Source organism: Rhipicephalus microplus, unplaced genomic scaffold (assembly GCF_043290135.1).
Source record: "Rhipicephalus microplus isolate Deutch F79 unplaced genomic scaffold, USDA_Rmic scaffold_305, whole genome shotgun sequence".
Classification (NCBI taxonomy): domain Eukaryota; kingdom Metazoa; phylum Arthropoda; class Arachnida; order Ixodida; family Ixodidae; genus Rhipicephalus; species Rhipicephalus microplus.
Window position 1 is genome coordinate 48,955 of NW_027464874.1, and position 107,046 is coordinate 156,000.

Here is a 107,046-nt window from a genome sequence, read left to right on the forward strand (position 1 = left end):
CAAAACATGATTAGGTGCCTGAAACTTCGTTTTTGAGGTAATTTACTTTTTACCTAATAGTTTAATTGCCTGCGTATCGTTTTTGTTGCAAACTACACGTATTTATATTTATCTATCTATTTATCTATCTATCTATCTATCAGTCTATCTATCTCCCCGCCAACTTGTGGGTGCTCTGGTGAACGGCTCTTTAACCCGAAATCACAAGGGAGCGTAAGAGGATCTTACGAATATGACAGTTTAGTCATTACATGAATAACTTGAAAACCCTGTTGAGCACTTTGTCAGAACCATAAATTCAGACACGTATGACACATATCTGTAAGCTAGAGGTCATGGTATGCGTCACAACAAATTGCCACTTCATATCTACCAGGTCGCGGTGAGAAAAGGCATCGCTAAATTAAGCAGCAGCTTTATTGGCGGAATATGGCAGATGCATTTGTAATGCAATGGATGCCGTCAGATTGATTGTGATGTGAATGACGAAAAACTAAGTACACTGTATTTGATGTGAATGTTCTAACAGTGAGCACTGCAATTACATAGCACTTTTACACATCTGTTGTGAGACTGCTTTCTACACGTACCCGAACTAAATGCACTCGCTTTGATGATGCCAGGCATCGCTGTGGCAACACTAAGTAACACTGCCATTTGGTGAGCAATGTGCGACCGAAAAATTCAACTACTATCAAGACTGTAATCAATTTTCCTAATAGTACAAGACGGGACAACAGACTTTAGCAATACCTTTCTGTTGCGTGATTTGTTGTATACGCATAATATATTTTTCTCCCCATTATCACCCCTCTGCCAATTTTCGCCTTTTCCTTGTCTCCTGTTCACTGTAGCTCGCCAGAACACACCTGCTTAGGTGGACATCTATACTTTCCAATAATCTGTCTTTCTCTTAACTTCAAAATTTTTCACAGACATGCACTGCATCTCTCATACAGAAAGCCAGGCAGTTATAGCCCCTTCGCTTCGTTTGGTTTCTCAGTCTATGCTACCAACACACAAAACGATCGCTGAACCGTCCATTAGTTGAGAGAATGAATTGTTGGTCCAGTTTGCGGATTGGCAGCTTACGGAAGCACGAGCACATTACTATAGAGACAAAGTACATCACGTGGCCAGAGGTTGAACATTGACGCTTCTCTAATAAAACTTTCGGGTTCTGAGCAAGCCGCCCTTTGATGAACCACGACAAGTTAAGTAAAGCGTTGGTAAGAGAAATTTAAATTTCTGTCTTTTAAATCTCACAGATGAGCGCCATGTTAGCTTCTCAACGAGGTAATTCAGAGCCCTAACTCAACAAATAAAACAGGCGCTTAATTTCTCACAAGTCACTGCGCAAAAAACCCAAATTTCAATGTCCTAAAAAGAACAATTAGCGTCCTGCATTAAGCGCATAGGAGATATGTGAGTGAGGAGACGACGACTAAGTATCTATTTCATAGAACAATTGTACCCTTGTCTCAAGTTTTCTATTTGTTTTACCACGAATTCTGGGAGCTACCACTCCCTCCTTGTGAAAATGGATGAAGAAGCCTCTCAGGATTTTCGAGGTGGACAACCGCTACGTCTGGCAACGGCTAGAAAACATGGGACCACCTCAAGTGGCACAGACAGCGAGGCAACGGAGCTCTACTCCGACGGCTTCGAGTCATCGGATGACGACTACACAGTCGTCATTGAGCCACAATGCAAAAAGGAGACTGCTACGAACATCGTCGACGGTGAGTCTATCCACCGTGCAGGCTACCGCGCAGCGTTGGCCACACACTATACTCTTCATGGCTGTAGACCATTCAGCCATCCTAAGGCGGCTTAACAGGCAAGTCCTTCCTGCATACGTCGAAGGACTCGCTCCAAATGAGATTAAAAACGTCAGGATCAACTCACGGAAGAATGTTTTGGCAGTTGATGTTCTACAGCGTAGTGCGGTGCAAAGCCTACAGAACATCTCGGAAATCGACAGAGTCACGGTTAAATCAGTGATCCCCACTTACTGTAAGGGCAGTGTAGGCGTCATTTATGACGTGGACATTAGATTCCCGCTGACGATTCTCTAATCCTGATAAAGCCAACTACAGACGGCATCCTCATCAAGCACATCGCAAGGCTTGGTCAGTCACGTTGTTTCAAGATTATTTTTTAGGGAGACAGTCTTCCCCACACGTCAAAGTTGGCTACGTTCGCCACCAGGTCCGTCCATACATACCGAAGCCCCTACAATGCTTCAGATGTTTCAAGATGGGACAGGTAAAAGAAGTATGCACCAGCAATGTCGTGTGCCCGCGGTGTGCCGAACATCATTCAGAAGACACCTGCACGTAACTGCGTTCAAATGCTCCAACTGCCACGGTGCTCATAGAGCGTCGTCTAAAGATTGTCCACGAGTGCGAAATGAACGCGCAGTGCTGAAACGCATGGTGCGTGACAACTCAACGCACTGAGAAGCCGCTGCTGCTGTCAGGCGACGTTGGCGTCACCACAGAAGATTATCCCGAAACGTGACATCAGCCGATAGAGATACGTCATCTCAAGCAAGAAGGACTGGCCCCTCATCATCAAGCTCTGCGAAGACAGATACACCGAAAACAGAATCTGAGTCAAGACTCCCACCTCGTGAAGAGTGGCCATCACTTCCACGAACACAGCCTGTTTCAGAGGTGCATCGAATCCCGCCAACCTCGATGCCATCGCGAACCACTGATGAAAAGACAACTGAGGATCGCCAGGTCATTCACATGTGCAGACTCTTATGGGCGCAATGCGCATGCTCCTAAGCAACATGAACACCCCGTCAGCGCAGAGCGCACTCCAGGTGCTGGACACTTTGAGTCCGGTGCTTGCAGCTATAAGGTAAAACGATGGCCCACAACATGTTATCCTTTCGAGAGGAGGTCAAGAACGCATCTGTCCTTCAGTGGAATGCGAGAGCACTTAGGGTGCGCCTGTTCGAGTTCCGGCAATATGTATTCACAAACCAGTTCTCCATAATTGTAATTTGTGAACCGAACCTGTCAGCTCACACGAGACTGTCTGGATATGAGTGCTTTATGCCTTCTACCCACGGAGAGCACAGCAAGATCGTTGTGTTCATATAGCGCGACTTATGTTCATCTCCCTGTACCCCCTGACGAAGGGGGTACAGGGAGATGAAACCAGTACGTTTGCCTAACAGTAAAAAACAAAAAGACCACATTCACCATCATCGGAGCCTACTTACCTCCATCAAGCCGCCTAGACCGTGAGCGCTTGCGCGGAATTTTGAATTCATCTCTCCAGCCATGGGTGATAACTGGCGACTTCAATGCCCACCACTACTTAAGGGGAAGCTCCCGGGTCAACACTATAGGTAGACAGTTAGTGTATTTCGCTTCTGAATGTGAACGTATCCTCGTGAATGACGGCAGCCCTACTTATCTGCGCGGATCGGCCTATAGCAGATGCCTGGACCTCACTTTCGTCTCACGCTAGTTCGCTGGTAGAGTGCACTGGTTTTCGGACTTGGAAACAAGGTGTAGTGACCACATCCCAACATACCTGAAGATTGACGGCTTTCCAAGTCTCAAGTCTTCCAGAGCCGTCCAGTGCACTGATTGGCAAAAATACGAGTTAATCATGGAAGACTATGTTGGTGCCTCACCCTTCGACCTAGAGGATGCAATAAAGAGTGCCCTACAGTCAACCACGCTTTCGCTTCCGGTGAGCTCATCTCGCACTGATATGAACATTGATCTCGAGAAACTCCGAGCGATTCGTCGTCGTGCAGAACGACGTTATGGACGCACAAAGTCACTTGATGATCTGAGAGTTGCCAGGCGCACACAAAAGAAAATACAGCGTGATATGGACAAGTTGGACAAGCAATGATGGGTATCTTTTTGCGTGTCTTTGGATCCCACTATACCTCTGTGACTAACCTGGAGAACTGTCCGGGGTCTTCGTACAACCATTACACAGCGCTAACCATTAAAATCTCTGGCACTTCACTTACGCTGCGAAGAGATTGATGTCGCAGATTCTTTCTGTCGAAGGATTGCGTGCGGGGCAAATTCCGCTGTGACGAAGACGCCCGACTTTTCTGTATCCTCACGTGATCTCCGAATGGAGTGTTCGTTTTCAATGGACAAACTAAAGGCTGCGCTTGCTTTGTGTAGACATTCTTCAGCTCCAGGACCTGAAGGCATCACTTACCGCGCTCTGTGTCACCTAGGAGATGAAGCTCAGAAGGCACTCTTTCTGCTGTACAAGGACTCCTGGCAAACTGGCATGGTTCTACAGGACTGGAAGTCAAGTCGCCTCATTCCACTTCTCAAAGCCGGCAAGTTCACCTTTGGACATTTCCTCTTACCGCCCGATTGCCCTCGCGAGCTGTGTGAAAAATGTTGTGGAAAGGATGATTTTAATGCGTCTGGAATGGTACTTAGAGTTTTACGAAATATATCCAGGTGCTATGTCAAGGTTCAGACAAGGCCGCTCATCAATTGACAAGGTAGTTGACCTGGTGACATATGTAGAACACCAGAAGGACTTCAAATGGTTGTCTGCTGCTCTGTTTCTTGACGCTAAAGGGGCATACGAGAACGTCACCCACGAAGCCATTCTCGGTGCACTAGAAGGAGTGGCACTCGGTGGCAGGATATATGCGTGGGTTCAAAGCTATCTACAGAATAGATCATTTCTCGTGCAGACAGAGAATGGCCCGATACCCGAGTATTACTGCAGCCAAGAAGTCCCGCAAGGCGGAGTGCTAAGCCCGATGCTGTTCAACCTAACACTTATTGGACTAGTTGGCAATCAACCAAGCAGTGTACGACTTTCCATTTATGCTGATGACATCTGTGCGTGGACATCAGGTGTGACTCGACTTCAACTTTGCGCTCGACTTCAGAAGGCAGTATCAGTGACATCGCACCACCTACGCGAATAAGGGCTCGAAATCGCAAGAGGAAAGTGTGCAGTCATGGCTTTCACCAGAAAACCAATGTACGCTTACGGCATATCAATTAACGGGAAGTTGGTGTCATGCAGCCAGAGTCACAAGTTCTTGGGAATTGTAATCGACCGAAACCTGTCTTGGACACCGCACGTAAACTACGTGAAAAAGCGGCTGACCGTCACTTGTCACTTATTCAGGTTTCTTGCCGAGAAAAGTTGGGGAATGTCGGTCGAGTCTCTGTTACAGCTGTACAAGGTATTATTTATCGGATTCCTGCGGTATGGCCTACCTGTTATATCTAACACGTGCAAAACAAACCTGCGCAGAATCCAAAATATTCAAGCCCAGACACTTAGGGTATGCCTTGGTTTACCCCGCTGCGCATCGACAGCTGAAACAATTGCCATTACACAGGACTACTCAATCATGACGCACATCACCATTGAAACGATGCGTACGTACCTGAGGCAACATGCTAGGAATCCTTTCCACCACTTGGCAACCCTCGCTACTGAGAGGCCCCACACGAAATTTAGTGAAGTTGTCTGTGGACATCGTGCGCCGTTTACGTCAGGTTTTACGCCTGCTGAGAATCTGGTGTATCCTCCGTGGTGCCTGACACTTCCGCAAGTACGTGTTTCAATTCCAGGAATACATAAAATCAAATTTGCCTTCATCAGTCCTAAAACAATTGAGCTTGAACCTTCTGCACGAAATGTACAATAACCACGTGCACATATACACCGACGGCTCAACCACAGCGTCGGGTTCTGGCGGTGCGGTGGTGACTTCAGCTAGAGGATTCACTCTGCGAATCAAGCTTTCACACGTCACTACGTCTACGGCGGCAGAACTTGAGGCTTTGCGTGGCGCCCTAGGGTACATCAAATCTCAGAGACCGAGTAAATGGGCTGTGTTTTCCGACACGAAACTGGCCCTACAGAGCATGCAGTCAGTCCTTCAACGAGGTTGCCAGTAACAGTTAACTTACGAAGTTGTCAAGCTTCTTCACTACGTCGCAGAAACAGGCCACAAGGTCAAGTTTCAGTGGCTTCCTGGCCATTGTGGGATCATTGGCAATGATTCTGCAGACAACGCGGCTCGCACATCGCACCAAGAAGAGTACATCCTTCCAATTCCTTTGTCAAGTACTGACGCTGCCAAGCAACTTCCTCACCTGGCACGTTGTCTATGTCTGCAGGAGCGGAACACCCCAAGCATAAGACATACGAGACTTTACCAAATAAATACTCGACTGCAACTTCGACCTCCATTCGGACTTCGTCGACGTGAAGCTTTGCTTCTTTGTCGCCTTTGGTTGGGGGCTGCCTTCACAAAAGCATATAGAACCCTTTTCGGATTGACTGACAATGCAGAATGCAACATTCTGCAGCGCCTAAAAAAAACCTGGATCATCTGATATGCCATTGCCCACGATTTGCCTCTGAAAGACAGAAGCTTTCGGACGCATTGCGACATTTGGACGATCGGCCACTCTCTATGCAGATGCTACTGGAACACCGTCCCCGCCTTTCGTCGGCTCAGAAAGTAGCCAAAGCTCTCTAGTGCTTTTTGAGGACTACAGGCCTGCGTGACAACCTTTAACTTTTGTGTAGCGCCACCACTGCATACGCACCAGCCGATTGACTGACAATCCTCTTTTTTTCTCTCTATTTCTCTTTCCCCTCTCTCTCATGTTTATGCCCCCTTCCCATTCCCTTAGCGTAGGGTCGCAAACGGGCCATGCGCCTGGTTAACTTCCCTGCCTTCTCTCTAGTTGTTCATCTCCCCCTTCCCAAGTATGCGTTGCCTCTATAAAAATAACACATATATGTTATAAAATGTCTTAAATCATTACACACAAAGAACTTTACAGGCACGCACTTTACTATTTTTAGTGCATTTACGCTGTTTTCAGATGAGTAAACAGGTTTCGTAGTGTTGTAAAAAAACGGGTAAAAATTTCGATTTAGAGAGATCTCCATGCGTCTTCCAAGAATGTTTTCGTGGTGCGTGGCGGTAGATAATCAATTCCACGCATTATGTAGAAGGAGATAGTATATTATCAGCTCCTACAATATATAGCGGTTGCTTTAAAAGCTAGGTGAAGTTGAGTTGCACCTCTGCTAAGAAAGAAAACAAAAACAAAACGTTAGCATTGTAGTAGCCAATACGTGCTTCCTAATCTTGTATAGTTGAATAATACAGTGGTGTGATGAAAAATTTTTCGGGATTGCCTTGAGACATGCTGTTTTTCCATTCAGCACACCTGCTTCGCAAAACACAGAAGAAATGTAACAATGAATATAGAACAATACAGATTATATTTCGCTCGTCTCACCCGTCTAACCCGAAAAAATAGGTTATACATAGGTAGGTTCATTGGAGAGCACAATATTCTAAATGTTTGTTAACCTGAGTGATCACTTTTATTTTGTGGCAATTTGAGGTGCTTTGAAATGTACGCAAGGACCCACTTTTTCGAAAACCTGTAGAATGCATCATTGCGAGAACATCAGTTTTAGGAGCGGTCACTTTTCTCTTCGTACTGGTAAGTACCATTGATTTGCAACTTACGCACATCTTGTGTATAATACTGAAAGCGAGGCAATATCATACGATTTTTTTTGCAATAAGGCTTCATGCGCATGCGTTTCAACCGGGAGCTGAATATGATTCTTCGTAACCCTTAACCTTATGGTTCGTGAAAAAGTTCAAAACAAGAACACCATATACAAACTGGGGGTACAAATGCTACGAATAACTTTACCCTCTGTATTAAATGCTTTATCAGAAATCGTTTTTGATTTCATCTTGCAGGCCTGCGCTGCATGATTTTTTTCGTAAGATAAGTAGAATGTCAGTTTGGAGCGTGTATTTGATGTAGTTGTTTTTTTTCTTTCGGTGACTATGTGTAAGAATAGCGCATGCTTCTTTGCGCTTTCAGTTGCGTATGCCAATTTCTGTATGCTGTCACTGCATTCTGAACTTTGATTGGCTTGGACGTCTAGTCAAGCTCGCTGGAGCTTTCTCAATCACGTGAACTCAACTTGCTGAAGAGAAAAAATATAATGAAAGAATGATTGATGAATTTACCTAATTTCTTCTTTACTATGTATCGCCGTAAATACTCCTTTCATTGTATTGGTGCTGATAAATGACAAAATATTTTTTGTAGCTTCGATGCCCCAAAAGTTTATTAATGAAACTTTAGTAATGAACAATTAGGCAGACCACAGTATATTTTGTGACTTGATGCAATAGTCTACGACTTGTCGTCAGAGATTGCGTTGGTATATCTATAGGCATTGGCTAGAATTATAAATGAGACGCCTTGCAGATAAAAGTTGTGGCGTTGAATGAAGCAAGACGGCAATCAGCCGCTGAGAGTTACCTGAGGAGTATCTAAAACACAGGGAAGCTTACTCTGGAGTTATCCGGTGGTGCAACCAATAAGAGCGGAGCGTGCGCGGAGAAACTTGTGGCGGAGAATTGGTGGTTGACGCTTTGATAAGTCACTGTTAAAATACAGCAAAGGGCCTGTCGGTCATAAGTGAGGGAGCTGTATACACACGCCATGATTGTGACAATACAGTGATCTAGAATGAGGACCACTCGGCTTTGTGAAGCGTATAGTTTTTAATACTTTCAAAGCTGCCACTTGCTCTAAATCAGGAACCTTGGTCATTCAGAGCCATTAAAATAGTCTCTTCGTTTTCACTTCTGGAAGCCAGGCAAGCTAAAATTAATAAAGGAGCAGAAGGGGGTATAAAATTGTACATAGTAGAAATCCCTTCAAGCGCCCGCTCAAGCTGGTTTATTTTCCTATATAATCCTTCAAGACACATTTGCGCAGCTGCCACAGGGTCGTTGATTAAGGCATTTAACGCCTGACGCCTATGACAATATAAGTGAGATCGAGTCCTTAAGCAACACAGATGATTTAGCACTATGTATCTTTTCTTGTTTCCAGGCATAGATGTCGCAGAAGTTACTCTTTGGTGTTAATGTTTTACTTCTTTTCAATGCTTGACCTACTTCCTGCTTTTCTGATTCGCTAACAGAAGTGGGCCTATGCTAACAGCGCCTTGAAGCTACTATATTATAGCGATTGGTTTCTGCAAGGCGACGATTTCAAAATCAGATACCGTTTTTACCGAGGTGATGCGCTGTTTTCCAATTTTTCGGAGTTGGCCCCTTCTGCTTTGTTGCCTGATTGAGTTGGGTCATAAAGCATTAGCAATTAAACTCATCCAAATTTTTCCATCTGTCAAACAGATGTTGCCTGACTGATTTATTTTTGGAAGTCAAGATTACCATCCCGCCCGAACTTGCTCAAAGAGAACATGTCAAAGTTTTCCTTATTATACATTGTTTACGTTCTCCGTGTGAACATTTAACAACTATATTCACGAAAAGGGACAGTGGAAACACTTTTTATCTGTTCCATTGCTATTATATACGACAAGAAGAGCGTTGTGTAAGTGAATTAACGACCCTTGTCAGCAGTACTTGCAATGGGTATTTGTTTGTCAGCTACGTATTGCGTATATAGCTTTGTCATTAAATTAGTATTTCATTGAGTAATGACGCATACAATATAATGAAACTGTGTTGATAGTTCTTTTCACACGAATTGGTAAATAAAACTTATATGCGAAAGTTGTAATAACCACAAATGTTAAAGAAATTAAGATATAAGGCATCCTCCGCCAGGAAAAGAATTTGATTGAGCAATGTAGAAGTTACTCGTCAAGTGGCGAGAAAACAACAACCTGCAGTTTGCTTCCTCTTTTCTGCATTTTGGTCAAAGTTATGAAGAGTGTGCAATTGACTGACTGCGTTGCCTGCTCTTTGAATATTGTTACTCTTTGTTATGCGTTCTTTGATAAGTTCCGCATTTTTGTACCACGAGGTCATGAGGAGTATTTGTGAGTTCCACCCATATTCAACTGGCCTGTTTTAAATTATCGAGATCACTGTAGTATATAGCGTGCACTAATATGTGCAATGCATTCTGTGTGTCTACGTTGAAACAATGATTGTATCGAAATGAAATTTCGAAAAACTATAGTGCGAAGCTTAATGACAGCCCGTATCAAAAGGCAATATTCATATTTTTTGAGGGGGATAACATGATTTTTAAAAAGGGGCCACTTGTCTGGTGATTCTAAAATTGTTATACGACCTATGCTACATACATCGTATGGTATGGCGCACTTTTCAGTTGGTAAAAGTGAACTTCCAAAACTGGTGCATTTAGAAAAAAAATACAAGGTCTGGGCGGAGAGTGCAGCACAGTCCCCGCGAAAGCTAAAGGAGTGGCTTTTCTTTTCTAAACACTCATTGGGTAACTGCTGCAAGTCCACTTGCTCGATACCCACTACGGCTATAATAAGAATAATTTTATGGTAATAAACCAGCATTCGCAACTCTATTTTTTATCATTCTTCTGAGAATCATTGCATCCGTTAAAAACTTGCAGGACATTTTGTGCCAATTGTTCATGCAGTGGCAGACGACGATGAAGAATTATGCCTGAAGTGCTTATGCGCCACAGTTATTAGGTAATCAAAAACAAGTTTTTGTGCAGGGTTGGAGCATTGGAATACTCACTTATTACGCTATTCGCATTGTGTGACGAGTGGTTGTACTTTAGGAGTTTTAAAACGTTTTGTTACTCATATTAACGCGATTCGTTTCCTGACATCAAGCCTGCCAAAGGCAAGTTTGCGAAGCACCTGCGTGGCTCAGTGGTGAAATGCTGGGCTTGCACCCAGCGGACCTGGGTTTCAATTCCATTGACCCCTCGGTAATAGTTTTTTTTCTTGATTCGCAGTAGTGGTTACGGACACCAGCGGTAATGGCGGCGGCAGCGGCGGCGGACAACTATGGCGCCGCGTGTGAACCGAGTTTTGATCTCAAAACATATTTCACTGTAAAATGCAATAGTAATACACTAGTGCAAACTTTTGAGAAAAATACTTACTTTGAGGAACAATACGTAAAGTGATACGTGAAAGTGATCGCTGTTAAATGCAATAGTTATACGCTAGTGCGAATATTTGAGGAAAATGATCACTAGAGGAACAATACGTAAAGTAATACGCGAAAGTGATCACTGTAAACTGCAGTAGTTATACACTAGTGTGAACTTTTTAGGAAAATAATCACTTGGAGGAGCAATACGTAATGTTATACGGGAAAATGGTTGCTGTAAAATGCAATAGTGCAAACTTTTGAGGAAAATAATCACTTCGAGGAGCAACATTTCAGAAAATGCCACTTAAAAACGAGCGTTCAGTAAAATTTATAGTATTATTATAAACAGTGCGAGCACGCTTTGCTGTTCTGAGGCAGCCGAAATGTGATTGATCATCCTTATTGTCGTACTGGTCGTTAAACAGCGTTTCATAGTTTTACGTATGCGAGTGACCCCGTGGTATTGACCTCGTAGATCCTTCGCTTATTCGAACAGGCAAACAAAACACCGACAACATTTCGAGAATTCAAGCTGATGTCATGATCCGACGCTTGAGGCGGCGGTACAATTTTGTAAATAGACTAAAAAGTCATAATTTGTTAGAAAAAATAAACTCTAGTCTTCGATGAGTTGCTGCTCACAACATTCACTTTTATATATCGTAAAAGGTGTTTTTAGAGTATTTGAGTGGAGTATTTATAGGTGCGAGGCCCTTTATAGATAAAGCACTTTGCATTGCAATTGGTTCATCAACACTAAACATCAATGAAGTACGCAATAATTTGAATGTTTCTGGAAGTATGATCACTTCTCAATTATTATCGTTGCTTCTTTACTAGCAGAATTTGTTTTCACACCGTGGTTTCTGAAACTTTTGTTCATTCCCTTCTTTCTGTTCCTAGTTAGCTCAATATGCACTGGTATGCGATGTCCACCTCGATACAAACTTAGCTGCATGCTTCAATGTGGCGTGCAAGTGAGACGTTGTGGTGAGTTCTACTTCCCCTACAAAGCACTGTATATCTTATCGCTTTGATAATTGTCAAGCTGCACAAAAAGCGTGGCTGATCCCCTTGTCTTAAGAATCTGCGTTACTCGAAAGTGATGCGTCTTTTCAAAGAGGTAGTTGAGCGCTTATCGAGTATTTTTTTACCCCAAGGGAGCAGGAATAGCTTCTGTAGTAATAAATGATTAAGCCTGGTGAAAATGGCAAGGACCTTGAAATTTGCAGCTTGCCTCTCAACAGAGTAGACGTGCCAGTAGAAAATACAAAGGACGAGCAGGTACCATCAGCAGTCAGAGCTCGGCGCATCAGTGATCTTCTCAACTACAAATAAGAACGTACAAAATGAATGCACAGAAATACACAGCGCGAGCGTGAAACCAATAACTGCCCCACTTGGCAACACACTCACTTCGCAAATGCAGTCGCTTCAGTGAATGAAGTGGCATGCGTGTTTTTCGTAACTTGAACGCCATTAAGAGTAAGCGCGAGTGCACGAGTGATCACGCCCAGTAGAAAAACACGTGCATTGTGGCTCTCGAAATGACAACTAAAGCGCACCATAACGGCTTTTCACGCGTTGTCACTGGTGATAACCAAAAAAAAAGATTGAATGCACTGAGCTGCGAGTACCACCAGCGATAGTGTATATAAATAGCTTGCCGTTAGTCAGCTGAAGAACGTATGCTTTGTGGCCGAGTTGGTTCGCGCCATACACTGTGGAGCGAGGGGTGATTGGTTCGACTGGCGCTATGAGAACTTTTTGCGATTTGACTTGTTTTTGAACTTTCTTAGTGAATATTTCACAACGCCGTATCCTGACGTAACTACTTCAGTGGGGATATATGCAGAAACAGAATGAATGTGATACAAGGTATCACATATATACAACCACATTATGGGAAGGTATCGCAGGGCATATTCCAATGGCTGACGTATCGGCTCCCCGAAACACACCACGATAGCGCAGATAACTTGAGAATAAATGCTTTCAAAGCCACAAGAAAGCCTGGTTTCAGTTCAAATACTGAGTCACATGAAGAGTTTATAACAATAAACACATTCTTGGTTAAGCCGGTGCAAATATCTCACAAGCCCGCTTCGCTTGTTTGAACTCAATGAAGGTTTGATGTATTTGTAACAACGAGTACACAATCATTTGCACTTTAGTACATGCACTCAGAAATATTCGAGAACACGGCTACACCGGTTAAATTTCATGGCTGCTCACGTGATGCCATTTCGTAGCATTCAATCAAAGACCTGGAATGATAACACAGCACTTCTTTTCAGGCCAACTGAACAACTGTCTCACTGGCAAACCACAACTACTTCCTTCACCGACTCAGAATTACTGTCACTTCCGGCATCACGCACATGTACTGATTTGCACCCCGGTTCGTTAATCTTACATGACTCATCTGCTCACTGCACAGTAAAAGCTTGTGATACCATGGGAATGTGGAGAGGGGGGTACGTGTCGCTGCAATAGATGCACCCCTTGTCCTGCGGTGATTTGTACAATTCTCCCTATCATGCGCATCAGCTCTAATTATCTTTGTAATGTTATTGTGCCAGAAGTTTGTCTGCTGGCTTCAAAGTTGAATTACTGTTCTCAGTATTGCGTCGTTGTAGCATTTGTCGACAATCGTCGACAACACGCCCTGGCACAAACGCGGCAGGTAACTTGTTTAGGCTTGTTTTGACAGCCATGCATTGCTACATTTTCAGTATATTTTTTCCCGCACAAGAAATTAGAAGTTGCCTCCGCATATGGCCCAGGCAGCATCCGGAACACCATGCTCACTGTGGGGATTTGCGTGTGCAAAATGTGGCGCAGTGAATGAAGTGGAAAAAAAACAGAGAATATCCACAGAGTGAATGATGATGAGTGGGGAGACGCGTCTGGCAGTCGTTCATGCGACCGTCCGACCGTTCGTTCTTGGATCTGTCTGTCTGTGCGTGCGTCCGTGCGTCCATTCATGTATCCATTCATCCATCTGTCGTGTCTGTCGTGTGTCCGTCGATTCATTCGTCCGTCCATCTGTCTGACTACCTGTCCTGTCCTGTCCATTCGTTCATCTGTCTGTCTGTCTGTCTGTCTGTCTGTTTGTCTGCCTGCCTGTCTGTCTGTCTGTCTGTCTGTCTCTCTGTCTGTCTGTCGGTCCAACCGTCCGTCCATCCGTCCGTCCGTCCATCCATCTGTCTGCCCGTCTATCTGCTTGTACCTCCGTCCAGCCGTGCGTCCGTCCGTCTGGGGAACACTCCAAGTTATGCCATCTCGCCTTTTTTCATTATGTATTCAACGACTAAACGGTAGGTGGCTACCTACCACTAAAACTACTACTACAACTACTACTACAACAACAACAAGTACTACTATTACTACATACAAACTGTATTTCAAGGACTCAACAAAAGGTGACTACCTACTACTACTACTACTACTACTACTACTACTACTATTACTACTACCACTACATACATACATACATTGGGGACGCACGGCTTAAGGAACTTTGCCCTTAAAAAGAGGAGTGTGACGATGAAATATACGCTTATTTTCAGGACACAGTCCTAAGTTCATCAGCTTGAGGTCATCCTAGGTTGGAGGGTCTTTATTCGCAAGAAAACTCTGGCCGCAATTACCTCCCGGTCCACAGAGATGACTTCTCATTGTTAGTCGAAGCCTCGTACGGTGCTTTTAGCCTCCCACGTCTTGGCCAGGAGGTAGATACGTGCGGTTGTTGCAGACTTGTTATTGTAACCTTCATGGCGCTATGTACATTCGAGTATTAGGTGTGCCATTGTGTCTGGCATGTCACATGTCGGAAATTTGTATGCGTGAAATATGGTAAGGTGTATAATGAATGCAAAGCATCTAGAGCACTTTGGCGCCTATCTATACATCTATTTAGCCACTTACGTTTGGGTGCTCTCTTGGCCACCCCTTTAACATGGCGTGACCGGAAGTTAGTACGGGAGGCTAAGATAGTTTGAAGAAGATTATGATTATAGTTTGAAGAAGAACATGATTCGCAATCGCGTCGAGTATGTCGTCACACTGCGGGCGGCTATGTGCCGCTGGTCGCGCGTATGTGGCACAGGTGATAACCACTTGTTATCTTCCCAGAAACGAGAGAACACACATAGGTAATTTTAGTGCATGATCGTTAGTAAAAGGCTGGCACCGGCTGCGTTCCATCGACGAATTCAAAAATACATATCACGCTCCCAGCAGGAATCAAACCTCGGCATTTTGCGTGGCTATAAAGTACTGTACAGCAGATCTACGGCAGATCTCAGAACTACTTTTCGAATAGGCCCCAATGTTCGTGAAACGTTAGTCGTGGTTGCATAGCTAGCAGTCAAATTTTATAAACATTATATAAGTACTCCTATGATTCCGATGACACAGCCATCACGTCGGGTTAACGTCAATTGTATTCAGCAGTCATCCGCTGAAGTTGATTTATGTAGCAGTGTCCAGGGCTACCAAGCAAACGGGATGCCAAAATCTGGTTAACCTCTCTGCATTCCTCTTCACACACTATCTCTCCTTGCGAGCACCAGCACTTCATATCAGCTTATCGCTTCTGGTGTAGCTAATATATTTAGTGATGTTTTTGTTGGCGTCGTTGCGCAAGTGAAAACAACTGCTTATATAAACATCTACAACAGTTGAACAAATATGTCTGTGCATGCAACATATCTGCATATATTTAGCGTTGTTTCATAACATGTCAATAAAACATTACAACATGGTCACGTTCCCTGCATATGCTTTGCATGACGTCGATTTCTAAGTTACGTGGGATCTGCCAATCTTTCTTTATATAGTAGAATGCCATGCGTATACGTGTTAGTTTGCCGTTTTCGGAATACTAGGGCTTCTTCCCCAGTTTTGGGGTGAGGTGGTGAATACATCGTGCGAGTTAGACAGGGGTGTAGCGTAATATGCTATGCACTGGTGCTGGAGCCCTGGCAAGCCATGGCTCGAGGAATGTGGTGTGGGAGGCCCGACTGACGTTACTTAAAGCCCCTCCATGCGTTTTCCGCTGGCTACGTAAGCCGGCTAGGTTAAGTAGCGCGAATTCTTTCTTCCCTCTTCTTTTACCGCTGTCCTCTGACCACCGGAAGTGGAGATGCCGCTAAGATGTTTGTGCTGCTTTTTAGGTTTATGACCCACCTTACTGCTACCCTGAACACGGATTGGGAGGAGGAAGGAAAGCTCACGGCGCTTGACGCCCCCAACCCGCCTCGTTCATGTCGGTCTCACTGCTCCGCAATCGACCCCGTCGGGCAGCCTCATGCGCCGCAGCAATAGAATTTACTAGAAGAGGGTGCCTCCTGAGCTTAGAATGAAACTAGAGACAACACTTGTGGGGAAAAAAACAAAATTGTTCACTGTTTCACGTTTCAGAAACAAGATAGAAGAAAAAAAGCGGAAGGAACTGGTTCAATAACTTCCTTTTGGAAGCTCCGGAACCGGAAATAGGTGGCAATGGTGAAAGAGTGGTCAGCGCTACCTCAAAAAGCGGCATATAGACACGATGGAGGGGCTTTAGACGTGATCACAGACCATGATGTTAGCCACTTTGTTTCTACTTTACTAAATGCAAATCAGCTTTTACTCGAGGCTGCGTCCCTCCGTCGGCGACCATCCGCTAACCCACTGCCGGAGGTCCTGCTCCCCATCTCCTCCTCTCGTGGAGGTGGGAGGTGATGTAGGGTGGAGGAGGTGGCAGAGCGCTGCCTCAACTTTGTTTCTCCGCTCCCATTTATTTTTCCACCACAACTGTGCGCTCCTATATAATGCTGCGTGCGTTTGCCTCGCTGCACTCTCCTAGCAGGACTGCTTGTTGACTTTGTGGCGCACACACGGTAATACACACAAACAGGAGGGGGGTAACATAAGCGGTACACAACATATACACTATTCCCCACAAAAAACATACACCGAAACATACATATGTAAACAAAAGACAACATATGTAAACAAAAGTGAACACCAGCGCTGCTTCGCAACCTCACATGATTTTCGTTAGTGAGAATTTGTGTAATTTTTTTCCTCCTATCGCTTCGAAAACTGGCTTTGTTTTGATAACAAAAAAGGTTTATTTGTTTGCGCTAGGCAACTGTGGGCATTAGACAATAAAATTTGGTGCTATTTTTTGCGTATGTACAGGCAGGCGTTTCTGTTGTGTATCACAGTTCTGCCAAAAAATCTGTCACCAAATGTATAACAGAATACAAAACTACATTGAAGCGTAAATTGTTCCGATGGGGAAGCCTTAATCGAGGACTCCTACTGGTCTTAGCCGCCCATTTAGGCTGGCTTATCGTGCCTGCTTAGAGCTGGAAAGTAGCACCTCCCATAACTAAAACACTTTGTCATTTCTTATTACGTGAGGTGAGAGAGAGGATTTGAGCAGCCTCAGTTCAAAAAATAGAGTGTAAGACTTCCTCCACAGCAGAGACAGCAACCTTGATGACACATTGTCCAGATTATAGTATCCACGAGTGTCTTTCCTGGAATAGTGACGGAGTTGTGATTTTGAGAGGTAAACACAGCTGCCGCTTTGTGTCGCAACGTGCACTCAATCGGTGCCATGGCTTGACAGGCTCTCGAATGTAGTTTCAGTTCCTGTTTCGTGATTAACTTTTTTACCTTGTTTTGACAGGCAATAGCTCAGAAGTGCGCGACGAATTCTACGGTTGTGGGATTTACAACGCAACAGGAGTATCTGGTATAAAGAGTTTAAAAATCTTGCTACCAGCCCCCGAGCAACTTTTTCCCCTATAATATGGCATTCCCATCATGTTTATTTTTTTTGTCACAAAGCTTTTAGACACAGATAACCTTGATACTTTGTTGGTACATATGGTGATAAGAAGCTGCCTCATGGAGGATCAGAGACTTTGAATTGCTGGGAATTTTTTTGGTATTTAGTGATTGCGATGTTCTATAAAACACTTCTACTCTTGAAGACGTAATTTTCGCAAAGGAATGACCACAGTATATCCTATGCACATTTTCTGCTTTTAACACCGCATGCCTGCCCACACCGAATTACTAATTGCATTGCGACGTTTCATTTCCTGCGTGTAGTTCCTAGAACAGAACATTGCCATGACGCATGGAGTGCGTACTGCCGCAAGCCTTCACATACACTGTCGTGCAGGAAAACTCGAGCACCTACTACATGCGACTGTCGATGCAGTGAGTAATATTCATTCTTATGCTCACTTAATCCACGCTCTCGAAAAGATTATTTCTATATTACTTTTTGCTGAATAAAATTGCCATGAGACTGCTGTTTTTCAAACACTTCAGCTGTAAACTGCTCGGATAATATAATCATGACAATACTGCTTAGTAAGCATCATGATTTTTTGATTTTAATGTTGTAATGATCATCCCCACCCCCTAAAACATGAGAAGGTTCGCAAGAGAACAGAAGAAGGAAAAACAGTGATGCCAACAAGTTCAGTAAGGTAGGTTCGCTACCCTACTGGTGGAAACAGGAAGGAGGAGATTAAAAGAGGGAGAGTTGAGAGCAAAAAGAGGAAGGAATATGGGAAGGCTCCAGAAAGCTCGACTTATTCTAGACTGCATCGGTTGGTGTGCGTAAACTTTAAGGCACGCACGTTGTATAGTATGTGTGGCGAAACAGTTCTTGATTTTCCGACATTTTCAGTGCATTGTGTCTTTGCAACCTGCATTCTGAGAAAGAAGTTTGAAGAAATACCAAGTGTTTACGCGAAAAATCCTAGTAACATTTTTGTTCACCTAAATTAGCTTATTATGTTACAGTTTTTATCCACCTACTTAACACCAATAAATTATTTCTAGGTATTTAAAGTGGAGGTGAGCATGTTAGAATGAACGCATTTATGCACAAAAGTTTGGAATACGTATAGATTCTATGGTTTTTCTGATTCTCCGTGATTTATAACTCAACAAAAGTGCCAAGCGTTTTGAAGGCGCCTAGTTAACAATATCGTTAAGGGTTTTCGTTCTGCGGACGATGATTAGATATTTTCTAGTGGTGATAACTGTGAAAAAACAACAACCACAGTGAGTGAAAAGATTGAAACAGAGCGAGGCTGAAGTTTACATGAATCCCAGTATAGTGGAATAAAATTTCTTCACATTTGCTCGATGTTTTAGAGCCACGTACGTTGACAGTATTCAGCTAGATCATGACAGAAAGCGGGACTCAGCCTATATTTTGGTCAGGTGTATGTAATCGACTTAACGTGTCACAAGCCTTAGTGATATTCATAGACATTAGGCTCGAAAAAACATCCACCACAGTCCGTCTACATAGGTTAATCTTGATCAAACAATGTAATAGCTTCCAAATATCAACAGTCATTGTTGAAGCTGTCCGCCACCAATGTATGATAAACAACAAATTCTATCTGACAAGGCACGCTTCACTGTCAAAATAAGCGATTACTATGACGATAGAAAAAACCAGGTTTCTCTTTCTGATAAAAAAATAGGCTTAACGCACTTTTTTTTCCGTAAGAGCGCGTCATACAGTTGATAATACACTTGAAGACCATACAGTTAAACGATAATTTTGGTGTGACCACCACGGTGATGTAGTAATTCTGGTCTTGCACCGGACGTCTGGCATGAAAGTTTCGCGATCACATCCTTGCTGCGAAGGACGTATTTATATGGAGGCGAAATGCTTCACCCCCATGCCCTTAGATTTACGTGCAAGTGAAACAAATGCAGCGGGTGATAATTTTCGACGACCTCCAGTTAGACGTGTCTCATACCCATGCGAAGGCTTTGGGACATGAAGCTATATCAATTATTAATAACACTTCTTGTTTATGTCGATGACGATAAAAATGTATGCGTGGTTTTTTTGTGTATTACTTATTTTTCGATACATATGTCACCTAATCACTTGGCGGAAATAGTTTTACATTTTTGATTTCCCTATATTTTGTCGAGTGATTAGAGAATCGATCCCAACCCCAACTCAAATTTTTCGCTTCTTGATGAGCAAATGTTCGGACTTAAATCTTTATTTTAGGCTTAAAAAGTTTGCCCTTTTTCATTCGTTATATACATGTGCGAATCGTTTCAGTTTTACCTCATACAAGTAAGCAGGAAATTGTGGAAGTTTTATACGCTATTTTCATTTTCTAGCCCTTTCTAGGCTTCAGTGAAGCAGAAGTGTTGCATTAAGTAATATTGTACGCTCTGCACCTTAAAATTGAGGTACGTTTCTTTAGTACTTATATTGCTACTGCTGTTGGTGAAGGTGAATGAAAGTAAAAATATTACATAGCTCATTTGAGTAAGAAAACTAATATATATATTTTATAAAATGAACCTATAGAACTAATCAATTGCTTCCACGGCTATTACCCGTTCCTAATGTTTATAGTTGCCCAACTGCTTAATTTGAAAAGATGGTACATCTGACTCACGCATAATATCGGCGCACGCATATTATCAGCCTTAATTTAGACCCGTAGGCTAAGACATTGTTTTGGCTTTATCTAAGAGCATCTACTCATAATCTCCGCATCATGCATTGGTATTTATTATTCATCATATGGTCTTCAAGGTGATTTTAAGGTCAAGCCTGGAGATTTAAGAGTTTCGTCATCATTTGGTCAAATCAATTTTGAGAACCATGCGTGCATTACTTTGCTGCGCTGATATTCGGGTGCCTCTTTGACGTGGACAAAAAGTGCCATTTTGTTTCCTTTTTCATGGCTAAATATGAGAACTCATAACAAAGCCTGTTGTGAACTTTTCAATTTAACCTACGAAAACCAGCAACTCACAAGGACTTTCAGCTTTAGTAACACTCGATTCAAGTAGCAAAAAATGATGGAGCAGTAATAGATTTAACCTAAAGCTGGCAGCCTCCGCCACCATTTGCTCAACAAGGAACATAACTTCGGCTCTTAAATGAAAGTCATCTAGTATATTCCAGATAACCTTAACTCCTTCTTACTTTTGATAGCAGTTACAGGCTAACAGCTAACAGGGATAACAGAAATTAGAAGGTTCCTCATTTTGATTTAGAGTATTTGTATATTACTTTATTTATTTTTTAGGTAACAGACATCATCGTATATATAGGTACCGCTGCTAAAGACTTCACAATACGTAGTATTTTTGTCACCTGGAATATTGCTGTAGGCAGATGATCGTCAACATTCGATGACGGCTATGAATAAACATTTTATGCTTCTAAACTTGCTTAAGGCATGAAGTTTAAAGCAATATTAGGAGAATTTTCTGCAGCTATACCTTGAAGAAAACCTAATTTGGATATTGTGCAAATGTGCCCATTATATACATAGTCAGTATAACACAGCCTTGACGCCACCCGCCATTTCAACCGCTCACTTGCACGTGCAGGAGCTTAACGTGTTAGCATAACACGTTCTAAAGTTACTCCACAAACAGAAATAAATCAGGATTAACGGACCAACGAGCCAACCGAAGTGAAGACGACGTTATTTGAATAGGTATGTTTTATAAACGCGAAAAAAGTGGACAATGGGACAGCTTGCCACCGGCAGCAACCAATCGTGCAAACATTCGAGCCGTGGCAGTGGTCTTCTTCTCATCTAAGTATACCGAGTATATCTGTGCACACAAGCCTCAGATTGTTCTTCGGCACCTTAAGTATTCATTACGTCGAGTGTGGAACACACGGTTTCATAGAATATGAGACCTGTTATTCCCAAATTTTGAGTTTTGTCCTTGGCGGAACGCTATCGTTCCATTCACATTAACTTCATTACATTTATGTTCAAATTACTAGTAATATATTCATGATACTTTTATTGGCTTGATCGTCTCTTGGTCTATAATAATGTTTTTGTTCAACAAAGAAAAACTGGCCCATAAACATTGCCTTTGCTCCCTTCATAGCAAGGGTATCATTCTAGCATACTGCTATGCCATGAGGTAGTGTTCGTAGAATTATGGGTCAGTACCTATATCGTACAATTGATCACGTGCTGCATGATGCGAGCAGGCAAACAAAACGACCTCTACACTCATAATATTGACTACGAGTTGCGTTGATTAGCGCTGCCATCTTCAAATGTACAGATATACTTAATAAAGCACCCGGCAGGATCGCAGCTGGGGTCACCTAATGGGTAAAGCATCTGATCGGATATTATAAGGCTCTTCTAAGACGTGTGAAACATGCGCCAATATCTCAGCCCCGGCAATTATACGGTCATTACATCTGGAACTGTCTTGCTGTTGAGGCGTGTGATTTGCTTACACCCAGCAGAATCTAATGATAGCGTTGGTATGGACTACAGATAAACTTCCTGCTGTGAATCAAGGCGTTTGGATGAATTAAGACCGTAGCTTTGGCATGTAACAACTGCTGACTCCTACTTGCAGAAAACAACTCCATGCAGTATAGATACTAGTCCATGCGTTATGATCCAAGAGGGCACTTGCAGTGTGAGCATAGTCCCAATGGCCTTCACTGGCCCGTAAACTTGCAACGCAATTTCAGTTCATGGGGGTTGTATTCACACTTAACCACTAGCATCACAATTATATTTCAAGAAGAGGCACTGCGGACCCCAAAACTAAGTGATAGAAAAAAAAATATTCAGTTACTCATTGTAGTCATCTTAGTGATAACCTTCTGCACTTTACGGCCAAATAGACGCAACAATCATGCACTTCAAATACTTTTATGGTTTCTATATTCCTACGAACAACTCAATCGCTTATGAAACCAGAAAATCATCTCAAAACTATGCATGTTTCAGCCACTTTGCTCAATACATATTCAAGCCAAGGTGCAAGTGCACTTAACTAATACTGAAACTTCTTTATGTTGCCCCGCCGCTGCAATCTAGCGGCTAAGGTACTCGGCTGCTGACCCGCAGATCGCGGGATTAAATACCGGCTGTGGCGGCTGCATTTTCGATGAAGGCCGAAATGTTGTAGGCCCGTGTGCTCAGATTTGGGTGCACGTTAAAGAACCCCAGTTGGTCGAAATTGGCGGAGCCCTCCACTACAGCATCTCTCATGATCATGTGGTTGCTTTGGGAGATTAAGCCCCACATGTCAATCTATCAAACCTACGTAAGCAGAAATTTTGGTGAGATGCACGCACCCAATTAAGCGATTCAACATTCGGCAGCTGTTACAATTTTGTAGCGCTAGAAGAGAAAGCAGAACTGTGGATCGGTAACGAATAAATTTCGCACTTCTAATATTGTTTGGGCAACAGCTGTGAGAAAATGCGACATCATGCAACCTCTCCGTCTGTGTGACACACCTGCGTTCAATGCGTGAAAATGCTGTTCAGCGCAGTGACACACCGAGAGAGGATCAATGAACTGATTCACAAGCAATTCAAGGCCCAGGGTGGTCCCGATAGTCGTTGTGTCTCGGATTTTAAATGCCACCTTGTCGTCACCGTTCTGGTTTGCTTTTTTTATAAGTCCACTATTGCGAGGGTGCATCTGTAATTTGCGTCCGTATAAGTTGTCACTCAGCCCAAAAAAGTATACTGAGTAACCTTCCTACTTTAGAAGGCTAGTAAATCTTGTCGATGATTTTCATGGTTGGTGCCTTGTCAGGCTGCAAGATAAATAATAGAGGGGCTGAGTTTCAACGTGGTCAGAAAATAATGCCAAGTGGTACTCGGGCACCTGTGAACCTCTGAAGGAAATATTATTGCGTAGCTTACCAAAGAGAGTTTGAAAAGTATTTAGAAACACCGCAAAATCTTGTACCGTGCGAAAAAGACAGGATTGAAAGAGAAGATAGGGCGATGCGTTTAGTGCTCTCGTGTCTTTCTTGGTCTGTGCGTTTTTTGAATGTCAAAATATTCACGACGTTTTAGCACCAGCAAGCCCATTCCTACACCCTGTCAAGCTATTCACGAGGTCAGCTGCAGAACGCATGCTTTGTTCTCTAAGAAAGATACAAAATCTCGAAACAAACTGTGCCACACAAGCAACAAAATAAGGTCATTGGGTGATTTAAACAACACATTGAGCTCGATTGTTACCGTCGCTCGTCGCGTTATGGTCTCGTTAACTGCCCACAGCATTTCGATGTTGATCACGCCCGCTTTCATTGAAAACAAAATAAACAAAATAATCAAGTACGCCTAGCACGCTATTTATGGACGTAGTGACTGCTACCATTTCATCTTATCTCCCTTTTATAACTTTGAGTTAACTCGCTAGAACGAAGCCAGAGAAAGAGTGCCGAGACTGAGCGACTTATCCTAGAAAATGCGCATGTACCTAATAGATTCGAAAAAAAGCTTTTGTTTGCAATCGCCCACTCTCACTGGTGAAGAGATAGAAGGCACGAAACACTTGCAGCTTGATGACGAGAACCTTTTTTGTGCCCATAGGCCTCGTTCCAGGTCCTTGGGAATCTCTTCGTCTCAGTACCATCACCGCTTCATGTCCTTCGTCAGCCGATATCACGATCGTAACGGTTGATCGATCATCGCAATACAAACTTCGCATGTGCTCGCCTCCTGCAGCTCCAAAATCTATACCACAAAAAAACAGCACAATTTCTTTCTCATATCTAGCGTTCTCTTGCGGTGAGAGCCACAACTTCAAACGAGTCTAAATAAATCTTTAAGTTTTACAAGCAAATTTTGCATGCAATACTTTACAATCATGTTCACCACAAATTTACAGCAAGATAATTTACGGTACGTCAACTACTCATACAAATAGGAGGCTTCACATCAAACGAACGAAAAACAGTTTCCAACAAAAAGGCGGCTAATTTCAGGTACTTTGTCATTCTCACATGTTAAGCATCAATTGTGGTGGTGTTAACGTCACAAAACATTAAACTGACACTACAAAAAAAATTTTATTGCCTGTGACGCTGTTGGCCTCATCAGTGCATTATCTAACCGTGTTGCAAACACGGTGGCTCTTCATGAGGTAAATCTGTAGCACCAAATGATGGCACCAGGTTAGCAAAAGACGCTTAGATGTTGTGGCAACATTTTATGTGGCATTTAAGTGGCAATAGCGTGGTGTTATGCTTTGCCTGCAGCCCAACCGCAGTGCTCTAGTGACAAAGGTACTCGGCTGCTGACCCACAGGTCGCGGGATCGAATCCCGGCTGCGGCAGCTGCATTTTCGATGGAGGCGAAAATTCTGTAGGCCCATGTGCTCAGATTTGGGTGCACGTTAAGGAACCTCAGGTGGTCGAAATTTCCGGAGCCCTCCACTATAAAGTCTCTCATATTCATATGGTGGTTTTAGGGTGTTAAACCCCACATATCAATCAATCAACAGGGATGAATAGTTTTGGTTAACGGCAACTTGACCGTGCGCACATCTGAGTATCACATTTGTTTACGTTCTTCAGCGTCAACTTTTATTTATTGCATCTGTAGAGCATAGTGAAGTGTTTCTTCGACACGACAGCATTTTCATGGTATTCATGTCAAGAAATGCCAGACATATTGGTCAAGCTTTCTTACCCTTCCATAATAATATTTTATGCGGAGTATCTTATGGTCGTGCTCAATATGGTGTGTGGCGTGACCACTCTTATTGCACATGCGCACCGCATCCCCCTCTTTTCTCCTACAACCCCCTCTCTCCTCTAGACATCTATACATCCCACGCAGTGTTTAAACCCCGCTGTGCATTGTTTAAACCCCCCTCCTATTCAATGATCCTCTCTCTCTCTCCTCGCCACGCCGACACAGGTGCGTCTCTCATAATCATGTAGTGGTTTTGGGACGTTAAACCCCACATATCAATCAATCAACGCCGACACAGGCCGCCTCCGCTAGCGAGTGTTTAGAAAAAGTGGTGAACGATTTTCAATACTTCGTACCCCAGTACTCGACTGGAAGAACTAAGGATGTATAAAAAATTGTTTGAGTGGAAATTCTTGCCCACAGGTGAAGCCGTGCCAAACGTAAGACCGCGGCCACAGCAGTCATCTCCCTAAGGGCATGAGGAGCTGTGTGTTTAGAAAAAATGTTTAACGATTTTAAGTACTTGGTACTCATTCACGTTCGGCGATTGAGCAGAACGTTTTTCTCGCACTCCCAAGAAGTTCAACGTGGCAACCTTGAAGGGTCAGATAGTGCACCCTTGTGTTACTAGTTTTCTTTAGTAAGCCTCAGATTCGAGGCCGATTTCATTGAAGGTTGAATGAGTGATACTAGTCTCTGCAAATTATTTCTTCGCAAACAACTATCTTGTAATTTATATTTACCGTAGCATTTAAACCGAAAAATTGAAGCCACTTGATCAATAAGTGGGTACAACCAAAAATATCATATTTATGCGATCTTTGGAGGGCAAAAGCTGATTGAACTGCTGCTGGCAAAGCATTGCGGGAGCTTCCACTCCAGAAATTTTTTTAAAACCTCCTTCAAAAAAAGTGACTGCTTGCGCAAGACTCTTGAACCTAACTTTGGTACAATTGTTCAGTAATACAGGGACGATAGTAAACTGTATCCAGCACCACATAAGAACCTCACAGCAATAGAGTCAGTGGCATTACGCAGAATTCAAACAAACACATACACGAACCTACATAGGGTACATGTATTCTACCCCACAGCATACATGGATATATGTCTGTAATTTGGGGCCACACCAACTCTGTTTCACATCACGTGGGAGTGTACACATCACAACGAAGAACCCCACAACATGAACAACACAGAGGAACAATGGGAGGCATTGCTGTCCAGCTCGGCCATTGCTGATCAGCGCTGGCTGGTCCAACGGGTAGCGATTATGGCTAGGGCCAGCGGAGCCCTGGAATAGGGGCCCGACCGTCTGTAATGCTCCGGGTTATGCTCAAATAAAGTTCTCTCTCTTTCTTTATGCTTGCGCTGCACCATTTACCGCCACCCTGCTATATGTGCACTGGAATTCAACCTACAGGGTAGTGTCATTGGGAGGTTTTTTCTGTGGTTTGTTCAACAATGAAAATTTGCCGCGTGTGCGTTAACTAAAAGTAAATTGTGGGTTGCTATGTTCCGTCACAGTCTTCTATCTTCTCTGTAACCAATCGAAGTCCTGCTTTACTCATTGCTCATCAGTAGAAATTTTCCTGTTCCAGTAGGGAAAACTTGTCCATTAATGCGCGTTTCGCGCTTCTCCAGGTTTCTCTCCTGTGCTACGCCGCCATGAGCACCAGTGTGAATGCCGCCGCAACAGTAAACGTTAGTGCTCGCTGCTGCAAGTTTCAAGTTTCAAGCTTTAAGTTTATTTCAGCTATTAGGAGCGAAAAGGGAACATTGTACAAATCGTTCATTTCAGCGGGAGAGGGTATAAATTGTTTCTCCACCCCAACTTAAAGAGGAGATCATGAGAACCCCCAAATGTAGGTGGCTAGATAGACAGATACGTAGATTGATATTCGCAAAATTACTGGAGTCCGCTATGAAATGCCTCTTACTTGAAAAACATGACCGTTGTGCCAAAGAAAACATTTATTGTTTTGTTTGTTTCAATAAGCATGCCGACCGTTTTTCAGATAATATCGCAAGAACCTTTGGTGTATGAGCTCACTGCTACGTTTGCTTGATGCAATCACTGTCAACACAATCGAAATGACGAAGGATAACGTATCGCTCTAGAAGAAACCGCGACATTTTCAATGAATAAAAGGCCTCTCTCGTATGAACTTGAAGCCATTTCCTAAAATGTCAATTTTACGTACTATTTCATCGATACTTGTGGAAAATGAATCACTTCAACGAGTATTCCACATATCCAGATTATACTAGGTAAGCACGCTTTCGAAATCTTTATTTTATTTTATTATTGTAGTGGGTATATATTGTCACATGCTACGAAAGGTCTTTCGCGTGGAAGAACTGAGCCGGTGGGGAGACACACAGAAAAGTGGCAATATAGCTGGCTCAATAATGACAACAACCAAGCTGAACGCGCACTGCCTCGTAACATCTTCTTCCATTTTAGATGGCAGCCATGGCTCGCGCTCACCGTACCTAGTGTGCAAGTGAAAACAATTCGCATAACAAGTGCAATTTACTTAAAAAAATGGTGAACACACTGAATTTTAGTAATTACCAACCTGGTTTTAATTATTTTTTAACGTGGAGATTTTTGCAAATAACTCCTTGAAATTACCAGTCAATCTTATTAACAAGGCGCGCTGTGTAAAATGCACAAAAACTCACGGAAGACGAGGTGCCGCTTTCATAGCTGCTGAAATGGTGTTCATTGCTCTATCTCGCTATACCTAGAAATAGGAGATTCATGAATAAAACTGCTCTGGCGCTGGTAAAACAGCGTATATATCATTTTGTTACTTTGCACTTTTAGCTATAAGCCTTAAATTTCAGTTGTTTGATGAGCCGGGCCAAAGCGTAAAATTGTTTTGAAATTTGGCGTGATTCTGCAGAGGCATCATGCGAAAAAAAAGAATTGCGATAAAAAAGCAACCAAATGCGACAAAAATGCATCAAGTTGCCATATACAATGTCTTACTAAGTGAACGAATTACTTACACTTATTATATATTTGTTATAGTTTTGTGCGGTGAACCAGGCCAGTCTGCTCTGAGCGCGCACATTTTGTGCCCTCTTTACTTGTCCATACTCATATCAGAGATATCGTAGATATCTTTCCTTGCTTAATCTCTTGTACCTCTGCACTATATATACTGCAGTAGTGTTATTAATAAACGTTGTTTCGCCACCAGCTAGCATGGCGTTTAGGCTACTGCAAGTTGCAGTGGGTTACAACTATGGCGACAAGAGTCGTGGACCATTCGGTGGAAATAGGTCCATTGAGTGGTTAAACCAATCTACTGCCACAAAACACAGAGGAGAACCATGGCCAGTCTTCAGCTAACACTGTTTCAAGAATACAAAGATAAGCGCGAACTATATCGCTCACGGGTAAAAACATTGACAGTCATGCAAGCCACGTCTAGTCGTGACGATAGCGAGGAAGACAGCGCGGCACATGTTGGGACTGAAATCTCCCCCTCCTCCTCCTCCCCCCGAAACAGAGTGGAACCGACGATACGGTGAACGCTTTCTTGGAAACATGTTGAACGAGACATGAAAATGGACACAGAGTCTCTTGTGTGCGTCATATTACGCTAAATCTACGTATACCATTATGCAATGCGGCCACACTCCAAAGCTTCTGGATTGAACTTTGGACTGTCTGTGCTGTACGAAATGTGTGCCTCATGTGCACGCTAACGGTGATTCACTGTGCACAACGTTGCCTGTGTGGGCGTGGCCTGACAACAGTGTTCGGAAAGAGGGGCGTGTATATTGAACAGCTGACAGCACCAGATTTGCCTGCCGCCCGGAGTTAGAGCGCTTGCAGTGAAACATCCCGATGGTTGAATACGAACACTTCCGCAGATATTGAGCTCACCAAAGGTCCTTCTGTGAGCCTGTTGCTGAAGGCGACGTCGACGCCGAAATTCTGTAAGGCTATATTCATTTCTTACGTGCTCTGTGATGAGTTCTCAAGCGAAATAGGGGAGGGGGGGGGCTGGTGTCTTTTCAGCACATTGATCATAAAGGGCATGTACAATCAACTTCCGCTGGACGACGCACCGCACAAAGTTGTGCGTCATTACAATCATCGAGGTCTCTATTGTTATAACACGCTGCCGGTTGGGATTGCTTCAGTGCAGGCGATAATTGAAAGGAAGGTAGAAGCGATAATTAGCGAATTACTCGGCGTGCAAGCGTACCTTGACAAATCGTTGTTGGCTGAGTGTGAATGTCAGACTGAAAGGCGGCTCGAGGAAGTTACAGAACAATTTAGAGAACATGCGTCGAAACCTAGGTCCGAGATAAGAAAGTTCAGACAACTTCGGTCTCGTAGCTTGCGTATCGCATAGATCGGGAAAGATTTCATACAATTGAGAGAAAAGTAGATGCTATCATGCAAGCACCACAGGCCGAGATGTCAAAGATGTGTTCAGTATCGGGCACGCTCACGAATTAACTTGCTGAATAAGTCCTCACTGTTATCTTTATTGTACCAGCTAGTGTAAAAACGGGCATTCTAGGAGTTGCTTTCACGTACCCCATATCGATGCATTCTGAAAAAATGCCCCCCCCCCCCCCTACTCTCCGAAGAGAACTGTGAGGAAATGCGAACGAGTTTCTTGCGCCGATAAAGAGTATTGCTGCTTTCAGGCATTCGCCCTCACCGAATTCTGCCATCACCTTGAAAGACGCCCAGCCAGTGAACAGTAGAGAGTGAGGAGTGAGCAGACTGGAGAGTATGGCACCAGCGTTCTCGACTCGGCGTTGGCGTTTCACAGTGGCATCTCGTGCACACATTTTCGAATGTTCTTGAGAGGCGTCTAGCCAGCGAACGAACGGGAGTGAGGCGCGAGCGAACAGGAGAGTGGTGCACAGGGAGGAGAGAGAGCAAATGGCGAGAGAAGGAGTGGCGAAGCACTTCACCTGTTATTTTACCTGATGGCATAAAGTCAGCATCTAATCAACCCAAACGCTACATAAACGCTTCCAGCACAAACGCTACAAACGCTTTTCAAACACACTGCATTAGGGCGGTGGCAGGTCACGTTCAAGTCTATAAAGTGGGGGCTCCGGTTGCTTGGGGCGAAGTTAGGCGCTTGTGCTCACAGCTGTTGCTCACAGCTGCTGACGCAGAAGCGTAACATGGTGGGGGCTCCAGTTGCTGGGGGGGGGGGAGCGTGCACGCAGCTGTTGCTATGGGAGAAGGCGGTGGACGGTTCCCGACGGACGCCTGACATAGCTCAACTAAGAAATGCGTTTGCATTTAAACGCCAAGAAGAGCCTAAAGAACGCGCAATCATTGGTGCATTTTGACCCGAAAAGGAGCTGAAGCTACAATGCGATGTGACTCTGCATGGCGTTGCTAAAGTTTTATTTCTCTTGGCTATAAAATACCATAGGACCGTCAGATTCCACTAGAGAATGCTAAAAAATGTGGAACAGAGCTGCTGGCTGCTTGAGCAAGGGCTGTTAGTACTTTTTTTAGGCGTGTATTGTTTTTGAGATTATCTTTTAAGTTTGCAGTTTAGCTAGGTCACCAACCATACATCAGTGTTCTGACTGTTCAGGCCCAATCAGTACAAATAATTACAATTTACCTACTGGCTCTTATAGGGGCAAGTGACTAAAAATTAGTTAAATATTCTAATAAGTCACGCTTGTAAAAGAAAAGTTAGTGCCGCACAACGACGTTAATAGGCTACTGCATCAAAGGTGGCCTTCTAATAAACAACTTGCTTAAAAAAGGGATGCTAGTGTAACGTCACCATTTACCAGATTCATTCGTAGTCTAGTTTAATGACATCTTGAAATGACAAGGAACTAGTTACGCATACGGGATAGTTTTGTGGAAGAAAGTGGCCATCTTGGGACTTACCACACAAAAAATTTAAACCAGTAGGGTTGGGGTGAGCACCATATTTTATTTACACCCAATGAATAAAGTCTACCTGAAGTGCAGCATTGTTAGATCTACATATACACAATTATATTTGAAATCTCTATGAGCAACAAAATATGAGTATATAAATTTAGTTCCTTAATGTAATACTGACACCATCTTGAACATGTGAACTAACACTGCGATAAAAGCTTCTGTTCACAGAAGCAGCGCTGAGCAAGTGTGAGGCTCACCAAATTCTCATAATATACTTTATTTTGATATGAAAGCCATTTTTTCTGTGGTTCCACTACGGACTTCGATTCTATCTTGACGTCATGATACAACACAAGATTTTGTGATTTTAAGCAGCAGTATGGCTAGTTGTGATGGCGTTGGGTACTGAAACTTCGAAGATGGTTGCTTCTGCTTCACCAAAACAATGACAGTTTTCACTCGTACGATACCAACAGAGCCATATCGTGCAGCGGATGAGAAAGCTCCATGATGTCTAGAGCGAGTGCGTGGAACCAAAACTAGCTTACAGAAATACACTGTTATTACGTTTCCAGGATGCACTCACGCTTAGCAGTACATTTCTTAGGCTCCAAATACTTTGGCCCCTCAGTCGACGCAAGAAAAAATTTGGCAAGTTAAATGTTTGGTGCACCTACTCTTTCAAAACACAAGTATCAGATGAAGGGTAACTAAGCCTGCATAATGACGTTTTACCTGTTTAGTTCATAGATGTTAAAAGATATATATTGTCAAGTTTCTTATTTTGTCTGTTACAACTGTTTCTTTCGTATGCAGTTGGTGTTCACAGGTGCGATGTGTAGTCCCATATTTCTTTATTTGGGTTCAATTCTGTTACACAATGTGGCTTATGCGCGCTCAGGTTGGTATATTTATATAAATTCCTAAAGGTACAAAGCACTTGTGGCAATTATAGAGACTCTGAAGTAGAAATAGTTTCCGCATAGTCATTTCACTAATTTTGTTCACTAATTATTGTAAATGAAAAGCTGCCGACGACCGTTATCATGATTGTAAGATATGCCAGCTACTCAGCAGCAATATTTTAAAACATAGCACTGGTGTTACTTTGAGAAAAACCTAGTATGTATTGTATGATAGATTGGTGACTGCCATGTTCACTTAAGATGTCTGTCTAAGTAATCAAATTTATTTATGTAATGGTCGAGCGCTCATCTAATTGCCAAAATGTCAGTGGGGCATATTCAATACATGTCTCACGTAAATTTAGCCAGAGCTTGAAAATATGCCGGAACACGTAATCACGACGTGACCAAATGCATGTTGTTCACCATTGCCTGAAATTAGATGATTTTTTTGTGTTCTGAAATATTTTAACTAGATCTGTTTAATGAACTAACTTTTTAAGAAACGAAGATCGATAAAGAATTTCATTGAGAAAGTTGTAGATCGGTTTTCAAAACGTCCGATTAGACAGTTTTTAACTTTATATCTGTTATATTTTAGTGTTCTTCTAATTACAAATGCCCGCGAAATGCAAAAAATACCGCGTGACAAACCCGCTCGTGCGCCAGTGCGTGCAATAATTTTAGTGCTCCCTAACGTTCCATTTACGAACGACCATAGCCTTTGCCCCCTATGTGCTGTCTCGACAGGGCCACAACGATGGTGGTGGCTTTACGATGAACACGTTTTGCTATAGGCCACAACAAAGATAACCCCTGTGACTTCTTACGCTGTCATGAACCGGTGCGAGGGAAGCGTGTAGTTTGTACGCGGAACGTTAGGGATCACTAGAATCTTCGTGTGAACTGACGCGTGAGCAGGTTTGTCACGTGGTATGTTTTTCTATTTTGAGTGCATTTTCAATTAGCAGAAAAACACTAATACCTAACCGATATAAAGTTCAAAACTTCCTAATCGGACGTTTTGCAATTCGATTCACAACTTTCTCATTGAATTTTTTTATCAACATTCGTTTCCTGTAAAGTTAGTTAATTAAACATATCTAATTAACCAATATTTCAGAATACAAAATATAGTCTTACCAACTCCACCCGACGGTGAGCAACATGCGTTTGGTCGCGTCGTATTTGCGTGTGCTCGCATATATTTAAACTCTGGCTAAAAGTACTTAGGACACCCTGTATAATCAAAACGGCAGTAACATGCTCAATTGACATCTAACTGCACTATTATGAACAGCGAACTAACTGCGTGCAAATGTTTCCCAGTTGACAGACAGATAGCGAAATCTGAGAAAAAAAACTATGTGACTACACGGACACCTGCAAAAGAGCGCAGGGAACTGCGGGCCCACATGTATTTGTACATTATAGTTGCGCAGAAACACAAAGGGACCTAGCATTCTCACTTTTACAGTAATGCTTACAGCGGATAACTGACGTTGGCATCGGTTACACAGGAATTTATTAAAAAATGAGCGATGCGCTCCCGATTTGTTTTACGACGAAATTTTTTTACTGATGTTCACAAACCTTTTGCGACACCAGATCAAACGAAAGCCATACGCCTTTTTAAAATTTATTTGATGTTGGCCAGGGGACGGTCGCTAGGGGGCCACGGTGTGCGGACGCGCGTCGCATCGGCTCCGCAGATTTTCTATAGTTTTCGGCGATTTCTTTCCAGCCATTCAGTTCAGAGTATTCCCAAGTGACTGCGAAAGTCCTGCGGTCTCTCCCGATACCATTTGTGCAGGTGAGCCCGTGTTTCGGTCACTTTTCGAAGATTGCCCGTACCGCCACGCTAGCACGACATTCAAGCCAGTAGACAAGGCACGGTAGGCCTGACAAGTCATCGGAGCAAGCGGGTGCCCCATCCGCGGCGCCGGTGCCCGAAATGGAATTCGTGCAAGTTGAAGGGGAGGAGATATCGCCGACGGAGTTCGGAAAAGAGCAGGGATGGTGCGAGATCAAACGAAACACCAAGAAGGCGGGTGGAGACGCCGACCCGGCGAAGAACCAGCAAGCAACGCCAGTGTCTACCGAGAAGGTGGCGTTTATACAGAAAGTGACGCAGTACGTGCGGAAGTCTACCATGATGAGCCGAATGCCCAACCTGCCGACGGATGACTACAAGATCATCGTGCGACCCCGGGATGGCTTCAACGTATCCCACTACCAGAAGGACCGCGTCCACTGCTGCATACGCAACGCTGCAGGGGTGGGGCGTGAGGTAGCCAAGGAGGACAGCGTCTGTCTCAATGAGCGACAAAACGTTATTGTGGTAAGCACGCCGTCAGAAGATCGCGCTAGACGATATGGAGGCATTTGCAAGCTGCGAATTGGCGACCGCGAGTTCGAAGCGAGTGCCTACAGAGCGGCTCCGGAGAAGACGTCCAAAGGCCTCATCAGGGGCATATCGCTAGACGAAAAGCCGGCGGACGTCGTGAGAAGTCTGGTTAACCACCGCAACCCGAACGTCCTGCATGCCAAGCGCATGGGAAACACGACCAACGTGATAATCCTTTTCGGCGGCTACTACGTGCCTCGTTACGTGAACTACGGTGGGATGGTGATAAGGTGCACTCTTTACAAGAAACAAATCGATATGTGCTACGAGTGTGGTCGTCTGGGACACAGGGCCGACGTGTGCCCCAACCCGAACGACAAGAAGTGCCGTGGGTGCGGTCGGCAACCCGCATGTTGATCATCGGTGCGAGCCGGTGTGCCAACTGTGCGGAAAGCGTCACCTCACCGGAGACCGCAAGTGCAAAGCTAAGTACAAGACACCCTACCTAGTCAAGCGCCGACAGTGGGAACGCAGAATGCGCGAGGAGGCTGAGGCCGTCTACAGCAGTAGCAGCACAGTCAACGACGGGGAGGAGGGCTACGGAGGACGCCACGCACCGAGACGACGTAGTGGCAACAGTCGATCGGCCTCGAGGGAGACCCGCACGCGGAGCCGCACTCACTCCCGTACTCGTTCTCGAGCCCGCTCTCGCAGCGTCTCCCGACCCCGTTCGGCGAAGCCTCGCAGCACGTCGATGGCCCGAGCCAACCACACAGCTGCAGCCAAAGGCGGAGGAGAGGTTGACCACATAAATTGAGGTGGGTGGACGTCGCCTCCGGACGCACGCCCAGCGCACCGTTAACGCGAACCGAGACTGCCATTGATAGAAACCCAGATGTAGACAGACGCGGCAGCTCTGCTTACAGACGCAACAGCGACCCAGAAAGCCTAATGCAGAGACGATTGGATCAATTTGAATCAATAATCCAAAAAGTACGGCAGGAAAATGCAAGGTTAAGAAACGAAATTGCCACGTTGCAGGGGGAGGCCCCGACAGTTCCCTTTCCTCCTCCTCCTCCAATTAAACCCGTCGCCACCGACACGGCTGCTAGTATAGCCGAGAGTGTGGAGGAAGTCATGGAGGCTCAAGACGCGCACCCCGCTCCCACTAAACGTAAGGCACTTGACCCGGAACAATTCGACGTCAAATCGCAGAAACGCGAGGAGAAACTCCGCGAATGAGTCAATAGACTCGACGACAAGGTAGGCGCGATGATGACCCAACACGCGCAGCAAACCGCGCAACTTAACAACGCAATTGCTCTGCAAACCGCACAAACCAAACAGTTGAGCATTGCAATATCCCAGCTCACAAAAATAGCCGTGACGCTGCAAACGCGCATAGACAATATCGAAATGCGACTTCCGGGCGCAGTGGGTCGCCAAGTACGAACGACTGGGAAAGCGTACTCTAGCTCGTTACCCGACGAAGAGGCGCAGGATCAGCCGGACGGCAAATCCTAACACGTACAGTCACCATGGCTCGACATGAAACCACACAAACACAACGCCCACAACAGCATAACACACGGAACAAGTTCACTATCTGGCAGTGGAACTGCAGGGGGTACAGGAGGAAACGGGCGCTTCTCCAACAATTCTTACGTAGCCGGCAACGACCGGACGTAATACTATTGCAGGAGACCAATGACCCGGTCAAGCTGGCGGGGTAGAAATCTATAGACGAAGCTGTGACCGCGGGAGCCCCACCGGCCGCTGCAACGCTAGTGCGACGCAACCTCACCGTGGCGCAACGCGAACTTATGAACGTTAGCATACCGCATGTACTCATACAGCTCATCCCGACGAAAGGGCACGGCCCCGGCCTGTTTGTGCTGAACGTGTATAGCAGACCTAAAGCCAGACCCCGCTTTAGCACGTTACTGCGAGAGGCGCACGAGGCAGCTGCCGACGGGCCCTTGCTTATCGCGGGCGACTTCAACGCGCCCCCCACGCTGCGTGGGGGTACGGCTACAAAACGCCAAAAGGTAAGCGCCTTTGGGACGATGCGCAGAATGAGGGCCTCGAGCTCATCACAGACCCTTCCACGCCTACGCGCAGGGGCAACAGCGTATGTGCAGACACCTCACCCGACCTCACATTTACCAAGAACGTTGCTAGCGCGCGATGGCACAATACACAGGAGGACCTGGGTAGCGATCACTCAGTGATCGAGATCCAGGTCGACGCTGAACCTCACCACCGCGTTCATCGGGAAGGTACCAAGGGCAAGAACCACCGGCTGGTGAATTGGGACGCGTTGCGCAAAGTCCGGGAAGAGCAGAATCGTGGCAGTGCGGCTATTGAGGATATAGATAGCTGGACTGCGACGCTCAAGGGGGATTTAGAAACGGCGACGCGGGAGGTTCCGCCAGAAGCACAGCTCGAAGTGGTAGACAGGAAACTCCTACACATGTGGGAAGCCAAGCGCAGCCTGCAAGACAGGTGGAAGCGTCAACGCCACAATCGAACGCTGCGCAGACGCATAGTACGGCTAAGCAGGGGCATGGAAGAGCACGCGTTACAGGTATGCAAAACGCAATGGGAAGAGATCTGCAATGGGGTGGAGAACCAGCTGGGACGGGCCAAGACGTGGCATCTCCTCCGGCACCTCTTGGATCCAGAGGAGACGAAAACATCGCACGCACATAAGCTTAACAAGTTGCTGCACGACTACAAAGGCACCCACGCGGACTTTCTAGATGACGTGCGAAGCCGTTACTTTCAGTCACGTAGCCCCCTCGCGCACTCGGCATACGCCTGGGAGGGTGAGGGTAACGCGGAGCTAGACGAGGACTTCAGCGTTGCACAGGTGAGGGCGGTGATGCACAGGCTCAACACAAAGTCGGCGCCAGGCCCGGACGGGATAACCAACAAAGCGCTACGTAACTTGGACGATGAGTCGATAGAACAACTGACGGCTTACATGAACGAGTGCTGGAATGCGGGCGCTATACCGAACTCGTGGAAAACGGCGCGCATAATTATGATCCCCAAACCGGGCAAACGAGTACAGATTGACAACCTTCGACCGATATTCCTGACGTCCTGCGGTGGTAAGGTCATGGAACATGTGGTTCTCGCTCGCTTTAGCAACTACCTCGAGGACCGAAACATGCTCCCACACACGATGCTGGGGTTCCGTCGTAACTTTCCACGCAGGACGTTATGCTTCAACTCAAGCACGATATCGTAGACAATCCCACACGATCCACCAAAGCGATACTCGGGCTCGACCTCAAAAAGGCGTTCGACAACGTTAGCCATGCTGCGATACTTGAAAGTATACGAGCGTTGGGACTGGGCGAGAGAACGTACCACTACGTACGGGGTTTTCTTACGGGCCGCCGGGCCCGATTAGCGATCGGCGGACTAGAATCGCAGGACATATACATGGGTTGTACGGGCACGCCGCAGGGCTCCGTAATCTCGCCCATGCTCTTTAACCTCGTGCTTGTCGGATTACCACGAAAACTCGCTGAGATAGAAGGCCTCCACCATAGCTTGTACGCCGATGATATCACCCTCTGGGTTAACGAGGGAAATGACGGCCACGTAGAGCAAACGCTGCAGGAAGCCGTCGACGTGGTGCAGGACTACCTCCGCGACATTGGCCTCGAATGTTCCGCCGCTAAATCGGAGCTCCTGCTCTATAGACCATCGCGCAGGGGCCGTAAACCCAAGAACACCGATTCCGCATTCGAGTGCGCATATAGAGAAATTAATGTACGCACATCAGACGGCGCTGTCATCCCAAAAGTTAACACCATTAGGGTACTGGGCTTGCGCCTGTCCGCCAACGGCCACAACGGCGAAACCGCTCACAGAGTAGAGGGCGCGGTCAATGAAACAATCCGGTTGCTGAAACGAATAACAAATCGGCATAGCGGAGTGAAGGAAAGCAATACCATTCGCCTGGTACATGCTTTCGCTATGAGCCATATAACGTACGTCGCCTCCTACCTCAAGTGGCAGGCGACTGAACGCACCAAACTAGATTGTCTCATCCGCAAGGCGTACAAACGCGCAATCGGATTACCGGCCAATATCAGCACGGCAAAATTTCTCGAGCTGGGGTTTCACAATACTCTAGATGAGATAATTGAAGCACACAACATCGCCCAGTACGAACGTCTGGCGAAGACTAGAACTGGTCGACACATCCTCGAGACACTGGGTATCAACTACCATACGCAGCGCGGCGAAAAGGTCGGGATACCCAGACGTATTCGCGAGCGCATCGTCGTTCTGCCGTTGCCTAAGAACATGCACGATCCACGCCTGTTGCGCCGACACATCACATCGGTCGGCGCAATGGGCGCGCCCAGGACTTTGAAAAGAAATTCGGCAATAGCAAAGACACAGTTTACGTGGACGCGGCCCGTTACGACTGCCACCGCGGCTTCGCGGTTGCGATCACGGATCGTGTAGGAACTTGTGTCACGAGTGCGACAATAGGCACGTAAGAGACGGAGGCGGCCGCAGAAGCTGTCATAGCCCTCGCGATAGCCACCACGGACGCCGAGGTGATAATAGGCGACTCGCAGGCGGCGATACGCAACTACGCCAGCGGCCGGATCTCCTGCGAAGCGGCCCACATTCTCGAAACTCACGAACACAACATCTGCCGCAAAAAAGACAGTTTCCTCGTATGGACCCCCGCCCACACGGACCCTCCGCTTGCGGGCAACGCGACTGCCCACGCCACGGCTCGAGGACTTACACGCCGAGCTGCGACGCCTGCCGACAGTCCCGATGTCTCGCACACTTCGACAGCGATGCGGGAATGGACGTGGGGGGATCGCATGACCACTTTCAGAGACATCACGCAACACTACAGACTGAACAGATGCAAATATCCACCACCCCTGCCAAACTAAACAAGAAACAGCAGTTTGCCTGGAGACAACTACAGACACACACGTACCCGAATCCGGTGATCCTTCGCCTCTGCTACCCAGGCATTTATACATCCGACGCGTGTAAGGCGTGCGGAGCCAGAGCGACGCTGCAGCACAAGCTTTGGAAGTGTACCGGTAACGCGCAGCAGTCCTCTACGAACCCGGTAGACATGGCAGTCTCGAACCGCGAGGCGCGATGGGAGGCGGCTCTGCTCAGCCACGACCTTGCCGATCAACTGTGGGCAGTCCGGCATGCCCAGGATGCCGCCCGGGTCCAAGGACTCGAGGCCGTCACCTAGGCCGGGGTGCTTGTAAACCTACCCCACTCAATGACGCCGGACATGTTCAATAAAGTTTTTACTCACTCACTTGATGTTGGCCAGATAGATTTGACTGTGGCATAAAACTGTGTTCTTCTGAAAGGATGTGTGCCATAGCCGCGAAAATTCACCGAGCTAAAATTTGCGTTACGCAATAAACAGAACATTATTACCCGGAAGAAATCGCCAACCTTTACGGAGCAGCCAGAGAGTTCCTTTTGTCAAGGGCTGCAGGTCGATGGCAGGAATGGCGGGCTTCTTTAAGGTAGCTGGCTTCCCGCCGTCGTCCCACGCTGTTCGAGCCCATTCGACAAAAGGGTTGTCTCACAAAACTTTCGTTGAGACCGGATCACTACCAGGAACCTCTACAGGACAGCATGTTGCAGACTGGGCGCTGATGAGGCCGAAAGCAACCTAGCATACCGGCTTACGCACAATGGCGTCCGCCCAGACGAATTGCCGGGCCAAATGTACCCCTTACTTCATATTGTATGGAATACCACCGCCGATGGTCATTTCAGTAACGGCGACACGGAACTGAGCATGGAATTGTATTCGTATAAGTAATGTGGGGTGGTGAAGCAGAAAGGCCAGCGCCAGTGAAGCCGCCTCTTGGTGCGAAGCGCGAGCGCTGTGAGTGAGCTAGGAAAGCCGAGCCCGTTCGACTGATTCTAGCTGTACCGGCTGTCTGCCTGCTACCAGGCGTCGTTAATAAACACCCTTTTCATTGGGCGTATAGAGTTCTTGTACTACCTCTGTTCTCTTAAAGTGTCAATATGCAAGCTCTTCATTCGTAAGAATGCATGCGTCTATTTTATTTACTGCTTCAAGAAAACTTCATCTATCGCTGAAGGCTACCCCATTAAATGTACGGTAAAAAGGGACCGAATAGGACGCAGGTGAAACGCCTACATACCTCGGTGTATGATTTAGCGCTTATCGGTCTGCATGCACTGCTCACCTGCCCGCTCTTAGAAGTTGGTCTTCTGAGAAAATAAGCTATTGGCTTCTAATTGAAGGATGCAGTCCTTCTCCGTAAAAAAAAATAAAGTATGATTTACGCTTACGGGTCTCTCTTACTTGTAACTTCAGACTACATGATTGCTTTTCGCTCGTGTTTGCTTTAGAGGTAAGCTAAGTATGACGTGAAAAAAAATTCCCAGCATACCCATGAAGTTAATGATGATGAGTGAGCCGAAGCTACTGTCTGTCTGTCTGTCTGTCTGTCTGTCTGTCTGTCTGTCTGTCTGTCTGTCTGTCTGTCTGTCTGTCTGTCTGTCTGTCTGTCTGACTGACTGACTGACTGACTGACTGACTGACTGACTGACTGACCGACCGACTGACTGACTGACTGATGGACGAATGGACGGATGGACGGACGGACCGAACGACCGACCGACCGACTGAGCAACCCACCGTCCAGCCGTCCGTCCGTCCGTCCGTCTGTCTGTCTGTCTATCTGTCTGTCTGTCTGTCTGTCTCTCTGTCTGTCTGTCTGACTGACTGACTGACTGACTGACTGACTGACTGACTGACTGAATGATTGACCGACTGACTCACTGACTGACTGACTGACTGACTGACTGACTGACTGACCGACTGACGGATGGACGGACGGACGGACAGATGGACGGACCGACCAACCGACCGACCGACCGAGCAACCCACCGTCCAGCCATCCGTCCGTCCGTCCGTCCGTCCGTCCGTCCGTCCGTCTGTCTGTCTGTCTGTCTGTCTGTCTGTCTGTCTGTCTGTCTGACCTACCGACCGACTCACTCACTCACTCACTCACTCACTCACTCACTCACTCACTCACTCACTCACTGTTCGTCCATCCACTTCTATCCTACTAGAACTCGTCATCATTCACTCCGTGGATATCTAGTGATAATATATTCCAGGACATTTACACACAGTGCTGTCTAGTGAGCAACTCTTAAAACTAACTAGAGGTGGCTACTGCAATAAACAACTGCAAAGGAACGACCCGAGCCCTAAGGAGCTTCGCCTCTAAAAACAAGACATAAGGATCACAGAATTGTGTTTGATACGGCTTAATGACGACCACAATTTCCTTACTTTTCCTACTGCCTTTTTTGTTCTGCTGTATTTTGTAAGCCTTCATAACATGCATTAGTGTATTTTTTCACAAGCACCACCACGGAAAAATACTAAGGATTACTTCTGCAGCGACAACCTTAAATGCAACTTTGGAGAGAAGCAGACTTGCTTGTTCAAAGATACCAGCACACCCACTTTGAAGTGTGGTAAGCCTAAAACTCTTACAGAATAGTTACTCAATATAAAGTTTGTAGAGATGGTTAAAGGAAATATTTTTCCTTTCCCGTGTTTTGCCAAACTTCTTCAACAGTTTTTGTATACAAATATTGACAGCTTTGTTTAGAAAACTAGTCCAAAATACAAAGTCCATAAGGGTATTTGCTATCGAAATCTGTTGAATAAAAAAGTCAGCTTTTCATAGCACTCTCCGTGGAGTGTGTATACTGTACACATTTATGTCACTTTAGTTTGCTTACTCTTCCTTAAAATTTCTAGATATATATTCACAGACTATTCATATCATTTCTATGACTCAGTTTGTAAATTATCTAGGGAACTATTACTTAACAATTTTCTTATTTTTGTGTACAAGTAGCCTATAAGAAGTATCTGTAGAATAGTCTGTACTTAATGTATTGGCTGTAACGAAGTAGAAATAGCAGAACGTAAAGAAGCAAAATATGCTGAACAGAATGACAAGCACAAGCGCTGGATTACAACTGAGCAACGAGCACAAGATAGTAAAATGATATACAAATGAAAATATAACCGCACATGTGCAAAAATGTTATCCGAGCGACTTCAGCGCGCTGCCCAACGGTAGTAATTTACTGCTAAAAGCATACTGCATTGGACACAAGATTTACGGTTCAAGATACAAATTAAATTTCGTCATGGGGTCGTGACATCGACGTAGGGAGTGGACTGTAGGTCCAATATAAAATGTGTTTTGTTTTGCCGAACTTGTGGCCTTGCACACTGGCACTCATAACGGCGAACTGAGCGTCGGCCGCTGTTCAACTAACAAGTGGTGATGCGCGTCGGCTTTTATACATGTGTCGTCGAATGTTCCTGTGCTATCACTAGCGGTCACGTATGTTCCAGAACACTCCGAAATGTTCACGTTGTGCACGCAACCACATGGCTTGGTTCTATGATTATCTAGTGGTTCTTAGTCCATCGCAGAGTATTGCGCAAGGCAGCCCTCACACATGTAATGGGGCGATGACGAAACTTGACAAAAGAGTGGGACATTGACCCCATGAGCCGCCTCTGAAAAAGGTTTCCTTTCTATGCTTTACCAAAAGATGAAAGTACAATAATAAAGCAAACCCCACTAAAAGTACTGTCCTTCAAATCGTTAACCTGCATCAATCGGCTTCAGGTGTATGACATGGATGACTTTAGGTAACGCACGTCTCTGGTGCGAGTTTATGATGCCGTCAGGGGCAACCTTGTAGTCGAGTGGGCCTAGGTGTCGAACTACCTTGTACAGTCAGGAGTAGCGTCACAGATTCTTTCACTCAGTCTACGACGGCGTTTCAGCGTATACACCCAAACAGGCTCACTCGGCTGCCATTCCATAAAGTGTCGTCAAATATTGTAACGTTGGATGTCGATCATCTGTTCTTTCTTGATGCAAAGGCGGGCGAATTGTCGTGCTTCTTCGGTGCGCTGAAGGTAGACAGTCACGTCGAGGTTTTATTCGTCAGCGACGTTTGGCAGCATGGCGTCAAGCTTCGTGGTCGGATTCCTTCAGTTGAGCAACTTGTATGACGACATTTGGGTCATCTTCTGCACCGCCATGTTGTATGTGAAGGCCACGTATGGAGGGTGCCCTCTCACGTCTTGGGTTCGAAGCAGACGTATATGGCAAGCATGTCAGCGATGGTCTCGTTTGCACACCCTGCGAGGCCATTTGTCTGTGGGTGGTAAGCGATCATCCGGCGATGACTTGTCTGGCTGTCCCACAGGCCATCTGTGGGTGGTGGCCAATTGTCCGGTGGTGACTAGTTAGCTGTACCTCGCGATAGCCTGAAATAGGTCCACACTGAATGCTCTACCTCTGTCAGTAATGATTACCTTTGGTGCACCAGGACACAAGACAATTTTCTCGACGAATAAATTTGCTACCTCGGCGACACTGCATTTGGGCAGCATCTTCGTCTCGGCGCAGTGGCTGAGGTAGTAACTACCATGACAATCCAGATTTTTGGGGATTTTACGTAGAGAATGGTCCCAGTAGGTCCATGCCAATTCGATGGAACAACCCGTGTGGTGGCTCTAAGGGCTTCCGAAGTCCAGCTGGCTTAATTGGCAGTGTCTGCCATCGTTGACATTCTCGGCAGGTTTTTACTCTATGAGTGACGTCGGCAGTGAGGGGGGCAGACTTACTTTTCCTGTATCCTCGCTAGCGTGGGAAAAAATTTACTGTGTCAAGCCGTCAGGTGGTCATGGAGAGCGTAACTCCGAAGGTGTTTGGACCGATGGGGCGAGAAGTTTTTCTTAATAAGTATTCCGTTACTCAAGAAAAACGACGCCAGTCTTCCCTTGAATACCTGTGGAACAACGGCAGCGTCACTCTCGAGGCATTCCAGAAGGCCTTAATTTCCGGGTCACCTCGCTGTTACTTTGATATAACGTCGCCGCTTAAGGCTCCCAAGAAATAGTCGTCATCCTCGTCCTGCGGTGGTACGCCTGCGCATTCACAGTATAACTATTGTGATAAAGCGAACATAAAAGTAATTCTTCATAGTTATATTTTATTGCTCTGCTCTAAGGTTGAAATCTTATTTTCAAGCATTAGGGAAGAGGTTGCGTCTGATCTTTTGTATTTGTTGAATATGAAGCTTACTGCCTGCCCCTGTACCATCTCGAACTTATGCATATCCTCCTTGTGATGAAGAATGATGACAAAATAGTAGGCTCCAGTGTCGACGAGAGTTGTAGTGCTGTGGCCATCGATAAGAACGTTGAGGTCGCTAGGTCGTCGCCTCACGTTGCAGCTACGTCGTGGCGTTGGATCATGGTTACGACGGTTGTACCGCTGCTTGAGCGTTGCGTCGTCAGGAATTTTTCACGCCGCGATGTTTAGACCTCGGGACAACGTTATTATTGCGGTGGTTCTGTGAAGTTTTGTTACGGCTTCTTCGTCAGTGGTGGAGGATCTTCGGTGATTTGTAGTACAGCAAGCGCACCGCAGTCTGTTGCTGCCCTTAGTTTTCCGAGTACAGGCTCGGTGACCGGCACCGGGTTGGGCCAGTGCAGGGCCGGCGGTGAGGCGGCATGTAGCGGCCGGGTGATGAACGGAAAGATCCTCAGGGCGTCCACTACGCTGCTGCGAGGTAGTCGGCGATGTCGCGTGCTCTTTCACCCCGTTGTGGACGCTGCGTATCAATGGCGAAACACCGCCGTTCCATCTGCTGGTACTCGCAGCGGCGGTAGGTGTGGCCGGCCTCCCCGCTGTGGTAGCAGAGCGAGTGTATTCAGGGGAGCGCCAAACATGGCTGTTTTGTGGCACGTAGCGCTCGTCTACACGAGGGTGCTAGGGCTTCAATAATAGAAGGTGAGTGACTCCTTGGGCTGCTTCAGCAGGATCCGTGCAATCGGCACACGCCCGGTCACTGTCACTGCGGCCGAGGTCAGGATATTGGTTAGCTGGGTCTTCTCAGGTAGAGGCCCGAACACTGGCGGTAGACCTTGTTACCTGCGCCTTGTTCACTGCTTGGTGTTGTCGTCTATGTATACACGACTGGCACTGGGTTCACAAATTGATGGGGTCGTCTGCTATATGAAACGCATAGCACCCCCTCCAAAAGTCCCGGGTTTCTGACGTCGACGAAGGGAGCAAGATGAAGCTGTTTTATTTGGCTGAACTCGTGGCTCGTTAACGGAAAGTAAGATTACAGTGGTACACACTGGCACTGATAGCGGCGAACTGAGCGTTGGTCGTCGATCAACCAAAAAGAGATGTTGTGCGTAGGCATTTACTCCTGTGCCGTCGAATGTTCCAGTGCCATCGCTAGCGGTGACCTACGTTTTAGAATAATCTGTAATGTTCACGTAGTGTGCGTAATCGCATCGGAAGATTCTACGACTAACTCGGTAGTTTTTAGTTTATTGGCCAGTTTGCACGAGGCCGCACTCACACGTGCGATCAGGTGACAACAAAAGTTGACAAAAGAGGGTGGCAATGTGTACAGGAAGGGCCATTGTTTACTGCATTTTTCTAATGCAAATAGAATAACAAGCAGAGCATGCTCACAAATATGGCTGGAAATGTTTAGTAGACGTTATGACCTCGCATAATATACTTTGATATTCGTGAGATTTCTTCACAAATATGCAGTGATGAAATTGTCAAAAAAGATCTCGCAGAGTAGCAAACACGAAAACATAACTGCTAAATACTTTAAATCGGTACTTCAATTTTGAGCTTAGAGTGTTACTGCATGAAATGTTTCTGCGCGTATCGTATCACTCCTGGAAGCTTCAGTTACTGCAGATAGTCATTGAAAACAATTCCGATAATCGTCTAATTTTTGTTTCACTTGTCAGTACGTTCCTCACGCAAACTCCACAAAAATAGCATGCAGTCACCACTGAGCACAACGAAAAAGTTGACAGCCAAGCAGGTTAGGAGAGCCTTGCATGCCGTGCTTGCCGTATCACATGCACTTACCGTTTGATTTTTTTTCCTCCTTGACATGAGGCACTAAGACGTTGACTCCGAACACCAAGCTTAGGGCCTCCATTTTGGGCTGTCAGCGGGCTTTGGAATGTCCTTGTAGAATTGAGAATGTCACACGTTCACCTGAATTTTGACGTGACTGAAGTTCACAAAAAAGGGAAGGATCCCATTTGCCTTCATTCATTCTTGTGCCCATACAACGCAATCGTATTCATTGTTCATAGGGCAAAAGTTCAATCCAATTCAGTATAGTTACGTGTATAGGGAACCTGGGTGGTGAATGGCAGAACAAATAAAAACAGAACAATATTGAATTTGGCCAGAAGTTCACAAACTTGGCCACTTTTGGAAGGCAAAGGTTGAAATATGTTTAGTTTTTTTCCCAACTTTTGTCCCTGTATTTACAGTACAACACCAAAGTGACTGTGTGACCCTTTGGAAGGGCACTTGCGGGAACAATGGGGTTCCAAAATGTTTGGATGATCATACTGAGTGTATATGCTTTTGCGGTAAGTGTTGTTACTACTATGATAAATAATATATGTATTGAAATGTTTGCGATGCAATACCGGCTGAAAAATTTTAGTACATGACGTGTGCGTTGCGGTTTCTGCTTTTCGTTACCTGAAATTTCGAAATAATAGCGTGCAAGGTACCTGCTAGTATTTTATAATTGTGTGAGTCGACTGATATTCATGTCACCTTTTTTGACACGCAGTATCAATTATTTTCTACCACCTAATGAAATTCTGTACGCTGTTTTGTCGCTGTAGTAAACTCGCAAGATAGACTATAAAACACGCGTCTCAAACACATGAACCGCCAACCACATGCTAGCCCGCCAACATCTCCCTTGAGACGCATGGCCTGTATAGAGCTACGTCCAATCTATCTGTTTTCAACTCTCATAGTAAGGAAGTGCTTGAGCTACCCTCACACGACCAGTCTAAATCATTGTTTTCATGTGAACCCTAGGTGGTCAACGTGCTTTTAAACAAAACCACGAAAAAATATCCCAGTCTCGTCGCGTGCCTCGTCAAACAATTCCCTCCAGAGAGTAGCACGAACCCGCGAGAGGGTATGTGCCACTGGGGTGCGGGTATGTGCCGCCGGTGATTAACACATGGTATCTGCTCAGGAACGACGAGAACACACATGGGTACTATAAAGGGTGATCCTTAAAAACAAGCTCATATCGGCAGCGTTGACACGACGAATGCAAAGAGGACCGTATCCTGCTAAAGGGAACCAGGTGTAGATGTGAAGCAGCAGGCGCTAACGGCTGAACTGGTGGCGATGTTGACGCTGGCGGTAATCAAGTGAACGCCAAGTAACTACTCGCTTGACTGAATTCCGAACGCGTGATCCAGCGCCTTCATATACGGAGTGGCCAGTGAATGGTTGCGCAGCACGAGCAGGTGGCTTTAGACTAGCAGACGCTACCTACGTCGGCTTTGCGAGGTCTAAGATAACCGGTTTGCTACCTTACACGTGGAAATAGAATGAGAGAGATTGAAAGAACGAGAGAAAAGAGAGGATAGCACATTACACAACAAGTGCACAAGCATCTTGTCAGTAACAGTTCCTCTATCATGCTGGAAATGCGTCGTCACCATCAGAGCTGCTTGTCCAGGTCTGTTTCTTTTTCAAAAACTTCAGCAGTTCTTTGGTAGCATTCAGCTGCAATGTCTTTTGTCAATGACATGCTTGAACAGACTCAACAGGCATTTGTTTACTGTCGAGGCACGCTATAAAGATCTCAATGATTGTCTCCGCCTATTATAGACTGGAGAGTCACACAGGATGTGGCGTAGCGTCTCGTCGCAACTACAGGCATCGCACAGAGCATTGTCGACCATTCTATTGCGGACAAATAACGATTTCGTAAATGCCACTCCTAACCATATGCGGTAAAGAATAGTGGCCTCTCTTCGATGGAGTGCACTTGGCCTACAGTGTTGCATCAAAAAGCCCAGGTGGTGATGTTGATTGATCAGGTGGGTCTGGCTGCTTGGTGAGCATCAAAAGTGAGCGTGATTTTTTGTGCAAACCCTTGAAGACTCTTCGCCACGTCAGATCTTGAAGTGGTATGGTATCCAAATGTGAGCCGTCAAGAGCAGCTCGAACACCAGTAGCTCGTTCGTTTTCTATGACACTGCAGTGACTTCGAGGTCACAGAAACGTCACGTGGTGCCCCTTCTCATGTAATCTGGGAAGAAGATGCCAAATTTTTAAAACGAGCTGCTCATATGGCCGTGACGCAGTGCTGATCGCACAAATTGTAGGGCTGCCTTGGAGTAGGTAAAGATCACCAACTTTTGTGGCGGAGTAAGATTAACGGATATTTAGCGCTCACACGAATAGGAATGACCTCTCCAGTCAATCTAAAACGGCCGTCATTGAATCGCTAGCCAACTCCTTCTGCCGGACTGTTAAGAAACATAAAATTAAGGCTGAGTCCTACTGGTGGGTGCTACTAGGAAGTGTTGTCATTGCCTCTGTCATCGCCTTCATTGCCACTGTCGATGTTGTCATCACCACCCGTGTCTGTCTTATATTGTCATGAAGAAATGTGTTCTGACTTCAATGTTTCAACTTGAAGCTTTCTATAAAACAAAATTTCTTCATTTGTGCCTAAACAATCATCTAGGTCATTATAGCCAGTACGTAAGGGGGAAGGAGAGGTATAGGCACGTATTGTACGCATTTGTAAACGCAAATACACGACCAAGTGTCACACAAAGCAAGGAAATGTTTAAAAGCAGAAAAACAAAATCAACATACCTCTGTTATCGAGATATGGTACACGTATACAGGAAACGAATATGGGGCGAGAAAAACAAGTGTGCTATGTATAATTGACCCCAAATAGCAAAAAATATTTCCATTATGTGCTTAGAACTCCAGGAAACTTATTCTATACTGAGGAAAACCTCCCTGTCTTTCCTCCGTCTTTCCTTTCTCCTCCTCTTTTGCTATGAAGAAATATTTGCTTCAGAAATTGCGGCAAGCCCCACAAGAACTTTTTCTAAGCTGGGTGGTTGGGCTGCATTTGCTGATCACCGTGTCTTCTAATGAAAAGTACCTATTTTGCAAAAAAACACGCATTTGATGAAGCAACAATTATGGAGACACTGCTCCGAGGCCATCGCCCTATCTATAAGGAAACAGAACGTGCTCTTGCCATGTACGTCAGCTTCTCTGACGCGCGCACGATACCTGATTGTTCCGAAACCCCGATATAATAATGAGGTACGCTACAGTAAAGGACTACAGAAATTTCGACGCCCTGGTGTCCTTGGACGTGCGCCTATATTTAAGTACATTCATCTGAAGGCCTTTGTCTCCATCGAAAACGCATCCACCCCGCGCTCATTTTGATGCCGCGTCCTTCACGTGAAAATTTGAGCACTAGCTTAGAGAATATTTATTTTACTTACAGGAGCTCGGCCACATGCATTGCCATAATCTTCTGTAATATAACCTATGAAATAGTAACAATATCTATGAAAGTTCACCTGTGTTCGGACACCAATATGCTGGTGTATAAGTGACTTAGCTAACGAGCAGAAACCTGGAGACTGACAAAGAGGGTTCAGCTTAAAATGAGGACGACGCAGCGAGCAATGAAAAGAAAAATGGTAGGTGTCACCTTAAGAGACAAAAAGAGATCAGAGTGGATTAGGGAACAAACGGGTGTTAAGGATATCATAGTTGAAATCAAGAAGAAGAAATGGACATGGGCCGGGCATTTAGCGCGTAGACAGAATAACCGCTGGTCGTTAAGGGTACTAACTGGATTCCCAGAGAAGGCAAGAGAGTTAGGGGGAGACAGAAGGTTAGGTGGGCAGATGAGAATAAGTAGTTTGCGGGTATACATTGGCAGCAGCAAGCACAGGACCGCGTTAGCTGGCGGAACATGGGAGATGCCTTTGTCCTGCAGTGGACGTAGTCAAGCTGATGATGATGATGAAGTGACTTTTGAAAGGGGAAAGGAAGAAATAAGCGCAGTTTCGTTACTGTCTCTCTCTCAATGGAGGGCAGCTCCACAGCTCTGCGCAGGAGATAGGGGTATGGTGGGTTAAAAAGGATAGGGAGAAACTAAAGGTATAGAGATAGAGAGAGCAGTAGGAAGAAAGAGAGGCGCAGGGACAGCCACATACAGAAGTAAGGAGAAGGTAGGAAAGAAGGACATGGTCGCAGAAGTCCGAGGACGGGGCATCACTCAGTGAGATCTCCTGTCGGCGTCAAGAGATGGCGTAGGGCGAGCCAGTCGGCCAGAGCTGCGCTGTCATCGGGGATCGCGGGGCACAACCGGTGGGCACGAAATTCAGCGAGCGAGTCTCATGCTGGTAGCTCTAATCCATTCTGTTTATCGCGTTGCTTCTGTTCATATTCACATCTACATGCGGTTCAAAAGCAATAAGGTTCTCTAATGTTGTTTCCAAGTTGATGTAAAAACTTTCTATCAAAGAACGGGCTCTTGAAATAATAGAGCAGATTTTCTCCACCATCATGATATGCCACGTAGTCATTCTGACAAATGTCTTATTTTTATTCAAGGAGAAGCAGAATCAAGTTTGCTTGAGAAACTCAAGAAGAAGTTTGGAGCACTCACAGATAAGTTCTCAAAGTCTAAGCCGTAGCTCCTCAAACCTGTGAGTGAACAGAATAAAGTTATTGAGAACGCTTACTTTGTATTACACTGATAACTAATTTTCCCGAAACCATACCAACACATTTAAACTGAAACCTGATTGCCTTGAGCAGACCGTTGAATTCACATGGTAAAATGAAGTTTATAATGATGGCAAGGCAAGCTAACAGGTAGGTGTCCAAACTAGTCAAAGCGAAAGAATTTCACTGCCAATTCTTTCACACTAACGAAGTACGTAAAAATATACATTACCATGTTTTACCTACCTAACTAGCTTCACAAAACCTAAACGTAATAATTTAGTATCAAAAAAAACAGTACCTGGTCATCCTCTAAAGTTTATCTCATGTATCTATGACGTAGGAAGGCCCGGAGGGCGCTATTTCATGGTTTGAATATACACCCTGACCATATTTGAACATCCTCTACATTGTCTCAGAACACCAAAACACCAGAGAATCTTTTTTCTTACTTTGAGGCTATGCGCAGTCTTGCGGCAATTGATGTTCATTTCCAAAGCTCCTCATTATTAATCTCTTCATTGAGTGGTATGCCATGAACCACAAATATTTAGGCTGCGAGTTCAACATCAATGATCAATAACCACGAAAGGATGTTCGGCGACATTAAAAAAATATGTCTGCTGCGCTTCTCACTCAGGCAGATGGTGAGCGTAGGACGATAGTTACTGACCCTGGAAAGAGGTGATAAACTAGAGTATTCGATTATTTCTTGGTAAGACTCTTGAACAGTATTATTCAATACCACTGTGTCCCAAAATACAAGTCGAATTTCAGTGCGTGACCTTTACATTTATAGCGCATGCCATTTTGTCGTATACCACGGATAACGTGGAGCTTTTAACAACAGGATTGTTTAGCCTTTTTATTACGACGGGCTCTGCGCGCATACATTTGTGAACCGCCACGCATTCGCTTTATCATCCGCGTGATATTTTGCTTCATTCCCACCATACGTGCACCAGCTTGTCTGGCGTGGGATGTAACACCTACTTTATGCCAGTCTGTTATTTCACTAAAATTCTAAAGCAGGTAGACACGACACTAAAAGCGTGTATTATTACTTAAAGGGGTCAAGCGACGCTTTATTGTAGGTGTTCTGAGCCTCTGGTGTTTTTGCATTGCCGAATGATGAGAAGAACTAAAAAATAACTATCGGCGTAACTAACGGCTCTAAATAACTATCGGCACGCGTAGCTGCCAGTCACAAAACATTTTACCTCAGTACACTACTTAACAGCTAACGACGTGACAACAATGACGTACATGAAGCTGCGCCCAGACATCTGACATGCTCTCACCCTAAATCACGTAAGAGCTAGTCATAAAATGGAAATCGCGTAACACCTAGTCACGTGACTCAAGTTGGGTAACATCACGGAACCATTCTCTCGCGTAACATTTTGGTGTGAAAACCACATAACGAATACGTATTTAGTGTGGCAAACCAACTGACACCGGAGAAAAATAGCCAAGTCTAGTCCTACTAAATAGTACAGTAAGATACCATTTGAACAAACGCCAAATTATCCACATATTCAATGAATGGATGCATAAATTTTATTAGGTCCTTCGGTACGCTCTTTAGCGCGTTGCGGACCTCTCCCACGTCGGAACAGAAGGACCAACTTGTACGAAATTTAAGGTCCTCAACAAAACTGCTATTCGACTCAATCCTGAAGCGAGAATGAGGTCGTCGCTAGGAATAAAGGAAACGGAACTTCTAATAACATCCTATACTTCTTTTAGCATCGTTGTTCATTTGTTTTAGATAATATTGTGTCGAACAAAAAGATCGAGCTATTAAATTTATACTTCTTCAACTATGGCGACGGTCTCGTTCTCGGAGATTTGATGTATTTAGGTATTTTGTGAGACATTATCAGTTAGCTGTCATCTCCTAATAGGATAATGTGCTCGTGACGACATAATGCAAAAAGAGCGTCCCACAATCGCTGCAAAATGGCAACAAGTGGCACTGACTAACACTCCCATGTTTAAATACACATATATCTTATGAGGTGGACGAAGGGATAAACGTCACCCTCGCTCAGTGGTAGAACATCGTACGCGTAATTCGAAAGCCGCATGTTCAGGCATCGTGCAAGATGTGGAAGTTATTGGCAAGGTACGATGCAGTACCCATAAAATGGTATGGTCTCGAAATTGCCTAGACTTAAAGGAGGAACGACAGAAACTGATACGCATGAAGCCAATCAATAAGCTAGCACTGAGAGGGAAAGTAGAGGAATTCAGAGCCTCGCTTCAGAACAGGTACTCGGCTCTTAGTGAGGAAACCAACCTTAGCGTAGATAGAATGATTGATAATCTGACGAGTGTCATTACGGAGTGTGGAAGTGGAAGTTGGAGGCAGGGTAGTTAGACAGGACACTGGCAAGCTTTCCCAAGAAACAAAGAATCTTATTAAAAAACGTCAAATGAAAAAAAGTCTCAAGTACAACAGACAAAATAGAACTCGCAGAGCTTTCGAAGTTGATTAATAGGCGAAAGGTATGCGATGTAAGAAGGTATACCAAGGAGAGAATTGAACACGCTTTGAAAAACGTAGGAAGCGTCAAAGCAGTGAAGAGGAAACTCGGGATAGGCAACAATCGGATGTATGCACTAAGGGACAAAGAAGGCAAAATAACTACCATTATGGAAAGGATAGTTAAAATAGCAGATGAGTTTTACAGAAATCTGTACAGTAGCCGGGACAACCACGACCTTAATACTATCACAACTAGGAGTAACCTAGATGACACCACTAGTAATGATAGAAGAAATAAAAAAAGCCTTGGACAGCATGCAAAGGTTCAAAGCTGCTGGTGAAGATCAGGTAACATCAGATCTGCTCAAAGATGGAGGACAGATTGTGTTAGAAAAACTAGCCACACTGTTTACGAGGTGTCTCCTGACGGAAAGAGTACCAGAGTCTTGTAAAAATACCAACATCATCCTAGTACATAAGAAAGGAGATGACAAGAACTTGAAGGATTACAGGCCCATCAGCTTGCTCTCCGTAGTATACGAGCGATTTACAAAGGTAATTGCTAACAGAGTTAAGAAAATCTTTGAGTTCAATTAACCAAACGAACAAGCAGGATTTCGAACAAGCTACTCAACAATTGGCCACATACATACTATCAATCAGGTTATAGAGAAATGCTGAGAATATATTCAACCACTATACATAGCCTTTGAAGATTACGAGAAGGCGTTTGATTCAGTAGAAATATCAGCAGTCATGCAGACACTGTGGAGTCAGGGCGTCGATGAAGCATATATAAACATCCTGGAAGAATTCTAGAGGGGATCAACTGCTACAATAGTGCTTCATAATGAAATTAACAGAATACCAATGAAGAAGGGTGTAAAGCAGGGGGACACAATCTCTCCATTGCTATTTACCTGGTGCTTGCAGGAGGTTTTCAGAATGGGATCAGTTAGGGATAAGTGCTAACGGGGAGTACCTTAGTAACCTGCGCTTCGCCGATGACATTGCATTGCTGAGTAACTCAGGGGACCAATTGACACTCAAGATTACGGAATAAGACAATGAGAGCCGAAAGGTGTGTTTTAAAATTAATCTGCAGAAAACAAAAGTAATGTACAACAACCTCGGAAGAGAGCGTCGCTTCGAGATAGGTAATAGTCCACTTCAAGTTGTAAAAGACTATGTGTATTTAAGGCAGGTAATAAGTGTAGAGCTGAACCACGAGATTGAAGTAACTAGAAGAATAAGGATGGGGTAGAGCCCATTTGGCAAGCACTCTCAAATCATGACAGGTAGATTGCCACTATCCCTAAAGAGGAATGTATATAACAGCTGTATCTGGCGGTACTTAGCTATGGAGCAGGAACCTGGACACTTACAAAGAGGGTTAAGCTTAAGTTGATGACGCAGCGAGCAATGAAAAGAAAAATGGTAGAAGTAACCTTACGAGACAAGAAGAGAGCAGAGTGGATGAGGTAACGAATGGTGGTTAAGGATATCTTAGGTGAAATCAAGAACAGGAAATGGACATGGACCGGGCATGTAGCGCGAAGACAGGATAACAGCTGGTCATTAAGGGTAACTAACAGGGGTCTCAGAGAAGGCAAGCGGCTTAGGGGGAGACTGAAGGTTAGGTGGGCAGATGAGACAAAGAAGTTTGCGGGTATAAATTGGCAGCAGCAAGCACAGGACCGAGTTAACTGGCGGAACATGGGAGAGGCATTTGTCGTGCAGTGGACGTAGTCAGGCTGATGATGATGATGATGTTCAGGTCCTGTGGTGGCAAGTATCTTTTAGTATACTTTGTTTATTCTCATTTTCATTACAATTAGTAAGGATACCAACACCTATGCTTTCTTTGTCATACCTGTCCGTTAGATTTCAATAATATTAGTCCATCTTGTTGGTACAAGTTGGTACAATGGCAATACGGTACTCGGCTGAGAACCTAAAGCTTGGCTGTGGTGGTCGCATTACGATGAAGGCGAAATTATAGAGCCCCGTGCGATCGCAGTTCATGCTAAATAACACTATATTGTCCAAGTTTGTGGGGGCCCTTCACTATGACGTCTTTCATAACCACGTCCTGGTTTTTGGGTGTAGTTTTGTAGTTTTGTGTAACGCTGTATATGTAGTTTTGTATAACGCTATAAATGTAGTTTTTATAACGCTGATATTCACAAGCATTGAGTTGACTACAACTGTCAGAAGTTGTTTTGAATTTTTGTTAGGTTAGGGACAATTTAGTTGCTGCTTTTCATATATTCCATGACCTCGATCAGCGATGAGATATTATTGGATAGCACTTTCAGCGTGAGTGCGATTCAATCCTGCCAATCTATTGTTACGGTGTTCAGTCCCTCGACGGTCTTGCGCTCTAGGATACGGGCTGAGTATTATACTTACTCAGAGGCGCCGGTTTAATAAACAAGACACCATCGAGTGCACAGAAGTGCGGCCTTTCAACGTGTGTCAGACACATGTGTATTCGTATGTTCCAACTTCCTCTGCCCTTTCAATCGGGGGGGTCGTCACTCATCAGTCGTTTTTGATATAGCGGTGTTTTGTTATAGAGACGTGAATGCTCGTGTCACATTCATGGAGAACACAGAGGCCAAGAGATAAACACCTTCAGTTAGGCCCAGATACGACTAAGCCTTCTTCAGCAGAAGTGCGAGCTCGAGCCTTGGATGTCATTGCGCCTAACCTAATAATGATAATCTTTTTTGTTGTCCTTCGCCAGCACCCCCATATAATGCAGCCCACAAAATTCGAGGTATAGTGCGTTTTGAGCTCATTCGAATTTTTCGCTGAGGTACCGCACTTCTAAGTATTTGATATAGGAGACATATATCTACAGCAAAACAAAATGTGCATTAGAGCATAAACAGGCCCTAGCATGCACTTTGCATCTCTTACACCTTGACTTCACAATTCAAAATCATGGAAGGGTATATAAAAACGCAAAACAATTTTTTCTGTCTTCATGCAAGTTGTGCCAACAGTGAGGCAACCCTCAGCCGCAAGCGTCACTGTGCGGAGGAGGAATGAGTTACACTCGCCTCTGAAATATTCTCTCTCCGTTCATCTGGGACGGCCGGAAAGAAACTCGCTGGTGCGCCATCTCTGAGGCCGTGCATTCGCGCTTCGTAGGTGGAAATACCGGTGGGTGCACCGCCACTGGTGGTTTTGGGACCGACTCGCAAGTATAAAGAGAGACATGTAAACCACACAGAGCTCAGCACTCACTACTGTACCCGTTCTCTTCCTTTTACTCACCACTCTTGCCAGAAAACAGCATCATGATGTCAAAGCCTTAATTCGGAGTTTCACCTTTCATTCAGCGTTACGCTTAGGGTCTCATCCACTGCTTCTACTGGACGTCGTGTGAATATTTCTCCTACCGATGTATGTTCATTTTCGTGAACAATGAATGGCTATTCAGTCAGAGAACTGTGCGCGCTGCCGTACGTAACGTGACACGTAAGTCATGTTTCAACAGAGGGTAATACTTATTTAAAAAAAAAACGTGGAGACAAACGTTTTGCAAAAAAAAAACTTCAGTTGTGAACTATGTAGTTGCCGCGAGAAGTAACTATATTTCTGAGTTGGTGCAAAAAGTAAGCTAACACAAGTAACCGCACATGTGCGTAAGCATGTCTTAGTGTCGTCGTCATCGTCGTCATCGTCGTCATCACCATCACCATCATGCTGGCTGCGCTCACTGCAGGTCAAAGGCCTTTGCCATGTTCCGCCAGTCAACTCGGTTCTGTGCTTGCTGCTGCTACTTCATACCCACAAACTTCCTAATCTCCTCTGCCCACCTGACTTTCTGTCTTCCCTTCATCCGCTTGCCTTCTCTTGCCGGCCGCCATCACTCAGCAGCCAGTCGTTGGCAGGCTAACTGTGACCTTCTTTATTTTGAGAGATTAAGTGGTAAATTAAGTGATTTATCAATAACCGGGACACATAGTCGTTTACGGTGACAGTTTTTAGGTTCCTCAGACGAGGAACAATTTTCTACAAGCCTAAGCTGTTAGAAACATATACTGTAAAAAGTGTTCTCGTCATACACGTTCACCTACATTCCACCATGCATCTGGCCAACTATAATTACTCGTATGGTATGGAAAGAGTATGCCACTGGTAAGTGTCCTTTAGTATGGACTGATGACAACTAGAAATTTTTTGATAGCACCTAACAACGCTATGTATTTCTGTATTGTTTGCTAAATTATGACTTATTTTACCCAGGGTAGTAGAGTAGGGGATACATATAGTTATAGACAGCTACTGATGGCTAAATAACGGCCGCTGTCACCTAATATCAAATTACGGTGACTACACAGCAGAAGAAATGTCGTGCTAAAATCTTAAAATTCTGGGTAGTAGCGTGATATGCGAGTAAATCATTTAACAGAAATGTTTGCGACTGCACTATTTATCGATTTCTCATTGTAGTTGCTGCATATTAGACGAACATTATCAAAACCATAAAACAACACCTAAGCCCCAAAACCAACCTATACTGCTACAGCACAGACTGTATAAATAACGTATACTGCCAAAGAAATTTTTGAATTTCCACTCGTTCTTCAATTGGTGCGATTACTTATAGAGTACTATAGAAAACAGCCGCAACAAGTTAAAGATATGCTTAGCCACTTTATGACAACTCGACCAATGCATGTTGCGCACTCTTGATACGAGAACTTTAGAAGCGTGAACTATATGCGCCTCTATTCAGCAGTTTCACCAACGCTCGACTCACATGGCTCATTCGCTCACCGTTGCCCTCTCTCGCTGGACGGTTTCACTCGCTGCACCGTCGCTGGTTACTATAACATCTTCGGACCTCCAATAAACCTCTTCACAATTGATGGAGGGTTCTATACATCGTCGTTACACACTGGAGTTGCGAAGTCCGACGCTTCTATTCACCATAACCGACAACACATACCCTCAGTTGTATTCGCCTCAATTCATCACCTACAACGAGATTCCTCAACTAAGGGGCCCAACGATCTTCAGCGCTGTAGATGAGCTTAGGATGAACGACTGGCTGGACCTTTGCGAACTGGTGAGAACACATAATATATGCTATGACACCGAGAGGCTAGGCCTGGCAGCGTCTATTATGGCACATCCATAAACTGGGCATGCTCACACGGTCAACTTTAAGGACACCGTACTCTGAATTATTCGGTCGACCAGCTGTTCACCAGCAGCGCGAAGGGCAGTGCTTGCGCATTTGCCAGAAGCAAACTGGAGAAAGCTTAATGAGCTGTTGGAGGACGTTGTAGACCTTTGTAGGTGTACCAACGACACCATGGGCAAAGATGACAAGATTAAGCTAATTCTCAAAGGGATGGATTACGGAGCATTTCACGTGCCCATGCCTTGAAATTCATAACAGTTTCGGAAGTCGTCAGCCTGTGTCAAAGCTATAATGAGATAAAGGGTCAACCTGCCTCGACCCGGCAACCAGCGCAAAGCAGCGAGTTTTTTAGCTATCTTGAGCCATCTGACCAGTCCACATTGCTTCAGGTGGTCTGAGACTTCGTCTTTGAAGTTGCCGCCAACTTTCTTTAATGCCCTTCTCTCAAGAGTCCACCATCCATCTGCCCACCATGCTCCACACTGCCCTTTTTAAGGAAGTCTCCCACACAGTTCCCATTGTGCACCACGAGCCGACCTCCAGCCACCTATGTTAATTATGATCGTGGAGTGCAGCCTATGGCCACTTCATCTATCCCTAAACCGCGCAGCCTGTGACCACGCCCTTTACGTATGCGCAGGCCATGCGTAGGTTTATGCAACCATCTCACACGACGCAAAGACGGCCCTCACACCCTTAAAGAGCTTATGGCGCGAAAAAATTACGAAAAAAGGACAAGTGCCATAAGCTCGTTAGGAATGAACCAACTCGCCCAACAAGTCACGCTGCTCGATACGTTGCTGACTCTTTGCCACGTTACGCACCTGATAATCAGCCTGACTTCCAGCCGCAGCGCTCACCAGCTCCTCCTCAGCAATCGCACTCTACCTATACGTCACCTTCCCGGACACTCCAACCAGGCTCGTAGTCATGGGGGGGGGGCACACCGGGCACGTGCACCCCACCCTGAAATTTTTTCGCCATGGTATATAGAGCTACGATTAGCCATTTTAAAGAGGTGCCCTTCCAAAAGTCAAACTTAACGCCGGCCACAAAATAACATCCATATCATCATCATTAAAATATTCATCATCATCATCATTCTTATCCTGACTACGCCCACTGCAGAAGAAAGGCTTCTCTCATGTTTCGCCAGTCAACTTGGTCCTGTGCTTGCTGCTTACTATATATTGCTGCGCAGCGCAATAATAAATCAGGTCTTCAATCCACTGTTTACTTTTGTCACACTGCTTGCCAGCGAATGTCTCGGCCACGTGGATGGCGTCTACTGTTCGTCGCTAGCAGACGTCCTTTATGACTATTAGCATTTATCATCATCAGCCTAATTACGCCTACCGCAGGGCAATAAAGTCTCTCATGTTCCGCCAGTCAATTTCGTCCTGTGCTTGCTGCTGCCACTTGATACCCGCTAGTGTTCCAATCTCATCTGCTCACCTAACTTCTTGTCTTCTGGGGGACTTTAATCAGTTACCCTCAAGTACAAGCGGTTATTTTGCCTACAGACTTTGTGTCCAGCCCATGTCCATTTCTTCTTGATATTATTTATGGCCACAACCGCCTTGGCCATCCCCCTTGAGAATGCGGCATGCACAATTTTGTGTATAAACTCGTGCAGTACTGTCCTGACTGCAGAAAACGCAAAAAAACTCATATACGTTCGACTGGCGTATTGCCACGACTTACACACCCTGCCAAGTGATTTCATCGCGTCCACGTTGGCCTATGTGGTCTCTTCCTCATGACACCAGATGGCAATCAGTTGATAATAGTTGTTCGACCACCTGAAACGCTATGTCAAAACTGCCGCTTCTCTGTGTGCTACTGCTCGAGATGTCACCTTTCTCGTTTTGCATCGCTTCATTTTTCAATATTGGCAGACACAGCGCTTTCTTGTACGGTCGACGTCGTCGAAGCTCTGCTTTCAGACGGCTACATCATGAATAAAAATTTTTTATATCAGTGTGCAACAGTTACAACTAAGTGCCACCCACTGCAATAATCTCGTGAGAAATTATAACCTTCTGGCTTTCGTCTGCACTTCAGGTATACAAACAGGTATTTGGTAGTAAAATCCCGTTTTTTTGTAACGCGTGCCAGTGGGGTAGTCAATCACCCCTCATGGTGGTACAATGTTTATTGTGCTCGACTGCCTCCCCGCAGGCCACTGGTTGGAATTCAGACCGTGGCGGCCACTTTTCGATGGACTAAGAAATGCTTGAGGTCTACGTATGTATATTTTGGTGAGCGTTCAAGAACCCCAGGTGATCAAAATTATCTCTTACAATCCTCTCTTGGATTTGGGGCTTTAAGCCCCAACACTTATATTTATTAGCTGCTGGCAATCAGAAATAAGCAATGGAAATGCTTCGAAGTCGCTATTCTCGTGCGTACTCTGTACTGACGCAGCACCATCATGCTCATTGTTTCAAGCAAATCCCCGTATAATATGCGGAGGAGATTACGGTAGTACATGCTGAGGAGGTGGTTGGTGTCACATACTGTTAAGATGAAGGATAGAAGACAAGCGACTGAATACCTTAACAGGATAACAAAGAAAGGCGGTGACTCCGAATGGCGTGTGTATTAATTTTTCAAAGTCGCCACGCGTAGTCAGCTTTCCTTCTTCTGTGCATTGCCTAAAGTTGTGAAGTGCAAAACCCTAATAGAAGCTTCTGCAGACTCATTCTTTTTTAGCAGCTTTCTTTTGAAAGCAGCCCTCAGTTAACTGATCGTTTTACTTTCTTTTTTCAGACAATTGGTTTTCTAGTCAATGGAACGTCATTTTTACATCAATAGTATGTACGTTTCGGCACCTCATATGTAATAATTTTCTTGTCGTTCGTATGTCGAAATAGCACATACTTGTCTATTATGTTGTGCCTGCATTTACCTTTCTCGTTTTGTTATTTTCGGAGACTAGTTTTATCTTCGCTTCACTGCCTGGTGTTCATATAGTTGACTCATCAACGAATAAAAGGAGTACTTGAAAAATGGTGTGGTAAGCACGTTGAAATTATTCTTACAGCTGTCGCCTATTTCTAAGGCCTCGAGTCTTTATAGATTATATACTACTTTCGTAAAAGTAGGGGAGAACAAAATGTTTACAATTAGGAACCCAATACTGATACTCTTAGTGGAGATGGCTGAGTAGCCGAAACACAGCGGCCACCACATTTTGTGTGATCAGTTAAGCATCATGAATTTTTAAACTTTCATTTCCTCAATATTTTTTTTGCAAAAACCTCCGAACAATTGTTCCAACAACCACAAGAGTATAGAGATTTTTGCCTCTCTCGTGCGCGCCGGCAACAAACAACGTAATTCGTATTAACGCACTTAAGTGCCCAGTTTTTTTTTCATTCTGGTTATGTATACACAGGACGTACCTGCAGCGTGTGTGAATACCTATCACAAATAGTCAAGATTGCTGGCAAAGAACGCCAAAGTCTAACCAGCTTTTCCAGACAATGTTGCTTTTTTTCGCTTCTTTATGTCTAACCTCTCAGTGTAAATGTTAATTTACTTGTGTTACTATAGTGTCATGGGCGAGAGCCTTCATACTCAAAGTTGAAAGTTTGCATGCCCACCTTGGATACGTCACTTAAAGTTCATCAGGCCGAAACGTATCCTGTGTTACCCATATGTGAGTATTGATAAGAACGAGCAGACGAGAAGGCAATGAGAAGTATAGGGGGTGTTAATATAAGAAATACCAAAGTAAATGTGAAGGAAGAATAGTAGACGATAAGGTAAATTACCACAGGCAGGATCTGAACCTGCGACCTTCTAATTTCGTGCTCCATGCTCTTCCACTGAGCTACAGTGGAGGTTATTCCTCATCAACTTAATGGGGTTTATATGTGCATTAAATGAGGGAGCGTTCGTCAGTGCCACCTGTTGCCATTGCGGCGAGGGTGGAATACTCTTCTTGCTTGTTGGTGTCACTTAACCCGTGGTCTCATCACGAGTTGGTAGCTGTCCAATATTTCCTCCTATACAATCTAAAGGCAACAAGCCTGCCAGAACGAGACCTTCGCTATGAAGAAAGAAAAGATCTGTAAATTTAAGGGCTCGGTTTCTTTGTTAGACAAAAAGTTTTTGAGAATCATCAGATATACGTGAAGCCAAGAAAAGCGTAAAAAGTGTTGTTAGTAGCAATATTACTACAAAAATGAAAAAATAAATAAATATAGACGTAAAGTGGACGAGGGCATAACCACCATCGCGGCTCAGTGGAAGAGCATCGGAGGCAATATTCGAAGGTTGCAGGTTTGATCCTGCCGGTGGCAACTTATCTTTCCTTCCACTCTTTCCTCTTTACACGTACTGTACAATCAGTTCTGATAACACTTGCTATACTGCTATTGACATCAATGTCTGCCGGTTTTTATTAACGATGTGTCTAACAAAGAAAACGAGCCCTTGTTTACACTTTTTTCTTCAATAAATCAGTAATGATTTCGAAACAGCGAAAAAAAAAGTTATTCTTTGCAGAGCACAAAGGTCGAACAGAGTACTGTAGATGGGCACACAGATTTCTTATTCCGTATTTTGAGTACCTCCGCAATATTTCAAGTACGTCTGCAAGGCTAGCGTCCTAACCACTGGTTTATACAGGCATGCTAGCAGGACATATATAGTTTTGTATAGTACAGAAAAGGGGTGGAAAAGGGAAGTGAGGGTGAGGAGAGAGACGTAAAACTGAGGAATAGGGGAGAGGCTAGAACGTTGCATAGAAAGAAAGTGAATGATATACATTGTGACAAAAAAATAGAAGTAAACGAACACCAGAAACACAAAACAGAGATATGAGATGAAAAGGAAGATAGGTAGGCGAAGAAGGAAAAAAAATGGCGCATATCCACGGAGTGAATGATGGAGAGTGGGGCGAAGCATTCGTCCGTCCATTCGTTCTTGCTTCCGTCCGTCCATGCGTGCGTCTGTGTGGCCGCCCGTGCATCCATCCACCCGTCCGTGCGTGTGTCTGTTCGTGCGTCCGCACGTTCATCTGTGCGTCCATCCCTGCGTTATTCCATGCATCCGCTCCTGCATCCATCCATGCGTTCATCCGTCTGTGCAACCATCCATGAGTCCGTCCATGCATCTGTGTGTGTGTCCGTTCGTCTACCTATACAACACTCCAAGTACCACCATCTCCCATCTTTTCGTCATATATTCCTGATATATAAGCACCGCCACCCAGCGGACATTCCATGTACTGAACGAGAGGAGGCACACGCACACTTTCTTAAGACTTGCGCTTCGTGCCTACTTCCCACCTTTAACCACCTCGAGTTCACGGTATATACTAGGTCACTGTATTCATATGCACTGTGGATCACGCTCGCTAAACCTTTCTAAAATCTAGGAAGTTACGCCCAGCGAGTATAACGTAGCAACCCTTTCTTGTCAGATAGTGCTCAATGTACATGCCAATGGCTGCTTAGGGGGAATGAGAGACAGGAGAATTCGGCTCTTAGTGAACGCGCACGCTGCGAATTTTCTATTGTTCAACAACGCACAGAAGAAATCTCCCACCAGCACCACCTTGGAGTTCAAAATGTAAGACTGGTTACACACTACGACTACTACCACGACTACGAGGGATGAACGGGTGCCGCTATAAGGAGCTTCGCCCCTAAAATGGGCAGATATCCCACGTATACCTTCAGAATCAATCTCATAAGAATCATGCGGAAAGAGGGGTACTGTATTGCAACGATGTAATTAAGCAAAACGTTAGGCGATGACATTAAATATATCCCCCAATGTACGCACACACATATGTTGAACATCCGCATATGTTTCATATAACCAGTTGTGTACAGCTGCGTTATGATGCAACCTGCAACACCAGTATTAGCGACACCGGAAGTGGTAAGCAGATACGATGCGCTTGTGCTCGAGAGAGTTGAAGCCTTGGATATAGCTACCTAAATCAGCTTTAGTGGATGGAACTTAGCTAAATGTGGCGTTAACCCGACTTGATTGCTTTATCGTAGGTGTACGTTTCTTATGTTTATAAAATTCGGTACCAAGCGCTGCAACCACAGTTGTGTTTTTATGAGTTGTTTTTATTACTTGTCTTCTAAACAAAGTTCAATTAAACTGATTGACGCATGTTTGTCTAGTTTGGCTACTCTAATCATCTCTCAGTATTATAAATTAGGGTTCACCATCCGTCCATCACTGTACCCAAAAAAAAGATGCCTAATATCTTATTGGGATCGGTCAATATAAAAAAAATGTCAAAGTTCTTTTTAAGCTCGTGGTGCTACATACTGTTGGTATAGGAAAAATTTAAGAAGTAGTCTGCAACAATGGCACGGCTCTGGAATAAAGCAACTGGTCATTATGCAGAAGAACTCTATACAATTCGTACTCAAACTAAATATATTTACTATTTATTTGTTTGTACCCCAAAAGTTTGCTCACAACCAACTACACTGACGCCGACAGTGGTACTTATGCTAAACGGAGCATTTCAAGTGATAACACAAGAAACTGCTTAGTGTACATAGCATAGTAGTATGTTTATATTCAAAGTTGAGTAACGTCAAAGCTCCATGCGCGTGAGAAATGAAAATAAGGCTGTTTAATTCATTCTAAAACAGCAGTTAAACATATTATGACAAAGTATCTTACACTGATTTGTAACGCGTCTTGGTTCAAGTCCGTGATTCCGAGAACCCCATCTCCTTCATAACAATCGCTTGCAGTATGCGGGTGTCGGAGTGAGCATTAGTCGTATTCCTGATGAATATTGTTGATTTAGCAGTAACATAGAAGTGGTAATATTCTTAAACGGCATCATCATCAGCATGACTACGTCCACTGCAGGACAAAGGCTTCTCCCATGTTCCGCCAGTTAACCCGGTCCTGTGCTTATTCTTACCACCTCTGCTGCGTTGCAGATCTGACCGCCGCCGTGGTCAATTGCTTTGCAGCTGCTTAGGGACTGAGGGCCATGAGTTATTTGACGTATGCATGTGGGAGGTAGTGGCCACATACTGCACCAGGGTGGCCAATCCTTCTCTGGTGAGGGAGTGCATTCCCGGTGGTGGTCACCGGTGAGGCCGCACCCCAGGCCTCTTAATGCAGTTCCATAAGCACGCGGAGTTAGTGTTTTATCCGGTTGGAAACTGCGTGGCACCGGGATTTGAACCACGGACCTTTTGCATGCGAGGCGGATGCTCTAACCACTACGCCATCGCCGCACGTCTTAAACGCCACTTCAGTTGAATTTAGGCGCCGTAAATTTGTATTTTCTCAAAACTACACAGTGTTTCGGCTATTTTAGAAATGTCACTAATTTAAAACTTTGTTAGTCTGACTGCTATTCTGCATGAATATGTTCTTCAGCTTTAAAATTGGTATGATGAAGCTGAACAATTGAACTGAAAACAAATATAGGCTGCTGCTCTCAGACAAAAAATACTTTTATTTGCAATGCATATAACCCTTTTGATGTTTTTAGCTCCGTGCTTGTTTTTACAGAATATGCTATGAACTAACATATTTTATATTGCTCGCAATGTTGTACGCTTAGACCAGTCACCGTCATTGAGTGCGAAGTGAGAAGAACGGATGGTTTCTAGCTGGAATCTGGTACACGCATTTTGTGTGCCACTCATTTATTCTAGCAAATCGCTACGGCCACGCTTGAAATTTCCTCTGAAAAACACACTATCAAGTGCCACGTCGACTCCGAGCTTCGTAGACAATCAAAGATATGTTTTTCGTTTCATAATCAGTAAAATTGGTTCCACCGTAACTCATCATTACTATCACTATCCACATAATCATCTACGAAAGCATAAAAAAGTGTGCGGTTCTATAAAAGAACACATAGCAAACAACAGTAGGAATTCTACAACTTAGCAAACCGATTACAAGTTTAGGGCGTGGCAGGTAATTCGCCGTTTATTGAGGGCTGCTTACATTGCGAGGTTTGTGCGTGTTTTACGCAATCCTAATATTTGTTTTTATTTTGGAGGAGATTTCGAAATTTGTCTTTGCCAGACAAATTTGCACCTCTTGCAAGACAAATGGTCTTGCAGACAAATTTTCTTGCAAAACAAAAGGTGCCAGACAAATTTGTCTGGCACCTTTGCCAGACAAAGGCAATGATGAACAGTGCCCCTACGTTTAGAGGCATGATTTATTAACCTGCCAACAGAAGATGCAATTTGTACGTTATCAACGTGTACTTAAAATTGTCTTCAGTTATGATATAAGTACCCAGTCAAGCAGTTATCTATGCCTCTTCTTTGCAGGAATGATTGCTTACCAATGGATAATTGCTGTTCTGATTGTCCACTCTTTGTCATTGAAATCTCCAAGTAAGTGCGTTAATTTTGTTTGTAGTGAATTATAAAGAATACCTCTTCTGGAATAGTTGGTATACCACTCCAGTGAGTTTATGTATTTATTTTTACCGAATTTCGTGTTTATACTTTCGTGTTTTAGTACTTCTTATGCCTGAGACATGCGTCCTGTGTCTTTGAACTATGGGAAGAAGCAGCCTATGGGGAGAATAAGGACAGCTGCCATTGTAGAGGTATATGTTTGCTATCAGCAGCTTGTAGTAAAGGTACTGAATTATTATATTTGTTTTCGGACCTACCGTGTTTCTTTTGCAATGATCGGGTGCGATGATTGCTCGCAGTTTCAATGCTGTCGCAGAGAGAGATAATATAATCATTGTTTAGCACATGAAATACCATGGTACACTTATAACTATACGCCTTTTCATGGTATTCTTGCCTTCTCCTCCCAGTAAAACCACGCTGCGGGAGTCTGACGTCTTGTAATTTTGGAGATAAACGGCTGTGTACGATGCACTATGGCAAAATCTATTTCCGAGGTTGCAGTAAGTATTTTGCATTTTGGCTTGTAATTACAAAGGAAGTTTACATGAGAGCTAATTTACAGCGAAGCTACCTTAGTCAAACTTATGCAGCCTTTCGGCGGCGTTGGTATTCGATAGTCAGGAGAATAAATAAATAAAACCATAGAAATATTTTTGGTGAGATGTAGTTAGGACCTGAACCCTCATGGAGACGAGGCAAGTGTCATAACTAGTCGTGGGCACCCAGGCTTTTTTTTATTAATTGGAAGTGTGTGAATACGTTCTACTTAACACTGAAGACAGAGCACTTGCTATGGGTGCTTAATTTCAACATTTTCTCGAAATTTAGGTGAAGGTGAATGTAGCGGCAATTCAGCAAGGAACACCGAAAATTGAATTGCTGCTTTCTTGACAAGATGCCAAGAAACCTATTGGCACTTCCTTTGGAGACTTGTATCAATTGAAATTCATACAGAAACTCGGGCATGTGAGAGGGTCGTGTAAACAACTGCCAGCACACACTTGGGAGGACTCCGTGAGTGCAGCAATGGTACATTCAGTGAAGCGAGGCCCTTGCCGAAACCACATTGCCTGCACCGGATGCTCGGGTGATTGCGTTTATACCAATAGCAAGAATTAGAGAAAATTTATTTACAGAAAGGTTGAGAGGTCGGCCTGAGCTATAGTTTGCTCTGGTCTGCTACTCTACATTGAGGAAGGGTGACTGGGGAGTGAAAGAGCGATGAATGACGATGGTAAGGTAGAGAGATAATATGTTCTTATTAGGCGAGGTAACTCTACAGACGTGCATCCAGTCCAGTGGCTTCTATAAAAGTGATGACGGCTCGTATAACCACATGTGTACTGCTGGCCTGAGGCCAAGGACCTAACACAACCTCATCGAATAATGGTCGACTAATATATGGACGATACTGTGCGATGTCAAAGCCGATCTTCAAACTATCGATGGCTTCTTGACACAAGGTCCATATCATACTTTATTGATTTAAATAGAAGAGCTCCTTGGCATTGCGACAAAAAATGGACATCATGTAACATTTCAATGGATACCTGCTCATTGTGGCATAATGGGCAAGGAAGAGGTGGACGCTGAAGCTAAGAGAGCTTTAAATAGTGCCCCGGAAGAGTGCATCGCATTTTCCCGACAAGAAACTAACATCATACTTCGACGCGTAATGCGCAACTCCATCTTAGAGCACTGGCAGAAACCAGAACACGAATACAAGCGGCTGCACAAATGGAACCCGGAAGTGAAGTTCCGTATGCCTCACAAGTTAAAGCAAAGCATCTCATGCATTATCCACCGCAATCGCCTCGGTGTGGCTTACACGAGACGTTACACCCACTTGATTGGCTGTAATGACACAGGTCCCAATTGTGGTCACTGTCGGTTGCCAGAAATGCTCGAAAATATATTTTGCGACTGTCCAGCATATGCAAGCGAACGTCAGCAACTGATATCTTCGATTGGCCAATAGCAAAGGCTATTTAAATTGTCGCGAAGGCTCGGTCAAAAAGTGGTTCAAAATCTATTACCAACGATATCAGCATGAGGAGTTATGGGAGCTGCGACTGAAGTGCGACTACGTGTAGAGCGAACAAACACTAATAGTTATGAACAAAATTTTATTTAGAGTCCAAGCAATCAGTTTACAAATGAGATTTCTTTTCCCCAGGAATATAACTTAGGTGTAATGAGCAAACAATTTATGATGGTTTTTATATTACGAAAAATCCTTTTTCTAGCGTCCTCTGCAAATGCTCTTATTACTCAGTGCAGCCCTTGCACTACATGTGTACACAGGGCAAGGCTCGCTCGCAACATTCGTCTGTGAAGACACACCCCCTCCCGTGTTTTAGTGTTTTGCGCCTGCTTTCGTACTCTGTTGTACGCGAAATTGTTAGGTGCGTTTCATCCTTGGTGAGCGTCTTCAGTGCAGTGTCCAACGGGCAGCGGAACGATGCGAATTACATTTAATGCTGGCTGGTTTCGTCGGTTGCTGCAGGAGCGACGTGCTGTGGAAGGATGCAGCAGAAACAAACGTATGCCTGGCGACCCAGGTCTTCTAGATAAGAGAGAAGCACAATGGTTTGCAATGCACTGCTCGCTGGACTTTCATCCATCAATAATCCCACAGCCCAGTTTCCTTCTTGAGCATGCACTGTCTACTATTTGCGTTATCGGTGAGCAGATTGCCAAGTTATCTATCACGGTACAATTCACATAGTTTATTCGCATACGTACCGGTAATGTATCGGAGCATAATGCAAAAAAGGAAGACGTAACACAGAGAGTTTCCACCGATGTTTTTATTGTATTGCCATTTAGTGCGTGTAATACATTTGAGTTATTGCAACCATTGAATAAAATTAAAGTGTTAACATTTTGGCGTGACTAGGCCTCATTTCTTCCTCTTAAATAAGAAAATCACAAGCATTGTGTATGGTACAGAACCTACGTATGTGTGAAACAAGTAAGCTATGCCGGAGATATCATCCCGGCTGCGGCGGCAGCATTTCCGATGGAGGCAGAAATGTTGTCGACCCGTGTGCTCAGATTTGGGTGCACGTTAAAGAACCCCATGTGGTCAAAATTTCCGGAGCCTTCCACTACGGCGTCTCTTATAATCATATGGTGATTTTTGGGCATTAAAACCCACTTGTCAGTCAATGCAGGAGATATCACTTGTATACGCTCCTACGCTGTTGGTGGCTTTAATTCATCGGTGAAACATGCGACAAACGGCAAATAAAAGTTCAAAGAATGAATTTTGTTGTAAAATTGAGGCGACATGAACGGTAGTACAATGAAACATCACTAGTCAGTAATGAGTCCACATTATATTAGAAGGCGTCGACTTAAAGCGCACTCGTGGATGACTCACCGGCAATCACCTTAGCGCGAGCCGTTAGCGATCAGGGGCCTATGAAAAGTAATTCCAGATTAAATTTCGTGCTAGTGCACACAAATTGAGGTCACTTGTTAACAAACTATTGCGTCACTTCTCGTTAATATTTGTTCCGCCGGAAGTAAGTAAGTAAGTAAGTAAGTAAGTAAGTAAGTAAGTAGGTGGTCTTAATTCCTTTTGGCACAGGGCACGTGCATGCAGCGCCACAGGACAAATGTTATGCGCTCCAACGCGCACCCATACACACACACACGCACACACACACATCACTAGGCAGGCGCTCACAGTGCCACCAGCCAAAACTTCGTACTCCACACGCACTTCACGCGAGCACACACACACGTTTTCAACTGCACAGTTTGGAAGAAAAAAAGAGTCTGGTAGTACAGTGTCGAGAGAAATACTACCTAGCGTGCTGAGCGCGCGCATTTTGTACGAGGGAGGGTGGTCCGACAAGTGATGACTGCGCTCAGTTGCCGCGACCGGCGCTGCGAGTCGGGTGGGTGCCTGATTGTGCGAAGAAGTTTTCTCATCCATTTGCTGCCGGAGCCTCGCTACGAGGAAGATAAGTGTTTGACAGCTGTTATCTGTCGTATTGTGAAGTTCGATTTTGCCAGATGTAAGCAGCAACATACTCATATGTTATAGGCTAAGGGGCAATGCAAAGAAACGACATGTTTTGTGCCTCTGTGTCGAAGTGGTTATCGGTTGAACGAGGAAAGGGTATCTTTGTTCACCACACCCACAGTCCCAGCACGGCTTGCAAAATGGGAAAGCAGGATCAAGAGGGCAAACAGAAGGCTGACACCGAAGGCTCTCGTTTGCGAACACATTTTGAGAGTGACTGCATCGAACGATTTTTTCAGATTTCAGTGAACGGTGTCGTGAATGAAATCGCCCGAGAGAAGCCGTGCCTGAAGCCCGATGCTGTCCCTACAGTGTTCGCAAATTACCCAACACATCTTGTACCTAAGAAGTGTGTGTGTGTGTGTGTGTGTGTTTGTGTGTGTGTGTGAGTGTGCTTGTGAGTTCACACGTGTGCTTGTGAGTGCACACGTGTGCTTGTGTGTGCGTGTGTGTGTGTGTGTGCGTGCGTGTGTGTGTGTGGTGTTTGCGTGTGTGTTTTGTGGGCGGCAGCCAACGGTGAGGTATATGTTACGACATTATCTTCATTTGATATCGCAAAATACGAGTACTGTGAAAGCAGTCCCGTAGGTATTGTACAATAAAGCGTTTTGTAAAGAACTCTCCGAAAATACGAAAAAGATTGAAAATTGACCTCGCGCGACTCGGCCTACTGAAAGCTTCGCAGCGCTTGCGGAGCGCGCGGATTGAAGGCAGATGCACCCACTCGCGCCGCAGCACCCACCCGCGCTGCAACGCACCAAGCGGGCCCCATCGGTAGTCATCAGCGACAGAGCAATCTCCTCGCCCGCGCTCAGCTCACTAGGTAGTATTTTTCTAGACACTGTACTGGTTGTAAATTGTCAGTTTCACCACCACATAAAACGTGCCCCGGCCAAGTCAAGCGAAGTCTATCCAGTTGTGTCGGCGTCGTGTAGTTGTTCTGTGGCGTCGTTGCTGCGCTGGACTCTGTCGAAGTAGTTGTCCACCTGCCAGCACAGTCCTTCCCAGAGTTTTAGGCGTGGCTTGGCGCTCTCGGTGTGCTTGACACGGATGTCGACGGAATCCTCTGAGAGACCCAGATATTCCGCCAGACTTAGCTTGGGGGCCTCCCTTGCTCCGAGTCGCGGGCAGTCCACTATGATATGTCGCATGGTTTCCTCCATGGCTCCGCATAGGTGGCACGACGGGTCTGCGTCGAACAGTTCCCAACGCCACTGCTACGTTGTCAGAGACCCCGTCCCGGCTTGGAACAGGAGGGCGTTTTTTCGGTCGCCCCTGTAAATTGGCTCACCGCCTGGAGCCAGCTTGTATTTGAGGTATAACTGCATGCTCCGTTTCATTGCCGCCCACGTGTGCCACCTCTCTGTGCTGACTTCGATGATAGTGTTTTTTTTTTCATTTGACATTATTCTCGTTCCGATTTTGCTTCTTCTAGTTTCGCGTTACGGCTGAATTTAATTTCCAGGGAAGCCAGTCATTTCATCCACTGTGTTTTTATTCCCCGATATCGAAGGTGCAGGTACATGCGCTGGCTGTCATTTGCATCTGGTGGGAACTTTAGCTGGCCCGCATACTGTATTGTTGACATTGCTTCACGTGCTACGAAAGTTGACCAGGCTAACTCCCCTGTTACTGCTGCGTTTTCTGTAGCAAAGCTGCCTCCCAGTAGCCAGCGCCCAAGCTCATTTTGGTGATGGCCCAAACATCGCACAGTTTGAGTAGAGTATACCAGTGTGTCCCCTGCGTAGGTTATTGCAGGCACAGCAAGGGCCTTCCAAAGTGTGCAGTGTGCGTCCTACCCTGTAGGGGTTGTAGGAATGCCGTGGATTGTTTTAGTAGCATTTTTTGGTGTTTGTCAAAATAATTTTTTGGTCTTATCTTGTTATGCCTAAGTATCTGTATGTTGCTGTTCTCTTGATGGCGTTGCCTTGGATGGTGAATGTTGTGTCTTTGTTAGCACTGTTTATGCCCATCCATTGTGTTTTGTCACTGTTAAATTTGAGGCAATCTTCGTGGGCAACGCGAGAACAGATGTCGAGAAGGTGCTACAGGTCCGCTTGGGATTCGGTTATTAATACTTTGCCATCAGAGAATGCCAAGCATGAAAATTTTGTGTATATTTTTTGGCGCTCAGTTGTTATGCTGAAGAGACGTAGCCCCGATCCTTGTGTATTGATTTGTTCTAGTAGGCTGTTAATGTAAATATTGAATAGTGTTGGCGACAGTGGGCTCCCTTGTTTGAGTCCAATATTCCGTTTCGCGTGTCTAGATATGAATATTCCCAGTTCATACACTGCTGTACACTCTGCATATAGTGCTTGCAGTAATTTGATGAAGTCTTCCTCGATTTTAATTTTTCTAGCTTAATTTTTCTAGATTTAATTTTTCTAACTCTGATAAGATTAAAGTTTTTCTGCAGTAATTCTGTGGAAAATTCTGTATTGAAGAGTTTTAGAGTGTTACTCAATATTGTTATGGGACGATAAGCCCCAATGTCACTTGTTTCTTTTTCTTTTTCCTTGTGGATCTTCTTTACCCGACTTTCTTTCTAAGTTTTCGGTATTTTTTTGCTTGCCAGAATATCATTGTGGCAGCCGCGTAGCGCTTCCTTTGCCTCTGCTTTGAATGCTTTCAGGAATTCTTTGGGTATATCAACTAGTCCTGTTGCCGTCTGATTATTGAGATCATTTATGCGTCTTTTTATTTCTAGTTGAGAAATTGGGCCCGTCAGTTTTTCGTCTCCAGATTTACTGGCCTTGTCCTTCTTCCTATTGCTGATCTGGAGTGATAGATGTACTCGATTGGTTTGCATGTTTTCAAAATGTGTAGTTATGTGTTGTTAAATTTCTTCTTTGGTATGTAGAGGAATGCTATTTTCAGTCAGTAGTATGAGTGGATCTTCCTGAGGAGTGTTCTTTGGTTCTTGTGTCCTTATGTATGCCAAGACCTTCTGCCGGGAAAGGTCTCGGTTCTTATGGAGGTATTCTTCTTTTTTGAATCTAGTGTTCCCTCCTCCTTCAGATGGCGCTAGAGCCCTTGAGCAGCTGAAGGACTGCCGTTTTTTGCCATAGGATTCTTTGCAAGCTTCGCTACCATTTACATTTACCTTTCCAATAACATACAGAACACGCATTTCATTTGCAGCTGCATATTTTCACCACATGGTCTATCTAGAATTCAAGCGAAATTCCTTTAATGAAACAACTTTATTGCGCAGGCTGGTCGAGTGAATTCATTTTGACGAAACACCTCTAATCGTGCCAACTACAAATCAAGCGGACAATTTACGACACCCCGTGAGCTCACCAGCAACGAACATAAACTTCTGCGCTTCCATGGCTGGTTGTTTGCATGAGTAGTTTTCAATGCAAAGCATGTATTATCGAACATCGGACCCTTTGAGCGTATCTATCTATCTATCTATCTATCTATCTATCTATCTATCTATCTATCTATCTATCTATCTATCTATCTATCTATCTATCTATCTATCTATCTATCTATCTATCTATCTATGTATCTATCTATCTATCTATCTTTCTATCTATCTATCTATCTATCTGGCCGCCTATGACTTCTAGCTCTCCTGACCGTTTCAATGATGGTATCGATGAAAAAGTTGGTATGGCACAACACGACTGTATGAAAAACATATTTGACTGGTCATGACATGAAAGCAACGACATGCATGTCATGAATGCCATGATTCACGTTTCATGGTCGAGCAGTTCTTGTGGTGGTTTTGTTCACATGGCATGTTGCAAAACTGGTATGGTATGACATGATTGCATGGCGAACACAAGTGAGAGACCCTAGAATGAAAATCATAACATGTGTGACATGTAATTACATGGATGACTACATGACACGCTGATAACGTGCTCGCGGCCATCTCGCTAGCGTCACATATACCAAATTTGGTATTGCGTTACGTGAATGGTTGACAAAGGTATGCGGCTGGTGCAAACATGTTAATCATTAGATGTGTGTCTTGTAACAACATGACTACATGCCACGCTCATGACACACTCGCGGCCGTTTCGGTAGCTTCACATGTGCCAAACTCGGTATTAAGCGACGCGAACGGGCGACATAGGAAAATGACACATCCAAACATGATTAATATTATGTCGGGTTTAACGTCCCAAAACCACCTTATGGTTATGAGAGACGCATCCAAACATGATCAAGACATGCCTGTCATGTTACAACGTGGCTACATGTCACACTCATGATGCGCTCGCGGCTGTTTCGCTAGCTTCACATATGCCAAATTTGGTATTACGTGACGTCAATGAATGACGAACGTATGTGAGTGGTGCAAGCATGATAATCATGAGATGCGTGTCATGTGAGACCATGTCTACATGCCACAGTCAAGGCCCTAATATATTTCGACGTGACGTGGTACGCGTGCTCGCCGGCGTTCATTTTGTCGCGTCACGCTGGCGTTGCCACGCCAGGCACCGGTCCTGTCATATACCAGCAGGCGCGCGCCGCGCTGCGTTGCTTTGACGCATGCGTGTTTCAGCGCGTGCGGCGTCCCTCTGTCACGTAAAAAGGGAGACGCAGTGTTGTCGGGGTAACGCATCGGCATGAATTTCGCGCCGATTGCCAACGGGCCGCAACGATGAACGCTGGTCGCGCTTGGCGTCAGACTATATAGGGCTCTCGTTTTGCTAACGTAGCGTCGCTGTGCCCAGCGTGCGCGTGCCTTAACGCTACATTGGAGTATTTCTGGCTCATCATGATGCACTCGTGGCCATTTTGCTAGCTCCACATATACCAAATTTGGTGTTACGTGACGTGAATGAATGACAAAATATATGGCTGGTGCAAACATGATAATGCTGACACGCGTATTATGTAAGAACATGACAACATACCACGCTAATTGCGTGCTCGCGGCTATTTCGCCTTCTCCACATATTCTAAATTTGCTATCGCGTGACGTGAATAGATGACGAAAATAAACCACACATCTAAACATGATAATCATGACATGGAAGTCATATGGGGCTTCATTTACCTCCACCTCGTAATGTTGTGCTGATTTTAAAGTGACATATCAGCATTTCTTATTCTTGCTTCGCATATCATCGATTTCCGCTGTACGTGGGATCTGCCAATTTTTTTACACCAGTTTTATGATTTGAACGGGCACGGGAAGCTAAGTTTCATCATAGCTATCGTCATGTGGTTCTGGTTAAATTTCAAGAGCTATATTATCAACAGACGCGTCGTATGTTTTATGATAAAGGGGAAGAATCTTGGGGCAGCCAACGAGTGCAGCTCATGCGGTGAGAAAACGTGAAGAACTCCTACATCGCCTGAAAGGTTTATGGAAAGGAGAGAGTAGAGGCTGCATGACTTCTGTGGAAACTTTCTACTATGAGAAACCACGAGTGATCGCGTCAGGCTTATCTTAACAGGGATGAGCATACGGTTCATACCTTTGTACGTAATGTATTCTCATCGTTCATTTTTGCGCCGAAATGATAAGCAACACCAACAGGTGCTTCCTAACGAAATTGTGTTGTTGAATACGCGAAATAGGCTGAGTTGAAGTTTAGCGCCCGTCCTTACATGTTCCTTTAACCCTATTCCTCAATTCACACTTTAGGTCTAGTTATGAACAACCAATTAGACCAATCTACAACTCTTGGATACTAATGCAGTTACCTCGACGCGTTACTTCGTACAAATTCAGTGTTTTCCCATTTGATTCGATTGTTCCCTTCCGCGATGAAACTTATAATTTTTGTTCATTCGTCTATGATTCTCTTTCATAATACTGTTTAGAACTTTATTTCCTACGCTTCCCTAACCCACCCGATTCAACATGTTGGGTTTTTTCCAGGATACTGAGGAGCAACCAACCAACCCCACCAATCTTCGCTGACCCTCCCATATAATCATTTCCTGCAACAGCTTTTCTACGTAATAGAATATGCGTGCTACTCTGATATATGCGACGCTTTTCGTTTATTGCAGAGAGCCAGTATTTGTGACGACTGTGTTCTAAAAAAAACAGAGGCGATCAACTTGCATCATACACTTTGGTAGAATGGCCTCCTTATTGATGACGCAAACTTTTAGAGAACTTGTCCGACACATATCATGTGCTACATTTTACAGATGAAAACTTCAGTGCGTTGAACCAACTTACACTGTATTCTTTTAATCAAACACTTTTTCAACAGTATATTCTGAATATACTCCTGATTGAGGTCATTTAAAAAAACACTAGCCAGCACAAGCTTTATTAGTTTGTCAGCATTGCTTACAGATAATTTTCTCTATCGTCCCGTGGGCTTTGTTCACACATGATGTATTGTGATTCAAGGCCACCTTTCGCGGTTGCCATCTCCTTACACCCTCTAAAAATATGATCTGTGTAAGTACTCTTCACAGTAAAACTGATATATATTACAGTCAAGACCCCTCAAACTTTTAAGTTGTCTAACGACTCTATCATGCAATGCTTTCTGAGACAATAGCTAGATTTCCTTTAGCACGAATGAGTTTTGCATGTATTAAGCCAAATACAATAATTATTCTTAAAGTAATATGAATATCATCAGTTTTTTTTCATAAACACTTCAAGTGTCTACGCTCTTTTCCTCGATTAATTACTAGCAATTTCCTGGGGAATTGTGATAATTATTGCAAGCATTCGATGTATCCCTACATAGGAATCTCTGAAGATTTCAAATTCTTTGAACTACATAAAACTGCACCATTTAGCACGCTTGGTTCAATCAGGTTTTTTGAGTTTGTTAAATAAATGACATCAAGCAGCGCCGAAAGGGCAAATACTTATATTTATGTTACATATTAGAAACGTATCTCTCCACGACCTAACTTTAAAAATCCGGGATAGCAAATTTAGCATGGTGTTTATTATTGGTTACCTCAGCACTTAACGAAAACAAATTAGAAATAAAATGTCCCATAAGTTATCCTCATTATTCTATTGCGAATCGACTGCGCGCTAGGCCTTAAGCAAGTTTACAAGTTACCGTGCCAGAAATAGTCTAAAGAGAACTCATAAAACATACCTCCACCCATGTCTGAACACTTCCGTTTGCACAAATTAGCAGATTTATACAGTACTGCAGAATAAATAGCAAAAAGAGGGCACCGTAATGCCGAAGTATCAGTTTTACCACGTGGGCTAATTACTTTTCTTCAATTCTAGTACCACATAAAGAAAATTGTCTGAGAGCTTCGAAGATGCATTGCTCGAAATCTGAGATGCCTATCTGCAAAGATGCTATAACAGAGTGCTTATGCAGCTGTGGTAAGGAAAATCAGCTTTTAATCAACAGCGTTATTTAATTAAGTACGCTCATTTTTGTTTTGTGAATGCCAATTTTTATTGCGGAAATAACTTCATAAAAACTTGAGGTGCAATTTCGCTGTTGGTAGTAGCATCGCCTGAGGCTCCAAGTTAAGTACTAGCGTAAGCGTAATTACTCAAGGCATCGTACGTTTTTTATGGCGGGCAAAGGCTTTGATAATAAAGAAGAGAAGTATTTAATGTCATATCTCATGCGTTGTGGGAGTCAAGCACAAAAAATCTTTCAGTACTTGTTATGTTCCGATTAGGTGGACTTAAGGGTACATGCGAGAACGTGTCTACCTTTCGTAACGTGTGGCTGGCTTTAAAATATGAAGCTGTTATGATAATCACGCGTAGTGACGCCCGATGGCAGTGTACACTTGTACCACGCAATGTTACAGCAATACTACATGTTGTAATGTGAATCCTGTATGCAGGGCGCGTGTGTTAGTAAAGCAGGAATCTTATCCTCACTGCATTTCCTAGCAGAGTAGGTTATTTTCACTGTAATTCCAAACGAACGCAGGGCTTTGTGATGGAACACCTGCTTGCCATGCAAACCAGCGGAGTGCGATCTTCACTTGGACAAAGAATATTTAAATGATTTACATTACATATTGCTTCATTTCTCGGTTGCGCACAAGATGATAAAATTGCGGTCTCAACCAACAACGCTGGCTCGACACTGACGCCAAAGCCAGAAATATCAGCGAAACGACCTCTTTAACGCTATTGTGTAGACATAAGCAGATGTCCTACATCTCTCTGTGCATACTGCATTTGTACATATCTTGAGCGTCGTTTTGTAACGTTTCGCTCGATAAACGTTTACACCACAGTCACCGCAGTTGCGCCACAGTCACACGCTTTGCATAACATATATTTTCATAATAAATGGGATCTGTCCCATTTTATTTGTCTAATGACCTGGTAATCTCTTTCGGCACACACTTATGTTCCCTCATGCGTAGTCTAGTGGGCACTGTCAATTTAGGCAGACTACGAGAGGGTTCACATGACAGACAGACAGACAGACAGACAGACAGACAGACAGACAGACAGACAGACAGACAGACAGACAGACAGACAGACAGACAGACAGACAGATCGACAGGCAGGCAGGCAGGCAGGCAGGCGGAAAGACTGATGGACAGACAGATAGATAGATAGACAGATGGACAGACAGATAGATAGATAGATAGATAGATAGATAGATAGATAGATAGATAGATAGATAGATAGATAGATAGATAGATAGATAGATCACCCAAATTTCATTTGTCTGCAAAGAACTGATTTGCATTTAAAACGCACCGGTTACCTATATCGTTCGAAAAGCACATCAGCGTTTACGGGGCCCGACAGAATCTGCGTACTTTGACAAGCCAGGTGCGGTGGGGCGCTTGCTCTCATAAAAGGGCTGAGCAGGCTGATAACACCTTGCGAAAAATGAAATTTGCTTGAGTGTTGCATCACTTTCATTCACTGCAATCGTAGTCATGTCTTAGCTTTTGCGTTTAAACTGCGATTGCTGTGAAGCATGCCAAAGGCACCATTACATGCACAACGTATTACGTTATTGAAAGTATGATTGAAAGTCCCATGTTACATGTTTTTGCATTACATATGTAGCAATGAATTCACGATCACAAGTATATTTTTTTATAAAACAATGAAGCTAATGTATCGATTGATTGATATGTGGGGTTTAACGTCCCAAAACCACTATATGATTATGAGAGACGCCGTAGTGGAGGGCTCCGGAAATTTAGACACCTGGGGTTCTTTAACGTGTACCCAAATCTGAGCACACGGGCCTACAACATTTCCGCCTCCATCGGAAATGCAGCCGCCGCAGCCGGGATTCGAACCCGCGCCCTGCAGGTCAGCAGCCGAGTACCTTAGCCACTAGACCACCGCGGCGGGGCAGGACGCTAATGTCTAAGCTGAGCGCACACAATGCCAAAGTTTAGAGAAAACTAAGATGTAATTCAGCAACACGTACGAAATAACGTTGGTAAACCATTAGTTCTACAGGTATGAAGACTATAGCTACTGCAATATTTTCTTTTCTTACTGACAATGTCTTCATTTTTCAGGGGATATACAAGGATTTTACAAATATATTCGCACATCAGGATAGAGTCTAACGCCAAATAACCGCCAATTATGAATAAATATATTTGTTTATTACTTCGAATTCAATAAAAGTATGCATATCATGCAAGGAATAAGTGCTCCAAAGGTATCTTTAATTTCACTCTGAGGTTACTTTGCAAAATCGAATATATTGCTCTGAGTCATATGCAGTTGAAAGAAATCACAGCATATCCACGAGATGAATAATGATGAGTGGGCGAAGCTCCGGAGGGAATCCTCGGTAAATCTTGAATCTACCGTATTTAGTTCGTGCTACCTACCGGCCTGCAGAAATTAGGTGCCTTCTTCCTGTTCTAACCACTCACCAACACCACCATCTGATGACTCCGAGCGCACGCGAACAGCGAGCGAATTTTATTACAACAGTCCGCCTAGTGTACATAGCCGAACTACTACCTTCAACTAATGACACGCGCCATATGACACGCGCCATACAAGGGACGGACAGACCCACGCTTTAAGGATCTTCGCCCCTCTAATTGGCCTGTTTCCTGCGTGCTTTTCTGCGAATGACTTAGAAAGACGACAGTCTTCTGTCCAGAGACAAAGAATACGTTTTTTTGGCCGTTCTGCGTGAGGAGATTGACGAATGCTGCACGAGACATGGCACCAACTATCAATATAGTGAGCAAACGTAAGCTTTTAACAATCAAAAACTAATTGTAGGTGGCAGCAACATGTCGTTTTAGTGAAGCGTAGGAAACACCCGCTTTTTATTTTATGGTACCGCATCGTCAGTGCAGCGTAAAAATGACTGGCACTTTAGAATTATGTATCCATGCATTTTATAAATACTAAGCACACAACCTAATACTTACGTACTGATGGTGCACCTCAAGGATTATGTTTGCTTTTAGATTGACAATGTTAACAAGTATGAACGCAGCTACCAGGTCAAGATGGATGGTCGTTGAGCATGGGCTTAAGGATTCGCCGGATGGCTGAAGAGTTGAACATGTGGGCCAAGACAGACAGACAGACAGACAGACAGACCGACAGACAGACAGACATACAGGCAGACAAAAACTGCGTTGGGCTATCCGTGAAAGACAATAGTCATTGAGGATAATTTCTACATCCTACACCAATCTAAAAAAATCACCATCAAATTGCGCTGTACGACACAGGAGCCAGTCGCATCAACTGAACATAAAAACTGCTAACGAAAGCTTCATTGGTCAAACGTTTCATAAAATAGAAACTCATTTTTAGGCGTTAAAAAAATCTGGAGGAAGGGTGAACCATGTTTTGAAAGGTGTTTCATTCTCACTGAACGTGAAGCTTGGTGAAATAAAAATATCAAGGACTATAATCGTGAGCGCTTGCTTAGCATGGAGTGCGAGGAGAACTGTACAAGGACGACACACTCGACGTCTATGACAAACACAGAAAATAGACCTACAATACAATACAAGAAAAAAATCCAAGCATGTACACGGGGTGAATAATGACGAGTGGGCGAAGCTCGGGAGGGAATCATAGGTAAATCGTAAATCTTCCGTATTTATGTCGCCTAGTCGATCATCGTGTAAATCCATTAGAAACACTGTGTGTGTATATACAAATCAACTTTCATCTGTTCCTAAAGACGATGGGTGGCTTGTGATGTCCCTAACTATGATGGCTTTGCGGTCCGTGAAATGTAGCGGAAGCGGTTCCTGTATAGGTTGGAGTGGAAAATTTGCAAATACTAGGTCAATGCATGTGCCTCGGATCATGGTTGGTTTCATATGGTCATACGATATACATCCGAATGCATGTCTAGAAGCCACATGTTGGATAAGACAATTATTGGTCGTGTCAGCATCATCAACTACAATTCGTCCGTCAGTCCGTCCGTGCAACCTTCCGTGAGTCCATGCATGCGTCCATCCGTCTGTCCACGCGTCCGTCCGTGAGTCCGTACATCCATCCATCTGTCTGTCTGTTCGTGCGTTCATCTGTTTGTTCGGCTGCGCGTCTATCTATCCATCCGTCTGCTAGTTTGTCTGTCCGTCCGCCCCTGCGTCCATTTAGTGAACGCTCCAAGTACAGCCATCTCCCATCTCGCATCCCCTGTGGCACATACCCACTCTAAAGCAGGTATATGCCACTGGTGGCTACGTACTACATACATACATACATACATACATACATACATACATACATACATACATACATACATACATACATACATACATACATACATATATGCAAGAAATGGACAGACCCTCGCCCTAAGAAGCTTTGCCCCCAAAAAAAGCATTAAGGCAGTTGAGAGACAAAGACTGTCTAACCTAACCAGAAAAACAACGAATGCGAGTTCATGGCAGATAATTCAAAGACCTCACAGTGTGCGATGATCGGCACGGCACACGCTGCATCGCAGTATACTAGGAGGCGGTGACAGGCGATGTGGAGTGAAGTGCGTCTCGATGTGAAACTCTGTCTTGACGATGATGCATGACGGCGTCGTTGCGACTACGGAGTAGTCAACCTGGAGACGCGGTGCTCCATGCAGGAAATCACCAACCCATCACGCAAACTGCTTACCTCGAGACACGGTGCTCGGCGCAACCACGACTTGTTACGCCAGGCCACGTTCATTGCTGTGCTAAACGTCTGACAACGAAGACGCCTCTCCGAGATCCACCATGCTCTCGGTAAGAAACAGAGTAGCAGGCCACGCCTCGCCGTGAGATGCAGTACTCGTGCCGGACACGCCGCTCTTGCTGTTGGTTGGGCGGCAGCAGAGTGGACGGCCACGTTCCCTAGATAAAACCTGGAATACCGGCGTCTGATGCTTCGGCCCGCTGTGTTCTGTCTGCCGCTGCTTCAACTAGTTCCCAGCCACGAATCTTCTCACCGGGTACTCCGCACGCGTGCCCCAATCGTGGCGAACCACCTTTAAGGGCCACTACAGGTCATAAGCTGATTTACCTGCCTTCCGCGCCGTTGGCATGAACTCACAGTCGCTCGGCACCACGCTTTTATCATGGTCGCCTTGTTGCTTCACTCACCCCACCTGGGTAAAGGTGGAGCATGCAGTTTGCGTTATTGTTTCTTATAGGAAAATCAGTGGTAATGGGTTAGGAGAGGCAAAGAAAAAGATGCAGAAGAGGAAGAGGAAGGGCCTGCCCGAGCTAACCAATTATATTGTTTTGAGAGAGATCTTATTGGTTGGGCATTACGAGGCTGAACTTCCAATCATGCATGTAGGCAAGGGTTTTTCAGCTTCACTGATGACGTCAGAATACGGCTTGCCGTAAGATGCTTCTTCTCGTGCCCCCTCTTTTCATTCCCCATTATCAGGTCTCTTGAGGTAAGTTAAATTCGCGTTGCGCATCGCAGCATGTTGCGATGCATGCTTTACAGGAGCTTTACAGAAAAAACTTGGCATTGCAAATTGATTTCAAGAAGTTGTTGATCCAATTTTTGTTGCCCAATGCAAATAATTGACGGCACGTCGTCATATATTTGTTAGGCTAACTGTCACATCTTTTATGTTTTGTGGACCGCGAGTGAGTCAAGGAAAGAATGCTTTTTTGTGTCGCATATCCTTTTATGATGAACTATGACGACGACATCATGCGTACAAGCAGCAACCTTTAGGGGATTCGCTCCTAGTAGTTTTTTTCTTGCTTGAAACACAACCGTTCTGCTTGCAACACACCCCATGCAACAAAACCGTTCTAGGACGTAGCCTAAAGCAAGACCCAATGTCACATATCTTGCAGTAAACTTGTTGCATTTTTGGTTCTTCTAGTCATACTTGCACTTTTTACAGTTTACAAGTTTCTGTCCCCGCAGGCTGGAACTCAAACGCAAACGGCCACGGCTCAAAGCCGAAATCAATGCTGACCGATTTTCCACGCATGTTTCAATCATTGTCGGTCTCGGGGTCCAAGTCCGATGGGGGAAAAATATTGTCAGATGCACTGGAGCTCCTTTAATAGATAAAATTAGGCATACACCGTAATGCAAATATATGCGATCTTTCAAACCATGCGTGCACGGCATCCGGCTTTGGCCATGTTTGCTTTCTGTAGAGGCGATCGCACCAATCTAGAGTTTGTTGAAAAATGACAGCAATGCGGAGATATAATGAAATCTACATAGAGGAGAAATCTAGTTCTTCTCCTTGGCGATGAATAATGTGGTCTTTGCGTGTGTGGTGCTGAATGTCTTGAAAGTGGTAACTCAATTTGTGAATAGCGGGTGCTCAGCGCTGACAGGTATTGCTGCAGCGATTCTTGGCGCGATACTATGGCTAGAGATATTCTAACGGCATTTAGCTTGAACACATCCTAGTTACCAAGCGAATATGAGGTACTTTCAGTGCTGCACAACGCTTATCTTCGCCCAAATTTTTCACTTCATTTAACCGTTGATGGTGTAACTCAAAGCGCTTTGCATTTGTTTTTAGAGCGTTAACTCAGTTGAAGGTATGCATATTTTTTTTTCTCCTTTAAATCTGACAGAAGCTAATATGTGAAGTACAACATTTTGCTCGTAACGACTTTTTCGCGCTACATTAGCATTTACACTCTTTAAAAAGGGGGCTCAATCATAAGACGCAAACTTCTACGTTGAACAAGACTATCATTTCATTCACATATTTAAGCTTGGAGTTATATATTAGAATCACGCATTATTCGGTGTTGTGACACTCACATGACAAATCAGTCTTTTGCGGCGTTTGCCATCTGTTCGTCTATGTGTAGCTTGTCATTTATTCCTCCAATTGCCTAATGCATGCCATTAATCTCATCATAAGGCATAGTCCACATATGGCTATAACTTGATTATATTACACATATAGAATATCGCCAATGAGTATTCGAGTATATACTACTTGCGTCATCATGTATTTAACGCTGAACATATATGACCCATGCCTAAATCTATGCCATTGAAATGGATGAGAAAACGTGTACACCACACTTTGTGAACACCTGCCTGTCAAAGCAAAAATTGATGATGTGCAAAGCTCCACTTTTGAAACGCAAACAGTGGTAGTGATTCATGATTGCTCATTGACGTCACCGAACGTTATGTTGCGCTGATCTTCTGTTCATAATGTTCAACGTTTCCTTCCACCTGTCATTGCTAAGTCAAAATGGCCAATATCACGGTGAAACTCCGGCCAGAACTTGTCTTGTATTCAAGCAAGAGGTCTGGAAACATTTTATCTTGAACTTTGTTTTTAATCGTCCTGCTTATGTTCGGACCTCAGTTCCAGGGCCACAGCTTGGCCCCACTTACACTTTTATATTTCTGCAATTTAGGTACCCCATTTTAAAAACCTCTTATGCTAGAAGGATTCGAAAGAAAACTTACAGCCTATTCGAAGTCTCAATTGGTTGCTGCGGACGGTTAGGAAATGGCGAAAACATGGTTTCAAGAAAAAAATACGAATCGGGCAGGGGACCCACGACATAGTGACGGAACTTCAACTTCCGGTTCCATCGTGGGTGGAGCCACTGACTTGATTTGGCAGGAGGCTCCCCTAACTATCTGTCCCTCAGGATCTAAATAAGGTTCTTGCCATGTCATGTCAGACTCGTTATATGAAGTGTGAGGGAGAATATAGACACATGCGAAAGCATTGCTGCGTGCTACTGCTTCGCAGGTCTCAAAACTCCTTGTTCCATCTTCAGGGTAGCGGTCAAGTAGCCGGCTGTTACTTTTATTTTATTAGATCTACCTTTTGTTCCACAACTGTTTTGAGTGCATTGCTAAGTGTAACTTCATCTTATTTCATGTCTGTTTCTTCTCCGGGCCAGAGGCCTACCCTCTGGTCAGCCTCTGTTCCCCTTCAAGATGTGCCCTTGGAGTTGTTTCTCCGCAGTGCAACCCGTAGCGTTCCTGTTGCTTTGGTGCAAACCACGGGTGGGTTCGTCCGTATATGAAGAATCTCAAGACAATCTAAACGAAATTTCGTGCAATCACACCCCACTCCTTACTGATAACAGAGGTTCGTCAGTTTGGAGGCGGGAGGATACCGTGATGCTCACCAGACAAGGCTTCTATCCAAGACCTTCTGAAGTGTACTACTTTTGCATCACATCCGGTGAGCTCTTTTATCCCGCCTCATCTTGCTTGCTGCGAAGACTTGGTTCGGGGGGTATACGCAAGTCTAAGCCAAGCAGAAGTCTTGGACAACTTTTTCCCAGCAGGTGTTATTCCTGTTCACCGCTGTACCAAACAGGAAAACGAACAAAAAGCTCCCACGTAAACTGTCATTGCCACAATCACTGGAACGGATCGCCCTTCGGAGATCAAGGCATGGCCGCTTATCTCCGGTGCAATGTGTGTGCTAAATGCTGGCGCTTTGGACACAGTACTAAAAGTTGTCGATCAGACACTCGATTCTGCATATGCGGGGCCATATACGGGGCCGGTCATAGTACTGCTGAGTGCCAATCAGACAATAAGATATGCTGTTTGTGCAAGACGAGTCATGCTGCAAAGGATCCTAATGGCCCGGCAAGATAAAAGGAACTTCAGGTGATTGAAATCATTGAAAAGAAAAGATGCTCTCATAGAGAAGCAATGGCAAAAATTCAAAGCAGGAATCAGGATTATGCCGGCATAGCAGCTCGTCCGCCTCTTGTTATGGATGCATCACTTTCTAAGTCCATTTCAGCTATGGTAGAAAATACTATAGAAAATTATTAAAAAAAATGTTTACTCAATCTGTCCGACTCACTCAATATTATTATGGATTTACGGATGTCAGGCGTATCTGATCGAATAACTAAGCGTATCCAACCTCCTAGTGCTTCAGTCAATAAGCCTGCCGAACATCAGACAGATAGATGCCTCTCTCGATAATGAAGCAATGCCTTCCCGACCTAACACAACTGAGCAAGAAAGTATATCTGATTCAGAATCAATAAGTAGTCGGGATGTAGATATGGATGCTGGCCTTTAGAAACACACCAGGTCACCTACTAGCAAATTTATAATTCTTCTTATCCAAAAACAAAAAAGAGGGTGAAGGAACCAAGGACTAAAGCGGACTTCTTAAACAACGGTATTTCAGATCAAGCAGTTGCTGCTGCTTGCTTATAATCATAGGGTGCCTTAGAGTACTTCAGTGGAGCTGCCGTTCCATTTCCTCTGCAACTACAGACTTATTATACCTAATTTCTCAACAATCTCCAGACGTCATGATGCTACAATAAACTTGGCAGTCTGTTGATCTAAACTTTTACCTAAAAAACTATCAGTGCTTTCGACTGGACAGAGACTCACGTGGGGGAGGATTAATTTTTGTCATTTCATCCAAAATTTGTCATAAAGAACATTCAGTTTACAAACGAATATCACATGATTATTAAGTATTGGTTCTGGAAATTCACTTTGCCGGATGTGAGCCACTATCTACAGTCAACAACTACTTTTCAGCTGGAATACAAGATGAAAGAGCCCTTGTTGTGACTGTGAGTTTTTGAAGAAAGAGTATACTATTTGCGGGAGACTTTCATTCCCATCACGTGTCGTGGGGATTCTACACTGATTCATCTGGAAAACGGTTGTGGGACTGAACTAATCGGAATAACCTTATTTGTTTGAATTCCAGTGTTCCCACATTCATTCGATGTAATTGGAGGTGCGTCTTAGATTTGATATTTGTTAGCTCAAATGTGGCATTATCGTCTTGAACTGTTCTTGATACCGCTACAAGTAATGATCACTGCCCCCTGGTATTTGAAGTCAGCATTTTTTTAGTGATGGTAGATCGCCAGGTGCAAAATTTTGTAAACTACTCTAAATTTAAAAAGAATTTACAGTCAACGTTGTCTTCCTTGCCCAGTATGGAATCAAATATGAAAACCATGAGCCTTTGTTCCACATTAAAGCGTACAAATAAAAAGTCACAGTTCGCTATATCTTCAACAAAAGGAAAATTCATATCTGCCTGGAGGAATCTGGATTGTGCTAGAGAATATAGACGCCGAAATCTGCATGGAAAAAAACTCCTTACCAACCAATGTCCTACTAATTAGAGAATTATATATTTGCTAAAGCTACGTTTAAGAGAACAGTTTCATTAGCGAAAGATGATTGTGAAGAAAACTGGTATAGCTATCTACCAAGAGCGGCAACAAGAAAGCTCCATTCTGATTTCTCCGTAGTCGTAAAGCTACTATAGCACCCGTAAATAGTGACTCAGTTATTTTTGCTCAAAAGGAGTTTAAATATATATACACTGAAGTCGTATCAATGTTATAGAAGAGATTTACATCACAATTTCAATGAAACTTTGTAAAACCTTCATTTGAAAATGGTCTTATTAAAGTGAGTGGAGATAAACTTGTGCACGTCATTCGTATTCTGCCAAACACAGGTCCTGGACCAGATGGCTTCACTTCAGGATTGTTAAAAATATTATTCGACATCTCTCCTGAAGACATCCTTAACGTTGTCAACCATTCACTTGAAAATAGTTGGATGCGTTCCGATTGGACACTGGCAAAAATAATACCGCTTCTTAAAAAAACAGGGACTAGGAATGCTGATTGATAACATTAGGCCAATCGCTTTAACATCACACGTAGTTAGTGTAATAGAAAGAATATTTTCATTGGAATTTCGAAGCTCATAACAGATAATGCAATACTCAGTGCGTGTCAGATTGGATTTAGACCAGGTGACTCTATGTGGTGGGCGCACGTTGATTTAGAGGCTCGTTTAAAGCTTGCTCGCCACAGAAGACAATATGCGGCCCTAGTAACCCTTGATTTAACCAAGGCATACGATAGTGTTGAACATGCTATTCTCATCCATGGCCTGCCTGAAAGACCTAACGTCCCCACAGTACATAAGTTGGATTTACGAATTTTTAAAAGACTGTCAATTTTATTGCTCCCAACAAGGTGTTTCCACACCGAAGTATAGCCAAACTAGAGGTGTTCCTCAAGGCTCTGTTCTATCGCCAGTGCTATTTTACATTTTGTTAAGTTCAATACCGCTGAGTGATAAGGTACAAGTATACGCATGTGCTGATGATATTGCGCCTTTTGCATCTGACTGTGATATTCATTTACTACATTCGACTTTACAGTTTTATTTGGCAACATTGGAAACCTGATTTCAGAAAATTCATAAGAATCTGACCGTAACTAAAAGTGCTTTATTAGTTTTTCCAATGGACGTACCAGTTACTATTTCTCTTCAGTACCATCGAGAAATAATTCCCCAAGTTAACTGTATAAATATTTGAGTGTAATGTACGATCAAAAACTGAGCTGGCGTGATCACATTGAACATATTAAAATTAGGGCTACACGCGCTGTTGGAATGATAAGTAGGCTTAACCACTTTCATTCAGGTCTTCGCAGAGATACGCTGATCATGATTTATCGCATATACGTTCGTCCGATTCTTGAATTCGGATGTGTACTATTTTTTGGTGCACCAGCATACCAAATAAACCCCTTGATTCTCTTAGAGCCGGAAGCTCTTCAAAGTTGTTTAGGTGTGCCGAAATTCACATCTAACAGGGTTTTATATCAAGAAGCTCGGATACCCACTCTTGCTTGGAGGTTCCGTTTTTTAACAGTTAAAACCTATGAAAAAAATTCTGAATTCACTTTAAGAAGGTGACAGTTTTTATTCTTTGCCGAGCCCGGTATCTTTTTAATGAGCTTTGGTCCCATGTATATAAACCCCAAGTGCTATTTGTTCAAATACTTCCAGATGCTTTAAATGCTAATATATTCGAAATCACACCATCTGACAAACCAATCAGCCAAGTGCAAATAGAATTTGATAATGTTTTCCTAATGAATGATAAACAATCGCCCTCAAAGTATTTGATTGGCTTTTTGGACAACACCTGTCTCAATTAGGTACTAGTATAGTAATTGCAATCAATGCATCTATGGATGGCGAGAGAGCAGGTGTGAGCATTTTTCTCTCTCATTATTTTGGTCATTTTCATTACGCCTCCCAGTTTATACACAAATATTTGAAGCGGAATTGACGGCACTTATACTGGCTCTTCGTAAACTTCCTGCGACTTATTCAATAGCTGTGATAGTGACTGATTCGTATTACGTGCGTTCATTTTCATCATCGCTGTTGGCATCAGCAGGACTAGAAACTTTTAAATCATTATTCCTAGCAAACATTCGTCTAGTGTGAATGATATGGGTGCCAGGCCATCGTAGTATATTTATAAAAGAGATGGCTGACACACTCGCGCCAACATCTTTTGATTATCCGGTTATGCCAATCATGTCTCTTACAGCTTACATAACAGCAGCGAGGTTCAGAAAACTTTCCCTTCATGAAGACTCATCGAAAATTACGATACCGAATCCAGATTTCTCGCACCCGCACTTCGCATGAAATAATAATTGGTGTCCCACATGTAAGTTGGAAGTCTTTATAACAAAATTATGTTGCTGTGTACCACCGCCTAATTTCTACTTAAACAGGTCTGGTCTAGTGCCATCCTCTCTGTGCTCAAGCTGTAATGATCCTTAGCATATCGACAATTTTCTTTCTCACATGTCATAGTTATCAAAATAAAAAAAGTTGCTTCAAAATTTATTCATAAATCCAGGAATATCACTTACTACTCCTAATATTTTGTCTTTTGGGGCCACTTCATTAGGACACGACAGGAACATATGTTGGGCTCTCTGCCAATTTTCATGTAACACAAGATTACCTTGCTCAGTAATTGATTAACTCTCGAATTTTACTAGCCAATCTACCATTTATTATTTAACTGTTACACTCTAATGATTCAACCTTCAAAACAATTTCATATAACGATTACACTTCTGATCATAAACAAATTCTAATATTTCTCTTCTCCTCTTCCTCCTTTTTTTACATTGTTCCAAATTAACTTCACAGTCAAAACAAAGTAATCCTTTTCCCTTAGCCTAAAAAAATCAGAGGTATTAACTTGCATTAACCACCGGCTTCTTGGCCGATCCCTCTTAGTGGGTGAGAGTCACAAAAGAAAGAATCAAGCAAGCAAGCAAACGCATTGCCATCGCCTGGTTCACTCGGCTGTTCGCTTCCTGGCTACGCTTTGCCTGCTGTTGCTGCTATCCTCCCAGTTGCAGTGTACCTCAGTAAACCCCCGTAACAAGTGGTGGAGCTGACGGGTAGCGACAACCTGGAACTTCGCAGCCGGAAACTCAAGCCAGCCTCTGCCATGTCGGATGAAGTACCATATCAACCACAGCAACAACATGCTGTCCTGCTGCCCGCATTGGTCTGCCTTGGCTTATCGCGTCACTGCGACCCACCAATCTGAGTGGTACAGAAAAAGAGGATGTTGAAGGCTGGCTCACCGAATACGAACGGGTAAGCGTAATCAACCGCCGGGATAACGCCACAAAGCTCAACTACGTATTATTTTATTTGAACGGCGTCGCCAGCGTGTGGCATCGAAACCACCTACGGGACTTCCCGACGTGGGCTGCTTTCAAAACGCATGTGACGGAAGTATTCGGGCGCACCACCGTTCGCAAGCTTCGAGCCGAGCAACGGTTGCGTGGCCGTGCGCAGCAGAATGGTGAAACATTCACCAGCTACATTCAAGACATTGTCGAACTGTGTAACCGCGTTGATGTCGCAATGGCTGATGCCGATGAGATCAGGCATATCTTGAAAGGAATGGAAGACAACGTCTTTCAGATGCTGCTGGCAAAGAACCCGTCCACAATGACTGACCTTGTCAGTCTTTGCCAAAAGATTTGAAGAGCTGCGCAAACAACGCAGAGCCACGTGCCCCTCTCATCTACAGACGACTTCAATGTCGGGATTGGCTGTTGCTTCTGACAACTCATCTCTGCTGCAACAGATTAAAGATTTCGTCCGAGGTCGCTCGACAGCTTTTGCTGATGCCGGTTGTTCACGACCAGTCTGATTCCCCGTTGACACCCGCTCTCCAAAACATTATCAGGGACCAGGTCACCGAAGCAATCCCGCCTTCTCTCCATCAGGCTCCGACTGCTGCTCCCCTGGCATACGGCGCAGTCGCTTGCAGGCCTGTACTGCAAGGTTACAGCCCATGAAGTCCACCTATTCACCCGCCAGTATCTCCACCTGCCCGCACAGTCATACAGTATGCACGAGTCGACGACCCTAGGCGCACGGAAGACAACCGTCCTACTTGTTTTCATTGTGGCCTTGTTGGACATGTGGCCCGTTACTGTCACTTTCGTGCACCACCTATCTTCAACAGAGTGCGTCCACTATGTTTCGCGAATGTGCCACGTCGACCCCGCCAGACTTATTCAGACGACTACGGATCTGATCCTACCTCCCGGACCTCACCCTCATCTCACCGCTCACCTTCTCCTCACCCCCATACCCTTTCCCCCATGCACCGACGGCGGAGCCCTGTGCACCAGGAAAACTAAGTAGCGCAGTTCAGGAGGCTAGAACTGCGGTTGAGATGAAATGCACAAGGCCTCAAATTTCACTCCAAAACATTATTGAAGTAGCTATAGAAGGAACACGGACGCTAGCCCTTGCCGACATCGGCACTGCCCTTTCAGCCATTGATGGCCACATTTGCGGGCATATCAGAAAAGTCACGACGCCTGTTTCTGGACTATCCCTTCATACAGCCAACGCGCAGCACGTCGAGCCATCTGGTGCCTCTACAGCCCGTGTCGTCATCCAGGATGTCCTTCATGTGATCAAATTCATTGGGTTGCCATCTTGTTCTCACGACGTCATATTAGAGTGGCATTTCCTTTACACGCATCGTGCGATCAACGATCGCGCCTGCGCTGAACTCGAGTTGTTCCCGTTTTCGATCGACGTCATCAATGAGAAGGAAACATGTTGCAAAATCACAGTTTGTGACGACACCATTGTGCCTGCCCAGTCCACTGTTCTTGATTGATATGTGGGGTTTAACGTCCCAAAACCACTATATGATTATGAGAGACGCCGTAGTGGAGGGCTCCGGAAATTTACACCACCTGGGGTTCTTTAACGTGCACCCAAATCAGAGCACACGGGCCTACAACATTTCCGCCTCCATCGGAAATGCAGCCGCCGCAGCCGGGATTTGAACCCGCGCCCTGCGGGTCAGCAGCCGAGTACCTTAGCCACTAGACCACCGCGGCGGGGCGAGTCCACTGTTCTTGTCTCTATCTCTTGGGACTCTGAAGATGGCGGCTCAGTGCTTTCCGCACCGTCTGTACTTCTAGTTCGCCACCGATCCTTGCCATTGCCACTTGTTCTCAAGTTCCATTCAGGCACCTCTGTGGTGTACATCACCAATCCATCGCTGTCGGAGAACCCTCGACAAAAGCGAACCGCTGGCGTCATCATCGATATTCGACATCATGGACGAACCCACTGATATGACCACCCTAGAGATATTAACTTCTCGGGCACTTTACGACGACACAACGACATTAACTTCTTCGCTTGCTCGACAATTTATATTTCTCTTTTGACTGCCAAAAAAAGGAACTCGGCTACACAGTGACTGCTTCGCATACTATCGACACCGGAAGCCCTACGCCCATTCGACAGCGTTCTTACATAGTATCGGCGAGTAAAACGTGCTTTATCGATGAACAGATGAATGACATGCTTAAACGCGGTGTCATTCAAGCTTACAACAGTCCCTGGGCATCACCTATTGTCCTTGTTTGGAAGAAAGATGGCACACTACGATATGCGTCGACTATCGCCGGCTCAACAAGATTACCCGAAAGGATGTGTACCCGTCGCCACGAATTGATGACGCACTCGACTGCTTGCAAGGAGCGGAGTTTTTTTCTTCCTTGGATCACCGCTCTGGCTACATACAAGTGCCCATGGCTAAGACTTAACACTCGAAAACCACGTTTTTAACAACAGATGAGTTGTACGAATTACTGTAATGCCATTCGGTCTCTGTTACGCGCCCACCACTTTTGAACATGTACGGCATCTTATGCGGCCTGATTTGGCACACTTGTCTCTGCTATTTAGACAATATTGTCGTCTTTTCGCCAGATTTCCCGACCCATCTACAACGGTTGCATCAAGTTTTGACCTGTTTTTAAAATGCCGGTCTCTAGCTTAACTTGGAAAAAGTGCCTATTCGCCGTTAGAAAACTAACTATACTAGGCACGTCACCTCAAAGAAGGCATTCTTCCAAATCCTGCTAAACTTCACGCCGCATTCGAGTGTTCGAAGCCTACTAACCTAAAAGCACTGCGCACCTTCATTGTCCTGTGCTCCTATTTTCGGCACCTCGTTGGAAAGTTTGCTACCTTTATCGCACCTCTCAACGCACTTCTCCAAGGCAATGACGAACTATCTACCTGGTCAGAAACTTGTGACGATACATGCCTCACCTGCCAACGACGCAAACCAGTCTCGCACATCTCCACTGCACCTCTCCAGCCGCTTCCCTGCCCAGCCCACCCTCTTCATTGCGTCGGCATTGACTTGCACGGGCCTCTCCCATGCACTGGCGCTGGCAACCGCTGGATTGTCGTCGCAGTGGATCACTTGACAAGATACGCCAAAACCGCTGCATTACCTGCCGCAACAGCCAAAGACGTTTCCTCGTTTATTCTATGCAGCTTTGTTCTCCGCCTTAGCGCCCCTCGTGAACTGCTCAGTGATCGCGGCCGGCTATTTCTTTTAATCGTGTTGCAATCACTCCTATTCGAATGCAAAATTATTCACCGCACCCCTACCGCATATCACCCACAGACAAATGGATTAACAGAATGATTTAACCAAACTCTGGGTGACATGTTGTCGATGTACGTTGCGTCAGACCACTACAACTTGGAACTTGTTCTTCCGTTTGTCACATTCGCCTACAACACCCCCTCCCAAGCCACCACTGGAACCCTCTAGCACCATTGATACGGTTCTACCACGCCACCCAGATGTTAACGACTACAACCCGCCGAGAAATGTCGACAACTGAGCCGTTCTTTCACGTATACGACCAACAGTGTCACAAGAAACAGCGTCATGACTCCGACATCACTCCTGATCTTTTCACCATCGACTCTCTCGTGTGGCTTTGGGTCCCGCTAGTTGCTGCTCCCGGCCTTTCGTCTAAGCTTCTTCCAAAGTATCACGGACCTTACCGCGTGGTTGCGCAGACCTCTCCTGTTATGTGGTTGAACCCATTACATCATATTCCAACCTGTGTCGTCGGGAGCGAGAAAGAGTTCACATTAACCGTCTGAAGCCATATTATGACCTTCTGTCCTCTCTCTAGGTCACCAGGATGACTACCTCTCGATATCACAGGTTATTGTGAGGAAGAAGATAGACACATGCGGAAGCGCATTGCCATCGCCTGGCTCGCTCGGCTGTTCGCTCCCTGGCTAGGCTTTGCCTGCTGCTGCTGCTATCTTCCCGGTCGTTGAGTACCTCAATAAACCCCCGTAACAGAAGCAGTGCTATTCGGCAAGAAGGACTTTCAGAAACAGAAAGGTTTGTCAAGTCACTATAATAGCGGTTTTTTTTTCTTCTTTCCTTATTTTCTCTTCCATGCAAAACATCAAATGAAAGCTGGAATGAAATGAAGGAAATGAGTGTAAAACTCTGTGGTGTTTAATGCTGAGAAATATTCCCAGATATTATTCACAACATGTACTACTTATTTCGTAGCCTTTTACTTGTCTGCAAATGTTCGGTGCCACATCGTGTGTCAACAAATAACTAATTTGACTCGTCTTCGTAATAGCCGACCAACGTTCTGAATTCAAATTTATTTAACACTGAAAACATATTGTTGGCCTACATTTTTACAAGGGCATAATAAATGTTCATATTCGCTTGCCTAATTCTGGTGCCTAAAGTGCACTCTTTGTGACGATGACTGTACGTTGTGATGATTCATTTCACGTAATTTGAAAGTGTCAACGAGACAAACCAGCCAAGTCTTACTTACGCCCCCGTGTGATCAAAGCAGGTACTACGTTGGCGCTCGACGGTTTTGGGGCTCTTTGGCTTTAGCATCAAACAAATGATAGACTTCCGAAAAAAAATTGAAGGATGGCGCCACCATTCCGTATGGTGCCGCTGCATTTTCCGCTCCATGAGTATTGACACACTCGTTTTCTCTCCGCGAGCACTCTGCGAGCAAAATACGGAGCTACTGCTGCTTTCATGCCACCACATGCGCCTCTGTGCTCCCTATCTTCCTACAATCCCATTATACACGTTTTTACTAATCTGTACCTAATCAAATCAAATCAAATCAAATCAAAGTTTATTTTCCGTTCAGTTGTCTAAAAAGGAAATTGTGTGAAAAAAGGTTTGTTTTAAAACACCTTGGCTAGTTCAGAGCCCCATACAAAAGACATAGAAGGCAAAAAGCCAGACAGTTAGTAGCACTGCGATAAACACGGAGATATTGAGCCTCACGCGCAGTGTGTCATAACAGGGTGTACATAATGTAATAGTGATTTATTACATATATAAACTGTATACTGAAAATGAAATTATTACACTGTGTAGAAAACAAACATGATAATGTGAGGGCCATCTGGAAACAAAATTTAAGACACAATACGTGACATAAAAAAGGCAGAGATTACAACATTAATATTTAAAGAGTTCGTAATCACATAGGTACATATATTCAATCTAAAGCAACAAACAAATAAACATCTATGAGTTTTACTTTGTGACTAAAAGAAAAAGTGTAGTAACTCAATCTGCTATTGTTTTATGTATTCAGTGTTACACATTTGCATATATTTCATGGATGTCGCGGTATATAAATAACAGGTAAACAAGTCAAAACCTCCCAGCTCTCTGGGATTTAAAAGAGCTGGAAGAGTGTAATATAAGCGCTGTTTTCGTGAATTTAGCCATGTTTTTATCAAACTCCCATTTCTCTCCTTGACGGGTAAGGTAGTTTTGATTCCTCGCATGCAGGTTAGCTAGAATGCTCTATTTTTCACCTGCCTGAGAGTTCCCCATCGAAATTTTCGGCTTAATGGCTATCTTTATAGCTGTTGCACAATAATTATTCACGACCTACAACATAAGGGTCTAGTGGATGCCACAAAGTAGGCAATAATTATATGCCTATTATATTTTTTCTGAGGCTTGAAAATTTTGTCAACATTAGAAGCCGACCTCGTATTTCATACTAATTCACAATTGTTTAAATGAGAGTGTGAAATAAATTACATAGCAAAAGCTTATTTTTTTAAGGCAAATACCGAACTCATTTGATTGACCTGTTACCTGAGCTAATTTTCGCAACCAACGTGATAATCTCAGGTCAAGTTATCTGAAAAAAAAATGTGCCAAGACCTTTAAACTGGCCAACTATCCCAATTCAAAAGTACTCAGTACTATATCAAAGTGAGATTGAATTACCTTGTTCTTAGCTCTAAATATAACAGCTCTTGTTTTAGTTTCGGTAATGCACATAGCATTCGCTGCAGACCATTTTCTAGCGTTATCATCGCTTTGTTGGAAGTGCTTATAAGCTCGTGAATGTCGTGCCTGAAAACAACATACTAGCATCACTGGCATATATGATACATGTGGCCTCAGTGAAAATATTTATGGTATTTTTAAGATATTTGTTAAATAATAGGGGTCCTAACATACTGCCTTGCAGCACTTCACATATTACAGGCTGCATACTGGAGAATGAGCTGTTTATGCACACAGCTTGTCCTCAACTGGATAAGTAAGAGTCCATAAGCGATAGGACCTTGCCTCAAACACTATAGCAGTTTAATTTATTTAGCAGTATTATATGACTACTAAATCAAAGGCCGATAAAATAAACGCAAAGTTCAAGAAGTGCCACACAATGTTACAACAAGCATCAAAACGCGAAATCGAGAACTAATAACCATCAAATATTTTTGCACGTTGTAAATTGAAAGCATGGCAGTGATTATCTTAGGGCGGCGCTCTGATCCTGATGTGTGCCCTTCAACTGAAAATTATGCATTTCAATACCATTATGCTTTTCAGATGTAAACCTAAGTGCTCACCCATATTTCTTCTGCTGATCATATCCAGCAGCGCATACGTATGCCCAAGGTGTGTAGAAATAAAAACCCCTTCGGAAATAAGGTTCTCTTTTAAAGAACTAACAACTGGGCAAGGTGCCAATGATTGATAATCATGGTAGTTCTCTTGCGAACGTTTTGGTACGAGTACAGTTCAGAAGTGTTTAATAAAGGTGGGACAATACATACAAAATATATCTAACTTTCCTCTGTAGACTCAGCTAGAAACTTTGTAATCTTACAGTTTTTCAAGCTTTACTATAATAACTTGTTTAGGAAAAGTTCAGTTAGAGCACGATCAGGCAAATAGGCATTGATGAGCTCAAGACAAAGAGAATCGGCTCGAATATTACCAGACAGCAGAATGCTGCGCTTCTGTAAGTATACCTCTTTGGCCGTCTTCACGGCAAGTGCTGCAAATAAAAGATTGTGACACGCCTTCACCTGGCTGCTGTTCAGTGAGAAAAATATATATATTCCAGCTTATAAACAGCATTATCCAAAACAGCTTTACGCCAATTGTCTTATATAATATTATCTGGGGTTTTGCGTCCTAAAACCCCACTATGGTTTTAAGGCAGGCACGTCGATTGGACTTTTTTAGGGGGGAGGGGCGGGAGGCAGTGAAAAATTGTTTAAGAAAGTATTTTCATGGCAAATAGAAATAAACTTGTCTGAGGTTATAGAAGGTGCTTAGTTATTAGAACAAATTGCGAAGAAAGTGGAATTCAGTACAAGAGGCGAGTTAATCAGTGATAGAAAGCAAATTTTGACACAGCAGTAAAGCTAGTGCCTGTGCCCAAAAAAGAATGCTTTCCTACAAAGAATTTGCACCAAGAAGTTCCATACAGAGTCAGCAACGGAAAAACGAATGAAAAAAGGGGAGAAGGTGCAATTTAATTAGACAACAGAAAACTAAAACATAAATGCTTTCCTGACACTAAACAGGCAAAAAGTTAACATTCGTTTTAGCAACAATTTAAAAACTATAGGTACTGCAAATGGTTTTACCATATAGTAAATGTCAATGCAAAAGCAAAAAAAAAACGGACTAATAGTCTGGCCGAAGAGAGCAGTTCACGCTACAATTTTCATGCTTTGCGGTTTCTCCTCAAGCTCAGCGATACTTTCGTCGACACTGACTTGTATCCGGTGAATGGACAATATAAAGCCAGAGCATTAAGCCGCTCCTCAATGGTCCAGTTCGTCAAATTCGTTTTCATTCTTTTCAATGTCGTGAAGCTGCGTTCTGCATGAGCTGTACTTACTGGGAGCGTCGCCAATATCTCGAGGAATGTGAGAATGTTCGGGAAGACGGCTTCGTCGCATTGAGCTAAAGCGTCCTTCGCCAAGCGGAGAAATTTGTCCTTTTGCTTGGCTTGGCACTTATTTTTCCAGATTCCCAATTCATCTTTCAGTATAGGAATATGAGTTGTTGTGATATTCCTCAGGTAGAAATTGAAAGCTGGCTGCACAGATTCAAGCTTGCCTATGGTGGCATGCTTTGGCAACACAAATTGCAAACTTTGCAGTGTTTTGCGATGGCTTGCGAAGCGCCGTTTGAGAAAAAGTTTCAGGTCATATCTGTTCGGAATTAACAAGACTTGCCGTATTACTCTTCCGCATAACTACAAACGTAGCTTGCCTTGTACCTCTGTGCTCCAAAAACCTGTGGATGCTCGCACTTCATTTCGAACTTCGCTGATCTGTATTGACATAGAGGAAATATTATGTGGAATGCTCCCTTGGCGTTACCTTCCATCTCTTCCAACTTCTTCAGCACCAAGTCAACCTGCTTAAGGCAACGCTTTCTTCATATGTTTCTGGGTGATTCCACGAGAAATCGACACGGGCACAGAAGTTGATATTTTAGGTTTTATTGAGTATTTTATATTTCGTGCACCTCTCACCAGGTAGCCCGCAAGTCAACTTCATTTCATGATTAACAGCTTAACTTACGAGAAAAAAATATCAAACTTCACCAACAAGAAGGCAATAATTTTGTCACCTGTAATTTTTGAAAATCGCAGGTGCCATTAAAAGACAAATAGTTTTAACCGTGTCTTTTTATCTTGTTATTTGTATTGACTCCTTGAAGAGTTTTAATAGGCGGCCTCGCTGCACAGAACTGTGTATGAATTATACATGACCAGTGGTCGACAGCAAGCTTTAGGAATTCAAAGTCAATACGGTATACCAGCTTTCGCTGCCATTTGAACGAAACGGTATAGCACTCACTTTTTTTCCACTTTCGGGAACTTAGGTTTGTTATCATAAATTTTAATTTGATGCTAAGGACGCTACTTTTTCTCTGATGAAGAAAAGACGAAAGGAGACAACGGGAGAGATTTTATCCTGACATTTTTGCGCTTGACTTGCATCATTTAAAGGGCCAACAGCAAAAACTACCACAGGAAAAATAGAATCCTTCTTCAATGAGCACCACACTTATCAAAAGTAAGCGACTTTACACATTTACGTTTTTCTACCATGAGTTCTCTATCAAGGAATGGTCACGTAAAGAAAGTCTACTTTTCGCTTCTAGAAGCATGCTGATTTTGTATCAGAGTTTGATTTTTTTTTTCTTGTAGCGTTAACACCTTTTCACATACTTATACAAATGGATGTGTGGATATTCCCTTCAATAGTGGGGCAGTCCGAAGCAAGAGGGAACAATAATGGCAGTGTAATTTCTGTACAAGAAACGTATCTCTTTACCAGCGGTTTTATATAGAGGTCACGGGATTTTTCTCATAAATGCCTAAAAACATTGCGTATGGACAAGCCAGCCTCAGGTTTCACATCATATTTCGTGCATATTTACGAAACTAATTTCACAATCTTTGGTTATTGCCACCGTAACTTTTGTAACTATAAGCATCTACACGTAGCATTTCTTTCAGAAACATGGTTAGTTTATTCAACTGCGAAATCTGTGCACTGTCGTTTAGGTAGAGCTAATTCCCTAAATTGAGGTCTTGTGTGTAAAGCACCTCACAGTCCTAAAGAAGTGCTTTCATTGATATCTTTCGAAAATATTGTGCCGTATTGTACAACGCCTGGCCAGTTCCACGCATCAGCTCGCATATGAACTAATTCTTTTGGGCAAAACTTGTTGCCATCTTCATCAAAATATTTTCTCTAGTCTACTCTGCAGTCATATTCACTTCCGGCATCAAATCGAACCTAATTTCCTTGAAGACTGCCTTTAACGAACCCCAGCGCTAACTGTACCGTGGCACCTTTAAATTATGATAAGTCAATTATGATGAGACAAAATCATTCACAACAGCTGAAATAAATATTAGAGAGTGTTAGTCAACCGATCCAGTATTTTATTTGCTTACAGACCATGGCGAACAATGAAGCGTATTCTGGAGGTGTTTCATTCAAAGCGGTGTATAATGAACGAAGTTTGGTAGAAACTTATCTACAGCAGCGTGAGTAGCCTTTGGGATCCTCTCATGTAGCCTAGCAGAAATTTTATTAGCATAAAACAAGGACTCATAAAAAGTTTTGTTAGAATGAAAGATGCCATTTTTTTCAATGTTACGCGTTGAAAAAAGATTTCTACTCGACAGTATTTCAGACATGATTTTTTTTGTAAAAACTGGAGCATGCTTAAAATTTTCTATTATTAGCGGAAAGATGTTGCATTATTCTACGCACCGACTCTGTTCTGGAGTAACCACTACGTACCAGGTGTCACACATCGAAAAATATTATTGGTGTCTGTCTCAAATAACTGTGCAATTTGAGAATAATTTTTATTTGCTTCATTAATTTCAGAAAGTCATCGTAGCAGGGTGACAAAAAAGCACAAGTTCGTTGTCAAGTATAAGCAAGGAATGATTTTAGGGCACTGCGACATATCTATTTGTTCCAAAACTAAATATTACTTGTACCCCAATTTTCGGCCTAGGATTTCTCGTCAAAAAGTACGAACGTAAATATAGCTGGTTGCTTCTATGGCCGGCAAGATTCAGGCATGCGTATATGCATCCATCGATGCCAGTATACTAACGATCCTTTACATAGTGTTATCGAACATCGCAATATCTTGTTGCTTTTGTGACTGGTGTTAAAGTGACAACAAAATAATCACATGTCTATTTCCCGACGCTTTCTGTAACCTAAAGAAAGGTTTTTGATGGTAGATTGGGTAAGCGTTATTTTTACGGGAAGGAACATTTTACATTTCTTTTTTTACACCGAAGTGTTTTGTGCAGGGGTTCACCACGGTTCTGCTGATGTATTTCCGTCATGTATATGAGGTTGTAAAATATTTACATTCACATTGCAAGCAAAAATTGAGAAGACGTTGTTACATGACGTGGCGTCGCACCAGCGACCTCACGCTTCTCAGGGCACGACGCTAACCACTCGGCCATCACGCGAGCCTTTTCGAACATTCTAAAGCGAAGCTATTTATATACACCATGTTCCACTGGAGGTCCTCAGAACTCAGCAACTTCAGCACATTTTCGTCATCAGTAGCCAGATGGTATGATGAGCGCCTGTTGGGCGCGCGCTTTAAAGGTCGTAGTGCGGCGCCATCCCACGCGTCGCTATGCGAGCGCGCCTCTACACGGCATAGTGAAAGTGTCTATAGACGTTCTCTAACGGGGTGGCTCACTCGCGCGTGTGCCTACTTCGAAGCTCGGACGTTTGGTACCACTTGTGCTCCCACCAAAAGTTTTTTTTTTTTTAAGTTCTAGTAGTTAACGAACATCACTTGTCTTGCTGCCGCGGCTGCGTTTATGAAAAAAAGTGCTCTGCTCCCACACGAAGTAAGAATTGTGACAGTTGTTCGTACTCATCCTGCGTGTAACAGTGCGTTCATTTTGTGCACCCTTCTGTATCTCTGAGCGCCGTGCTTTGATTGTAGCGCTGTTGCAGTTGTTTCTGCGCGCTCTTCCTGGGTATAATCATTTCGCTTCAAGCTTTTTGTTTGAGGTGTGCGCTGCAAGTTTACAGCTGCTTACCGTGTTTCGCCCGACATAGCAATTAAATGCTGTAGCACTCACTCCTTCGCCCTTGGGACAAAACAATGCTTAATGAACACTCAGCTACCTCGCCCCACCGCGGTGGTCTAGTGGCTAAGGAAATCGGCTGCTGACCCGCAGGTTGTGGGATCAAATCCCGGCTGCGGCAGCTGCATTTCCGATAGAGCGTAGGCGGAAATGTTATAGGCCCGTGTGCTCAGATTTGGGTACACGTTAAAAAACCCCAGGTGGTCAAAATTTCCGGAGCCCTCCACTACGGCGTCTCTCATAATCATATGGTGGTTTTATGACGTTAAACCCCACATAGCAAAGCACTCAGCTGCCTTTGTGGGGAAACGTTTCACTTTCATGCTATACCAATTTTCATAAGAGGAATGAGCAACGTTTTTTTTTTTGCAGTAATGTAATCACTGGCGCACCCCCCAGAAACATATGCGCTCTCTCTCCTTATCCGTATTTTCATGTGAACAATTTATATAAAAATATCGTATTTATAGTCATGGAAGTGAAATTTATTGAACCACTGAGGCATTCAACTTCATTCGAAAGCAAACCAGTCTAATTTTGATATTTTTCAGAAGTTTCAGGTAATATGGTAATATTCGCTTTACCTGGTTAGTAGCACTTTTAAGCAGGAGTTTGCAAACCCGTAGTTCACACACAGATTGTTTTCACTTCAAAACACACCTAACAGCTGCAGCGCATGGGTTCTGCGCTTCGAAATCCGCATAATATTTTGTTTTCTACCTAACTGATGCCGCATGCCAAGTTCCCAATGAAATGCTCGTGTTCTAATGTTTTGCTCCTCGTTTTCTGTGTGACCACTAGACTACAAAGCACGTTCGCTTTTTTCGTCTCATTGAATATGAACTCTGGAGGTGTACAGAAATAGTTCAATAACACTGTGAATTAGCGTGGGGATAATTAAGGGGAGCACTCTTGCGTCGGCACCGCAGCCTGATTACTTGTTCGACATTTTTTTGTCTGTATCCCTAAGGGTTTTGCTTACGACCACCTTTCTTACTAGCAGTCTTTTACGTAGGCATGTATTGAGCCGTAATCAAAACCTCAGGATGCTTTGAAATTGTGACTGCGCTTTTATATTTTTCCTTTAGTGAACTTAAATGCAGCTTTGTTATAGCAACGCAAATTTTATCGCTTTGATGCTATGAAGAATTTCTAAATGAACTTCAGACGTGTTAATAACAAATAGACCATGAGAAAAGTGCGAAGCGGAGTACATTGCGTGGAAATTAGAGGAGCCTCGACAAGCACCATATTCAGCCACGAGAAGCAATATGTCTTATTGAGCACCGGCGCTGTGTTTCAGTACTTGAGGTACTCCAGCTCGAGTGTTTAGGTCTTTTTAGCGGTAAAGAGAGAGACCTCCCAAACTGTTTTATAAGTGTTACACATGCTCTGAAATTATCGCAAATAGACAAATAGCATAATACATAAAGCCAATTTAAAATGTTGTGCAGTATATATCAACTTTAATAACTCGGCCCTCGTGCATGCATCGTCTTTCCTCGCCTGGTAAATGGCTCAAAAAAGGTAGCTATGCAGGTAAAAGTGATGTGCCACCCAGATAATTCCTCAATCAGGTGTTCTGCGTGAATACAGTGATTACATGGAGCTCTTTTTAACGTAACACTTGTACTACGCAGTGAATCACTGTGAGGAGCCCCGCCGTGGTGATGTAGTGTCTAAGGTACTCTGCTGCTGACCCGCTGGTCGCGGGATCGAATCCTGGCTGCAGCGGCTGCATTTCCGATGGAAGCGGAAATGTTGTAGGCCCGTGAGCTTATATCTGGGTGCACGTTAAAGAACCCCAGGTATGCGAAATTCCGAAGTCCTCTACTACGGTGTCTCTCAAATACACGTCGTGATTTCGAGACGTTGAACCTCAGATATAGATCAGTCATTGTGAGGAATAATAAAACACATGAAGTTGCACGACAACGAAAACACACTCACACTGAGGTGCGAATGCATACCTGTACGTGTTTTGTCGTCTAGGATGCACTTGACATCCCACACATTCGAACCGTTGAATCGGCAATATATATCATAAGCGAGAAATAGGCCTACAAAGCACTAAAGATTACAAGAAAAATGTCAAGATTCTGCTGATTTTTGAGCAAGTTGACAGCTATGTCCAGACATTGCTTCAGACCACAAAAGATAGGAAAAAAACGAGTTGAATAATTCAAAGTAAAAAAATGAAACATCTTAAGAAGGGCCACTTCTTAGGCGAATGTTCCAGTATTCGTAAGTTCCTGCATTTACCAATGCCTCTACAAGCGTTATCCTGCGGGGAAAGCAAAAATTGCTAAGACACTCTTGTTTGGATAGCTGCCACTTCCCAATCAGCTCAGAACATTTACGCTATATGTTGGGATATATTTGCAATGCAAAGTGTGACACCATCAACATTGTTGCACTGTCACACGGCCTGAAAATGTGAACACTTCTCGTTTCTGGGTCACGTTTCTTTTTTTTTAAGGGGGGGGGGGGGGTGTAGAAGGACGAAAATGAAACGCTGTCGGTTTAGCGAGACAGTGTTTCCTTCGGTAGCAAGTTTGTACTTCACGGCGACATATTGACGTTTGTCGAAAAAGAAAATGAGACGGGGACATTTGGGTGCGAAAAAAATGAAACTCAAAAGCGCTATTTTGTGTACCTTACGCAGCTCTTTTTTCAACGTGTCTAAACGAAGGTTCAGAGAACCACAGAAGTGACTTCGTAGGTAGCAGTCGTCTAACGATTGGAAGAAAGCAACCGAAGAGACTGCGACGCCTTCAGCATAATGCCTAAATCTGGACGAAAGGACGCAGAAAGCAGAGTGTTCCTCTTTTTTGTCTGTCTTTTTATTTCCTACTTTCTCTCTTTCTTTCTTCTTTTCATTGTCTATATACTTCTTGATGTTTTTTGTGATAATTTTTCTTTTCCCCTCCTCACTGCGCTCCTCCTTACACTCTCTTTACCTTTCTTTCTCCCTTGTTTTACGATAAAGGCAGTGCTGTCGGTGTGCCTAGAAAGCCGAGTGGTCAGGGTGCTTGCCTTGGAGAGTACGCTCAAGATATAATCCTTCATCGCGCCACAAGATATCTTCCTTCATTGTATTTATCTTTCTTTCTCTCTCTCTATCAGTTTTC

The 107,046-nt window shown here is 44.2% G+C and overlaps 1 protein-coding gene and 1 long non-coding RNA gene across 5 annotated transcripts; both read left to right on the top strand.

Moving 5' to 3' along the window:
* Positions 1-7,341: 7,341 nt before the first annotated feature.
* On the top strand, positions 7,342-27,642 carry LOC119185011 (uncharacterized). Of its 2 annotated transcripts, XR_012891604.1 has the most exons (4): positions 7,342-7,505; positions 11,840-11,926; positions 18,053-18,163; positions 27,467-27,642. It is a non-coding gene; the product is annotated as an uncharacterized LOC119185011 (long non-coding RNA). The 2 variants fall into 2 exon arrangements; XR_005111470.2 differs by lacking the exon at positions 11,840-11,926.
* Positions 27,643-27,668: 26 nt separating this feature from the next.
* On the top strand, positions 27,669-80,977 carry LOC142793523 (uncharacterized). 3 transcript variants are annotated; one of them, XM_075885783.1, is made up of 8 exons: positions 27,669-27,719; positions 32,170-32,254; positions 42,040-42,153; positions 47,045-47,146; positions 67,267-67,332; positions 67,770-67,862; positions 78,600-78,701; positions 80,843-80,908. In XM_075885783.1, exons 2-8 carry the CDS (start codon positions 32,188-32,190, stop codon positions 80,884-80,886), a joined length of 588 nt encoding a protein of 195 aa, XP_075741898.1. In that variant the 5' UTR covers positions 27,669-27,719; positions 32,170-32,187; the 3' UTR covers positions 80,887-80,908. The 3 variants fall into 3 exon arrangements, with proteins under 3 accessions (XP_075741898.1, XP_075741899.1, XP_075741900.1); XM_075885784.1 differs by lacking the exon at positions 78,600-78,701 and having other exon boundaries at positions 80,843-80,977; XM_075885785.1 differs by lacking the exons at positions 67,267-67,332; positions 67,770-67,862; positions 78,600-78,701; positions 80,843-80,908 and adding an exon at positions 51,201-51,330.
* The last annotated feature ends 26,069 nt before the right edge of the window (positions 80,978-107,046 follow it).

Excerpts from the sequence above, each read along its gene's own strand:
- LOC142793523 (XM_075885783.1), top strand. The coding sequence starts at position 32,188 with ATGTGTAGTCCCATATTTCTTTATTTGGGTTCAATTCTGTTACACAAT. Across the intron at positions 42,154-47,044 it reads CACACCCACTTTGAAGTGTG|TACAACACCAAAGTGACTGT; the intron begins GTAAGCCTAAAA and ends CTGTATTTACAG. Across the intron at positions 67,333-67,769 it reads TTTGTCATTGAAATCTCCAA|TAAAACCACGCTGCGGGAGT; the intron begins GTAAGTGCGTTA and ends TTCTCCTCCCAG.